General features: G+C 44.9%; 11 protein-coding genes and 2 non-coding genes across 16 annotated transcripts; 4 read left to right on the forward strand and 9 right to left on the reverse strand.

Annotated features, from left to right (window-relative positions):
- Positions 1 to 778: 778 nt before the first annotated feature.
- On the reverse strand, positions 779 to 3,476 carry LOC114588395 (olfactory receptor 2G3-like). 2 transcript variants are annotated; one of them, XM_028713661.2, is made up of 2 exons: positions 3,455 to 3,476; positions 779 to 1,768 (listed from the first exon to the last, which is right to left on the reverse strand). In XM_028713661.2, exons 1-2 carry the CDS (start codon positions 3,474 to 3,476, stop codon positions 852 to 854), a joined length of 939 nt encoding a protein of 312 aa, XP_028569494.1. In that variant the 3' UTR covers positions 779 to 851. The 2 variants fall into 2 exon arrangements, with proteins under 2 accessions (XP_028569494.1, XP_028569493.1); XM_028713660.2 differs by lacking the exon at positions 3,455 to 3,476 and having other exon boundaries at positions 779 to 1,866.
- Positions 3,477 to 6,431: 2,955 nt separating this feature from the next.
- LOC114588418 (olfactory receptor 2G3-like) lies at positions 6,432 to 7,376 on the reverse strand. The gene has a single exon (XM_028713707.2). The coding sequence runs from the start codon at positions 7,374 to 7,376 to the stop codon at positions 6,432 to 6,434; it is 945 nt and encodes a 314-aa protein (XP_028569540.2).
- An 8,362-nt stretch (positions 7,377 to 15,738) lies between these two features.
- On the reverse strand, positions 15,739 to 16,674 carry LOC114588616 (olfactory receptor 2C1-like). Its single transcript, XM_028714024.2, has one exon. It carries the CDS (start codon positions 16,663 to 16,665, stop codon positions 15,739 to 15,741), a length of 927 nt encoding a protein of 308 aa, XP_028569857.2. The 5' UTR covers positions 16,666 to 16,674.
- Positions 16,675 to 24,449: 7,775 nt separating this feature from the next.
- On the reverse strand, positions 24,450 to 25,394 carry LOC114588617 (olfactory receptor 2G3-like). Its single transcript, XM_028714025.2, has one exon. It carries the CDS (start codon positions 25,392 to 25,394, stop codon positions 24,450 to 24,452), a length of 945 nt encoding a protein of 314 aa, XP_028569858.2.
- Positions 25,395 to 32,903: 7,509 nt separating this feature from the next.
- LOC114588619 (olfactory receptor 2G6-like) lies at positions 32,904 to 37,878 on the reverse strand. Its single transcript, XM_077923527.1, has 3 exons — positions 37,775 to 37,878; positions 33,765 to 34,419; positions 32,904 to 32,978 (listed from the first exon to the last, which is right to left on the reverse strand). Exons 1-3 carry the CDS (start codon positions 37,876 to 37,878, stop codon positions 32,904 to 32,906), a joined length of 834 nt encoding a protein of 277 aa, XP_077779653.1.
- A 4,397-nt stretch (positions 37,879 to 42,275) lies between these two features.
- Positions 42,276 to 43,220, forward strand: LOC114588405 (olfactory receptor 2B8-like). Its single transcript, XM_028713675.2, has one exon. The coding sequence runs from the start codon at positions 42,276 to 42,278 to the stop codon at positions 43,218 to 43,220; it is 945 nt and encodes a 314-aa protein (XP_028569508.2).
- Positions 43,221 to 47,319: 4,099 nt separating this feature from the next.
- Positions 47,320 to 48,309, reverse strand: LOC114588620 (olfactory receptor 2B8-like). The gene has a single exon (XM_028714026.2). The coding sequence runs from the start codon at positions 48,307 to 48,309 to the stop codon at positions 47,320 to 47,322; it is 990 nt and encodes a 329-aa protein (XP_028569859.2).
- An 11,202-nt stretch (positions 48,310 to 59,511) lies between these two features.
- Positions 59,512 to 60,498, reverse strand: LOC144326747 (olfactory receptor 2B8-like). Its single transcript, XM_077923528.1, has one exon. It carries the CDS (start codon positions 60,496 to 60,498, stop codon positions 59,512 to 59,514), a length of 987 nt encoding a protein of 328 aa, XP_077779654.1.
- Positions 60,499 to 71,365: 10,867 nt separating this feature from the next.
- Positions 71,366 to 75,517, forward strand: POLR1H (RNA polymerase I subunit H). Of its 3 annotated transcripts, none has more exons than XM_028713939.2 (5): positions 71,366 to 71,458; positions 72,222 to 72,374; positions 73,240 to 73,340; positions 73,893 to 74,002; positions 75,290 to 75,517. In XM_028713939.2, the coding sequence occupies exons 2-5, from the start codon at positions 72,245 to 72,247 to the stop codon at positions 75,312 to 75,314; spliced, it is 366 nt and encodes a 121-aa protein (XP_028569772.2). In that variant the 5' UTR covers positions 71,366 to 71,458; positions 72,222 to 72,244; the 3' UTR covers positions 75,315 to 75,517. The 3 variants fall into 3 exon arrangements, with proteins under 3 accessions (XP_028569772.2, XP_028569771.2, XP_028569773.2); XM_028713938.2 differs by having other exon boundaries at positions 71,412 to 71,583; XM_028713940.2 differs by having other exon boundaries at positions 71,413 to 71,544.
- A 1,186-nt stretch (positions 75,518 to 76,703) lies between these two features.
- PPP1R11 (protein phosphatase 1 regulatory inhibitor subunit 11) lies at positions 76,704 to 89,080 on the forward strand. Its single transcript, XM_028713746.2, has 3 exons — positions 76,704 to 77,000; positions 80,097 to 80,205; positions 84,038 to 89,080. Exons 1-3 carry the CDS (start codon positions 76,935 to 76,937, stop codon positions 84,256 to 84,258), a joined length of 396 nt encoding a protein of 131 aa, XP_028569579.1. The 5' UTR covers positions 76,704 to 76,934; the 3' UTR covers positions 84,259 to 89,080.
- Positions 89,081 to 94,782: 5,702 nt separating this feature from the next.
- Positions 94,783 to 115,722, reverse strand: RNF39 (ring finger protein 39). The gene is made up of 3 exons (XM_028713915.2): positions 114,991 to 115,722; positions 97,987 to 98,012; positions 94,783 to 95,968 (listed from the first exon to the last, which is right to left on the reverse strand). The coding sequence occupies exons 1-3, from the start codon at positions 115,705 to 115,707 to the stop codon at positions 95,965 to 95,967; spliced, it is 747 nt and encodes a 248-aa protein (XP_028569748.2). The 5' UTR covers positions 115,708 to 115,722; the 3' UTR covers positions 94,783 to 95,964.
- On the reverse strand, positions 96,576 to 96,663 carry TRNAY-GUA (transfer RNA tyrosine (anticodon GUA)). The gene is given in 2 exon segments: positions 96,576 to 96,611; positions 96,627 to 96,663. It is a non-coding gene; the product is annotated as a tRNA-Tyr (tRNA).
- A 10,194-nt stretch (positions 115,723 to 125,916) lies between the features above and the next one.
- Positions 125,917 to 126,004, forward strand: TRNAY-GUA (transfer RNA tyrosine (anticodon GUA)). Its single transcript is given in 2 exon segments — positions 125,917 to 125,953; positions 125,969 to 126,004. It is a non-coding gene; the product is annotated as a tRNA-Tyr (tRNA).
- The last annotated feature ends 5,904 nt before the right edge of the window (positions 126,005 to 131,908 follow it).

A 131,908-nucleotide genomic window follows, 5' to 3' on the forward strand; every position in this document is an offset into this window, starting at 1 on the left:
GTTCTCCCAGGTACAAGCCGTATTGAAAGTGGGATTGCACCACGGGCATAGACAGGCTTTATGGGTTTTTTGAAGGGGGAGGGGGGAACTGAGTTATCTGCGACCTGATTGGTCAGTTAGATAAGTATTTTTATTTATTGACTTCATTTCGGGGCACAGCTGCCCCCAGCCCCCCCCCCTGCAATGCCCATGGATTGCACATAACGCCTGCTCATAGCATCCTGAGCACAAACAGTTATGGATGTGTAATAAAAAGAGGCATCTGGAAGGGCCCACAGCTCCAACCCTTTGTTCCAGGATATATCGGACTTGCTTTATGGCAACTGCATTGGGACATATTCAGAAGACCATTGTATCACAAGAAGTTACATGCAATGTTCTGAAGATTTCCCCCTTGAATGCCTTCAGAAGTGCCCAGGCATAGGCTGGGCCTAGCATTTGCAGCCTTGTAGAGCACAGCTCTCTAAGAATAATTTGCATTAATTGTTACCTTTAAGAGATACGTTAATCTTTAATAGATAGGTTTTAATTCTATTAATGTTTATTAATCTCTGTCTCCTCTTCCTTCATTCTTTATTTTCCTCATCCTGTTAATAAAACCCATGAAAGAGCAATTTTGATGGTCTTTGTTGTCCAACTGAATCCTAAAGGTCCACTGTCTTAGGCAGAACACCAGCCTTTTTTCAGTTAATGCATCTGACTGGAGCAAGTCAGCAGTAAATCACACTGAGCAAGTTGGAGTTAACTCTTTACTAGCAAAAATAACCATTATAATACATTCTAGAATTCAATGAGGACTTTTTATTAAAATATACTGCAGAGCCTCTGAGTGAAGCTGGGAGACATTGGACTTAAGTTCTCTTCATCAATCTTCTTAGAGCTTTGTGCACCTCTTTGTTCCTCAGGGTATAAATGAGTGGATTGAGCATAGTGGTAACAAATGTATAGAAAAGGGAGGCCATCTTGGCTTTGTCATGGGCATTGTTGGACGGGGGCTGGAGGTAAGTGAAAAGGGCTGTTCCAAAAAAGAGAGACACCACAGTCAAGTGGGAAGCGCAGGTGTTGAAGGCCTTCCGCCTGCCCTCAGCTGAGCGGATCCTTAACACAGCAGCCACAATGAAGCTATAAGAGACGACAATGAGGCCTAGAGGTGTTACAAGGAACAGCACACTGGAAGTAAAGAGCACAGCCTCAGTGAGTGAAGTGTCAGCGCAGGCCAGTTTGATTAAGGCTGGCACTTCACAGAAAAAATTGTCTATTCGGTTCTCTCCACACCGTGGGAGCCGAAGAGTCATCACTGTCTCCATCACTGGGTTGCAAATGCCACTAACCCAGGCAGCGGCAGCCATTTTGTAGCATACAGAGTGGCTCATAATGGTAGTGTAGCGCAGCGGGTGGCATACGGCAGCATAGCGGTCGTAGGCCATGACAACCAAAAGGACACATTCTGTGGAGCCCAGAGCAAGGAAGATGTAGAGCTGGGCCACACAGGCACCATAACTGATGGTCTTGCTTTTCCTCCAGAAGTTCACCAGCATCTGCGGGCCCACACTGGTGGTGAAGCAAAGATCAAGGACAGAGAGATTGGTGAGGAAGAAGTACATGGGGGTGTGGAGATGGGGGTCCAGCCGCGACACCACAATGATGGTTGTATTACCCAGCAAGGTAATTGTGTAGCACACCAGGACAAGACCAAAGAGCAACATCTCCAAGCGTGGGCGGTCAGCCACTCCCAGTAAGATGAATTCTCCTTCATAGCTCTGATTACCTTCTTCCCACAATCCTTCCCTGTACATTATCTAGAAAAGGAAGAAACAAAAATAGCAAAGCACCTACTCAAAATGGAGTTGGGATAAACAGTTAGTACAAAAGCAATAGTGGCATGGTCCAGCACCGAGGGCCTTCTGGCAGTTCCCTCGCCGCGAGAAGCCAAGTTACAGGGAACCAGGCAGAGGGCCTTCTCGGTAGTGGCACCCGCCCTGTGGAACGCCCTCCCACCAGATGTCAAAGAGAAAAACAACTACCAGATTTTTAGAAGACATTTTTAGGGAAGCTTTTAATGTTTGATGTATTACAGTATTTTAATATTTTTTTTTTGGAAGCCGCCCAGAGTGGCTGGGGAAGCCCAGCCAGATGGGCGGGGTATAAATAATAAATTATTATTATTATTATTATTATTGCAAGGCTGTGATCACCCAATGATTCTCATTCTTGGACATGAGACTAGTCCCCGTTCTCCAAATCCAAGCTCCAGTTAAGTGTAATATCTACCCAAACTGCTTCTGAATCTTTACAGTATGAATATGAACCAGGAACCACGTGAACAAGAAAACCGTCTCATGTTTACATGACTTAACATTCAGCCCTCCAGATGTTGCTGAAGCACAATTCTTTTCAGCCCCAGCAAGCATGGCCAAATACTGGGATGATGCGAGTTGTAGTTCACCAACATCTGGAGGGCCAAAGGTAATCTACTATTTTTTAAAACAACAAGAACAACATTTAAACCAGATGATTGTCAGAAGAATAGGGTGCAGACTTATATGCAGTTTTATACACATTACTTGGCTGGAGAGCTGTGCTGTGTGAATTTCAAAGAATGGCCATGTTTAGGTTAGCATATTTATTTCAGAAGGAGCAAATTACGTAAATTCTTTTCAAATTACAAGCTCAGTCTAATGTCTCCTCCATCCCCGGTCAATACACATTTAATCAACATGAAGACATGGTGTAGCTTTGCTTTCAACAGTATTGGTGCATGCCCCCTGAATATTCAAAGGGTCCCATATGCTTACCCAGGGTTCAGTTTCCTTGGATTGAGGGACAGCGGAGACGGTGGTGTCTTTAAGAGAGATGGTTTCTTTGCACATATATACCACCTGGGCCTATGATGGAGGGGTTGGCAGCATTACACTCCAAGAGGGTCTTCCTTCTCCCATAGCCACAGCCTTGGATTCCAGTAGAAATCAGGTATGACTCTCCCTCTGTCTTTCTAGCCTGTAGCTTTTTCTCCAGCTTCTAGCTCTCCTAACTCAATTCTGCACTCTGGCCTTGGTCTCCCTGGCTAGCAGGTAGTTTAGGGAGGGAGGCTCACCCAATTGCCCAGAGCCACTCCTTTAAATCCTACGTAGCAGGCCATTACCAGGCTGGTCTAGCTAGTCCAAGAACTGAATCCATGCTGGATCCAGGAATTAGAAGGGGCCCAGGCATACAGCCTGTCCCCCCTCAAACTCATAACAGTATTTTCATAGAATCATAGAACTGTAGTGTTGGAAGGGACCCCTGTGGGATGTGAAGGTACAGTAAAGTTCAACATTCCGACAGAGGACTAACGACCTCCATGTTCTAACCGGTTGCTGTGACAATCAGTTTGGCGGTTGGTGCTAGTTTTGAGAGATAACTGCTCAGTTGCATGACTTGATTATTGCTACAGCAAATTAAAGAGGCTATGCACATCTTAGCAAAGAAGTGGACATCAAGGAACTGGGAGATGTTCAGTACTACCTCGGGATTCAAGTTGAAAGAGAAGAAGACGGCTCGTTTCTTCTCAACCAAAGGCAAAAGATCCATGAACTAATTGAAAGCATGCAGATGCAAGCTGAAAACGCAGTTGCTACAGCCATGGCCACTGGCTTCTTAAAGAATCAGCGGAGTTCAAACCCGTTGCCAGACAACAATATCGGTCAATGATTGGTAAACCTTTGTATTCAGTTACCACATGTAGACCTGACATAGCCAATGCCATGGGGATACTTAGTAGAAAAGTAAATGCCCCCACTGAAAATGATTGGGCAGGAGTTTAAAGGGTGGTGCAGCATCTAAAGGGTACTATATATTCTAAATGAAGGTTAGCACTGTCAGTAATCCTGGTTTGATTGGGTATACTGGGGCAGATTGGGCTGGCGACTATGCTGATTATAAATCCACAAGTGGATAGGTGTTTATGTTCAGGGATGGACCTGTTTCATGGGGTAGTTATAAACAGAACTGTGTAGCATTATCTTCCACAGAAGCAGAGTATGTTGCAGCTACAGAAGCATGCAGAGAGGGGGAGAGTGGCAAGGGAGACAGCTCCAAGCAGGAGACAGGGATGCGGAATCTCATATGTTTGGAGACATCTGCATAATGATCAATGCAAAAGGTGGAAGAAAAAGGGAAATGCTCCCCCCAAAAAAAACTCTTACTTGGGTTGGCTTGCCTAATTCAGTCCAGCGCCTGGGCCCTTCTGTCTCAGCACTGTGTCCCATAGTATCTGTTAGTATCTGCACATCTACATGACTGTAGTAGCACGGTCTCTCTCAAAAGGGGCCTTCTGGAGTCAGGAGAACTGATTTTGTGATGTTATCCAGCAGGGAGGTGGTGGAGTGAGCTGCTATCCACCTCCATCTTCAGCAGCTCCCTGAAGAACCATCATGGAGCCCCAGAAGGAACAGAACTCAGACTCAATAATTAGGGGAAAATTTTACGAAGGCTCAAAGGACTCTCCTCCTCCTTGCTTGCATAATGTCCTCTGGAGGCTGTGACTTGCATGAGGGAAAGCATGGAAAGAAAAATACTACTTAACTCCTTAGGGAGCAAAAGTCTTTGAATTAACTAGCTATATGGGAATAGGCAAGGTGCTGGTCAATACTTCCATAGAGTGTATAAGGTCCAAGCCCACCAAAGGGAATCTCATTGCAGACCTTCCTGTAGACCCGTTTGACTCGTTGCCGGCCCAAGAAGGGGGAGTCTCCAGCAATAGATGTGGCCATAAGATATTGTCTGTCTCCTCTTCCTTCGTTCTTTATTTTCCTCATCCTGTTAATAAAACCCATTAAAGAGCAATTTTGATGGTCTTTGTTGTCCAACTGAATCCTAAAGGTCCACTGTCTTAGGCAGAACACCAGCCTTTTTTGAGTTAATGCATCTGACTGGAGTGAGTCAGCAGTAAATCACACTGAGCAAGTTGGAGTTAACTCTTTACTACCAAAAACAAGCTCTGTGGAGGAGTGTCAGGCCTAACGAGAACAGCAACTCATCTCCAGTGGGTCTTGCTCCCATGAAGCAATTGCAAAGTCTCCTCATAGCTGCCTAAGTCCCCTCTTCACCCGGATTACCCCCCCAAGCAATCTGAGACTGCGCCTGGGTGAAGCTAACTTCTTCTCTGCCCTTGTCATACCTCTCCTGGTTATGTGAAACCAGCAGGAAGGGGAGCTCATCACAGCAGGTGGGGGAGACACCCATGCCTCTTCACCAGCCAGAGACTCATCCCTACCTTGTGGTGTCCCTCTTTTCTTGCTTCAGCTCCTTATTCTGGACTTCTCTCTGCTACAGGCTCCTCTGAGTCACTAAGCCCTGCTACCTCTTCAGCTACCAACACCTCCTCCCAGTCTTCTCCCTCTTCTCCCTTTGACCACTCAGTGTTGTCCCACCACCAATCCCCAAGCTCTGAGCTGTGTCCTCCCACCATTCCTCAACTTCAAGCCAGTCTATGACAGCGTTTTACTATGGCTGATCATGTCATGGGAACCAAGAGTGTTGTATTACTGCTGGTGGGAGCAGCTTCAGTACCGCAGAACCAATTTGGCACTGTTTCCCCTCTCCCCAACCTGCATCTTTGGCCTTACAGTGGATCTTTGGGAAGGAAGATTGATCCTCCATTTTTATTCCCATCTACCTAATGGTCAAATTAATGACAGTCAAACTGAAAGAAAAAATAACGTTTTAGGCAAGTGAAGAGTACCACAAAAGTGATCAATGATGGTTTTTATTATTATTAAAAGATACTATAAACATGCACAGCCATTGTGTTGAGGCTTTAAATATCAGTTGACAAGATCCAAAAGTGAGGAGTGTGCTTAGGTCTTGCTTCTGGCTAGACATCTTATTGGTCATTGTGAAAAAAGGATGCTAGACTTAGGGTTGCCATATTTCAAGAGGTAAAAATCCGGACACAAAAATTTGTTGAGCTTTTTTAGGGCAATCGCCCGATAGCACCTCTGCTGCCGCTGAGCCCTAGACACCTATGCCAGAGCCTGAGTCACCAGCGCCAGAGCCTGAGTTTGAACCAGTGTCACCAGTGCACATTTTTTCTCAACCCCCCCCCCCCCCAAACCAGGACATATGCTTTAAGATGTAAAATTCCCCCCGGATGGGCATGTAGGACCCCCAAAAGAGGGCATGTCCGGGAATTCCCAGACATATGGCAATGCTAGACTAGATAGGATTTTGGCTTCATCCAGTTGGCTCATCTTAAGCAACTTGTAGTCGGCCTTTGGGAATAACCGTTATAATAATTGCTGAAAGAAACCTAATTCATTGGATTAGTCTGTGGGTGACTAAAATGAAAGGGGAGCTTTGAAAATTTGAACAGTGCCATATAAGTGACCAATGAGGACTTTTTATTAAAATATAACCACAGAGCCTCTGAATGAAGCTGGGAGACATTGGGCTTAAGTTCTCTTCATCAATCTTCTTAGAGCTTTATGCACCTCTTTGTTCCTCAGGGTATAAATGAGTGGATTAAGCATAGTGGTAACAAATGTATAGAAAAGGGAGGCCATCTTGGCTTGGTCACGAACATTGTTGGACGGGCGTTGGAGGTAAGTGAAAAGGGCTGTTCCAAAAAAGAGAGACACCACAGTCAAGTGGGAAGCACAGGTGTTGAAGGCCTTCCGCCTGCCCTCAGCTGAGCGGATCCTTAACACAGCAGCCACAATGAAGCTATAAGAGATGACAATGAGGCCTAGAGGTGTTACAAGGAACAGCACACTGGAAATAAAGAGCACATTTTCAGTGAACGTGGTGTCAACACAGGCCAGTTTGATTAAGGCAGGCACCTCACAGAAAAAATTGTCTATTCGGTTCTCTCCACACCGTGGGAGCCGAAGAGTCATCACTGTTATTATCACTGGGTTGCAAAGGCCACTAACCCAGGCAACAGCAGCCATTTTGTAGCATACAGAGTGGTTCATAATGGTAGTGTAGCGCAGTGGGTGGCAGACAGCAGCATAGCGGTCATAAGCCATGGAAACCAAAATAATACATTCTGTGGAGCCCAAAGCAAGGTAGATGTAGAGCTGGGCCACACAGGCACCGTAACTGATGGTCTTCCTTTCCCGCCAGAAGTTCACCAACATATGAGGGCCCACACTGGTGGTGAAGCAAAGATCAATGATAGAGAGATTGGTGAGGAAAAAATACATGGGGGTGTGGAGATGGGGGTCCAGCCATGACACCACAATGATGGTTGTATTACCCAGCCAGGTAATCGTGTAGCAGGTCAGGACAAGACCAAAGAGCAACATCTCCAAGTGTGGGCGGTCAGCCACTCCCAGTAAAATGAATTCTCCTTCATAGCTCTGATTACCTTCTTCCCACAATCCTTCCCTGTACATTATCTAGAAAAAGAAGAAACAAAAATAGCAAAATACCTACTCAAAATGGAGCTGGAATAAACAGTTGGCACAAAAGCAATAGTGGCATGGTTGCAAGACTGTGTGTGATCACCCAATGATTCTCATTCTTGGACATGAGACTTGTCCCCGTTCTCCAAATCCAAGCTCCAGTTAAGTGTACTCTCTACCCAAACTGCTTCTGAATCTATGCAGTATGAATATGAACCAGGACCATGTGTACAACGAGAAAACCGTCTCATTTTTACATAGCTTAATGTAGGGATGGGGAACATTCAGCCCTTCAGATGTTGCTGAAGTGCAGTTCTTTTCCGCCCCAGCAAGCATGGCCAAATACTGGGATGATGGGAGTTGTAGTTCACCAACATCTGGAGGGCCAAAGGTAATCTACTATTTTCTGAAAAACAACACAACAACATTTAAACCAGATGATTGTCAGAAGAATAGGGTGCAGACTTATAGGCAGTTTTATACACATTGCTTGACTGGAGAGCTGCGCTGTGTGAATTTCATAGAATGGCCATGTTTAGGTTAGCATATTTATTTCAGAAGGAGCAAATTACATAATTTCATTTCAAATTACAAGCTCAATCAAATGTCTCCTCCATCCCCGGTCAATACACATTTAATCAACATGAAGACATGGTGAAGCTTTGCTTTCAACAGTATTGGTGCATGCCCCCTGAATATTCAAAGGGTCCCATATGCTTACCCAGGGTTCAGTTTCCTTGGATTGAGGGACAGCGGAGACGGTGGTGTCTTTAAGAGAGATGGTTTCTTTGCACATATATACCACCTGGGCCTATGATGGAGGGGTTGGCAGCATTACACTCCAAGAGGGTCTTCCTTCTCCCATAGCCACAGCCTTGGATTCCAGTAGAAATCAGGTATGACTCTCCCTCTGTCTTTCTAGCCTGTAGCTTTTTCTCCAGCTTCTAGCTCTCCTAACTCAATTCTGCACTCTGGCCTTGGTCTCCCTGGCTAGCAGGTAGTTTAGGGAGGGAGGCTCACCCAATTGCCCAGAGCCACTCCTTTAAATCCTACGTAGCAGGCCATTACCAGGCTGGTCTAGCTAGTCCAAGAACTGAATCCATGCTGGATCCAGGAATTAGAAGGGGTGGCGCTGTGGGTTAAACCACAGAGCCTAGGGCTTGCTGATCAGAAGGTCGGCGGTTCGAATCCCCGTGACGGGGTGAGCTGCCATTGCTTGGTCCCTGCTCCTGCCAACCTAGCAGTTCGAAAGCACGAAGTGCAAGTAGATAAGGTAGGTAGGTAAGGTAAACGGTGTTTCCGTGCGCTGCTCTTGTTCACCAGAAGCGGCTTAGTCATGCTGGCCATATGACTCTGAAGCTGTATGCCGGCTCCCTCGGCCAATAAAGTGAGATGAGCGCCACAACCCCAGAGTCATCCGCGACTGGACCTAATGGTCAGGGGTCCCTTTAACTTTACCTTAACAGGCTGGTCTAGCTAGTCCAAGAACTGAATCCATGCTGGATCCAGGAATTAGAAGGGGCCTAGGCATACAGTCTGTCCGCCCTCAAACTCATAACAGTATTTTCATAGAACCATAAAACTGTAGTGTTGGAAGGGACCCTGAGGGTCATCTAGTTCAACCTCTGTAATGTAGGAGTCTCAACTAAAGCATCCGTTTGGTTTGGTTTGGTTTGGTTTGGTTTGGTTTGGTTTCTTAAACAAAATCTCTTACAAAAGGCTCTTTCAAAAGCTGAACATAAGTGATTTCTTTGTAAGTGGACTGGAATCAGAGATAATTGTATGGTTATCTGTTTTGGTATTTGTAGGTGTGAAGTAGTGAAGTCAAATGGGCCTTAGAAAGCACTGCTAATAACAAGGCCAGTGGAAGTGATGATATTCCAGCTGAACTATTTAAAATTTTAAAAGATGATGCTGTTAAGGTGCTACACTCAATATGCCAGCAAATTTGGAAAACTCAGCAGTGGCCAGAGGATTGGAGAAGATCAGTCTACATCCCAATCCCAAAGAAGGGCAGTGCCAAAGAATGCTCCAACTACCGCACAATTGCACTCATTTCACACGCTAGCAAGGTTATGCTTAAAATTCTACAAGGCAGGCTTAAGCAGTATGTGGACCAAGAACTCCCAGAAGTGCAAGCTGGATTTCGAAGGGGCAGAGGAACCAGAGACCAAATTGCAAACATGCGCTGGATTATGGAGAAAGCTAGAGAGTTCCAGAAAGACATCTACTTCTGCTTCATTGACTATGCAAAAGCCTTTGACTGTGTCGACCACAGCAAATTATGGCAAGTTCTTAAAGAAATGGGAGTGCCTGATCACCTCATCTGTCTCCTGAGAAATCTCTATGTGGGACAAGAAGCTACAGTTAGAACTGGATATGAAAAAAATGATTGGTTCAAAATTGGGAAAGGAGTACGGCAAGGCTGTATATTGTCTCCCTGCTTATTTAACTTATATGCAGAATTCATCATGCGAAAGGCTGGGCTGGATGAATCCCAAGCCAGAATTAAGATTGCTGGAAGAAATATCAACAACCTCAGATATGCAGATGACACAACCTTGATGGCAGAAAGTGAGGAGGAATTAAAGAACCTTTTAATGAGGGTGAAAGAGGAGAGCGCAAAATATGGTCTGAAGCTCAACATAAAAAACCCCGAAGATCATGGCCACTGGTCCCATCACCTCCTGGCAAATAGAAGGGGAAGAAATGGAGGCAGTGAGAGATTTTACTTTCTTGGGCTCCATGATCACTGCAGATGGTGACAGCAGCCACGAAATTAAAAGACGCCTGCTCCTTGGGAGAAAGGCGATGGCAAACCTAGACAACATCTTAAAAAGCAGAGACATCACCTTGCCAACAAAAGTCTGTATAGTTAAAGCCATGGTTTTCCCAGTAGTGATGTATGGAAGTGAGAGCTGGACCACAAAGAAGGCTGATCGCCGAAGAATTGATGCTTTTGAATTATGGTGCTAGAGGAGACTCTTGAGAGTCTCATGGACTGCAAGAAGATCAAACCTCTCCATTCTGAAGGAAATCAGCCCTGAGTGCTCACTGGAAGGACAGATCCTGAAGCTGAGGCTCCAATACTTTGGCCACCTCATGAGAAGAGAAGACTCCCTGGAAAAGACCCTGATGTTGGGAAAGATGGAGGGCACAAGGAGAAGGGGACGACAGAGGACGAGATGGTTGGATAGTGTTCTCGAAGCTACCAGCATGAGTTTGACCAAACTGCAGCAGGCAGTGGAAGACAGAAGTGCCTGGCGTGCTCTGGTCCATGGGGTCACGAAGAGGCGGACACGACTAAACAACAACAAGCTATGAAGTACGGTATTCAGAATTGCAAAACTGTAAGCAGAGATCTCCAGAGGGAATCTCTCCAGGCTTCACTGGGGAGATTCATGTCTAGGATGAGTTTGACTAGTGCAGCAGCTGCAGAATACATGGCTACAATATGAGGAGGATATATCCACCCCTTCTTTCCACCTATACTTATGGGCGATGTGAGCTTTAGTTCGGCAACATCTGCAGGGCCAGTGATTCCCCTGCTTTAATACATCACATCTTGCTAGAGTAATGTGTGGGAAGAAACCCCACACATGACCCCGAGGTGATTCTTTAGCTCTTCTGACTGGTTTTCCTACCCAGACCATAGCTATGGGATGAACTATATCCTCAAGGGTTACAGAAGTCAAGTCCATGCTATAGTGCCTAGGTAGGCAACCTAAGGCCCGGGGGCCAGATCCGGCCCAATCGCCTTCTAAATTGGGCCAGCGGACGGTCTGAGAATCAGCGTGTTTTTACATGAGTAGAATGTGTCCTTTTATTTAAAATGCCTCTCTGGGTTATTTGTGGGGCATAGGAAATCATTCTCCCCCCCCCCCCCAAAAAAAAATATATAGCCCGGCCCCCCACAAGGTCCGAGGGACAGTGGACCAGCCCCCTGCTGAAAAAGTTTGCTGACCCCTGGATTATGCCCTAGCCCCCTCCGCACAGCTCTGAGGTGGGCCAGTGACGTCTGCGTTGCCTGCTCAGGTCAGCACCAGCGCCATCCAAACCAGCCAAATACAGGCTCAATCAAACTGGAAGGATGAGAAGCGTGCATGGGTGCCTGTGTTGAAGGAGGTGGCTAAATGGACACGGGAGGGGGGGAGTTTAAGTTGCGGGGGGAAGGAAAATGGAGGCAAAAGTTCTCTCTCTGAGAAGCCAGCAGGAGCGCGCTCCTCTCCGTCTGCGTACCCCTCCTCCTCCCGCCTCCTGCCTCAAGCCGGCTCACTTCTCGTTCTCCTTCTGCCTTTGTTAGGCGCGTGCGTCATTCTAGAGGAGTGTGCTGCGCTCTCTCAGGCTGCCTCACAGAGAAGTTGGGCTGCGATCGACAGATATCAGTCAGATGATCTACGAGTTGATCGCGGTCGACCTGTTGGGCAGTGCTTACACTGTGAAAGAAAGGCCTAAGGGAGGATGCCAGGGAGATGAAATTATAAGGCTGACTCGGAGAGGGGAGAGCGAGCAGTTCACCTAAGTTTAGATTTGCAAAGAAAATGAATGAATGAAACATTTAGCCTTGACACCCTCCTTGTCCAAACCCGATGCCCTCCAGATATTTAAGACTAAAACTCCCTTCCCTCTTAACTCTTAGCCTTGTCAACTGGCATTGATGGGAGTTGTTGCTGAAAACATCTGGCAGGCACCACACCAGGGGAGGCTGCTTTGCTTCTGTTCTGTACAGAAATAGTTGAATCAGATGAAGAATGAAATAAGATTGAATGAATAGAAAGAGCATTCAGGGGGAGAGTGTCAAGGGAGACAGCTCAAAGCAGGAGACAGGGATGCGGAATCTCATATATTCATAGCTTTCAACCTTCCCCTTTTTTGCGGGAAATTCCCTTATTCCAGCGCTGTTTCCCGCTGCTTCCCGCTGCTATCCCGGATTGTTAGATATCCCGTAGACTGTCCCCGGGACAGGTGAGGCTGCTGATCCCTTATTTTCGAGGCTGCTGATCCCTTATTTTCAAATCTGAAAGTTGACAGCTATGCATATATTTGGAGACATCTGCATAATGATCAATGCAAAAGGTGGAAGAAAAAGGGAAATGCTCCCCCCAGAAAACTCTTACTTTGGTTGGCTTGCCCAATTCAGCCCAGCGCCTGGGCCCTTCTGTCTCAGCACTGTGTCCCATAGTATCTGTTAGTACCTGCACATCTAAATGACCATAGTAGCACAATCTCTCTCAAAAGGGGCCTTCTGGAGTCAGGAGAACTGACTTTATGATGTTATCCAGCAGGGAGGTGGTGGAGTGAGCTGCTATCCACCCCAATCTTCAGCAGCTCCCTGAAGAACCATCATGGAGCCGCAGATGGAACAGAACTCAAGACTCAATAATTAGGGGAAAATTTTATGCTGCAGCCATGAGCAAAGAAGCCTCAAAGGACTCTCCTCCTCCTCGCTTGCACAATGTCATTTGGAGTCTGTGACTTGCATGAGGGAAGACCTGGAAAGAAAAATACTACTTAACTCCTTAGGGAGCAAAAGTCTTTGAATCAACTAGCTATATGGAAACTGTTGGTCGGATAAATTTATTTCATTGCATATTGATATTTCTGAGTACTCCAATTTGCTCTTTGGGCACTTCGTGTTGGTGTCACATTTAGAGAACTAGTTATAGTCCAAGGGGGGGGGGATCTGGGTTCACATCATCATACAGCCACAAAATTCGTTAGGAATTGATCCACATTTGGTCTTTCTACCCCTTGGCTTTTTGTCTTCTTGCTATGCATACGACACAGTTCACCCCCCCCCCTTGTGGTGATGTACTGCTAGTCAAGGCCCTGTCAGTGATATTCTGCAACATGTTTTTGACACCATCATTGTGTATTAGTGGCAGTGCTTTTTCCCTCCTAAAAAACTGTTTAGGGGTACTCTCATTTTCCTACTCATATTGAAATACTCCCCCTCAATGAGGCCAAACTTAGATTCACAAAATGTTTAGGGGTATGCTTAATAATAATAATAATAATAATAATAATAATTTATTATTTATACCCCACCCATCTGGCTGAGTTTACCCAGCCACTCTGGGCAGGTCCCAATCAAGTGTTAAAAACAGTACAGCGTTACATATTAAAAACTTCCCTGAACAGGGCTGCCTTCAGATGTCTTTTAAAGGGAAGATAGCTGCTTATTTCCTTCACATCTGAAGGGAGGGTGTTCCACAGGGCGGGCGCCACGACCGAGAAGGCCCTCTGTCTGGTTCCCTGTAGCCTCACTTCTTACAATGAGGGAACTGCCAGAAGGCCCTCGGCGCTGGACCTCAGTGTCCGGGCTGAACGATGGGGGTGGAGCCCCCCCCAAAAGCACTGATTAGTTGTAGCATAAAGAATTTGCTTCGGGTTGTTCTGTGATGCTTCCTCAGTGTTACCACATAACTGCTGGGGCTACAGCATAACAAATGTGGGAGAAACCCCCTACACCAAACATTTGTGGTATAGAATATTTCAACAGGAAGTTTGAAATGAATGGAAATGCAGCACTGCCCCCCAAATTCTGCAGGTGCAATCAGCATGGTTTGGGCAGCCCAGCCAGATGTGCAGGATACATATAAAATTGTTGTTGTTGTTGTTGTTGTTGGATTGTATGTGACCACCCCAAAAGCATCCTGAGCACAAAGAGCTATGAATGTGTGTTTAAAAGGACAGCTGCAGGGGCCCTTAATTTGACTTTGCAATCCAAGATCTTTCGGCTTAGCTGTCTGCCAATTCTACACACACACACACACACACACACACACCACACCAACACACTACTTTTCTGTTTAAAGAATTTTACGGCTGCTGATTGTCATTGTGTCATGTGAACCAGCCATGTGGCATTATTGCTACTTTGGTGGGGGTGACTTCCATCCTGCAGAACCAGTTTGACACTGTTTTTCCCACCTTCCTTCCCCTCCCATCTTTGGCCTTACAGTAGATCTGTAAAGGTAAAGGGATCCCTGACCATTAGGTCCAGTTGTGACCGACTCTGGGGTTGCGGCACCCATCTCGCTTTATTGGCTGAGGGAGCCGGCGTACAGCTTCTGGGTCATGTCGTCAGCATGACTAAGCCGCTTCTGAAGAACCAGAGCAGCGCACAGAAATGCCGTTTACCTTCCCGCCGGAGCGGTACCTATTTATCTACTTGCACTTTGACGTGCTTTCAAACTGCTAGGTTGGCAGGAGCAGGGACCGAGCAATGGGAGCTCACCCTGTCGCGGGGATTCGAACTGCCGACCTTCTGATCGGCAAGTCCTAGGCGCTGTGGTTTAACCCACAGCGCCACCCGCGTCCCATACAGTAGATGTGTAGGAAGGACATTTTATCCTCCATTTTATTCCCATCAACCCAACGGTCGTATTAATGGCAGTCTTTTTTATCTTTATTTTTTTTAAAAGGATATTAGTTCTCAATGCACACCTCCAAATGTAACTTCTCAATAAATAATGCTGCTAGGGATGAAGGAGAACTTGGATTTTGTTCCCATGTTAATAAGAAAGTACCTAATAGGCACCAGCAGTTACCATTCAACCTTAAAATGAATGCACCTGAACTCTGAAGGTGAATGTAGACATTACACTGAACATGGTATTCAGGGTCTAAATATCAGTTGCCAGGAACCGCAACTGGAGAGGGTGGTTGTTGTGCTCTCTTTGAGCTTATCCACTTTTAGCTTTCCTCCACGCTTTCCAGACACAAAGTTTTAAAACAAGGACATGTGCCTGGAAAGAACGGGGCAAGCCCATTGTACCTCAGGATATAAATTAGTGCATTAAGCGTGGTGACAACAAATGTATAGAAAAAGGAAACCATCTTGAGTGGTCACAAGAATAGTTGGACCGGGGCTGAAGGTAACTGAAAATGGCCACCCCATAAAACAGCGACACCACAATCAAGTGGGAGGCACAGGTGTTGAAGGCCTTTTGACTCCCCTCAGCTGAGTGAACCTAACACAGCATCATAGTGTAGTTATGAAAGTCCATAATGAGACCTAGGGGTTCTACAGGGAATACTACACTGGAAGCAAAGAGCACCACCACATTCAGTGAGGTGTCAGAACAGGCCTATTTGACTGAGGCTGGCACCCAGGGCCAGACCTATCATCGGGCAAACTAGATAACTGCCTAGGCCACAGACCTCAGAGGGGTGCAGTACAGACTGCAGTGTCCAGCCTGATTCATTGGCATATCCGGCAGTCAATTCAAAATTAAAAAGAAGCTCTGGTTAAGACAAAAAGTGCCACATAAGTGATCAGTGAGGTTTTATTTATTTTTTATTAAAATATAACCACACAGCCTCTGAACGGAGTTGGGAGACATTGGTCTTAAGTTTTCTTCGTCAGTCTTCTTAGAGCTTTGTGCACCTCTTTGTTCCTCAGGGTATAGATTAAGGGATTGAGCATGGTGACAACAAATGTATAGAAAAGGGAAACCATCTTGCCCTGATCACGGGAGTAGTTGGACGGGGGCTGGACATAGCTGAAGGTGGCTGTCCCATAAAAGAGCGACACCACGATCAAGTGGGAAGCACAGGTGTTGAAGGCCTTCTGCCTGCTCTCTGCTGAGCGGATCCTCAACACAGCAACCACAATGTAGCAATAAGAGACCATAATGAGGCCTAGTGGTACTATAAGGAAGACGGCACTAGAAGCAACAAGCAAAGCCTCATTGAAGGAGGTGTCAACACAGGCCAATTTGATTAAGGCTGGCACCTCACAGAAAAAATTGTCTATTTGGTTCTCTCCACACCGTGGGAGCCGAAGAGTCATCACTGACTCCACCACTGAGGTGCTTAGCCCACTAATCCAGGCGACGGCAGCCATTTTGAAGCATACAGAGTGGCTCATAATGGTAGTGTAACGCAGTGGGTGGCAGACGGCAGCATAGCGGTCGCAGGCCATGACAGCCAAAAGAATACATTCTGTGGAGCCCAGAGCAAGGAAGATGTAGAGCTGAGCCACACAGGCACCGTAACTGATGGTCTTGCTTTTCCTCCAGAAGTTCACCAGCATCTGCGGGGCCACACTGGTGGTGAAGCAAAGATCAAGGAAGGAGAGGTTGCTGAGGAAGAAATACATAGGGGTGTGGAGATGGGGGTCCAGCCGTGACACCACCATGATGGTTGTGTTGCCCAACAAGGTCATCGTGTAGCAGATCAGGACAAGACCAAAGAGCAACATCTCCAAGTGTGGGCGGTCAGCCACTCCCAGTAAGATGAATTCTCCTTCATGGCTCTGATTATCTCCCCACATTGCTTCCCTATACAACATCTGGAAAAGAAAAAAAGATAAATAGCAAAATACCTACGCAAAATGGAGCTGGAATAAACCGCTGGCACAAGAGAAATAGTGGCATCTTGGTATGGCTGAGATCACCCATGTACCATGTGTACAATGAGAAAACCTTCTATTTTTTACATGGCCTGATGCAGGGATAGGGTACCTGCACGTAAGGGTTGGGATGCTTACTGAAAATGATAATATTTTGTAGTGATATAAAGAAGGCAAATTAGAGTTGAAAATAATTACCGTAGATTGAAATAAAGTACCAGCTACCACATGCTCATATGTAAACCAGTGGTCAGCCACACTTTGAATACTGTGTACTATTCTGGTGGTCAAATCTCAGAAAAATGTAGACTTGCGGTTAAAAATACGTAAAGACAAAGTGTATACAATAAAATGATCCAGGGTTGGAGACCTCCCTTATAAGGAAAATCTGTTTAGAGAAACTTAACAAAGGTTGAACTACCTAATTGTATCAGCTGCAAATGCAAGTAACAGAAACACAAAAGCTGCTTCGCCTCCCCCCCCCCCCCGGGATTTAAAAGAAGAATCAACTTAAGGAGGGAGGAGGAATCTGTGATAAAGATGCTTAATCTGTCCCCCAACTTCAGCTTAAAATATCCGTCCCAGGCACTTTCCCCATATACATTTCCAAGTACATGTCTCAAAACTTTGACGGAAAGAACCTTTAGGAGGAAAAATTGCTTACCAGCATATCGTGAAAAGTGTCATGTCCTATGAACTGAAGAAGAAGAAGAAGAAGAAGAAGAAGAAGAAGAAGAAGAAGAAGAAGAAGAAGAAGAAGAAACAAACAAACAAACTTTTATTTGTATCCCGCCCTCCACGGCCAAAACTGGGCTCAGGGCGGCTACTATCATATAACATTAGTATAAAATCAAACAATAATTAAATTACCCACTAAAAACAAGTGTATTCAGTATTATATCTCCATTCTTCTCTTCATTTCACATCCATCCTATAATTTATGGTCCCTTTCTCAAGCTGACACTCCTCACCCTACCTCACTAGGGCATGTCATTTTAGGGGGTGAAACTTAATTTTAGCAAATTTATTCAGTGAGGGATATTTCTGAGTGTGAGGAATTCAAATCTGCTATTATTTTTTGTGACTGGACAACATTTAGTTTGATGTTAACGTTTGATGAAGAAGCACATAAACTACTTTTGGGAAACCAAATAATACTTAATTTTATCATATATATAACTGCAAGTACTTGGCAATCAATTTTCATAATATACATGCAATCTTACACCCATTTTACTTACCAAGCAAAACGAAATTGTATTAATTTAACCTTTGAATTCCCAAGACATATTAAAACTTTTTTGTACCCCACATTTTTGGAATTTAAAAGTTGAAGAATTCAATATACCCTACTATCTCACCTCTGTCACAGTGAGAAGTGAATTCATTATGTCTAGGTCAGTTTTACACACCGGATATTCTTTTATTTATTTAATATGTGTATAGCCCACACTGCATTCTGGCTGGGGAAAATAAAATAAGATTTGCAAAGAAGAATATTAACAACAACAAAAATCTATCCCATGGAGTGGTTCTGCTATGGTCTTGGTCTGCTATGACAGTCTGTATTGAGAGAGCAAGTGGCTCCACCTTTTCTTCTCTTCATTTCTCTTCCATCCATCCTATAATTTGTGGTCCCTTTCTCAAGATGACACTCCTCACACTACCTCGGAAGGGCGTGTCATTTGAGGGTTGAAACTTAACTATTGCAAGGTATTCTTGAGTGTGAGGAATTCAAATCTGCTATTATTTTTGTGACTGAACAACATTTAGTTTGGTAAGTTGACGTTTGATGAAAAAGCACATAAACTACTTTTGGAAAACCAAAAAAGTTTGATATTATCATATAAAATATATAACTGCAAGCATTTGGCAATCAGTTTTACACCCTTTACTTATCAAGCAAACCAAAATTGTATTAATTTAACCAAAATATATTTTGAATTCCTGTCATGATAGAACTTTTAGCACCCTTCATTTTTGGAATTAGCTCACCCCTGACTCTTGGTCTGCTGTGACAGTCTGTGTTGAGGGAGCAAGTGACTCCACCTTGGGCCAAGGAAACTCTCACAGAGCTCAGTCTGGATGCAACTCCGTAGTCCAGATCATCAAGAGGGTACTCTGTGGAAAATACTAGGGGTAGCCTGGAGCAGTCATGAAATTGCCTTATAGCCAATAAGAGCATTAGTCCAGCTATCTCTGTATTACACAGTATTCTCCATACTTGAGTTGCTGGGTTTTGTTGGACTACTACTCCCATCACCCCTCAGACACCTTAGCCAATGGTGACGGATGACGGGAGTTGCAGTCCAACAGCTCTGGGGATTGAAGCTTGAAGGATACTGGTCTAGTCTGACAGGCAGCAGCTGTCAAGATTGCAGTCCCAGCTCTCTGCAAGCCCGTTCAAGAGATGTCAGAGTTTGAAGCTGGAACCTTCTGCATGCAAAGCAGATGCTCCACCACTGAGCTATGGCCCTTTCTATGTGACTAGAGGGGGGGCAGAAGGGAAGATGGCGACTGGGGGAGACACCCAGAGAGGATGAGCCAAGCAAAAAGAAGCACACACTGAGCCACACTGATAAGAAATCTTTTTTAAAAAGCAGAGAGTAAGAACATCCAGTATGTGTACGAGTTTGTGAAGGGGAGAGGGTCAAGGGGGAAAAGACAGGAGGAGACTGAAAGAGAAAGAGATGCAGATTCTGTTACACTCCATAATGATCAATGTAAATCGTGGTAAAGGTAAAGTAAAGGTACCCCTGCCCGTACGGGCCAGTCTTGACAGACTCTAGGGTTGTGTGCCCATCTCACTCAAGAGGCCGGGGGCCAGCGCTGTCTGCAGACACTTCCGGGTCATGTGGCCAGCGTGACAAAGCTGCATCTGGCGAGCCAGCGCAGCACATGGAAACACCGTTTACCTTCCCGCCAGTAAGTGGTCCCTATTTATCTACTTGCACCCGGGGGTGCTTTTGAACTGCTAGGTTGGCAGGCGCTGGGACCGAGCAATGGGAGTGCACCCCACCGCGGGGATTCGAACTGCCGACCTTTCGATCGGCAAGCCCTAGGCGCTGAGGCTTTTACCCACAGCGCCACCCGCGTCCCATAAATCGTGGTAGCTAAAGAGAAATGCTCTCCGCAACTCTTACCCTGGGTGGCTTGCCTAATTCAGTCCAGCGCCTTGGCTCTTCTGCCTCAGCATTGTGTCCCATACTATGTGTTGATACCAGCACATCTACATGACTTTAGCAGTCTGATCTCTCTATCTCAAAAGGGGCCTTCAGGGGTCAGGATAAATGATTTTATGATGTTATCCAGGAGGATGGGAGAGGTGGAGGAAATTGCTCTCTCTCCCCTTCTTCAGCAGCTCTCTGAGGAACCATCATGAAGCCCCATAAGGGCCAGAACTCAGACTCAATCATTAAGGGGAAACTACATATTACCCTTCAGTCATGAGCAAAGAAGCCCCAAATGACCTGCCTCCTCTTCCCTTGCACAGCGTCCTCTGGAGGCTGTGACTTGCACCAGGGAAGGGATGGAAAAGAAAACACTACTTAACTCCTTAGGGAGCAGAAATCTTTGAATTAACTAGCTATGCAGAAATTTTCAAAGTTGGTAGGAGAAATTTATTTCATTGCATATGGATATTTCTGGGTATTCCAATTAGCTGTTAGGAGACCTCATGTGGTGTCACATTTAGAGAACTGGATTTAGTTCAAGGGGAGATCAAACTATGGGCATGGGGTCCATAGGCTGGTGATTACTGTGAGATAAAAAAACACTGGTTCTGGAGACCCTTTAAAACGAATTCTGAACAAAATTGGTGAAGTAGCCAAAAGGGTTATTGAAAGAAAAACATCATTTCAAGATAGGTGACCAATGCAGGCACACATTGTTCAGGGAGTCACAAGCATTTTATCCTTTCCCTGAGCGCAAAAATTCCTCCTCTACACGCCCACCAGGAAGGGGCGTGCAAAGTTTACAGCCTAACGCGTCCGCCTTATTAACATATAATCATCCTACTTCCCCTTGCTAATCATTGCACAGATATGGTCAGAAGCCCCATTACAAAAATCTATTGACGTGAGCAGTATCTATTTTCTTTACACAAGCTGTCCTATTTACACGTGTTAACCATTTTATTTCTTCTTAATGCGAGCACAAGCTAGTTTCATATCTGATGAAGCTAAAATGGCAAATCACAATTTGCTTACCAAAGGTTCCAGTCCTAGGTGTAAGAGGGTCTTTGCTTCTGGGTCCTAACCACAAGCTATATTGAAGAAATGGGTTTCTGTGCAGTCAGTCTGAAACAGGACCCAAAATCCCCATTTTTCCTCCTCCAAGGGAGCATTTCTAAAATGCATTAACTTGAGCTCTTGAGTCAATGTATAAACAGAAAGCCAGATGTATAAACAAGTGCTCAAAGCCCTCTCCTTTATCAGTCCGTGACAGCAATGGATGGCCTTGCCAGTTCCAAGTGGGGCAGGGATGGCACGTCTGGGTCTTATCTTACATCCTGACCACAAAGACGCACAGACCTTGTCAGGTCTGACAAGAGACCTGGGAACGGTGCCAGGAGTGCTCTTAGAGTTGGTGACCTCCTGCCCCAAGATAAGAATATAGGAACAGGAACAACCTTTTATGGTCAAGAGTACCGGAACAGGAACATCTGTTTATGGTCATGGATGTCAACTTAGGTGTATAAGCTGACGTGGTTGGATTCCTGGGGAAGGGGGGAGAGGGTGCCTGGAGGATATATATACTGCATGAAATTTCTCATTTCTTTGGACTTGCTGTGGACTGACCACGCAAGTGCCTTCTGCTATCCGGAGAGCAGAATAAACCTTTTCTCTGAACCAAACCTCGGTGTCATTTGACTTCCTTTCTCCCTCCCGGGAGCAACGCAGACTCCACCAGTTGGTAAAGTCTAAGAAGGCTACAATATGACTTTCCGAGCATTCTAACCACCAGTTTTGCTAAATGTGTATATAGCTATCTGTAGCCATTTGTGGTTAACACGAGCTCGGCTAATTTTGCAAACCTTGTCAAAGTCCATGCATCCATTTGTTCTACTAGGCAGCTACTAATTTGCAACTCTTATCAGATTGTATGTGTCCTAGTTCTATCAGGCAGTCATCATCATCATCATCATCATTTATTTGTATGCCGCCTTTCCATAGCTAAAACAATGCTCCAGGCGGCTTACAGCATGACAAGATTTACATAATTCCCAACATAACAAAAGTCATAAACAATAAATAAAACACATCAAAAAGTACACAACCAAATGGAAAACTATTTCCACATGAATAATAAAATCTAAAACTAAGAATACAGCATTACAGTGGTACCTCGGGTTAAGAACTTAATTCGTTCTGGAGGTCCGTTCTTAACCGGAAACTTTTCTTAACCTGAAGCACCACTTTAGCTTATGGGGCCTCCCGCTGCTGCCGCACTGCCATGGCTCGATTTCTGTTCTCATCCTGAAGCAAAGTTCTTATTTCTGGGTTAGTGGAGTCTGTAACCTGAAGCATCTGTAACCCGAGGTACCACTGTAATGAGAATCACAATTTAAAATGACATAGATAAAAAATCTCTTCTCTTCTTCTCTTTGGCGATCACTCGTAGCCGAGTAAGATTGTCTTCCATAAACACAGTTTTAACAATGAGTCCGTAATGGAGGCCAATTCTGGATCCACACTTCCTTCCACAGTGGGGACATTGGTTCCTGGGCAGGAGTTGATCACGGTGAGGGTTTGCCAAGCGTGCCTTCCTCTTAGCACATTTCTCCCTTGCGTTCTGAGTTCGAGTGTCTTCAAAGTCCATGACACCTTTGGTAAAGGCTGTTCTTCAATTGGAGTGCTCGCAGGCCAGTGTTTCCCAGTTGTCAGTGTTTATACTACATTTTTAAAGATTTGCCTTGAGACAGTCTTTAAACCTCTTTTGTTGACCACCAGCATTATGCTTTCCATTTTTAAGTTTGGAATAGAGTAGTTGCTTTGGAAGACGATCATCAGGCATCCACGCAACATGACCAGTCCAACAAAGTTGATGTTGAAGAATCATTGCTTCAAAGACGGTGATCTTTGCTTCTTCCAGTACTAGTTCGCCTGTCTTCCCAAGTGTTGTGTAAAATTTTTCAGAGACACCATTACTGGAATGTTTCGAGGAGTTTGAGGTGGCGTTTATTAGTGGTCCATGTTTCACAAGCATACAGTAAGGTTGGTAGTACAATAGCTTTGTAAACAAGCATTTTGGTTTCCCTGCGAATGTCCCGGTCCTCAAACACTCTGCACTTCAATCGGGAGAAAGCCGCACTCGCAGAGCTCAGGCGATGCTGGATTTCGGCATCAATGTTGACCCTTGTGGAAAGATAACTGCCTAGGTAGGAGAAGTGATTGACATTTGCCAACGTTACACCATTGAGTTGGATTTGTGGCACTGCAGAGGGGTTATTTTATACTTGTTGGTGCAGCACTTTGGTTTTTTGGATGTTAAGCAACAGGCCAAGCTTTTCGTAAGCTTCTGCAAAGATATTTAGGGTGGTTTGGAAGTCATCTTCTGAGCGTGCGCACACTACGTTGTCATCAGCATACTGAAGCTCTATGACGGAAGTTAAGGTAACCTTACTCTTTGCTTTCAGCCTGCTCATATAAGCAATTAAAAAAACAAAAATGGAGATCTCTCTGCCCAGCAGCAGCAGCAGCAGCAGCAGCAGCAGCAGCAGCAACAACACTCCTTTATGGAGCCTGTCAGGTCCCTTCCCAAGCAAGGTGGAGAGAAGCAGGGCAGGGCCCTTCAGGCTCCCAGCGGGTCAGAAAAATCTGGATAATGATGAAATAAAACTATTACAAGAAAAGATAGGCCTAGATTTTGTGAAAAAAGTCAAGTATTTGGGTGTGAATCTGTCTGGGAAAAACTTGAACTATGGAATAAAATTAAGAGAGACCTAGAGATATGGTCAAATTTAAAACTGTCATTAATGGGCCAGATTTCAGTGGTTAAGATGAATGTATTGCCAAAGATGTTATTTTTGTTTCAAGCCCTCCCAGTCATAGACAATGTGAAATGCTTTAAAGAATGGCAGAAAGCTTTATCTAGACTTATCTGGCGGCGGCGGCGGGGGGGGGGGGGCGGACCCAGAATTAAATATAAATTACTTACGGATTCTAAAGAAAGAGGGGGATTCTCCCTGCCAGATTTGAAAATCTATTTTGAGGCAGCTGCTTTTTGCTGGATTAAAGAATGGATACAACTAGAAGGCACTGATGTTTTAGATTTAGAGGGATTTGATAATTTGTTTGGATGGCATGCATATCTATGGTATGATAAAGTAAAGGCCCATAATGCTTTCAAAAATCATGTAATTAGGAAATCTCTGTACAACGTATGGATAAAATATAAAGATCTCTTAGAAAGGAAGACACCCAGATGGCTTTCACCAATGGAGGCGAAGGCCCAGAAAAAGTTAAATATGGATATCAAGTGGTTGAGGTATTCAGATTTATAGTTGGAAGTAGCTGGAGTAGCTGGATGGAGGTTGGAGGTCACTGAAAATGGCCATCCCATAAAAAAGTGACACCACAATCAAGCGCAGGCAATCCAACATAAAAAAGAAGCTCTGGTTGCCATATAAGTGATCAGTGATGTTTTATTTATTTTTATTAAAATATAACCACAGAGCCTCTGCATGGAGTTGGGAGACAATGGTCTTAGGTTCTCTTTGTCAGTCTTCTTAGAGCTTTGTGCACCTCTTTGTTCCTCAGGGTATAGATTAGGGGATTGAGCATGGTGACAACGAATGTATAGAAAAGGGAAACCATCTTGCCCTGATCGCGGGAGTAGTTGGATGCGGGCTGGACGTAGCTGAAGATGGCCGTCCCATAAAAGAGTGACACCACGATCAAGTGGGAAGCACAGGTGTTGAAGGCCTTCTGCCTGCTCTCTGCTGAGCGGATCCTCAACACAGCAACAACAATATAGCTATAAGAGACCATAATGAGGCCTAGTGGTACTATAAGGAACACTGCGCTAAAAGCAACAAGCAAAGCCTCGTTGAAGGAGGTGTCAACACAGGCCAATTTGATTAAGGCTGGCACCTCACAGAAAAAATGGTCTATTCGGTTCTCTCCACACCGTGGAAGCTGAACAGTCATCACTGTGTGCACTAGTGAATTACTGAAGCCAAAAAGCCAGGCGATGGCAGCCATCTTGAAACATAAAGAGTGGCTCATAATGGTAGTGTAGCGCAGTGGATGGCAGACTGCAGCATATCGGTCATAGGCCATGACAGCCAAAAGGACGCATTCTGTAGAGCCCAGAGCAAGGGAGATGTGCAATTCAGCCACACAGCCACCATAGGAAATAGACTTCTTCTTCTTCCAGAAGCTCACCAGCATCTGTGGTCCAAGGCTGGTGGTGAAGCAAATATCAAGGAAGGAGAGGTTGCTGAGGAAGAAATACATGGGGGTGTGGAGATGGGGGTCCAGCTGCGACACCACAATGATGGTTGTGTTTCCCAACAGGGTCATTTTATAGCAGGTCAGGATAAAGGCAAAGAGGAACATCTCCAAGCGTGGGCGGTCAGCGACTCCCAGTAAGATGAATTCTCCTTCATAGCTCTGATTACCTTCTTCCCACAATGCTTCCCTGTACATTATCTAGAAAAGGAAGAAACAAAAATAGCAAAATACCTACTCAAATGGTGCTGAAATAAACAGTTGGCACAAAAACAATAGTGGCATGGTTGCAAGACTGTGATCACCCAATGATTCTCATTCTTGGACATGAGACCTGTCCCCAGTCTCCAAATCCAAGCTCCAGTTAAGTGTACTCTCTACCCAATCTGCTTCTGAATCTATGCAGTATGAATATGAACCAGGAACCATGTGTGCAATGAGAAAACCATCTCATTATTGCATGGCTTAATGTAGGGATGGTGAACATTCAGCCCTCCAGATGTTGCTGAAGTGCAATTCTGTTCAGCTCCAGCAAGCATGGCCAATTCCTGGGAAGATGGGAGTTGTAGTTCACCAACATCTGGAGGGCGAAAGGTAATCTACTATTTCTTTAAAAAACAACACTTAAACCAAAGTACTGTCAGATTTTACAATGTTATCCAGCAGGGTGGTGGTAGAGGAAGTTTCTATCCACCCGCATCTTCAGCAGCTCCCTGAAGAACCATCAAGGAGCCACAGAAGGAACAGAACTCAGACCCAATAATTAGGGGAATACTTTACGCTGCAGCCATGAGCAAAGAAGCCTCAAAGGACTCTCCTCCTCCTCGCTTGCACAATGTCCTCTGGAGGCTGTGACTTGCACGAGGGAAGGCGTGGAAAGAAAAATACTACTTAACTCCTTAGGGAGCAAAAGTCTTTGAATCAACTAGCTATATGGGAACTTTCCAAGTTGGTCGGATAAATTTATTTCACGGCACATTGATAGTTTGAGTACTCCAATTTGCTTTTTTGACACTTCGTGTTGGTGTCACATTTTTATCTACTTGCACTTTGACATGCTTTCGAACTGCTAGATTGGCAGGAGCAGGGACCAAGCAACGGGAGCTCACCCCGTCGTGGGGATTCAAACCACCGACCTTCTGATTGGCAAGTCCTAGGCTTGTGGTTTAACCCACAGCGCCACCCACGTCCGTTCACATCATCATACAGCCACAAAATTCACTAGGAACTGATCCACATTTGGTTTTTCTCCCCCTTGGCTTTTTGTCTCCTTGCTATGCACATGACGCAGTTCACCCCCACTTGTGGTGATGTACTGCTATTCAAGGCAATGTCAGCCCACTAATCCAGGCAAAAGCAGCCATTTTGAAGCACAGGGAGTGGTTCATAATGGTAGTGTAGCGCAGCGGGGGGCAGACGGCAGCATAGTGGTCACAAGCCATGACAACCAAAAGAATACATTCTGTGGAGCCCAACACAAGAAAGACATAGAGCTGGGCCACACAGGCACCATAGCACCATAACTGATAGTCTTGCTTTTTTGCCAGAAGTTCACCAACATCTGCAGACCCACACTGGTGGTGAAGCAAATATCAAGGAAGGAGAGGTTGCTGAGGAAGAAATACATGGGGGTGTGGAGATGGGGGTCCAGCCGCAACACTACAATGATGGTTGTGTGCCCAGCAAGGTCATCGTGTAGCAGGGCAGGAGAATGGCAAAGAGCAACGTCTTCAAGTGTGGGTGGTCAGCCACTCCCAGTAAGATGAATTATCCTCCATAGCTCTCATTGCCTACTTCCCACAATGCTTCCCTGTACATTAGCTAGAAACGGAAGAAACAAAAATAGGAAAATACCTACTCAAAATGGAGCTGGAATAAACAGTTGGCACAAAAGCAATGGTGGCATCTTGGTATGGCTGAAATCACCCAGGTACCATGTGTACAATGAGCAAACCTTCTAATTTTTACATGGCTTAATGCAGGGATGGGGAACCCTCCTGATGTTCCAGAACTACAACCCTCTTCGGCCCTGGCAAGCATTGCCAAAAGCATGGGATGCTGGGAGTTGTAGTTCAGCTATGTCTGGAGGGCCAAGGGTAATCTGATATTCAAGATTAAAAGGAGTTAAACCAGGTTACAATCAGAAGACTAGGGTGCTGTGATTTAGCACTAAAGTGTGGACTTTCCGGGGCAAGTAGCAGGGCAAAGGCAAAACCTCTGCCTAGAAAGCATGGGAGAAGTGGAAAATCACTTGGACCCATGCTTTCTACACACAAAACAAGCAGAAGGGTGGATGGGCATACATTCTTGCTCCAGGTTATTCTAGCACAGGGAAAACCAACACTGGACTTCAGCTCCCAGAAAGCATGGGAAATGATCAGGAATGATGGGAGGCAAAGTGCTAACGGAAGAAAATACGTAGCTGATCTTGTATTTTAAGATTGCTCTGCGGTTTTTATTGTATGGTTTTTATTCAGAGCTGTGGGAAACCACTCTGGTATTTTTATGAGTACAGTGGTACCTCAGGTTACAGATGCTTCAGGTTACAGATGCTTCAAGTTACAGACTCCGCTAACCCAGAAATAGTACCTTGGGTTAAGAGCTTTGCTTCAGGATGAGAACAGAAATTGCACGGTGGCAGTGGGAGGCCCCATTAGCTAAAGTGGTGCTTCAGGTTAAGAACAGTTTCAGGTTAAGAACAGACCTCCAGAACGAATTAAGTTCTTAACCCGAGGTACCACTGTAGTGGAATATCAGTATTTTCAAATAAATATTTAAATATGCTCTAGATGGTGCTACCTTTAGAACATACCAGAAGAGTTTAGTTCATACAAAATACAGTGGCTTCTGACAGGAACCTACAAACTGGGAGTTAGCCTATTCCTGTTTTAAAAGGAGAAAATGTTGTTTGGCTCTGAACAGGACATGTAAGGGTTGAGATGCTTACTGAAAACGATAATATTTTGTAGTGATATAAAGAAGGCAAATTAGAGTTGAAAATAATTACCGTAGATTGAAATAAAGTACCAGCTACCACATGCTCATATGTAAACCAGTGGTCAGCCACACTTTGAATACTGTGTACTATTCTGGTGGTCAAATCTCAGAAAAATGTAGACTTGCGGTTAAAAATACGTAAAGACAAAGAGTATAAAATAAAATGATCCAGGGTTGGAGACCTCCCTTATAAGGAAAATCTGTTTAGAGAAACTTAACAAAGGTTGAACTACCTAATTGTATCAGCTGCAAATGCAAGTAACAGAAACACAAAAGCTGCTTCGCCTCCCCCCCCCCCCCCCCCCCGGGATTTAAAAGAAGAATCAACTTAAGGAGGGAGGAGGAATCTGTGATAAAGATGCTTAATCTGTTTCCCAACTTCACGTAAAATATCCTTCCCATACACTTTCCCCATATACATTTCCAAGCACAGGTCTCAAAGCTGTGAAGGAGAGAAACTTTAGGACAAGACAAGAAAATTACTCACCAGCATATTGTTGAAAGTGCCATGTTCCATGAACTGAAAAAGGTGTATTTAATATTTTATCTCTATTCTATTCATTTCACATCCATCCATCCTATAATTTATGGTCCCTTTCTTTCTCAGATGACACTCCTCACACTACCTCACTAGGGAGTGTCATTTTAGGGTTGAAACTTACCGTATTTTTCGCTCTATAAGACGCACCAGACCACAAGACGCACCTAGTTTTTGGAGGAGGAAAACAAGAAAAAAAATATTCTGAATCTCAGAAGCCAGAAAAGCAAGAGGGATCGCTGCGCAGTGAAAGCAGCAATCCCTCTTGCTGTTCTGGATTCTGGGATAGCTGTGCAGACTGCATTCGCTCCATAAGACACACACACATTTCCCCTTACTTTTTAGGAGGGAAAAAGTGAGTCTTATAGAGCAAAAAATATGGTAGTTTTTGCGGTTTTATTCAGTGAGGGGTATTTTTGAGTGTGAGGAATTCAAATCTGCTATTATTTTTGTGACTGGACAACGTTTAGTTTGGTAAATTCACATTTGATGAAGAAGCACATAAACTACTTTTGGAAAACCAAATAATTCTAATTTTATCATATAAAATATATAACTGCAACTACTTGGCAATCAATTTAAATGACATCTATGCAATCTTACACCCATTTTACTTACCAAGCAAAACGAAATTATATTAATTTAACCAAAATATCTTTTGAATTTCCAAGTCATATTAAAACATTTTAGCAACCCTTATTTTTGGATTTAGCTCACCTCTGTCTCAGTGAGAAGTAAATTCATTCTGAAAAATGTGTATCCAATATTTTATCTCTTTTCCTCTCTCTTCATTTCTCTTCCAACCATCCTATAATTTGTGGTTCCTTTCTCAAGATGACACTCCTCACACTACCTCAGTAGGGCATGTCATTTGAGGGTTGAAACTTAATTATTGCAAGGTATTCTTGAGTGTGAGGAATTCAAATCTGCTATTATTTTTGTGACTGAACAACATTTAGTTTGGTAAGTCGACATTTGATGGAAAAGCACATAAACTACTTTTGAAAAACCAAAAAAGTTTAATATTATCATATAAAATATATAACTGCAAGCACTTGGCAATCAATTTTAATGATATCTATGCAATTTTACACCCATTTTACTTATCAAGCAAAATGAAATTGTATTAATTTAACCAAAATATCTTTTGAATTCCTGTCATAGAATCATAGAATAGAATCATAGAGTTGGAATAGACCACAAGGGCCATCGAGTCCAACCCCCTGCCAAGCAGGAAACACCATCAGAGCACTCCTGACATATGGTTGTCAAGCCTCTGCTTAAAGACCTCCAAAGACGGAGACCCCACCACACTCCTTGGCAGCAAATTCCACTGTCGAACAGCTCTTACTGTCAGGAAGTTCTTCCTAATGTTTAGGTGGAATCTTCTTTCTTGTAGTTGATTAGAACTGTCATGTTAGAACTTTTAGCACCCTTCATTTTTGGAATTAGCTCACCCCTGACTCTTGGTTTGCTGTGACAGTCTGTGTTGAGGGAGCAAGTGGCTCCACCTTGGGCCAAGAAAACTCTCACAGAGCTCACTCTGGATACAGCTCTGTAGTCCAGGTCATCAAGAGGGTACTGTGTGGAAAATACCAGGGGTAGCCTGGGCAGACATGAAATTGCCTTATAGCCGATAAGAGGATTAGTCCACCTATCTCAGTATTACACAGTATTCTCCATGCTTGAGTTGCCGGGTTTTGTTGGACTACTACTCCCATCACCCCTCAGACACCTTAGGCAATGGTGATGGACGATGGGAATTGTAGTCCAACAGGCAGGGGTGGTGTGGTAGGAAAGGGAAGGCTGTTTCAGAATAAACCTCACACACCCCTGACTATTAATCATGTCAATTGATGGCAGTTGTCATTCAAACCACCTGTCAGGCACGACGCCAGAGAAGGTTGCTTTACACCTTCCTGTTCTATAGTCGAAGGAGCTAGAGAATGAAATCAAATAAGAAGAAATCTTTTTGAAAAAGCAGAGAGAAAGAACAGTGTGTATGTGTATCTGAAGGGGAGAGGGTCAAGGGGAAAAGGGCAGGAGGAGACTGAAAAAGAAAGAAATGCAGATTCTCTTACACCTGGAGGCATCTCCATAAGGATCAGTGTAAATGATGGTGGGAAAAGAGAAATCCTCCCTGCAACTCTTACTCTGGTCGGCTTGCCTAATTCAGTCCAGCTCCTTACCTCTTCTGCCTCAGCATTGTTTCCCATACTATCTGTTGGTACCGTCACATCTACATGGCCATAGTAAGATGATCTCTCTGTTTCTAAAGGGGCCTTCAGGGGTCAGGATAAATGATTTTATGATGTTATCCAGGAGGATGGGAGAGGTGGAGGAAAGTGCTCTCTCTCCCCTTCTTCAGCAGCTCTCTGAGGAACCATCATGAAGCCCCATAAGGGCCAGAAATCAGACTCGATAATTAAGGGGAAACTACATGTTACCCTTCAGTCATGAGCAAAGTCCCAAAGGACCTGGCTCCTCTTCCCTTGCACAGCGTCCTCTGGAGGCTGTGACTTGCACCAGGGAAGGGATGGAAAAGAAAACACTACTTAACTCCTTAGGGAACAAAAGTCTTTGAATTAACTAGCTATGCAGAAATTTTCAAAGTTGGTAGGAGAAATTTATTTCATTGCATATGGATATTTCTGGGTATTCCAATTAGCTGTTAGGAGACCTCATGTGGTGTTACATTTAGGGAACTGGATTTAGTTTGAAGGGAGATCAGACTATGGGCATGGAGCCCATAGGCTGGTGACTACTCTGCCTATTTGGTAATCCAGCACTGAGGACTGTGGACCCTCTGCTTTTCAAATGGACCCTTACTTTTAATATTTTAATATCTCTATGGCAGCCTTTGTTATGTGAATGGTGCCATGGATCCCCTGGGGTCCAAGGTCCACCAATCAGGAGCACTGATTTACAGCATTTTCACCTCACCTTTCTATAAAAATAATGCCATTATTACATTACAATGTTACAACACTGAAATATTCCAAACACCAATAAAACATCTGTAAAATAATCATTAAAAACAAATGAACAGAAGCAACACTGCAAGCCACCATAGAACGAAGGACAATTCATTATTATTAGAGTTGGTAGCCATTCTGTTCCAAATTTGAATCTTTCATTATTAGGCAGAATGTTGACCATAAAGATGAACGTGTTGCCAAGAATGTTATTTCTGTTTCAATCAATTCCAATGATCGGCAGGATGGATTGTTTTTTGGGCATGACAAAAGGATATTTGTAAACATATCTGGCAAGGGAAAAAACCAAGGATAAAATATAAAATATTAATAGATGCAAAAGAAAGAGGAGGTTTTTCCCTGCTGGATCTGAGATTATATTATGAAGCATCCTGTCTTTGTTGGTTGAAGGAATGGATGACGTTAGAGAATTCACATATTTTAAGACTTAGAAAGTCATGATAATATTTTTGGCTGGCACACTTATATATGGTACAAAAAGGTGAATGTTCATAAAGGATTTACAAACCATATAATTAGGATAAAATTGTATAGAGTGCGGGATAGTTACAAGAATTTACTAGAAGTAAGAACGCAATTATGGCTTTTACTGCTGGAAGCTATAGCAGTAAAGAAAAAGAACATGACAGAAGGGTGGACAACTTATAGAAATTCATTAAAACAAGAGGGAGGAGAGTATAAATTAAAAGAATTTAAGGAATTATCTCAGAAATTAACAATATGGTTACAATATCATCATTTGAATGAATGGTTAAAAAAGTTAGAATATGAGGGTTTGGGGAACAAATATCACAATTGGAGAGAGACCTCTTGGACTAATGTAAAAGTGTTGTCTAAAATGTATAAAATATTATTGGAATGGGAAACAAAAGATGAGCAAATAAAATCCTCAATGATACACTGGACAATAGATATCAGTCATAATATAGATATGGAAGCATGGGAATGATTGTGGAATTTGGATATAAAATCTACAGCATGTTTAAGAGAAAATTATATAAAGAGAAAATTAAGAGAAAATTATATAAAAGAAAATTATATAAAAATGATATATCGTTGGTATCTAACACCAAGAAAATTGGCAAAATCTAAATCTAAATCAAACAAATGCTGGAAACGTAAAGAGAAAGAAGGTTCTTTTTATCATATGTAGTGGTCTTGTAATAAGATTAAAGTTTACTGGGAAATGATATATAATGAATTGAAAATGATGTTCAAAAAAACTTTTATAATTTTTTTAAATAAAAATTTCTTTTAGGAATTATAGGGACACAACTACCAAAATTGTATATAAATTTATTTATGTATGCTACTACAGCAGCAAGAATGTTACTTGCCCGAAAATGGAAAGAAGTAGAAGTCCCAGTAAAAGAAGAATGGATACAAAAACATGGAATATGTAGAAATGGCTAAACTTACTTGAAAAATAAGAAATCAAGATAACAAACTTTATAAAAGAATGGAAATGGTTTATTGAATAATTACAGACAAATTGTAAACAGATAAAAACATAATCTGCAGTTTTGTAAGACTATATATTCACAGTCGATAATTAAATGAGGAAATTAAATGAATTTGCAAATGCAGAAATGAAAAAATTTAAGGAACCACAGAAAGAGGGGGAATGAAGTCAAATTTTGAAATGTTAAATGGATTGTAAAATTAATGAAATGTATCAATTTGGAAAGTATAAATAAAAAACTTTTTTTTAAAAAAAGTTGGCAGCCACTCGACTCAAGTTGTTTATTTCCTCATTATTCTTCCAAGAGCTTTGTGCATGTCTTTTGTTAAGTTGTGGGTGAACATATCAGACGACACAGCGATTCTTCAAACAGCTCTTGTTTAGTCACAGGCCAGAACAGAACTGAACTGAAGGGTTCAGCCAACCTGCTCAACTACAAAGCAACAGCAACAACTTTCTGTAACTATCCAATCACTGAACGTCACTTTCAATTCCTTATTTGCATATGCGGACCTGAGTGAAAACTATCTACCGTATCCTCCTGCAGGCCCAGGGCGAGAACTTCAGTACATAACATCTTTGTTCCTCAGAGTGTAGATCAGTGGGTTGAACGTTGTAGTACCAAATGTATAAAAGAGCAACATCATCTTGCCATGCTCCCTGGAGTAGCTGGATGGAGGCTGGACGTAACTGCAAATGGCTGACCCGTAAAAGAGTGACACCACAATCAAGTGGGAAGCACAGGTGCTGAAGGCCTTCTGCCTGCCTTTGGCTGAGCGGATCCTTAACATAGCAGCTGTTATGTAGCTGTAAGAGGTTATAATGACACTCAGTAGTAACAGAAGATAAACTGCACTGGAAGAAAGGAGCTCAGTGTCATTGAATGTGGTGTCAACACAAGCCAATTTGATTAAGGCTGGCGCCTCACAGAAAAAAGTGTCTATTTGGTTATGTCCACACCGTGGAAGCTGAACAGTCAACACTGTCTGCACTAGTGAATTACTGAAGCCACAAAGCCAGGCAAAGGCAGCCATTTTGAAACATACAGAGCGGCTCATAATGGTGGTGTAGCGCAGCGGATGGCAGATGGCCGCATATCGGTCATAGGCCATGACAGGCAAAAGAACACATTCTGTGGAGCCCAGAGCAAGGGAGATGTACAACTCAGCCACATAGCCACCATAGGAGATGGACTTGTTTTTCTTCCAGAAGCTCACCAACAGTAGCTGTCTTATCACAAAAGAATTTCAGAAATAGACTGGAAAGAGAAGTTGCTGAATTGCAACTTATTACCAAACTTAAAACCACGGAGAGACCTGGTCCGAATAGAGACATTGGATTCTTATCTCATTATACATGACAAAGCTATTTTTAGCCATCTCACCCCTTGCTTTTTCCTGTAAGACCATTGCAGTCGTGAACAGTTGTCAACAGGTTTACCACACCTATCAGCCAATCACCCATTCCCACCACCCTTCTGAGTAATACCCCTCCCCACCCTCTCACTATATATGAGGGTCTGGTGTCTTTTGTTTCAGTGTATCTGAAGAAGTGTGCGTGCACACGAAAGCTCGTACCAATAACTAACTTAGTTGGTCTCTAAGGTGCTACTGGAAGGAATTTTTTCATTTTGTTTCAATGAAGGAAAGGTTAATTAAGCCTTGGGAGGAGGGAGGAAGCAACAGCCCTTGTTATACACCCGCCGCCTACACACTCCTCTTCTGTTATGTACTGAGCTGAATCCTAGAACAATAGGATCCAGAATGCAGCAGTCTGATTGGTCCACAGGAGCCACCCAATCCAGCTCCAGGTGGAAGTGAATCAGCAACCTGATTGGCCTACAGGAGCAGCCCGGAATTAGCCAATCACGTGGGGCCCATTGTGTAAATAATGTATATATAGCTAGATGTTTGGGGGAAAGTTTCATTCATTGCTACTACAAGCTGAATAAAGAGCATGAAATTCACACTCGACTCTGAGTATATTTCATCTTCCTTATAGATTTAAATCTTCTGCTGCTGTTGCGATACAGCTAGCACAAGGGAAAGTAAAGAGTAAAGGCTGGGAGCTGGAAGGTAGGGGAAGCAAAAGGCTGGGTAACCAAACGCCAAACAAAAGTAAAAATAAAATAAAATAAGGGGGGGAGTAAAGCGTAGAAATTTAACTCAGGAGGAAGGAAAACGCAGCGGTAAATGGGGGTGGGGGAGGATCCAGGGAGGGAGGAAAGCAAAGCGCTCTATGAGGTAAAGCACCCGGCTCTCACACGCCCTTCTCTCAGCAAAGTTTAAGGGGGGGGGTCGGAATTAAGCAAAGCCTGCAGGCACAGCCAATCAGGCTTCTGGAGGAGGTGAATCCGCAACCTGATTGGCCTACAGAAGCAGCCCGGAATTAGCCAATCACACAAGGCCCATTGTGTAAATAATGTATATATAGCTAGACATTTTGGGGAAAGTTTCATTCATTGCTACTACTATGAGCTAAATAAAGAGCATGAAATTCCCACACGACTCCGAGTATATTTCACACACTATACATTTAACCCACTATAATACCACAGTGGATGGCACTGTGGTCTATAAAACAGAGCCTACGGCTTGCAGATCAGAAGGTTGGTGGTTCGAATCCCCGCGACGGGGGTGAGCTCCCATTGCTCAGTCCCTGCTCCTGCCAACCTAGCAGTTCGAAAGCCCGTCAAAGTGCAAGTAGATAAATAGGTACTGCTCCAGCGGGAAGGTAAACGGCGTTTCCGTGCCCTGCTCTGGTTTGCCAGAAGCAGCTTAGTCATGCTGGCCACATGACCTGGAAGCTGTACGCCAGCTTCCTTGGCCAATGAGCGTCACAACCCCAGAGTCGTCCGTGACTGGACCTAACAGTCAGGGGTCGCTTTACCTTTAATACCACTTTAAACAGCCCTGGCTTCCCCAAATAATGCTGGGCGCTGTAGCTTAAGTAGGGTTGCCATATTTCAACACCGCCCCTTTTCTTGCCAAATCTTTAAAAAAATGGAAATCGCCAAAATCTTCAATACCAACATGGGCTGCCGCACATCTGGATTTTCCCAGACATTTCAGTGATTTTCCGCACAGACACTGTTTACAAGGGCTGAATACTGACTGCGTCCAGGAAATTTAGGACGTATGGCAACCCTAAGTTTATGGTGCTGAAAGTTATTAGAAAACCCCTGTTCTCTTCACAAAGCTACAGTTTTCTACAGAATCAGACAGCATTAAAAAAAATTAGTAATCTACTGTAAAGACCACAGCAAATCAGATCCACTTTCCCCTCCCCAAAAGCAGCAGCTCAAAGCAGCTTATGAACTATGAAAACAAGCATTAAAAATAACAGAAAACATTTTTTATTTATTTTATTTTATTTTATTTTATTTTATTTTATTTTATTATTTTATTTATTTTATTTTATTTTATTTTATTTTATTTTATTTTATTTTATTTCTACCCCGCCCATCTGGCTGGATTGCCACCAATAGTCGCCAAACCAAAAAGCAGCATTAAGGAAGAAGAACATAAAGGGTCCAAATGAAGAATCAATAAACTAACAGTTAATAACTTTGCTGAACTTGCAACACAAATTCCACAACTTTGGCACAATTATAGCAGCTTGAAGTTCTTCTGCAAATGACGAAAGAACTCTGACGAAAGTCGCCTTCCCTGAGGATGTCATGTGAGTGGCAGCTGGCCTTTGGGACTGCATGTCTTAACAGGGAGCCTGCCTCTAATTGTTCAGCTTGAAGTTTGATTCCCTGAGGCTCCGTGATGTGCAGGAAACTTCCTTGCATTGTCCATTAGATTCTGGAGACGCAGCAACAACAGCCCCTTCTTCAGTAAGATCCCCATAAAGCCAGCTCCCTTCCCCTCCAATGCCCTGCAAGAAGTAGGCTTAAGCTGTGGGAGGTCTCTAGGTACATGTAGTTGGGGTGCAATTCTCAGCCAGAATAGCAACGGTGCTGGGGTGAAGTAGACAAGTTGTGGGGAGAGAGAAGATCCAGCTTCTCCCTTTTATTTAATCTTTGAGGCTCTACAGCTATCTTTCCAACCTTTCTAATACAGTGGTACCTCGGGTTACATACGCTTCAGGTTACAGACTCCGCTAACCCAGAAATAGTGCTTCAGGTTAAGAACTTTGCTTCAGGATGAGAACAGAAATTGTGCTCCGGCGGCGCGGCAGCAGCAGGAAGCCTCATTAGCTAAAGTGGTGCTTCAGTTTAAAAACAGTTTCAGGTTAAGTACGGACCTCTGGAACAAATTAAGTACTTAACCCGAGGTACCACTGTAGTCTATATTCGTATCTGTTTCCATTCTCCAGATCTTACTCTCTCGCTTCCCCACCACAAACACACACACAAAGAATGGACGCTTCCTCCCATCTAACTTCTAACTGCATTCAACTCCTTTCTCTCACCTCTTTTTTCTGTCACAAGTAAACACATGAACATTTAATTCATTATAGTCAATAATCCTTGGACTCTTTCCTGCGAACATAGCATTTCCTTTCTTCATATTCCACATCTACCATCCATCTTTCTGTCTGTCTGCCTGCCTGCCTGCCTCTTTGTACCTCTCCACACCTGTCTGCTTCTCTTTGCTCGACTTTCTCCTTCCATGCTGCCAGCCTCTCCCTCAAGCCAACTTCTGCATGGCCTATGATCTCTGGCCATAGCTTCCTGACCATAAAAGCCTATCCAGAGTGCATCTGTTGATGGGAGCGAAGCCCCGAGACAAGCTGACTGCTCTGGTCTCCAACAAGTAGCAGAACAAAAACCAGAGCAACGGATTCATCCCTGGAATAGAAGCAAAAGTTGTCTCCTTAGTCCTCACACGAGAAAAGAAGTGGAAGAAGGGAAGGCGATTGTTACGAAGACAGAAGTGAGGTTAGGAAGCGGCCGACCCAGCAAAAAAACAAAAACTTTATACTAGAGTACCGATATACGTGAGATGAAAAGGAGAGCTGAGATTAAGTGGCGTTTAGTTTATGTCTTTCGATGTATGGGAAGCAGCCTTTTCCTTCATGCAGAGGTGAGTACTGTAATTTGCTTTATTTACTCCTGCTGGAAGTTTCCAGTCCTTGTGGTTTTGCAAATTTTTGTGCCAACAGGCCTTTGCATCTGCCTCCCCAGAAAAACTCTTTAATGCATATTTGTTCTGATTTGCCCTCATGGTGCTCTCTGAGCGGTCATACCCAACCCCACTTTTAATACTGTTTGTGCCTGCAGAAGCTTTCGGATAGTCATACTATTTCATTTCCAAGCAGTGCACAACCTGAAATATGCTGCTGAAATCCTGTAACTTCTTATACCACAGCTTTTGCAGTTTACTTTTGTCCTGCTGCATGTAGACAGCAATAACACGTCACACACACACACTCACTCACACACACACACACATTCTATTTTACATTTTAGAATATTCATTTAAACAACTTTAAAATGTCAATGACTTCCCTTCTTCTCTTTCCGTGGTTTATTTTACAGAACATAAATTTCTGCATATTTTACATAAACTAAACCATTCATTATTCCATTACTACATCCATCAAAACTTATTTACACTGTTGACTTTATCTTAATACTGCCAACATTTTCAAATGTACACAATTTTCACCCATATATTCAAAAAACATTTCCCAATTTTCTTTAAAGGTATGTTCCTCTTGTTCTCTTATTCTGTATGTTAAGTCCGCAGTTTCATTGCAGAACTTGAGGGGGAAAACAAAACCCCACAGCTTTCTTGCCCCCACAAACTGTCAAATTGGTTTGCAGGCAACTAAGTTCTACTCAGAGTAGAGCCACTGAAATTCATCAATGGGTCTGGCTTTGCATAGGAATAGCAATACAGACAGTTGTCTCCCCTTGATCTCTTGGGTTTTTTTAACCAGTAACATAATCTATAAAAACAGAGGATCTCAAACTGTGGTGTGCGGATCACCAGTGATCCGCAAGCTTCATTCAGGTGCTCTGTGGGGTTGTTTGTATTAAATACGAATATTGCATAAATATAAATGAATATGAATATGGTATATGGATATACAAATAGATACTGTATATGGATAATTGTATTTTTATTCTATGGAATGCAATTTGTAACACAACAAAATAGAACGCCAGAAATTAAAACAGTGAAAATGCAATTAAAAACCACACAGCCTCTACCACAGCACTTTACAATTGTTACAACAGGCAGAAACATAATTAAGGGTCCACCCATACCTTGGCTTAATGTGGAATGTGAACTGCTTGTGCCTCCTTCAATTCCCCTACATCCAAGCATTGTTCCCCAACTGTTGCTGTCCCACACTATATCCTCCCTAAATCAATGCAGCTCTCGTACTTGGATTTTCAAAGCATAGGCAATATCCAGTTTTGAGGGCGGGAAAGTGTTGGATAGCAGCAGTTGGAGGAGAATGCTCTCAGTAGAGCATGAGACTCAGTCTCAGGGTTGTTGGTACATTTATTAAAGATCACAACATAAAGATCACTGCGTGTGGTCCCTTTCATGTACCCTCCAGCATTTCTCCAATGAAAATAGGGGCGTCCTATTCAACAACAACAACAGTTTTACTATTTATATCCTGCTCATCTGACTGGGTTGATCAAGCCACTTCCAACATATATAAAAACATAATAAAACATTAAACATTTAAAAAACTTCCCTATATAGGACTGCCTTCAGATGTCTTCTAAAGGTTGACACAATCGCCTCTCCCACTTTGTGGTTCTCGCTTGGATCCCTAGCATACTCTAGAGCAGAGTGGTCCAACACGTGGCCCTCAAGGCCTTTTTTGGCGGCCCTCAGCACCATATGCTGCCCACCACTGCAGCCCTCGCCTTCCCAAAGCCAGATAAGTGAGTTGCTGGGCTTTGCAAAGGCGGAGAGAGGGCTCTGACAGGGTCTTGGGGTCCCCCTGCCTCCTTCCCAAAGCCCAATTAGTGCTTTTCCAGCTTTAGGAAGAAGGGGGAAGGTTCTAGGATGCTGTCGGAGCATCGTGCCTCCTTCCCAAAGCCCAGCCCTCGCTTCTCTGGCTTTGGCAAAGCAGCAGGAGGGACCCCCTCAAATCTTGGCCTCGCTCCCCTGCCCTGCATGGCAAGGCAGTGTGCAGCTTGTGGGTTCTGTGTCGAAATTCTCTTGTGGCCCTCTTGGTATGAAAGGTTGGACTGCCCTGCTCTAGAATTAAGGGTGAGGAAACAAGCTGGGAGATGATTCGAACATGCGTGGAGGGAATGAAATTCGAACATGCTCTGTTGAATGAAATTGAACACTAGTGAGGGCTCATAGAACCATCAAATTGTAGAGTAGGACCCACAGGACCATCTATTAAAAACCAATACTTTTAAAAGTTGTGTGTCCTTGTTCCTCAATTTGATCCTTTCATATGGTTTTCTGGTCTTTCATGCATTGTGAGTTGCCATTATTTTTATTGATTATAGTTTAGTAAATCTTTATTATACAGTGGTACCTCGGGTTACAAACACCTTGGATTACAAACACTTCGGGTTACAGACTCCACTAAGCCAGTAGTACCACCTCAGGTAAAGAACTTTACCTCAGGATGAAAACAGAAATCGTGCACCGGCGGAGCGGCAGCCCCCATTAGCTAAAGTGGTACCTCAGGTTAAGAATGGTTTCAGGTTAAGAACGGACTTCTGGAACGAATTAAGTTTGTAACCAGAGGTAACATTGTAATTGTTAAGTGTAAACTGTTTAATTATTTTTTGCTGATATTTAAGTGTGCCGTTTACTTATTGAATATTGCTTTATTTGATGTAAGTTGTTTATTTTAAAGTTACGTTTTTATTATGGCTTCTTTGCATTGGATCAGATCATTATTAGGTGTGCGATCTTTGCTGTCTATTTTGTGGTTTCTTCGGCTTGTAAACCGCCTTGTCCATAGCAATATAGAAAGGGGGCATGCAAATTAAAAGTGAAATGGAATGAAATCTAGTCCAAGCCCCTGCAATGCAGGAATATGCAGCTGCCCCATATGGGGATCAAACCCACAACCTTGACATGGTCAGCACCACACTCTAACCTTCTTTGGCAATCCCTCGTAGCCAAGTAAGATTGTCTTCCACAGAAACAGTCTTAACAGTGAGTCTATAAGTGACTGTGGAAGCCAATTCCTAGATCCACACGTCCTTCAACGGTGGAGACATAGGTTTCCGGGTGGGAGTTGATCGTGGTGAAGGTTTGCCATACATGCCTTCCTCTTAGCCCTGAGTTCATGCTTCTTCAAAGTCCACAGCACTTTTGGTAAGGGCTGTTCTCCAACTGGAGTGCTCACAGGACGAGTGTTTCCCAGTTGTCAGTGTTTATACTACATTTTTTTAGATTTGCCTTGAGACAGTCTTTAAACCTCTTTTGTTGACCACCAGCATTATGCTTTCCATTTTTAAGTTCAGAATAGAGTAGTTGCCTTGGAAGACAATAATCAGGCATCTGCACAACATGACCAGTCCAACGAAGCTGATGTTGAAGAATCATTGCTTCAACACTGGTGATCTTTGCTTCATCCAGTACACTGATATTAGTTTGCCTGTCTTCCTAAGTGATGTGTAAGATTTTTCAGAGAATCTTTTGAGACGTTGGAGATGGCGTTTGTAAGTGGTCCATGTTTCACAAGCATACAGTAAGGTTGGTAGTACAATAGCTTTGTAAACAAACTGAGTCATCAAGCCTACCTAGAGGCACTGATAGCTGCCTCCATTGCATCCCCATTGTGCCCTCCAGCACAGCTTTTCCAGGTATGGAGAAGACAGCAGCCCACTAAGTATAACTTGGACCAAAACTTTAGAGGCCGGAGCTCAAGTGCCAGTCCAAGTATGGAAGTCCTATGAGAGGTGATGGACCCTCCTTCCTTGGTGGTTCTTAAGCAGAGGTTGGATGTCCATCTGTTATGGGTGCTTTAGTTGAGATTCCTGCACTGCAGGGCGTAGGACTAAATGATCCTCAGGGTCCCATCCAACTCTACAGCTCTATGATTCTTGGAGAAAGGACAATCTCCCAGCCAAATAACTATTGCTTCCATTTGCTGGTTGTCTGTGATTCATTAAGGTCTCCTTGATGTTACAGATGATGTACAGGGAAGCATCACAGGAAGAAGGTAATCAGACCTATGAAGGAGAATTCATCTTACTGGGAGTCGCTGACCGCCCACGCTTGGAAATGCTGCTCTTTGCCATTATCCTGATCTGCTACGTGATGACCCTGTTGGGAAACACAACCATCATTGTGGTGTCGCGGCTGGACCCCCATCTCCACACCCCCATGTATTTCTTCCTCTGCAACCTCTCCATCCTTGACCTCTGTTACACTACCAGCCTCGGACCGCGGATGCTGGTGAGCTTCTGGAGGAAAAACAAGTCCATCTCCTATGGCGGCTGTGTGGCAGAGTTGTACATCTCCCTTGCTTTGGGCTCCACAGAATGTGTCCTTTTGGCTTTTATGGCGTATGACCGGTATGCTGCAGTCTGCCATCCGCTGCGCTACACTACCATTATGAACCATTCTGCGTGTTTCACAATGGCTGCCATCTCCTGGGTTAGTGGCTTCAGCAATTCACTAGTGCAGACCGTGTTGACATTTAGGATTCCACGATGCGGAGAGAACCGAATAGACCATTTTTTCTGTGAGGTGCCTGCCTTTATCAAATTGGCCTGTGGGGACACCTCACTCAATGAGGCTGTCCTCTTTTTTGCCAGTGTGGCCATCCTTCTGTTACCAGTGGGCCTAATCACCGTCTCTTATGCCTACATTGTGGCAGCTGTGTTAAGGATCCGCTCAGCTGAAGGCAGGCAGAAGGCCTTCAACACCTGTGCTTCCCACTTCATCGTGGTGTCACTCTTTTATGGGTCAGCCATTTTCAGTTACCTCCAGCCCCGATCCGGCTACTCCCGTGACCAGGAAAAGATGGTTTCCCTTTTCTATACATTTGTCACCACCATGCTAAATCCACTAATCTACACCCTGAGGAACAAAGAGGTACACAAAGCTCTTGGAAGGGTAATGAAGAGGAATTAATCCCAATAGCTCCTAACTTTATTCAGCAGCTCAGTCTTATCTTTTAATAATAAAAAAATCTCTCACTAATCATCTCTATGATTCCCCTTCCCGTGGGAATTTGTAGCTTTTCTAGGCCCTATATTAATGAATGTTTGTTTTGTGAATATTTTATTGCTCTTATGATTACTGTAGTCTTATTAATGCTGTAATATTGTTTTAATGAAATTGTTATAGAAAGGTGGGGTGGAGATGTTGAAAATAAATAAATCTTTCTTTCTTTCTGTTCTGGCCCTTGCTTCTTGACAGAGTACTCCAATTCAGGTTTCTGTTTCTACCAAAATATTTTATTCACAGATTACTATGATACATAGGCACCACAGCAGACAGGAGATGGTAGTGCTGCAGCAGGACATTCATCTCATATCTGGTGGACCTCAAATGAAGCTGACTGTCGAAAGATAAAAGAAATTATTTCTCCTCAAAGTGCATATATAAATTTGGGTGCTTGCTCCCACAGGAGGCAGTGATGGCCACCAACCTATAAAGCCTTGTCCTCCATGCTTTTCTCCAACCCTCTTTTAAAGCTATCATTGGCTACTAGTCACGATGACTATTTTCTACATCCTCTGTCAATACCAGTTTCTAGAAGTTGCAGGAGGAAAAAGTGCTCTTGTACTTGCTAGTTTTCCGCAGGCATCTGTGAGACAACTAGATGGGCCTCTGACCTGATCCAGTAGGCAATAATAATAATAATAATAATAATAATAATAATAATAATAATAATAATAATAATAATTTATTATTTATACCCCGCCCATCTGGCTGGGTTTCCCCAGCCACTCTGGGCGGCTTCCCACTGAATATTAAAAACAATACAGCATTAGACATTAAAAACCTCCCTAAAGTACACCAAGGGGTGGGTTTTCTCTAATTGCAGAGGGTAGGCCACCTTCTTCCACTTTTGACACTCTATAATTTGTAAACCAATATTTTAGAATGCAGCATAGTTAAAAACGTTTTCCATTAGGAAATGCTAAACCCCTTTTGGTAGAGTGTTTTTGCTGCTATTCTGGGCTTCTTACCTGCTCCTAAGAAGTTGAATAGTTCTTCCCATTTTTTGAAGTAAAGTTTCGCTCACCTTCAGTGGTATATTTGACATCAGTAAATAGGATTTTTGTATGTCCATCTTTATTACTGAATTCCTAGCCATCCCCCACCACCTCTGCACTCCTTCACACGAACCGCATTTCCTTCCCCTGCCCGATCCCCTCCCAGTCACGCTCTCTCCTCCCCTCTCTCCCCAAGCAAGGACGGCGATTCTCCTGTAAGCGATTCTCCTGAACTTTTCCAGAAACAGGACAAAATAGAACTGGTAGGGCTACCACCACTCCCTCAACCCAGGGTTACCAGAAGCCACAGCTCAAGGGAGTCAGCTGTGCTCCTTTGTTACCGGCTAACCCCAAACTACAAGTTGCTTCCACAAAATTGCAGGAGAACCCCAGAATTAGCCAATCACATGCGGCCCATTGTGTAAATAATGTATATAAAGCAGATATTTTGGGGGAACTACTATGAGCTGAATAAAGAGCATGAAATCCACACTCGACTCCGAGTATATTTCAGCAACTCATTTGTTCCTAAGGCACAGAGCAACTTCTTTGGATATGATAAATCATAGTACTTAGCAAGCCAAAGCCATCAGCTTGACAAAGGAATGGGTTTGGCAGGTTACTCCTTACCCATTGTACCTCACGGATACATGATCAAAGGTTTTGGAAGGGACCCAGGTTATCATCCAGACTGATGCTTCCCCCAAAACTCATAACAGTATGTTCATCATTAAAGCACAACTGCCAAACAAAACTCAACTTCCAAGAGCAAGTCCAAGAGAGCGAAAACAAACAAACATATCTGCTGAACTTGAAACACATTGGGCACAATAATAGTTAGAATAATTAGGAATGCTTCTGCAAATGAATAAACAATGCCAGTGATAGTCACCTCTCCTGAGGATGCTCACAATTGCCTTCCTGTTGCCACCTCACCTGTGTGGTACATAGAAGAACAACGTCCTGAGTTGTGTACAGGGTGGTCTTAAGGATATCTGGCGCCATGGTGCAAAGTGTCGGAAATCAAGCCTTTAGTGGGAGAAACTGGCAACTCTCCCAGGCACCCGGCTTGGTCTCCTGTTGACCTCCCTGGCTGCAGCTGCTGGGTGACCTTGGGCCAGTCACACTTCTCTGAAGTCTCTCAGCCTCGCTCACCTCACAGAGTGTTTGTTGTGGGGGAGGAAGGGAAAGGAGAATGTTAGCCGCTTTGAGACTCCTTAGGGTAGTGATATAGCGGGATATCAAATCCAAACGCTTCTCTTCTACCCCTCTGGATGCCAATACTGCAGTATCATTGGGAAAACATTCCAAGACATCAAATGTGTGCGGATGCCCAGGTATAAATCCACCACTAATTTGGAATATGTAGTAATGTTTAATCATAACAAATAAATTAAAGAAAGAAAGAAAGAAAGAAAGAAAGAAAGAAAGAAAGAAAGAAAGAAGTAAACATCTAGCAATTGGGGAAATGTGAAACTTTTTGGATGGCTGGGAATTCAGTAATAAAGATGAACATACACAAATCCTATTTACTGATGTCAAATATACCACTGAAGGCAAGCAAAACTTTACTTCAAAAAATGGGAAGAACTATTCAACTTTTTATGAGCAGGGACCATAAAGAAGGCTGATCACCGAAGAACTGATGCTTTTGAATTATGGTGCTGGAGGAGACTCTTGAGAGTCCCATGGACTGCAAGAACATCAAACCTATCCATTCTGAAGGAAATCAGCCCTGAGTGCTCACTGGAAGGACAGATCCTGAAGCTGAGGCTCCAATACTTTGGCCACCTAATGAGAAGAGAAGACTCCCTGGAAAAGACCCTGATGTTGGGAAAGATGGAGGGCACAAGGAGAAGGGGACGACAGAGGACGAGATGGTTGGACAGTGTTCTCAAAGCTACCAGCATGAGTTTGACCAAACTGCGGGAGGAGGTGGAAGACTGGAGTGCTCTGGTCCATGGGGTCACGAAGAGTCGGACACAACTAAACGATAACAACAAGAAGAAGCCTAGAGTAGCAGCAAAAACACTCGACCAAAAGGGGTTTAGCATTTCCTAATGGAAAATGTTTTTAACCATGCTGCAATCTAAACTATTGGTTTACAAATTCTAGAATGTCAAAATTGGAAGAAGATGGCCTACTCTCTGCAATTAGAGAAAACCCACCCCTTGGTGTACTGTGGCGGTGAAAACCTCTTGACAATAATCATAAATGTAATATCTGAAAATATCTATTCAATGTAGAGAAAATTTAGGAGCACATCAGGAACATGAGAGCCTACTGGATCAGGTCAGAGGTCCATCTAGTCGTCTCACAGATGCCTGCGGAAAACTAGCAAGTACAAGAGCACTTTTTCCTCCTGCAACTTCTAGAAACTGGTATTGACAGAGGATGTAGAAAATAGTCATTGTGACTAGTAGCCAATGATAGCTTTAAAAGAGGGTTGGAGAAAAGCATGGAGGACAAGGCTTTATAGGTTGGTGGCCATCACTGCCTCCTGTGGGAGCAAGCGCCAAAATTTATATATGCGCTTTGAGGAGAAATAATTTCTTTTATCTTTCGACAGCCAGCTTCATTTGAGGTCCACCAGTTTTGGCATTATGGGAGAGAGAGAAAAGGGGGCATGAGCTAGATATGAGATGAATGTCCTGCTGCAGCACTACCATCTCCTGTCTGCTGTGGTGCCTATATATCATAGTAATCTGTGAATAAAATATTTTGGTAGAAACAGAAACCTGAATTGGAGTACTCTGTCAAGAAGCAAGGGCCAGAACAGAAAGAAAGATAAATTTATTTATTTTCAACATCTCCACCCCACCTTTCTGTAAATTTCTGTAAAAGTTCTGTAAATTTCAATAAAACAATATTACAGCATCATAATATTGCAGTAATCATAACAGCAATAAAACATTCACAAAAGAAACATTCATTAATATAGGATCTAGAAAAGCGACAAATTCCCACAGGAAGGGGAGTCATACAGATGATTTATGAGAGTTATTTTATTATTTAAAGATAAGACTGAGCTGCTGAATAAAGTTAGGAGCTATTGGGATTCTCTTCATTACCCTTGCAAGAGCTTTGTGTACCTCTTTGTTCCTCAGGGTGTAGATTAGTGGATTTAGCATGGTGGTGACAAATGTATAGAAAAGGGAAACCAACTTGCCCCGGTCACGGGAGTAGTTGGACGGGGGCTGGAGGTAACTGAAAATGGCTGTCCCATAAAAGAGTGACACCACAATCAAGTGGGAAGCACAGGTGTTGAAGGCCTTCTGCCTGCCTTCAGCTGAGCGGATCCTTAACACAGCTGCTACAATGTAGGCATAAGAGATGGTGATCAAGCCCACTGGTAACAGAAGGATGACCACACTGGCAAAAAAGAGGACAGCCTCATTGAGTGAGGTATCCCCACAGGCCAATTTGATAAAGGCAGGCACCTCACAGAAAAAATGGTCTATTCGGTTCTCTCCGCATCGTGGAATCCTAAATGTCAACACGGTCTGCACTAGTGAATTGCTGAAGCCACTAACCCAGGAGATGGCAGCCATTGTGAAGCATAAAGAATGGTTCATAATGGTAGTGTAGCGCAGCGGATGGCAGACTGCAGCATATCGGTCATAGGCCATGACAGCCAAAAGGACACATTCTGTGGAGCCCAAAGCAAGGGAGATGTACATCTCAGCCACACAGCCGCCATAGGAGATGGACTTGTTTTTCCTCCAGAAGCTCACCAGCATCTGTGGTCCGAGGCTGGTGGTGAAGCAAAGATCAAGGAAGGAGAGGTTGCTGAGGAAGAAATACATGGGGGTGTGGAGATGGGGGTCCAGTCGTGACACCACAATGATGGTTGTGTTTCCCAACAGGGTCATCACGTAGCAGATCAGGATAATGGCAAAGAGCAGCATTTCTAAGCGTGGGCGGTCAGCCACTCCCAGTAAGATGAATTCTCCTTGGTAGCTTTGGTTGCCTTCTTCCCATGATGCTTCCCTGTACATCATCTGTAACATCAAGGAGACCTTAATGAATCACAGACAACCAGCAAATGGAAGCAATAGTTATTTGGCTGGGAGATTGTGCTTTCTCCAAGAATCATAGAGCTATAGAGTTGGATGGGACCCTGAGGATCATTTAGTCCTACTCCCTGCTGTGCAGGAATCTCAACTAAAGCACCCATAACAGATGGACATCCAACCTCTGCTTAAGAACCACCAAGGAAGGAGGGTCCATCACCTCTCATAGGACTTCCATACTTGGACTGGCACTTGAGCTCCAGCCTCTAAAGTTTTGCTCCAAGTTATACTTAGTGGGCTGCTGTCATCTCCATACCTGGAAAAGCTGTGCTGGACGGCACAATGGGGATGCAATGGAGGCAGCCTTCAGTGCCTCTAGGTAGGCTTGATGACTCAGTAGGTTACAGTGCTCCAGTTGGAGAACAGCCCTTACCAAAAGTGCTGTGGACTTTGAAGAAGCATGAACTCAGGGCTAAGAGGAAGGCATGTATGGCAAACCTTCACCATGATCAACTCCCACCCGGAAACCTATGTCTCCACCGTTGAAGGACGTGTGGATCTAGGAATTGGCTTCCACAGTCACTTATAGACTCACTGTTAAGACTGTTTTTGTGGAAGACAATCTTACTTGGCTACGAGTGATTGCCAAAGAAGGTTAGAGTGTGGTGCTGACAATGCCAAAGTTGTGGGTTTGATCCCCATATGGGACAGCTGCATATTCCTGCATTCCAGGGGCTTGGACTAGATTTCATTTCATTTCCATTTCAATTTTAATTTGCCTGCCCCCTTTCTATATTGATATGCACAAGGCGGTTTACAAGCTGAAGAAACCACAAAATAGACAGCAAAGATCGCACACCTAATAACAATCTGACCCAATGCAAAGAAGCCATAATAAAAACATAACTTTAAAATAAACAACTTACATCAAATATAGCAATATTCAATAAGTAAACGGCAAACTTAAATATCAGCAAATAATAATTAAACAGTTTACACTTAACAATTACAGTGGTACCTCTGGTTACAAACTTAATTCGTTCCAGAAGTCCGTTCTTAACCTGAAACCATTCTTAACCTGAGGTATAACTTTAGCTAATGGGGCCTGCCGCTCCGCCGGTGCGCGATTTCTGTTTTCATCCTGAGGTAAAGTTCTTTACCTGAGGTGGTACTACTGGCTTAGTGGAGTCTGTAACCCGAAGTGTTTGTAATCCAAGGTGTTTGTAACCCGAGGTACCACTGTATAATAAAGATTTACTAAACTATAATCAATAAAAATAATGGCAACTCACAATGCATGAAAGATCAGAAAACCATATGAAAGGATCAAATTGAGAAACAAGGACACACAGCTTTTAAAATTATTGGCCTTTAATAGATGGTCCTGTGGGTCCAACTCTACAATTCGATGATTCTATGAGCCCTCACTAGTGTTCAATTTCATTCAACAGAGTTTTCCTCCACGCATGTTCGAATCATCTCCCAGCTTGTTTCCTTACCCTTGATTCTAGAGCAGGGCAGTCCAACCTTTCATACCAAGAGGGCCACAAGAGAATTTTGACACAGAACCCACAAGCTGCACACTGCCTTGCCATGCAGGGCAGGGGAGCGAGGCCAAGATTTGAGGGGGTCCCTCCTGCTGCTTTGCCAAAGCCAGAGAAGCGAGGGCTGGGCTTTGGGAAGGAGGCACGATGCTCCGACAGCATCCTAGAACCTTCCCCCTTCTTCCTAAAGCTGGAAAAGCACTAATTGGGCTTTGGGAAGGAGGCAGGGGGACCCCAAGACCCTGTCAGAGCCCTCTCTCCGCCTTTGCAAAGCCCAGCAACTCACTTATCCGGCTTTGGGAAGGCGAGGGCTGCAGTGGTGGGCAGCATACGGTGCTGAGGGCCGCCAAAAAAGGGCTTGAGGGCCACGTGTTGGACCACTCTGCTCTAGAGTATGCTAGGGATCCAAGCGAGAACCACAAAGTGGGAAAGGCGATTGTGTCAACCTTTAGAAGACATCTGAAGGCAGTCCTATATAGGGAAGTTTTTTAAATGTTTAATGTTTTATTATGTTTTTATATATGTTGGAAGTGGCTTGATCAACCCAGTCAGATGAGCAGGATATAAATAGCAAAACTGTTGTTGTTGTTGAATAGGACGCCCCTATTTTCACTGGAGAAATGCTGGAGGGTACATGAAAGGGACCACACGCAGTGATCTTTATGTTGTGATCTTTAATAAATGTACCCACAACCCTGAGACTGAGTCTCATGCTCTACTGAGAGCATTCTCCTCCAACTGCTGCTATCCAACACTTTCCCGTCCTCAAAACTGGATATTGCCTATGCTTTGAAAATCCAAGTACGAGAGCTGCATTGATTTAGGGAGGATAAAGTGTGGGACAGCAACAGTTGGGGAACAATGCTTGGATGTAGGGGAATTGAAGGAGGCACAAGCAGTTCACATTCCACATTAAGCCAAGGTATGGGTGGACCCTTAATTACGTTTCTGCCTGTTGTCATAATTGTAAAGTGCTGTGGTAGAGGCTGTGTGGTTTTTAATTGCATTTTCACTGTTTTAATTTCTGGCGTTCTATTTTGTTGTGTTACAAATTGCATTCCATAGAACAAAAGTACAATTATTCATATACAATATCTATATGTATATCAATATACCATATTCATATTCATTTATATTTATGCAATATTCATATTTAATACGAACAACCCCACAGAGCACCTGAATGAAGCTTGCAGATCTCACTGGTGGAGATTCACTGTTCTTATGGATTATGTTACTGGTTAAAAAAACCCAAGAGATCAAGGGGAGACAACTGTCTGTATTGCTAGTCCTACTCAAAGTAGACCCACTGATGAATTTCATTGGCTCTACTCTGAGTAGAACTTAGTTGTCTGCAATCCAATTTGACAGTTTATGGGGGCAAGAAAGCTGTGGGGTTTTGTTTTTCCCCTCACATACGTTTAAAGAAGATTGGAAAATGTTTACTGAATATATGGGTGAAAATTGTGTACATTTGAAAATGTTGGCAGTATTAAGGGAAGTCATTGATATTTTAAAGTTGTTTAAATGAATATTCTAAAATATGAAATTGTGTGTGTGTGAGAGAGAGACAGAGACAGAGAGAGAGAAAGAGAGAGAGAGAGAGAGAGAGAGAGAGAGAGAGAGAGACTACTTTTACTTAAATGATTCATAAGCAAGTCAAGGGTGCAACTTAAACTAATCAGGTTTTCTAATAATGACAGTAAACTATTCATCATAGTCTCAGATTCTGAAGAGCTCCGAAACCAACATTTGTCTAAACAGGCAACAGCAGAGCAAGTGAAATTCAGGCTAAGGCTAAAGTGATGCATACCAGGGAAAAGGGGTCTGAATTTCACAAACATGCTAACGCTGTCTGAATGGGGCTGTGGGCTCCCAAGGTTTTCCCAATACATCCTGGGGCCATATCAGAAAGCTCACTTATTATATCAGTGTGCTGTAATGAATAAAAAGAGAGAGACAAAACAATTCAGTGCCAGTAATTATTAGGAAAGGGACTGAAAATAAAGGAGCATGGTGATAATGATGATTTAATCAGTGAATCACTTCCTATAAAGCATCTCAAAGTGATTTAATATGACATGGATTAATATGCCAAGCTTTCAACCCGTGGACTTCCTATGGGCTTATTTGGGTTTTGTTATGGCTTTTTAAATGTGTTTTTTTGTGGGTGTTATTGGTTTGTCTTTGGTTTATTATGTACTGGTATTTTGTATTCTCATTTTGTGTTCTTATGTTGTGAACTGCCCTGGGATCTTTGGATGAAGGGCAGTATGCAAATTCAACTATAATAATAAATACTGAAAACTGTGTTTTGTTCTGCTTTCCGACTCTTCCACAGTTCTGTAGAACTGAATGAGGTGCAGAAAAAGATTACTGGAAACAATACAGTCAAGGAATAGAGCAACTTCAAACAAGGAATGTATAAGAAAGTTGTGGGGTGGGGGAGCTCAGAAAGAAAAACCAACTGAGGACACTTCTAGAGGGGTGTGTTATTGCATGTGTCTTCTGCAACGTGTTATTGACCCAGTAACAGTGAATTAAAGGGACCCCTGACCATTAGGTCCAGTCGTGACCGACTCTGGGGTTGCAGCGCACATCTCGCTTTATTGGCCGAGGGAGCCGGTGTACAGCTTCCAGGTCATGTGGCCAGCATGACTAAGCCGCTTCTGGCGAACCAGAGCAGCACACGGAAACGCCGTTTACCTTCCCGCTGGAGCGGTACCTATTTATCTACTTGCGCTTTAAACTGCTTTCAAACTGCTAGGTTGGCAGGAGCAGGGACCGAGCAACGGGAGCTCACCCTGTCATGGGGATTCGAACCGCCGACCTTCTGATTGGCAAGTCCTAGGCTCTGTGGTTTAACCCACAGCGCCACCCGCGTCCCCCCAACAGTGAATTAGTAATGGATTTATCCTGCTTTAGGGCTTGTCCACTGCTTTCTCCTGGGGAAAACTGCTCTTTCTAGGCAACGGACAAGCGGAAGTGTCGATGAGCCCCCAGTTCTGCGATGCTTCCCCAACGCTAGCGTGTTATTGCTGTCCACATGCAGCAGGACAAAAGTAAACTGGAAAAGCTGTGGTATAAAAAGTTACAGGGTTTCAGCAGCATGTTACAGGTTGTGCACTGCTTGGGAATTATATGACCATCTGAAAACTTCTGCAGGCAGAAACAGTATTAAAAGTGGGGTTGGGTATGACCGCTCAGAGAGCACCATGAGGGCAAATCAGAACAAATATGCATTAAAGAGTTTTTCTGGGGAGGCAGCTGCAAAAGCCTATTGGCACAACATTTTGCAAAACCACAAGGACTGGAAACTTCCGGCAGGAGTAAATAAAGCAAATTACAGTACTCACCTCTGCATGAAGGAAAAGGCTGCTTCCCATAGATCGAAAGACATAAACTAAACGCCACTTAATCTCAGCTCTCCTTTTCATCTCACGTATATTGGTACTCTAGTACAAAGTTATTGTTCTTTCGCTGGGTCGGGCCCTTCCTAACCTCACTTCTGTCTTCGTAACAATCACCTTCCCTTCTTCCACTTCTTTTCTCGTGTGAGGACTAAGGAGACAACTTTTGCTTCTATTCCAGGGATGAATCCGTTGCTCTGGTTTTTCTCCTGCTACTTGTACGAAACCAGAGCAGTCAGCTTGTCTCGGGGCTTCGCTCCCATCAACAGATGCACTCTGGATAGGCTTTTATGGTCCGGAAGCTATGGCCAGAGATCACAGGCTGTGGCAGAAGTTGGATTGAGGGAGAGGCTGGCAGCATGGAAGGAGAAAGTCAAGCAAAGAGAAGCAGACAGGTGTGGAGAGGTACAAAGAGGCAGGCAGGCAGGCAGGCAGAAAGATGGATGGTAGATGTGGAATATGAAGAAAGGAAATGCTATGTTCGCAGGAAAGAGTCCAAGGATTATAGACTATAATGAATTAAATGTTGATGTGTTTACTTGTGACAGAAAAAAGAGGTGAGAGAAAGGAGTTGAATGCAGTTAGAAGTTAGATGGGAGGAAGCGTCCATTCTTTGTGTGTGTGTTTGTGGTGGGAAAGCGAGAGAGTAAGATCTGGAGACTGGAAATAGATATGAATATAGACTATCAGAAAGCTTGGAAAGATAGCTGTAGAGCCTCAGAGATTAAATAAAAGGGAGAAGCTGGATCTTCCCTCTCCCAACTTGTCTACTTGACCCCAGCATCGTTGCTATTCTGGCTGAGAATTGCACCCCAACTACATGTACCTAGAGACCTCCCACAGCTTAAGCCTACTTCTTGCAGGGCATTGGAGGGGAAGGAAGCTGGCTTTATGGGGATCTTACTGAAGAAGGGGCTGTTGTTGCTGCGTCTCCAGAATCTAATGGACAATGCAAGGAAGTTTCCTGCACATCACGGAGCCTCAGGGAATCAAACTTCAAGCTGAACAATTAGAGGCAGGCTCCCTATTAAGACATGCAGTCCCAAAGGCCAGCTGCCACTCGCATGACATCCTCAGGGAAGGCGACTTTCGTCAGAGTTCTTTCATCATTTGCAGAAGTACTTCAAACTGCTATAATTGTGCCCAAGTTGTGAATCTTGTGTTACAAGTTCAGCAAAGTTATGAACTGTTAGTTTATTGATTCTTCGTTTTGGACCCTTTATGTTCTTCTTCCTTGATGTCGCTTTTTGGTTTGGCGACTATTGGTGGTAATCCAGCCAGAAGTGCGGGGTAGAAATAAAAGAACAACAACAACAACAATGTTTTCTGATATTTTTAATGCTTGTTTTCATAGTTCATAAGGTGCTTTGAGCTGCTGCTTTTGGGAAGGGGAAAGTGGATCTGATTTGCTCCTGTGGTCTATACAGTAGATTACTAATTTTTAAAAATGCTGTCTGATTCTGTAGGAAACTGTAGCTCTGTGAGGAGAACAGGGGTCTTCTAATAACTTTCAGCACCATAAACTTAGGGTTGCCATACGTCCGAAATTTCCTGGACACAGTCAGTATTCAGTCCTTGTAAACAGCGTCTGGGTAGAAAATCACTGAAATGTCTGGGAAAGTCCGGATATGCGGCAGCCCATGTTGGTAGTGTAGATTTTGGCGATTTTCATTTTTTTAAAGATTTTGCAAAAAAGGCGGGGTGTTGAAATATGGCAACCCTACTTAAACTACAGCACCCAGCATTCTTTGAGTAAGCCATGGCTGTTTAAAGTGGTATTCAAGGTAAAGGGACTCCTGACTGTTAGGTCCAGTTGCGGACGACTCTGGGGCTGCGGCGCTCATCTTGCTATCCCTGAAGCCAGGAGAGCAAGAGGGGTCGGTGCGCACCGACCCCTCTTGTTCTCCTGCCTTCAGTGAAAGCAACACGAAGCCTCCGGAGCACAGCGGGAGCGCTCCTGCTGCGCTCCGGAGGCTTCGCGTTGCTTTCGCTGAAGCCATGGAGCCTGCATCTGCTCCATAAGATGCACACACATCTCCCCTTACTTTTTAGCAGGGGAAAAGTGCGTCTTATAGAGTGAAAAATGCGGTACTAAAGAACAGTTTACATGCACTTGAATTTGGACTTGGACTTTTAATTTGGAAGTACATCTTGGATTTATATAAAGTTGGACTAACTCTTACTTCCCACCACCTTTGGGAAAAGGAAAGGACAGGACTGAAGAGAAGTATATGCTTTTATATTAATTTTATATGTCAGCTGGATTGGGAATGGTCTTGTTTGATTGATCTGATTTGATCTGGAATTGTTTTGCTTTTTCTGTTTTTTAAGGGCCTGGGTGTGAGAACTGTTATTTTTGTATTTTATAGATTTGGTGTGATATCATTTTATGCTTTTTCCTTTGTCTGTTTTTGGATTATTTTATGCTTTTCTTTTGTCTGTTTTTGGTTTACTGTCTTGAGGGATTGCTAGGAGATGGAAGGTTGTTTAAAGGGAAATAAAAATTTCATGGTTCAGTGTGGGAGTGGGAAAATATCTACACTTCTGGGCTGAGCCAGGAAATGCAGAGTTCAAAACAAGAGTGCCGAACTGTGGGAAAGACTGCTGGCCTAGATATGGTGGGTAAGCAAGATGCAGGAGCGGTTACTAGGAAATCTGCTATGGAGAAAAGATGTGCAAGTGTGCAAGAGGAGACATTAGAAAAAGTAGGGAAAGCAGAACATACTGATTTCCTAACACAACAGTTTATGGAATTTAGGAAAGAGATGGTTCAGACAATGAAAGGTTTTACTCAACAAGTGCATATGGATATGGAGAAATCTAACAAATTATTGACAGAACAAGTGCCTAGGAAGTCATAGGGATGTGGAAAATTCCAACAAGTTGTTGACAGAACAATTTGGAAAATTAGGCAAAAAGGTCGATTATTTAGAAACTAAAGTTGACAAACTGGGGGGGGGGACTACTGAGGAGTTAGGGCACTTGAGGGAGGAACAAAAAGCAGTTATGGGGACGGTGGGAGGACTACAAGAGAAGCAAAATGAGTTGGAAGATCAAATCCTCCTTTTATAGTTAAGAGAGAGAGACAGGACAGTGAGAATAAGAGGCTTACCAGAATCAGAGACAGAACAGAATTTAGAAACATATGTTACACAGACAATTGCAGAATGGATGGGGGAGAGGCAAGACTGGATGGCAGAAAAGTTGGAGAGCTGTTTTGGAGTAAGGACGAGAGAAAGTAGACTGAAAAGGCAGCCAGGAGATGTCCTATTAACATTAGCTTCAAATCAAATGAAGGATGCAATCCTTCAAAAACGTTTTGAGGACAGTATCGTGGTTGCTGGACAGAAAGTTGACATTTTAGGGAGATTCCATTGAAATCGAGACTTAGGAGGCACAAGTACCGGTTTTTAGCAACAGCATTGAAGAGGGTAGACATCAGGTACAAATGGGAATACCCAGAAGTGATCTCATTTACATTCATGAAAAAGAGATACAGGTTGACAACAGAATACTAAGCCAAAGAATTCTTTGAAAAACATAGGAGAGACTTAGACCCTGGACATGACACAAGAAGAGACCCAGTAGCAGAACAAAGAGCTGCTTTGGAGCGGCTGCCATTGGAATGAGCAACAGGTGGAAAAAGAGATATTGTAACTGACTCTGAAAATGGCTAATCTTAAAATATTGAGTTGGCATGTTAATGGCTTGAACAGCAAAGCCAAATGTAACAGGATTCAACATGTAATTTTAAAACAAAAGTTGGATATAATTTGTCTTCAAGAAACACACAGTGCAAAAAAAGCATAAAAGAGTTTTAATTAATAAAAAATTAGGTTTGGACTTCATCTCGGCAGATAAGGCAAAAAAGAGAGGAGTAATTTTCTACATTAATCCTGCGCTAGAACCCAAATTGATTCAGAAGGATGAGAAAGGTAGAATTTTAATAATACAAATAAAAGTTCAGGGAGAGAAGGTGATTTTGGTAGGAATTTATGCCCCCAATGAGAAAAAAGCAGTGGGTTTTGTTTTGTTTTTAATGGAAACAGAACTACTTGAATTTGCAGATCAGAAGATGATGTTAATGGGAGATTTAAATGGAGTTTCATCATTAGAAAAAGACAGATCAGCCAGGAAAAAAGAGACTAAAGAAGGCAGTTTAAAAAAGACTTTTTTTGATTTGGCGCAAACTTTGAACTTGATAGATATATGTAGAACAAGTCATTGGTTTGACAAAGAGTTCACTCATTATAGCCATGTTCATGATAGCAGTTCAAGAACAGATTCTTTATGGATTTCCAAAGAGTTGGAACCTTGAGTTTAAAAAATTGAAATTAACCTCAGGAATTTTTCAAATCATAATTCCTTGAAAATGGAAATACAAAAAGAAAGTCATATTTCATTTAGATGGAGATTGAATGAAGACATCGATGATCAAAATTTTATGGAAAAAGTTAAAAAGGCCTTGAGTGATTATTTTGAAATAAACATTCAAGGACAGACAAAATTGCAGATGGTCTGGGATGCAAGTAAGGCGGTAATGAGGGGATTGTTTATACAACAAAATTCATTTTAAAAGAAACTGAAAGAAAAAGGGGAAAAGAGATTTTAGTTGAAATTGCAGATAAGGAGAAACAACTGTCAAAGAAAGCAAATAAAGAGTCAATTCAAGGGGATCAGAATATTACAAGCTCAATATTCTATGATAGTTAATGAATAAATTAGTTGGAAAATAGAAAGAATGAAACATAAATACTTTGAGCATGCCAACAAATCAGGAAAACTGCTAGCGTGGCAGTTGAAGAAAAGTGAACAAAGAAAGTCCATAAACAAAATTAACATAAATGGAAAGATCACAGATAAGATGAAGGAAATAAGAGCAGCATTTGTAAAATATTTTTCAGCATTGTATAGGAAGGGGAAGGATTTTTTCCCCAAAATAGAGGGATATATTAAAATCAGTAACTTGCAGAAAATAAGAGGAGCAAATGGTGATCTTAAACACCCAAATAACAGCTCAAGAAGTGTTGGAGGCAATAAAGTGGACAAAAAACGGCAAGTCTCCAAATCCAGATGGATTAACTGCAAAGTATTATAAAAAATTAAGTGAACAGTTGGTAAACCCATTGAAAGATGTTATGAATGAGATTTTAAATACAGGTGAAATCCCAGAAACATGGAAATTACAGTAATCCCAAAACAAGATTCAGATTTGCTGCAAATTAAAAATTATAGGCCTATCTCATTGTTAAACAATGATTATAAATTATTTGCAAACATTTTAGCTAGCAAAAAATATTAAATGAGTATGTACATCAAGATCAGACAGGATTTCTTCCAGGTAGATAAATGAAAGAGAATATAAGAAATATCCTGAATGAAATAGAATATCTGGAGGTCAAAAATGAAAACAAAGCAGCAATGATGTTTATAGATGCCGAAAAAGCTTTTGACAATGTTTCTTGGAATTTTATGTCAAGAACATGATAGCCTACTGGATCAGGTCAGAGGCCCATCTAGTCGTCTCACAGATGCCTGTGGAAAACTAGCAAGTACAAGAGCAATGTATCCTCCTGCAACTTCTAGAAACTGGTATTGACAGAAGATGTAGAAGATAAGTCATCGTGACTAGTAGCCAATGATAGCTTTAAACGAAGGCTGGAGAAAAGCATGGAGGACAAGGCTTTATAGGTTGGTGGCCATCACTGCCTCCTGTGGGAGCAAGCGCCAAAATTTATATATGTACTTTGAGGAGAAATAATTTCTTTTATCTTTCAACAGTCAGCTTCGTTTGAGGTCCACAAGTTTTGGCGTTATGGGAGAGAGAGAAAAGGGGGCTTGCGCTAGATATCAGATAAATGTCCTGCTGCAGCACTACCATCTCCTGTCTGCTGTGGTGCCTATGTATCATAGTAATCCGTGAATAAAATATTTTGGTAGAAACAGAAACCTGAATTGGAGTACTCTGTCAAGAAGCAAGGGCCAGAACAGAAAGAAAGATAGATTTATTTATTTTCAACATCTCCACCCCACCTTTCTGTAAATTTCTGTAAATTTCTGTAAAGGTTCTGTAAATTTCAATAAAACAATATTACAGCATCATAAGATTGCAGTAATCATAACAGCAATAAAACATTCACAAAAGAAACATTCATTAATATAGGATCTAGAAAAGCGACAAATTCCCACAGGAAGGGGAATCATACAGATGATTATTGTGAGATTTTTTATTATTAAAACATAAGACTGAGCTGCTGAATAAAGTTAGGAGCTATTGGGATTCTCTTCATTACCCTTGCAAGAGCTTTGTGTACCTCTTTGTTCCTCAGGGTGTAGATTAGTGGATTTAGCATGGTGGTGACAAATGTATAGAAAAGGGAAACCAATTTGCCCCGGTCGCGGGAGTAGTTGGACGGGGGCTGGAGGTAACTGAAAATGGCCGTCCCATAAAATAGTGACACCACGATCAAGTGGGAAGCACAGGTGTTGAAGGCCTTCTGCCTGCCTTCAGCTGAGTGGATCCTTAACACAGCTGCCACAATGTAGGAATAAGAGATGGTGATCAGGCCCACTGGTAACAGAAGGATGACCACACTGGCAAAAAAGAGGACAGCTTCATTGAGTGAGGTGTCCCCACAGGCCAATTTGATAAAGGCAGGCACCTCACAGAAAAAATGGTCTATTCGGTTCTCTCCGCATCGTGGAATCCTAAATGTCAACACGGTCTGCACTAGTGAATTGCTGAAGCCACTAACCCAGGAGATGGCAGCCATTGTGAAACATAAAGAATGGTTCATAATGGTAGTGTAGCGCAGCGGATGGCAGACTGCAGCATATCGGTCATAGGCCATGACAGCCAAAAGGACACATTCTGTGGAGCCCAAAGCAAGGGAGATGTACATCTCAGCCACACAGCCGCCATAGGAGATGGACTTGTTTTTCCTCCAGAAGCTCACCAGCATCTGTGGTCCGAGGCTGGTGGTGAAGCAAAGATCAAGGAAGGAGAGGTTGCTGAGGAAGAAATACATGGGGGTGTGGAGATGGGGGTCCAGTCGTGACACCACAATGATGGTTGTGTTTCCCAACAGGGTCATCACGTAGCAGATCAGGATAATGGCAAAGAGCAGCATTTCTAAGCGTGGGCGGTCAGCCACTCCCAGTAAGATGAATTCTCCTTGGTAGCTTCGGTTGCCTTCTTCCCATGATGCTTCCCTGTACATCATCTGTAACATCAAGGAGACCTTAATGAATCACAGACAACCAGCAAATGGAAGTAATAGTTATTTGGCTGGGAGACTGTGCATTCTCCCAGAATCATAGAGCTGTAGAGTTGGATGGGACCCTGAGGATCATTTAGTCCTACTCCCTGCAGTGCAGGAATCTCAACTAAAGCACCCATAACAGATGGACATCCAACCTCTGCTTAAGAACCACCAAGGAAGGAGGGTCCATCACCCCTCATAGGACTTCCATACTTGGACTGGCACTTGAGCTCTGGCCTCTGAAGTTTTGGTCCAAGTTATACTTAGTGTGCTGCTGTCATCTCCATACCCGGAAAAGCTTTGCTGAATGGCACAATGGGGATGCAATGGAGGCAGCCTTTAGTTCCTCTAGGTAGGCTTGATGACTCAGTAGGTTACAGTGCTCCAGTTGGAGAACAGCCCTTACCAAAAGTGCTGTGGACTTCGAAGAAGCATGAACTCAGGGCTAAGAGGAAGGCATGTTTGGCAGACCTTCCCCATGATCAACTCCCGCCAGGAAACCTATGTCTCCACTGTTGAAAGACGTGTGGATCTAGGAATTGGCTTCCACAGTCACTTACAGACTCACTGTTAAAACTGTTTTTGTGGAAGACAATCTTACTTGGCTACGAGGGATTGCCAAAGAAGGTTAGTGCTGACCATGTCAAGGTTGTGGGTTTGATCCCCATATGGGACAGCTGCATATTCCTGCATTGCAGGGGCTTGGACTAGATTTCATTCCATTTCACTTTTAATTTGCATGCCCCCTTTCTTTATTGATATGCACAAGGCGGTTTACAAGCTGAAGAAACCACCAAATAGACAGCAAATTTCACACCTAATAACGCTCTGACCCAATGCAAAGAAGCCATAATAAAAACGTAACTCTAAAATAAACAACTTACATCAAATAAAGCAATATTCAATAAGTAAACGGCAAATATCAGCAAATAATAATTAATCAGTTTACATTTAATAATTACAGTGGTACCTCTGGTTACAAACTTAATTTGTTCCAAAGGGCCGTTCTTAACCTGAAACCATTTTTAACCTGAGGTACCACTTTAGCTAATGGGGCTTCCCGCTGCTGACGCGCCGCCGGTGCACGATTTCTGTTTTCATCCTGAGGTAAAGTTCTTAACCCGAGGTACTATTTCTGGGTTAGTGGAGTCTGTAACCCGAAGTGTTTGTAACCCAACGTGTTTGTAACCCGAGGTACCACTGTATAATAAAGATTTACTAAACTATAATCAATAAAAATAATGGCAACTCACAATGCATGAAAGACCAGAAAACCATATGAAAGGATCAAATTGAGAAACAAGGACACACAACTTTTAAAATTATTGGTTTTTAATAGATGGTCCTGTGGGTCCAACTCTACAATTCGATGATTCTATGAGCCCTCACTAGTGTTCAATTTCATTCAACAGAGTTTTCCTCCATGCATGTTCGAATCATCTCCCAGCTTGTTTCCTCACCCTTGATTCTAGAGCAGGGCAGTCCAACTATTCATACCAAGTGGGCCGCAAGAGAATTTCGACACAGAACCCACAAGCTGCACACTGCCTTGCCATGCAGGGCAGGGGAGCGAGGCCAAGATTTTAGGGGGTCCCTCATGCTGCTTTCCCAAAGCCAGAGAAGCGAGGGCTGGGCTTTGGGAAGGAGGCACGATGCTCCGACGGCATCCTAGAACCTTCCCACCTTCTTCCTAAAGCTGGAAAAGCACTAATCAGGCTTTGGGAAGGAGGCAAACCCTAAGACCCTGTCAGAGCCCTTGCTCCTCCTTTGCAAAGCCCAGCAACTCACTTATCCAGCTTTGGGAATGCGAGGGCTGCAGGTGGTGGGCAGCATACGGTGCTCAGGGCCGCCAAAAAAGGCCTTGAGGGCCATGTGTTGGACCACTCTGCTCTAGAGTATGCTAGGGATCCAAGCGAGAACCACAAAGTGGGAGAGGCGATTGTGTCAACCTTTAGAAGACATCTGAAGGCAGTCCTATATAGGGAAGTTTTTTAAATGTTTAATGTTTTAATATGTTTTTATATATGTTGGGAAACATTTTTATATATGTTTTTATATATGTTTTTATATATGTTTATATATGTTGGAACAGGGACGCGGGTGGCGCTGTGGGTAAAACCTCAGCGCATAGGACTTGCCGATCGCATGGTCGGTGGTTCGAATCCCCGCGGCGGGATGAGCTCCCGTCGTTCGGTCCCAGCTCCTGCCCACCTAGCAGTTCGAAAGCACTCTTAAGTGCAAGTAGATAAATAGGTACCGCTTTATAGCGGGAAGGTAAACGGCGTTTCCGTGTGCTGCGCTGGTGCTGGCTCGCCAGAGCAGCTTCGTCACGCTGGCCACGTGACCCGGAAGTGTCTGTGGACAGCGCTGGCTCCCGGCCTCTAGAGTGAGATGAGCGCACAACCCTAGAGTCTGTCAAGACTGGCCCGTACGGGCAGGGGTACCTTTACCTTTTATATATGTTGGAAGTGGCTTGGTCAACCCAGTCAGATGAGCAGGATATAAATAGTAAAACTATTATTATTATTATTATTATTATTATTATTATTATTATTATTATTATTATTTATTAAATAGGATGTCCCTATTTTCATCAGAGAAATGTTCGAGGATACGTGAAAGGGACCACATGCAGTGATCTTTATTCATAGTAAAATCTCAGATTCTGAAGAGCTCCAAAACCAAAATTGTCTAAACAGGCAACAGCAGAGCAAGTGAAATTCAGCATAAGGCTAAAGTGATGCATACCAGGGCAAGGGGGTCTGAATTTCTCAAAAATGCTAACGCTGTCTGAATGGGGCTGTGGGCTCCCAAGGTTTCCCCAATACATCCTGGGGCCATATCAGAAAGCTCACTTATTATATCAGTGTGCTGAAATGAATAAAAAGAGAGAGACATGACAATTCAGTGCTAGTAATTATTAGGACTGAAAATAAAGGAGCATGGTGATAATGATGATTTAATTAGTGAATCACTTCCCATAAAACATCTCAAAGTGATTTAATATGACATGGATTAATATGCCAAGCTTTCAACCCATGGACTTCCTATGGGCTTATTGGGGTTTTGTTATGGCTTTTTAAATGTGTTTTTGTGTGGGTGTTATTGGTTTGTCTTTGGTTTATTATGTTTTTTTTATTCTCATTTTGTGTTGTAATAATTGTAAAGTGCTGTGGTAGATGCTGTGTGATTTTTAATTGCATTTTAATTGTTTTAATTTCTGGCGTTCTATTTTGTTGTGTTACAAATTGCATTCTATAGAATAAAAATACAATTATTCATATACAATATCTATATGTATATCCATATAAAATATTCACATTCATTTATATCTATGCAATATTCATATTTAATATGAACAACCCCACAGAGCACCTGAATGAAACTTGTGGATCACTGGTGATCCGCACACCACAGTTTGAGATTCACTCTTCTTATGGATTATGTTACTGGTTAAAAAAACCCAAGAGATCAAGGGGAGACAACGGTCTGTATTGCTATTCCTACTCAAAGTAGACCCATTGATGAATTTCATTGGCTCTACTCTGAGTAGAACTTAGTTGCCTGCAACCCAATTTGACAGTCTGTGGGGGCAAGAAAGCTGTGGGGTTTTGTTTTCCCCCTCACATGCGTTTAAAGAAGATTGGAAAATGTTTATTGAATATATGGGTGAAAATTGTGTACGTTTGAAAATGTTGGCAGTATTAAGATAAATTCAAGAGTGTAAATAAGTTTTGATGGATGTAATAATGGAATACTGAATGGTTTGGTTTATGTAAAATATGCAGGAATTTGTGTTATGTAAAATGAACTATGGAAAGAGAAGAAGGGAAGGCACTGATATTTTAAAGTTGTTTAAATGAATATTCTAAAATATAAAATTGTGTGTGTGTGTGTGTGTGTGAGAGAGAGAGAGAGAGAGAGAGAGAGAGAGAGAGAGAGAGAGACTGCTTTTACTTAAATGATTCATAAGCAAGTCAAGGGTGCAACTTGAACTAGTCAGGTTTTCTAATAATGGCAGTAAACTATTCATCATAGTAAAATCTCAGATTCCGAAGAGCTCCGAAACCAACATTGTCTAAACAGGCAACAGCAGAGCAAGTGAAATTCAGCATAAGGCTAAAGTGATGCATACCAGGGAAAAGGGGTCTGAATTTCACAAACATGCTAACGCTGTCTGAATGGGGCTGTGGGCTCCCAAGGTTTTCCCAATACATCCTGGGGCCATATCAGAAAGCTCACTTATTATAGCAGTGTGCTGCAATGAATAAAAAGAGAGAGACAAAACAATTCAGTGCCAGTAATTATTAGGAAAGGGACTGAAAATAAAGGAGCATGGTGTTAGTGATGATTTAATTAGTGAATCACTTCCTATAAAGCATCTCAAAGTGATTAAATATGACATGGATTAATATGCAAAGCTTTCAACCCCTGGACTTCCTATGGGCTTATTTGGGTTTTATTATGGCTTTGTAAATGTGTTTTTTTTTGTATGTGTTATTGGTTTGTGTTTGGTTTATTATGTATTTTGTATTCTCATTCTGTGTTCTTATGTTGTGAACTGCCCCGGGATCTTTGGATGAAGGGCAGTATATAAATTCAACAATAATAATAAATACTGAAAACTGTGTTTTGCTCTGGTTTCTGACTCTCCCACAGTTCTGTAGAACTGAAAGAGGTGCAGATAAAGACAAAGGGCAACAATACAGTCAAGGAATAGAGCAACTTCAAACAATGAATGTATAAGGAAGTTGTGGGGTGGGGGAGCTCAGAAAGAAAAATCAACCAAGGACACTTCTAGATGGGTGTGTTATTGCATGTGTCTTCTGCAACATGTTATTGACACAGTAACAGTGAATTAAAGGGACCCCTGACCACTAGGTCCAGTCGTGACCGACTCTGGGGTTGCGGCACTCATGTCGCTTTATTGGCCGAGGGAGCTGATGTACAGCTTCCGGGTCATGTGGCCAGCATGACTAAGGCGCTTCTGGCAAACCAGAGCAGCGCACGGAAACACCGTTTACCTTCCCGCCGGAGCAGCACCTATTTATCTACTTGCACTTTGATGTGCTTTCGAACTGCTAGGTTGTCAAGAGCTGGGACCGAGCAACCGGAGCTCACGCCCTCGAAGGGATTCGAACCGCCGACCTTCTGATCGGCAAGTCCTAGACTCTGTGGTTTAACCCACAGCGCCACCCGCGTCCCCCCAACAATGAATTAGTAATGGATTTGTCCTGCTTTAGGGCTTGTCCACACTTCCTCTTGCTCCACTGCTTTCTCCTTCTCTGTCTAGGCAACGGATAAGCGGAGGTGTCGACGAGCCCCCAGTTCTGCGATGCTTCCTCAACGCTAGCGTTTTATTGCTGTCCACATGCAGCAGGACAAAAATAAACTGGAAAAGCTGTGGTATAAAAAGTTACAGGATTTCAGCGGCATGTTTCAGGTTGTGCACTACTTGGAAATGAAATAGTATGGCCATCTGAAAGCTTCTGCAGGCACAAACTGTATTAAAAGTGGGGTTGGGTATGACCGCCCAGAGAGCACCATGAGGGCAAATCAGAACAAATATGCACTGAAGAGTGTTTCTGGGGAGGCAGATGCAAAGGCCAGTTGGCACAAAATTTTGCAAAACCACAAGGACTAGAAACTTCCGGCAGGAGTAAATAAAGCAAATTACAATACTCACCTCTGCATGAAGGAAAAGGCTGCTTCCCATAGATCGAAAGACATAAACTAAACACCACTTAATCTGAGCTCTCCTTTTCATCTCACGTATATCGGTACTCTAGTATAAAGTTTTTGTTTTTTTGCTGGGTCGGCCGCTTCCTAACCTCACTTCTGTCTTCGTAACAATCGCCTTCCCTTCTTCCAGTTCTTCTCTTGTGTGATGACTAAGGAAACAACTTTTGCTTCTATTCTAGGGATTAATCCATTGCTCTGGTTTTTGTTCTGCTACTTGTTGGAGACCAGAGCAGTCAGCTTGTCTCGGGGCTTCGCTCCCATCAACAGATGCACTCTGGATAGGCTTTTATGGTCAGGAAGCTATGGCCAGAGATCACAGGCCGTGCAGAAGTTGGCTTGAGGGAGAGGCTGGCAGCATGGAAGGAGAAAGTCAAGCAAAGAGAAACAGACAGGTGTGGAGAGGTACAAAGAGGCAGGCAGACAGGCAGGCAGGCAGACAGACAGACAGACAGACAGAAAGATGGATGATAGATGTGGAATATGAAGAAAGGAAATGCTATGTTCGCAGGAAAGAGTCCAAGGATTATAGACTATAATGAATTAAATGTTGATGTGTTTACTTGTGACAGAAAAAAGAGGTGAGAGAAAGGAGTTGAATGCAGTTAGAAGTTAGATGGGAGGAAGCGTCCATTCTTTGTGTGTGTGTTTGTGGTGGGAAAGGGAGAGAGTAAGATCTGGAGAATGGAAACAGATAGGAAGGTTGGAGAGATAGCTGTAGAGCCTCAAAGATTAAATAAAAGGGAGAAGCTGGATCTTCCCTCTCCCCACAACTTGTCTACTTCACCCCAGCATCGTTGCTATTCTGGCTGAGAATTGCACCCCAACTACATGTACCTAGAGACCTCCCACAGCTTAAGCCTACTTCTTGCAGGGCATTGGAGGGGAAGGAAGCTGGCTTTATGGGGATCTTACTGAAGAAGGGGCTGTTGTTGCTGCGTCTCCAGAATCTAATGGACAATGCAAGGAAGTTTCCTGCACATCACGGAGCCTCAGGGAATCAAACCTCAAGCTGAACAATTAGAGGCAGGCTCCCTATTAAGACATGCAGTCCCAAAGGCCAGCTGCCACTCGCATGACATCCTCAGGGAAGGCGACTTTCGTCAGAGTTCTTTCGTCATTCGCAGAAGAACTTCAAACTGCTATAATTGTGCCCAAGTTGTGAATCTTGTGTTACAAGTTCAGCAAAGTTATTAACTGTTAGTTTATTGATTCTTCGTTTTGGACCCTTTATGTTCTTCTTCCTTGATGCTGCTTTTTGGTTTGGCGACTATTGGTGGCAATCCAGCCAGAAGTGCGGGGTAGAAATAAAATAACAACAACAACAATGTTTTCTGTGGTTTTTTTTTATAATGATATTTATTAAAGTTTAACAATTACAGAAAAGAAAAGAAAAAGCAAACAATAAAGAAATTACAATACTTCAAAAATAAAAAAGGAGAAAAATACAAATGATTTTTTTGAACTTTCTTCCAATCTTCATCCACCATCTCTTCTTCCTGGTCTCGGGTTCTGTCAGTCCTTTCTGTCAATTCCCTCTAGTTCATCAACCTGGTGATCTTCTATCCGAGGCTCTTAATATTTTTAATGCTTGTTTTCATAGTTCATAAGGTGCTTTGAGCTGCTGCTTTTGGGAAGGGGAAAGTGGATCTGATTTGCTGCTGTGGTCTATACAGTAGATTACTGGGGCTGCAGCGCTCATCGACCCCTCTTGCTCTCCTGGCTTCAGCGAAAGCAACTCAAAGCCTCTGGAGCACAGTGGGATCACCGGGTCCAGATGGTTTAACTGCAAAGTATTATAAAAATTAAGTGAACAATTGGTAAACCCATTGAAAGATGTTATGAATAAGATTTTAAATACAGGTGAAATCCCAGAAACATGGAAAGAGGCTTATATTACAGTAATCCCAAAACAAGATTCATATTTTGCTGCAAATTAAAAATTATAGGCCTATCTCATTGTTAAACAATGATTATAAATTATTTGCAAACATTTTAGCTAGCAAAAAAATATTAAATGAGTATGTACATCAAGATCAGACAGGATTTCTTCCAGGTAGACAAACGAAAGAGAACATAAGAAATATCCTGAATGAAATAGAATATCTGGAGATCAAAAATGAAAAGAAAGCAGCAGTGATGTTTATAGATGCCGAAAAAGCCTTTGACAATGTTTCTTGGAATTTTATGACAAAATTACTTGAAGAAATTAATTGTGGATCCATATTTTTAAAAGGAATACAAGCAATATATTCAGAACAAAAAGCTAAATTAATTGTAAATCAGGTGATAATGGATGACTGTAAGATACAAAAAGGAACTATACAAGGATATCCACTATCACTGCTGTTATTCATTCTGGTTCTGGAGGTACCTACTAGAAACATAAGAGCAGATAAAGAGATCACTGGGATAATAACTGGGAAAAGTGAGTTTAAATTGAAAGCATATGCTGATGATTTAGTGATTACAGTGGAAGAGCCAAAAGACTCTCCCCAGAGTTATAGAAAAAAATAAAAAATTTGGGGAAGTGGCAGGATTTAAATTAAGTAGAAATAAAAGTTATTAGTAAAAAATCTGAAGGAAGGAGAGAAAAAAGAGTTGGAGCAAAGTATTGAGAAAGAAGTCTATAAAAAAGTAAAATATCTAGGGATATGGCTAACTGCAAAAAATATAAACATTTATAAAGATAATTATGAAAAAGTGTGGCTTGAGATAAAAAGAAATTTAGAAATATGGAGTAGAATGAACCTCTCCCTACTAGGAAAAATTGAAGTGGTAAAAATGAATGTTTTGCCAAAAATGCTCTTTCTTTTTCAGATAGTCCCAGTAATGGTGAAAGATGATTGGCTCAAAAGATGGTAGAAGGAAATTTCCAAGTTTATTGGGGGAGGCGCAAAAGGCCAAGGATTAAACAAAAAATACTTACAGACACAAAAGAAAGAGGCAGTTTTGCCCTCCCAGACCTTAAATTGTATTATGAGGCTGCATGTTTGGTATGGATCAGGGACAGGATAAAACTGGAAAAGTAAGAAGCATTGGACTTAGAAGGCCATGATAACAGATTTGGATGGCACACATACTTATGGTATGGGAAAGGAAAAGTACATAAAGGATTCTACAATCATATAATTAGGAAATCATTAATGAGGGTCTGGGAGATATATAAAGACTTAATAGAACAAAAGTCACCTTGGTGGCTCTCACCAATTGAAGCTTTGCTGCTGAAGCCACTTGGCAAAAAAGGAAAGTGGCTTACATACAGTGATTTATTAAAAGATCAAGAAGGAAAATGGAAACTAAAAGAGTATGAGGAAATAAGCATCATTTTCAGAGTTGGTTACATTACAGGCAATTACATGAGATGTACAAAGAAGACAACAAGAAAGGATTTAGTTACACCACTTCTAGATTTCAAAAGGAAGTCATAGAAAGGAAAGTGAAGTTGCTGAAGAGTGCATATAGTATTCTGTTAGAATGGGAAACAAAAGATGAGGAGGTGAAATCGGTCATGATCAAATGGGCACAAGATATAGGATATAATATACAATTTGACGATTGGGAAAAACTGTGGAAAATAGATTAAAATTTACAGACTGTTCTCTTTTGAAAGAAAACTATATGAAAATGATGTATAAATGGTACATAACACCAGTACAGATAGCAAAAATGTACAAAACCGGGTCAAACATATGTTGGAAATGTAAAGAAAAGGAAGGGACCTTTTATCATATGTGGTGAGAATGTAGAGAAATTTTAAAAAATTGGGAAATGATATACAATGAATTGAAGAAAATGTTTAAAATGACATTTGTTAAAAAAAACAGAAGCATTTTTGTTAGGGATTGTAGGACAAGACCTGCCAAGGAAAATAAAGAATTTATTCATGTATGCTACAACAGTGGCAAGAGTCTTTATAGCACAAGGATGGAAGAATGAGGAAATCCCAACAAAGGAACAGTGGCAAGAGAAATTGATGAACTATGCAGAATTAGCTAAACTGACATACAAACTGCAAGATATGGACAACTGTGGCTTTAAAGAAGAAAGGGAACTTTTTACCAAGTATTTAAAAAGACAACAAAATGAATTCGACTCCTTGGCAGGTTTTGAATAAACATACACAAATTTATTGATTGATAACATGGTCGATAGATAATATAAGGATTGATATAATTTTATAATATGCAGAGAATAGCATGTGTTGAGAAATCAGAGAGAAGAGCTGAGGGAAGTCTTGGGGGGCACTGAGGATTTGATGGGGAGTGGGGGGAAAGGGGGGAAATAATGACTATGATATGTTTTGATATATTGTTATGTTGAAATTGTTAATAAAAAACTTTATAAAAATAGAAATTTAATTTAAAAAATAAAATGTTCAAAACGAAAATGGTCATATATTGAAGCAGAGTTTCACTCCTTGCCACCAATCCAGTGAGGAGCTTTTACATTCACCACAATCACTTTTCACACCATCTTTGCAATGCCAGTGAATATGGTAGCTTTGGAAAACTGTATTTTCCTGTTGACTATTTATTCTCAGTATACGTAAGATAACTAGCTAGCTGAGAGTAAGCCAGTCCGCCACTAAAATCTGGGACACGGTCATTGCATATTTCCTTTTCCAACCCCATCCCTTTTCCTTCTGTGTCATGTTTTTGAAGACTCAGTTTGGCAGGGACGATCTTGTTTTTTAATTTTTCTTATTGATCTGGGAGGCATTTTTGGCGGGTGTGTTGAAAGCTATGCGAAACAAAGCGACAAACAAATAAACAAGCGTTTTTATTGTTTTTGTCATGGATATTTGTGTTTTTTTATTGTACACCGCCCCGTGATCCTCGGATGAAGGGCGGCATTGAAATCTAATAAACACACAGGCAAACAAACAAACAAACCCCAGTTCGGAAAATCCCATCTAGTCTGATCCTATGCGCATTTACTGGGAACCAAAGTGCGCTTGTCGAAGAGCCTTTAATCCTAATGCGCGCGATTCCAGCGGTGAAATTCGAAGACCTCCATGGATGGAGACGCTCTAGCGGTTTCCCTCTGCATCTTTCTTTTTCACCTCTCTAGACGCACGGGCGCTCTAGGCTCCAGAGCTTGTCTCTCCAGGAAATGAAGTGAGTGTTCCATGCCAGCACGTGCGGAATCAGCGGAACCAGCCGCTGCATCAAACCCAGTAAGAGGACGCGGGAGGGAGCCTGGGGAGAATCGGGCTGCCTGGCGCCTGCCTGATTTGATTTGCAGAGCTCCGGTTCTGTTCCTGTAGGTCTGCTGCTGTAGCCTTAGCGGCTTTAGCGGGGAGTAAGTTCTGACCCAATATATTTATTTATATATATGGTGATATAAAAGAAGTCAGAAAGGAAACTGCTCATTTTGGGGGTTTGAGGACTTTCTCCTCTTATTTCTTTATTTAACCGCAAGAATACCCGGGATGGGTTTATCCTAGCTGTAACTCCTTATAAGTTTGCTACAATGGCTTCTTGGAGGAATCCGTTTTCAGTTTGCACGATGTACACTGATACCTCAGGTTACATACGCTTCAGGTTACAGACTCCGCTAACTCAGAAATAGTGCTTCAGGTTAAGAACTTTGCTTCAGGATGAGAACAGAAATCGTGCTCCAGCAGCGCGGCGGCAGCAGGAGGCCCCATTAGCTAAAGTGGTGCTTCAGGTTAAGAACAGTTTCAGGTTAAGAATGGACCTCTGGAACGAATTAAGTACTTAACCTGAGGTACCACTGTATATGATACAGTGAACGATTGTCCAGATAAATGGAGGAGTTAATGGATGGACGGGACTATATTTAGCTTGGCAGTCACGCAAGGGATACGAGTTACCACAAGCAGCTCCCAAAGCCTTCTTTTCCTAAAGCATTGACATGTGTTTTCACTTGGACTAGCTGATGTTTTCATGACCATGTGTGTGTTTTTCTCCCCGCAGAGTTTCCACTTACTTTGGTCATTATGATACAAGGCAGCTCCTGCTTTGAATCAGAACTCGATTTCTGCCCCGAGTGCGGTACTGTCCTGCCTTTGCCGGGGATTCAGGACAAGGTGACATGCCCCTGTTGCTCTTACTCCATTGATGTGCGAGGTAAGGGCTTTGGTCTCTTCCTGACACATTCTGGGGAGGCCCCAGGCAGACATGTTAGAAATTCCTGAAGGCTGGTGTGGTCATCCAAGAGGTGGGCATAAGTATAATTGTGGGCTGCATCTCTACACTCACCCAACTTCAGATGTGGAGCTGCTATGTAAATACTTATAACACTTCTGGGAATCTTGTCATTAAAAGAGGAGTAGCAATTACGCACCCCTCTTGAAAAGTTTTGGGGGAGGGGTCACCAGTTTTTCTTCCACAAAATTTTGAGTATTTTGAGGTGCCTGCAACAGATTTTGGAGCCAAAAAGAATGGGGACGCTTTCTGTGCTCTCAGATTGGTGAAAGTGTAGAATGGCCTTGTAAATAAACCCACAACAGTTGCTATCCTGCTATTTTAGGGTTGTTCTTTTTACTTCTCTGCTAAGAGGCTGATAGGCTGCATTTCTGTGCTGACTGTGGATGAAGGATTGCCTTCTCTCCACCACTAGCAGTCTAGCATGGAAATCAAATGAACTGTTGGAAGAGGGGCCAGGTGTGTATGAATTGCTGCACCCCTCCTTCATCAGCTTGCTGTCTTGATGCCAGATATTGAGAAGATAAACCCACTCCTTAAGCAGCCAGCATAAGCATGCAGCAGGCTAACACAGGAGGGATGGAGCCACCTGTCCCTCAGCTTCTACCTTTCTCAGTTGCCTGTATGGAAGTCCCTACACATGCCTGTTTGGATTTCCTTGACACCTGTGGCTGCCAGGTGAGATATTAAATAGAAGGCTGTTGTAAAGAGTATTAGGAGGGACTTTTAAGCTTGCATTTTTGAGTTCTGTTCTCTGTTGTTCCTCATACGTTTGTTCTCTACACAGTTTTTGAGATGCGAATTGTGCATACATCCGTCACGTTCAACAGTGCAGAGTCCACCTCTTTGAAGACGGAGGATGAAGGAAGCGCGGTCAAGGGACCATTGGTAAGTGGATGGGGAAATGAAAGTAGGTGTTATACTGGAATGATTCATTTGTCTGTAGCAAAGGCCTCCCAATATCTTTGTTCCTTTAACTCAAATGAGGTAGCTCAGAACTGGTGGGGTGGTATGCAAGGTGTTGTCAGGACAGTGTTGCTCTTCCATGCCTGCAGGTACACTTGTTTACAGTGGACTATATAAAAGAGTACAGAATTTATAATTTGACCCTGCCAACATTAAACTTTTAGATGCACACTTTTAAAATATGAATTGAGGAGTGTGTGCACAATTTTCTCTTTGAGTTTTGGATTTTCAGTGTGGAACTTAAACAACAGCAACATACTTTGAATCCTGCCCATGAAATCTGGCTGACATGGTTCCCACATCAGGAAGAAAATGTTGGGGGCAGAATTGTAATTCCCAGATTTGCAATTTAGGTGCTGAGCATGGAATTTTAGAGGTCTTTATATTCTTTTTCTGAAGCGGGTTCTCTGAATGAAATTCCAAATGGGGAAACCCACCTCCCGGTCTGAATCTATCCTATGTTTCTCCTCTCAGATTGACAGGAAGTGTCCCCAGTGCGGGAACGAGGGCATGGCATACCATACGCGGCAGATGAGGTCTGCGGATGAAGGGCAGACGGTCTTCTACACCTGCGTTCGATGCAAGTAAGGATAGGCTACTAACAGCTTGTTCATGCCTCTCTTGGACACCCTGTTCGCTTTGTCCATGCTTTGCAAAATATGTTTGTTTGTCCCCTATTGGATTATTAGCACCATGAGCAACCCCATCCACCCCAACTGATTTGCCAAGAAACATGTGCTACAAACTTTTATTAAGATTGCATCATCCAGCCTGGTTTTGAGACAAAGAACTTGGGTTGCCTTGGTGAATAGTCTCCATTGGTTCTGCTGGGCTTTGCAGTAGGTTTCAACTCTTCTGAGCTGCCTACAAAGGCGAGGAAGTTGCCTTTTCCTGTGTCAGAACATTGGTTCATTTAGTTCAGTGTTGGCTACACCAGGTGTAAGGAACCCCCCCCCCCATCCATGGCCATTGACCACGCTTGCTAGGGCTGATGGGAATTGTAGTTCAGCAACGTATGGAGCACCCAAGGTTACCCACGCATGGTCTACATTGACTGGTGGCAGCGATCCAGTGTTTCAGACAGGATATTTGCAGCCCTACCTGGAGAAGTCAGGGATTGAACCTGGACCTTCTCTCTGAGCTATGGCCCTTCTGATTCAGCAGGTATCACTTTCCATTCAGCACCAGCTGGTCTGCAGTGACTGGCATCAGCTCCCCAGAGTCTTTCCCTACCCTACATAGATGTGCAGTGGGTTGAACCTAAGACCTTATGCATGCAGAACAGTCATTCTTATCGCCATGCCACTGTCCTTCCCTAGGATGAATGCTGGAGATACCGCTTTATGATGGTTCTCATGTTTCTAGGAGAGTAGGTCTCATAAGATGGTATTGAGGGAAGATCTGCATACCTCCATGGCTGTTGCCTTTTGAGGGCCTGTGAGAATCCATCTCACCCCTGACTTTCCTCAGTACTGTAGCTACATGGACACTACTGGGAGAGGTTGCTTAAGAGTTTTGGAGTGCAAAACTCCAAAACTCAAAGCTACATTCTCTTTGTCATCCAGTCACCGTTCTCTGTGAGTTGCTTCCGTTGGCAAGTTCCATTGGGGAATGGCCTTACAAATACAGTGGTACCACGGGTTAAGAACTTAATTCGTTCTGGAGGTCCGTTCTTAACCTGAAGCACCACTTTAGCTAATAGGGCCTCCTGCTGCCGCCACTGCGCAATTTCTGTTCTCATCCTGAAGCAAAGTTCTTAACCCGAGGTACTATTTCTGGGTTAGCGGAGTCTGTAACCTGAAGCATCTGTAACCTGAAGTGTATGTAACCTGAGGTACCACTGTACATATGTATTTGTTTTTCACTTCCAGGTTCCAGGAAAAGGAAGATTCTTGATCGGCTTTACCCAAATGTGTGGGGGACACTGTGTCTGAGGAACGTCACTTACGAGGGTCATTTTTGTCTAGTTACTATGGCCATGGAGTCCTTTTTGGGTTCCATGGAAACATTCTGTTACTTGAGATGGGGGATTTCGTGCATAGTGCCTGTAGCTCCCCTTGTAACTCTACGCAGAATAAAGCACTTTATGGTTTTCTTTGCATATGCATCCTATTGTTGGTTTGGTGGTCAATGAGGGAGAGGGGGCTGGGTCCTCATGTGGATTATTTTCTGCCTTCTGTACTTTAACTAACTTTTCAGAATACTCTTGGTATTTTATTGGAAACGACCCAGATAGGTGGGGTATAAGAATTAATATTATTATTATTACTACTACTACTACTAATCAAAATCAAAGTGGTGAAGAGCGGCTTTCCCTCATTGAAAGTTTTCTTCCTGGTTATCATGATTCACATCAGCAGATTGTTACTGAAAGCGCAGAAGCAATGGGCTGCATCTATCGTCTTTTCAGCAGATTCCCAGCCTTTGTCACACTTCATTGCAACCGAGGAAACAGAAGTCAAGGCAGGGTTCTGAAGATGGAAGTTATCAGGCTACTCTCTGCGCTCCTCCCAGTGGTCATTTCTCCTCTGATCACTTCTACGGGTACACAACCTGCCTGTCTCCAGGTGCTGTGGTCCTTCACAAGCGGTTCCCACAGGCCAGGTTTGATGTTGCCAGCCTTCAAGCCACAACTGCAGACATATCTGTAGCGCAGAGTTGGTTTGCCGATGGGCCTGGTGCCCAAAGCCAGCTCCTCGTGGAGCACATCCTTAGGGATCGTGCCATCTTCCATTCTGTGGACATGGCCGAGCCAGCATAGATGTTGGTTGCCGAGACAGGAGATCATGCTGGGAGTTTGGGAGAGCACATCTTTGCCAGAGACTATGCGATGCCCAAAATCTTCCTGATGCAGCGCATGTGGAAGGTGGCGATTCCTAATGCAGCTATTACAGAGATGTCTTCAAAGCGTGCCTGTAATAATAATAATAATAATAATAATAATAATAATAATAATAATAATAAATTCATTTATACCCCACCCATTTGGCTGGGTTTCCCCAGCCACTCTGGGCGGCTCCCAACAAAGTATTAAAAATAATGCCTGGCAAAAGCGGGAAGCCAATGCCGAACGACTTTTGCGACCACACAAGCGCAAGCAGACTTTACTGAGCAAAGGGCAAGCCTCTCTCAAACAACGCGAGCCTTCTTTTACTACGCGCGCCGGTGCCTCCTGTTGGTTTTTTTGTTTTGTTCCTCCTCCTGCCGCGTACGGCGGAAATGACTCTGGGGCCCAGCCGGGGGACCGCTTAACGCGACGGACTCCTGAGCGGAAGTAGGAAGTGGCGGGGCCGGAAGTCGGCAGAGGGAGAGGCTGCTGCACCTGCAGGAGGAGGAGGAGGAGGAGGAAGGGAAAGAGCGAAAGAGGGAGAGGAGCTGCGGCGCGTCCGGACAGCTGCCGGCAGGTTCCCCCCGAGGCTGCGAAAGCTCCGGGCGAGGTTTGGCTCCGGACCCCTCCGAATCCCCGTCCCCCCTGCAACTGGCGCCACGGCGGACAGGGCCGCAGGCAGCCACGCCATGGCGGAGTCCACGGCCGCCGTGGGAGCCTCTTCGACGGTCACCGAGACGGAGGTGACGGAGCCGGTGAGGACGGGGAGCCGAGGGAGCGGCCGGGCGAAGGGGGGTGGGGAGCGGGAGGGGGGCTGCGTTCGGCACCATGGCAACCGCGGTGATGGAGGGGGGTAGAGGAGGAGGAGCAGCGCCCCCGGTATCTGGGTCTGGGTCCCCCTCGGTTGCTGTAGCAACCGCGAATGCCTGTGAAACGGGGGTGAGGCAGATTCACGGAGGGAGTCAGGTGCATCTGTGGGCGTTCGTCATGACTAGAGGTGGGATGCTCCTTTGAGCGTGCGAGGGTGGGGCATCCAAAGGCTTTGCGCTTTCCCTTTCATCCTCATGGCCAGCCCTGTCAAGTCAAGTACGGCTGGGAGGCCCAAGGTCACGCCGTGAGCTTTGGTGGAAGTGGGGGTTTGAGCCGGCATGCTCCTAGTTTTATCGCTCCTAAGCTACTGCACCATGTCGACTCTCCTGTGCAAGAAGGATGGCTGCCGCTGCTGCAGGTTTGTGTGAGTCAGCCAGCCTGCTTTTTGCAGAAGTGAAGCCTTTGGCAGCCGGCGTGATGGCCGTGTCTACCGCTATAATGCATTAGAATACCAGTTGCTGGGTGTCACAGTCAAGGTTTTGTGAGCTGGAGAGGGAGCCTCCACAACTTGACCCAGTATTGCACGGTTGTTTTTCATGATGGGCCACATAGAAAAGAATAGATTGCTAAACCACTCAGGTCTCCGGGTCCGCCACCATTATCAGTTGTTTTCTCATTCCCATCAGCCTTGCTTGACCCATCTCCTGTGCATTTGCAATGGCAGCAGTATCCAAATATATTCAGTGCAGTTAATAAGCAAAGTGATTTAGGCTGCGAAGGCAACAGCAAATGGATAAGCGGAAGGTGCTTAAGTGGATAAGTGGGGACAGGCTGTAGCTCAGTGGTAGAGCATCAGCTTTGCATACAAAAGGTCCCAGATTCAATCCCTGGCATGACCAGATAGGACTGGAGTAATAACCCTGTCTGAAGCCCCAGAGAGCTGCTGCCAGTCAGTGCAGATGGTATTGAGCTAGATGGACCAATGGTCTGACTTGTGATAAGGCAGCTCCCTCTGTTCCAGCTACAGTAAGAAAGAATCAAAAGTGCTTTTATAGCTACTTGGTTGTAAGCACTGTGACAGCTTGGTTCAGAGGAAGGCAGCATGGATAGTTAGCAGTACTGAAAGACTGGGAGTTGGGAAAGCGTGGTAGCATTCTTCCAAGTACCTGAAGGGCTGTCACACAGAAGATGTCAAAGGCTTGTTCTCTGATTCCCTAGACGGCAGAGCTAGATCTAATGGTTTTGTTACAGATTTTCATTAAACGTTAGGAGAAACAATAGGAGAGCAGTTCAGCTGTGGAGCCAATTGTCTATGTCGTGATGGGTACTCTCTATCTCAGAAAGTAAACAGCTCTGTATATTCTGTATTAAGCAAGGGGTTGGGCTGGACTGCCTGCAAGGTTTGCTCCAGCTTTAATTCTATGGAACAGTTTAGAAAAGCTAAGTAGGCCACAATGCAAAGCCCACTGAATCTGCTGGGTATCAGAGTCAGTTTTCACAGATTTTGGAAAACAAACCAGCAGTAGAAGGGAGACTGGCAACCTAAGGAGTGGAATGAAAGCAAGGAAGATTCAGAGGGATTAAATAAAACAAATTTTAAATTTCAGCACAAAGCAAGCAGGTTGATAAACAATTGCTTGCCCCACTATGTGTAGATCCTGTGTGGCATTGTGGTCTTCCTTCCCATTGTTTCTAAAATATTCCCAGCTGTTGATGGAATATTTATTGCATGCCCATAATTGCTTAGCTGGTGACCTCCTTCGTCCAGTCTTCTGCCATCTGCCTAGTTCAAGAAGTAGTAGCTCTCGCTCTCTCTCTCTTTCCTGACAAGCTCCATCCACTCTGTACTATGGTGCCATCATACCCCACAACAATGTGAGTGCAGCCACTACAATGTCTGCTTCAGCCTACTCCACCTACCTCTATCAGGAAATTTCACAGACTTGTAAAAATGGAACAAAAATGCAGAGCCAGTTTATGGGTTTGGTACAAGTTCTTTTTCCTTCTCACCAGAGCAGAAGTGAGAGCTGTCCATAGGAATCAATGAAGAAATTCAGGATTTTAGCTTACCTGTGATTGGACGTTTGTGTGTTTCTTTACCTCTTGCTGCCCCTCCGAAAGATGGCAGCAAAGACACAGTACAGTGGATTTGCCAATACTGTAAAAGTAATGGATTCATCCTTTAACACTCCTTAATAAAAGCACTGAACTTGATATATGCTGACAATGCAGCGTGAGACACAAATTAAGATAGGGAGCATTCCTAACATTTTCAAAATTCAGAATCATGGCTGATTTTGAAAGTAGTTGGGGATTATAAATGGGTTCTGCAGATCTGACTGGCATTTCCTTTACAGCAAAGTGTCAGTAGTTGCCCTTGGCTTTCACCTGTTTCATGGCAAATCTTACTACTGGTCTTCAGGGTGCTGCAAGACTATTGCTTTTGCTACAACGAACTGGCATGGCTGTTCTTTTGAAAATGGTTACATATAAATATACTGAAATGTCATGTGCTGCTTTACAGTACTGTACTGCTGCATGTTAAATTGCTGGCTGGCTGGTGCTTTTTACGGTGGTGCAAAGAAAATGCAAATCTGATCCCTAGAACCTGAGATCATATTACTTATAGCTGCAGTTAAATCTTGGGTTTCTCAATTGATTTCTTTGGGCAGCCTCCCATTTCTGCCCCAGGGGATATTTAAAAATGGCTGGAAGCAGTCTGCACAGGCAGTCAGGCACGCCTCTGCAGGCCTTTTTCTTATTTCTGTGGGAAGGCCTGTGACATGAGGATATTGTCATATTGGCTTGATGAGAGGAGGAGGAGGAACCGCTAAGGCTTCAGAATCCTCTGCAATTGTACATGGATTTACTATTGGCAGAGGCCAAGAGTTCCTAGGCAGACATGCCGATGCGGAAAGCGTTCCTGGAGGACTCGAGTTTTTGACAATCAGGTACTCGTGTATTGAATGGGGGAATCGGCATACCATTTTCTGTTACGCATGAGACGATCTTCTCCCTGTTTCTCACCATTACGTTCACAGGAGAATCGCAGCCTCACCATCAAACTGAGGAAACGGAAACCGGCCAAGAAAGTGGAATGGTCAAGTGACACGGTGGACAATGAGCACTTGGGACGCAGATCTTCCAAATGTGAGCCACGCTTCCACCTATCTCGGCTACTTTGAGAGACCGACTCCTCACTATACAGTGGTACCTCGAGTTACAAACGCCTCAGGTTACAAACGCTTCAGGTTACAAACTCCGCTAACCTGGAAGAGTTACCTCGAGTTGAGAACTTTGCCTCAGGATGAGAACGGATATTGTGGCAGCGGCAGCAAGAGGCCCCATTAGCGAAAGCACGCCTCTAGTTAAGAACAGTTTCAGGTTAAGAATGGACCTCCGGAACAAATTAAGTTCGTAACTAGAGGTACCACTGTATTCTCATTGTATCCCCAGAGGGTCGTCCCCCCCCCCCATGAACCCATCTCCCTGGTTCTGTGGTGAGATTACGGAGTCTGCTAGCCAAGTTTCTGTCATGCTGCCTTTTGTTCCCGGCATTCACCAGCACTTGTCCCCCAGCTGCCATCATTTCTTATGTCCTTTGGTGTGCACAGCAGCACAGTGTGGCATGTAAACTTAGTAACCTGGAACAGCCGGGAAGCTGGGTGCCCAATGCTCCCAATCCAATAGGCTCAGCAAGCCAGATGTCGTTTGTGGACCACCTGTTGAGGGATGTATTTGGCTAGTTTAGCCACCATCTTATGATTGTTGTTCCATTTTTATTCTGTACTTTCCCAAAGCATCTAGGATAGTGTATATGGTTCCTCTCTTTCCCCCATCCTTCTAAAACCTGGCCACACCCATTTAATTCTTTTATCCTTACAAACAGCTTTGTGAGGTAGGTTAGTCTGAGAGTCGGTAATAGGCCTGAGACAAAGATTCATGGCCAAGTTCTGATCTGAGCCCAGATTTCCTCGGTCCCAGTCCATCACTCTCAGCTTCGCTATTAGCTCTCAACTTTATAGCAATTGTGGTAGTAGAAATGCTTTGGGGGGGTGTTATTTGTCTGCTGGTGTTTGGGAGCAGTTTTGCACAGGGATGACCAGCTGATGGTTCTAGGCAAGATCTGAGGCTGGGGCAACTTTATTCCCTCCCTCACTTTATTCTAGCTCTCTTTCCACCCCATATCCACTGGCAGCTCTCCCTAATTTTAATCAAGGTGTCTAAAGGTTTTCCCACTGGAAAAGGGAAGCAAAAGCTTTAAGAAGCAAAATATGCCATATCTCAATGCACTGACATGTATATATGCATAGATGTTTGTATTTGCTGCCAAGTCTGCGAAGCCCTTTCTGCTAGATGCGCCAGCTCTACTATAGCACCTGTCTACTCACGAGGGGTTGCTTTTGATTGGCAAGACACCCTTCTGGCCCTGACACTACTGTCTGGAGGGCTGCATGGACCATGAGAAGACCACAGTTCGTCATCCCTGGTCTACTGTATTGGAATGGCAGTATCAGTTGTGATTTATGTGTGAGGAGGCCTGTAGACTAGTGCAGATGAGATTTAAAATCCCTGGTATGTTTAGGTAAAGGGTAAAGGGGCCCCTGACCATTAGATCCACTCGTGGCTGACTCTGGGGTTGCAGCGCTCATCTCGCTTTATTGGCCGAGGGAGCCGGCGTACAGCTTCCGGGTCATGTGGCCAGCATGACTAAGCTGCTTCTGGCGAACCAGAGCAGCGCACGGAAACGCCGTTTACCTTCCCGCCAGAGCGGTACCTATTTATCTACTTGCACTTTGACGTGCTTTCGAACTGCTAGGTTGGCAGGAGCAGGGACCGAGCAACGGGAGCTCACCCCGTCGCGGGGATTCAAACCGCCGACCTTCTGGTCAGTAAGTCCTAGGCTCTGTGGTTTAGACCACAGCGCCACCTGCGTCCCTGGTATGTTTACTTGTGGGTAAACTCCTGTGTGATTTTGTATCCCGGCCCAGCCACAAAAATCTCATCCCACATTAGCCAGCATCCCCTGAAAATGGCTGATTGCCGTCTTCTAATAATATGCTTATTGAATATGACTCAGCAATAGGCTCGTGGGTGGCCACTTTGAGAACAGGATGCCAGGCTAGAGGGGCCTTTGTTCCGTAGGAGCAGAGCTCCTCTTACCTTCCCATGACAGAGCTTGGATTGGAAGTGATACGCATTGGAGAACAAAGGCTGCTTACACCATGCTGGACAGAGATGTTCCTGCTGTGGTTGGCAGCCAGTTGCCAGCAGGAATCCCAGAGGCTCAGCGCTTCTACAGTGGTACCTCTGGTTACGTACTTAATTCGTTCTGGAGGTCCGTTCTTAACCTGAAGCACCACTTTAGCTAATGGGGCCTCCTGCTGCTGCTGCGCCGCCGGAGCACGATTTCTATTCTCATCCTGAAGCAGAGTTCTTAACCCGAGGTACTATTTCTGGGTTAGCGGAGTCTGTAACCTGAAGCGTATGTAACCCGAGGTACCACTGTATCTAGATGCTTGAAGGGAGCACGTCAAGTGATAGCTGCAAAGGGATAAGGGGAAGAATTGCTACCTTAGCAGTGCCTGGATTGATTGGAACAGAGCGCGGTGGCAGGAGGAGGCCACGGAGAATAAAACTGCATCGCAGTACCTGCCAGATTTTCCAGGGCACAAGCTGTGTGCAGTCATTAGGGGCAAACATTATACACTCAAGAGTGCATGAAACAACAATGTAATGAAGTGTTAGAGGGAAGGAACCAGCCTATAGACTGAGAAGTGAGGGGTAATACAGACAGGTGGAGAAAAGGTGTGTTTGTGTGTGTATGGTGCTGGGCATTTGTTCTTGATCTTGCCATTCTTATGCTTGAATGTCAGTTGTGGGCCGAATCCAGTGCTCTCCTGTGCACGGATGTAAGGGATGCGCCACTTTGATCCAGTTTCAGTCAACAGAATGGGGTTGGAGACCATTTTTGCTGGTTCCTCCTCTTTCCTCATCCCCTCTCTAGTGCCCCCCAGAACAGAATCTGCTCCAGATGGTTTGGGGATCCTTCAGCACCGCATGGGAGGTTGCTGAAGGCAGCAGAAGGGGGGGATCACTAACAATGGCCTCCCTTCCCATTCACCTGACGGGAGCCTCCGCTGGGTCAGAGAGACTTCCGTCACTGCAAGGAATGTTGCTGGACACTGCTTAACAGATTTTATAAGGAAGAGGTGAAGGTGGAGGTAGAAAGCTTTCAGGCTGCTTGACTCAGCTATAGCCTTCCTTCCTGGGGGGATACCTCCGGCTGCAGTAGGCCTTATGCTAGGAGAGAATCCTTCCTTCCTTCCTCTGTCTTCACATGCGAGGAGTGGAGAAGCATGACAGGAGGTTTTCTCATCCTTTTGGCCTCTGCTTTCCACTGGCTCCCTGGCCACACCTGAGAGAGAGAGTTGAATTGCTCGCTCTGACAACGCAGGTTCAATACCTGCAGCCGACATTGCACAGCAGATAAATCTTCTGAGTCTGTCTGAAAGATGTCCACGTGGGTGAATTACTGGTAGATGAGAGGGTTTGCTCCTTTGCTCCCAAAGGATATTGGTCATTGGCAGGCTGTTGTCTGATTCACTCTCCCTTCTCCCTCTGCCCCTCTTTTCCTTCCCTCCTTATGCCTTTCCCTTTACGCTCTTCTCCCTAATGCTCTGCTACCCTGTAATTGCTGTTTCCTCTCTTCCATCATGTTGCACCTCTTCTTTTTCCTCTCCTCCTACATATTCTTTTCCCTCCTGCTTAATGATTCTCCTCCATCCCATTTTACCACCCTGTCTCTTCTTAAACCCCACCCTTCTTTCCACATCATGATCCTCCACACACTGGATGATGACCCATATTCTTAAACCTTCCCTCCCTCCCTCCCTCCCTCCCTCCCTCCCTCTCTCTCCCATCTTCCTTACCTTGACGTCTCTCACCATCTCGCTTCTGAACGCTCTCTGTCCCGACGCAGGCTGCTGCATCTACGAGAAGCCGCGGGCGTTTGGCGAGAGCTCCACAGAGAGCGAAGATGAGGACGACGAAGGTTGCGGCAACGCCCACTGCATCCGGGGCCACAAGAAAGGCCAGCACGGGAAGGGGCGGGGCAAAGCGGGAGACCCCAGCCCGTCGGAGAGCAGCCCCCAGAAGTCGGAGCCACCTGACCAGAACCACGCCGGGGCGATGCAGCACTGAACCCCTCCCTGCCACGGGGCGGGGGAGGGGAGCCCCAGCTTCCGCCCCAAACAGGGACTGACGCTGCCCCAACTCAGGGGCAAGGGGGAGGGAGGGGAGGGCCCGCACAATCAGCTACCAGCCGGCGCTGGTGCTGCCTCGGTCCCAGGGCGAGGGGAGGGGGAGGAGAGGGGAGGGCACATGCATCCAGCTCCCCACCTGCCTTGTGCCAGAGCTGCTACTGTTGTCTATCTGTCCATCCGTGGCTGGTGAGTCCGTCTGGTGACACCCATCCTCACTCCACCCAACGTGGAATGTAGAGAGAGAAAGAGAGCGCCCGCTGGGTTTCTTGGCTGAATTTCTGCCCCCATGCTTCTTCATTAAATATTTGCATCAGTGATAAACAAGGTGGGAAACGGGTGCTGCTTCAGAAACGGGCAGTGATGGAGCTGTGCCCGAGCTCCTGTCGGACATGCATGCCCTCTCGCTCCCTGTTCCCGGCTTTGAGTACCCCTCCGTTTTCTGCCTGTACACCTCCTCCCCTTGTCCTTCCCCAGCAGTTTCCTTCCCTAATCAGCCCAGTTCTAACCCTCAATGATGTTCATTCTCTCTCACTCTCACCCTGCCCTCTCTGATTGTCCCACCCCCACTTCTCCTTTCCCACCCCCCGTACCCCACTCTTGGCCTCCCCACCCCTGCAGGGCCACTGCTTCTGACACACAGCTGCCTCGAGGGTGCAGCTGAGGGGTTACCCCACCGTCCTAAACTTTTCCAGGAGCCCTCGGTTCCTCCTCCGCACTGCTACAACAACTGTGATTGGTTGTCTTCAGTTGTGTCTTTCTAAGAGGGCACCTTTCCCTTCCACGGTTCCTTTTTTAAAAAAAACAAAACCCAACAATGCTTCTTTTTCATTATGTTATGGAAGGCTGTGATATACAGTGGTGCCCTGCAAGACGAATGCCTCGCAAGACGAAAAACCCGCTAGACGAAAGGGTTTTCCGTTTTTGAGTTGCTTCGCAAGATGAATTTCCCTATGGGCTTGCTTTGCAAGACGAAAACGTCTTGCGAGTCTTGCAATTTTTTTTGCTCCCCCCCCTTTTTCTAAGCCGCTAATAGCCTTTTAGCCGCTAAGCCGCTAAGCCTTTAATAGCCGCAATAGCGCTAAGCCGCTAATAGGCTTGCTTCGCAAGACGAAAAAACCGCTAGACAAAGAGACTCGCGGAACGGATTATTTTTGTCTTGCGAGGCACCACTGTATTTTCTTTAAGTGGGGCTGGGGAGAAAAGGAAGGAAATCAGGGTGGGTGCACCTAACTCATGAGGTGATGGGTGGGGGTTTAGAAACTGGTGCTGGAGTTGGGGAAGATTTGTTGTGGACGTGGAAGGCGACTGAGAATTATGTGCTGTGGTAGACTCTGGCATCTGCCCAGGGTGCAGGGTTGGTCCTCGTTTGGAGAAGGTCCACGATCGAATAAAACAGATCCTGATCAGCTTTCACGGTGAAGTGGAACGTCAGCAGAAGGTGGACTTCATGACCTTGCGTGAAGAGTACCAGCCTTCTGTTGACTTTCCATCCTTTGGCTGCAGGATCATACTAAATGAGCTGCTCCCCCCCCCCCGCCCCCCGAAATCTCACATGACCGCAAAGGGATCGTGGCATTGCGATGTGGGACAGGGGCACCTTCCCTTGCATGACTCACAGATCACTCTGTCACTCTCCCTGCCCGCAGTTTCAGGAAAAAAGTCCTGGGCTGAATTTTTCAGTTCTCTGTTTTGTACAGCCTGGAACCCTCTCTGGCCCCTGTGCGCCAATGTCGGCTTGCTTCTAATTAAACATCGCACTACCCCAGAGAACCACATGGCAAATCGTTACCCACAAGGTTTCGAGCAAGTTAGGGGACCTCTGCCTGGTTTGGAGAAATCAGCAGCACTTCTCCAGCTTCCGATGGCTGAGGCATAGGCCTGTCTGAATTAAAACAGGCACACGTCGCACTCTGATCTGAAAAGATTCTCTATCAGGGAGTGAACGCAAGTGGTGCACGGTTGCTCTCAAAGCTTACCCCCTCCATTTCTGCATCAGTCACTCTTTTGAGCAAGAACACATTGCAGAGCGGGAGATCGGAGATGCGATGGGCTGCTGCCGCCACCTCCTCTCTCAGCAAGTGCTTTGGGTTCAGGGAAGCCTCTTGATGAATTTATTTTGTGCAGCACGCTTTCATTCCCGTAGCACGGTGTTCAGATTGCCTGATGGGTAAAGTGGGCCTAACCACCCTCTTTTGTGATAGCCATCCTTAGCAGGCACAATTTGCCCCAAATCAAGGGAAGTTGGGGGAGTGGGGCTTGAGGATTTCATCACTTGGGGTCTTACATTTCCCCCAATAAGTTGAACACAGTTTTGGAGCATCTACGCTAGGGTAAGCCACAGATTTCTGTACACAGGCAGGGTGAGGAACTTCATAGGCGAGTCATGACTGGTGTTATTATTGGCCTGTCTTGTTCAGACGAAGGAAGTGTGGTGACATGTTCAGCCGGTCCATCTTAGAATCATAGAATCATAGAGTTGGAATAGACCACAAGGGCCATCGAGTCCAACCCCCTGCCAAGCAGGAAACACCATCAGAGCACTCCTGACATATGGTTGTCAAGCCTCTGCTTAAAGACCTCCAAAGAAGGAGACTCCACCACACTCCTTGGCAGCAAATTCCACTGTCAAACAGCTCTTACTGTCAGGAAGTTCTTCCTAATGTTTAGGTGGAATCTTCTTTCTTGTAGTTTGGATCCATTGCTCCGTGTCCGCTTCTCTGGAGCAGCAGAAAACAACCTTTCTCCCTCCTCTATGTGACATCCTTTTATATATTTGAACATGGCTATCATATCACCCCTTAACCTCCTCTTCTCCAGGCTAAACATGCCCAGCTCCCTTAGCCGTTCCTCATAAGGCATCGTTTCCAGGCCTTTGACCATTTTGGTTGCCCTCCTCTGGACACGTTCCAGTTTGTCAGTGTCCTTCTTGAACTGTGGTGCCCAGAACTGGACACAGTACTCCAGGTGAGGTCTGACCAGAGCAGAATAGAGTGGCACTATTACTTCCTTTGATCTAGATGCTATACTCCTATTGATGCAGCCCAGAATTGCATTGGCTTTTTTAGTTGCCGCATCACACTGTTGGCTCATGTCAAGTTTGTGGTCAACCAAGACTCCTAGATCCTTTTCACATGTACTGCTCTCAAGCCAGGTGTCCCCCATCTTGTATTTGTGCCTCTCATTTTTTTTGCCCAAGTGCAATACTTTACATTTCTCCCTGTTAAAGTTCATCTTGTTTGTTTTGGCCCAGTTCTCTAATCTGTCAAGGTCCTTTTGAAGTGTGATCCTGTCCTCTGGGGTGTTAGCCACCCCTCCCAGTTTGGTGTCATCTGCAAATTTGATCAGGATGCCCTTGAGTCCATCATCCAAGTCATTGATAAAGATGTTGAATAAGACCGGGCCCAAGACAGAACCCTGTGGCACCCCATTAGTCACTCTTCTCCAGGATGAAGAGGAACCATTGATGAGCACCCTTTGGGTTCGGTCAGTCAGCCAGTTACAAATCCACTGAGTGGTAGCATAGTCAAGTCCGCATTTTACCAGCTTCTTTACAAGAATATCATGGGGCACCTTGTCAAATGCCTTGCTGAAATCAAGGTAGGCTACATCCACTGCGTTCCCTTCATCTACCAGGCTTGTAATTCTGTCAAAAAACGAGATCAGGTTAGTCTGACATGACTTATTTTTCAGAAATCCATGCTGACTATTGGTGATCACAGCATTCCTTTCTAGGTGCTCACAGACTGTTTGCTTAATGATCTGCTCCAGAATCTTCCCTGGTATTGATGTCAGACTGACTGGGCGATAATTATTTGGGTCCTCTCTTTCCCCCTTTTTGAAAATAGGGACAACATTTGCCCTCCTCCAGTCTGCCGGGACTTCGCCTGTTCTCCAGGAATTCTCAAAGATGACTGCCAGTGGTTCTGAGATCACATCTGCCAGTTCTTTTAATACTCTTGGATGCAGTTCGTCTGGCCTTGGAGACTTGGGCACTTCCTCTGTTGGCTTTGGAAGTGCCTATTGGCCACAAGACGGGAGGCTGAGCAAGTGGGACCGCTGAGCTTGTAGCCACACGTAGTTGCTCTACAAATAATAAGCATCCCCATTTACCGGCAAAAAGAAAAGAAAAGAGGGGGCCAAAATGCTCCTTAGCGAAGCTGCTTTCTCTCCTGCCTTGCCCTAGGAAGAAAATTAGATGCAACACCTTAAGAAGGTGCCTCCGGAGTGTAAAATAGAAATGCCTGCAGGTTTGTACAGAAATCTTTGCTTCCTTGGTCACTCCAGTAGCCCTAAGTCCTGTGCTGCTCAACCGGCTTATACGATACGCGCCCATCTCAAATGTATTGCAACCCCAAATGCCAAATTTTGTCAAGCTCATTACAAATGGCATACATTACGCAAGTGTTGTGATTATTTGATACACCAATTAAATTCTGGTTTGTTTAAACACAGTTGCCGTTTAGCAGATGCGCTGAGGGATGAGTCGAGACCTTGCTGCCTCCAGCATGCTGGGGGGGGGGGGGCGCGTTCCTAGTGCGGTAACAAGAAATGGACCATATGGACAACTGGCAGACAGAGAGGATGACAAGAGAGGAAACTGAATAATATCCTTCAGCCTAGCCACTTGTAATTCCTCTTACCCACCCTTTCCAGCCTCAGCAGCCAATGTGTTCACTTTTAAAGCTTATTTCTGCAACACAGAGGACTAGGAACATGCTTTTATTTTAATTTTTTTAAAAAATAAAACTAGATCTCACGTATCTGATGGGTGCCTTTTCATTTTGCAAGCTGCATTATATAAATTCACAGTGAAACAGAGGCAGCCTGTGTTATGGTTTGAAGGCATATGCTGTAACAGTTCTGGTGGTGGTGGTGTTTTCTGCACGGAAAACCAAATATATTTAATCTGAACCACTTGTATGGTTCACAGTGCTGGGAACTATATGTGTGCTCTTTTGAGTTCCACAGAGGAAATGAGCTCAAGGAATAAAACTTCAAATCACGAATGAGGCAATGCTGTTAAATGAACTGACCACTAGAGGGCAGGTAAAGGTGTTTAAAGTACCAGTACCTGCTTCTGTTTTATTAGGCCATGCTAACCCTTTAGCTTCCTTCAGTGGTGGTTTGTTAAAACAAGAACCAGAGAAGAACCATGCTGGATCAGGCCCAATGGTCCGTCAAGTCCAGCTTCCTTTACCCAAAGTGGCATGGGGAAGCCCACAAGCAAGATCTGAGCAAAAGGGAATTCTGCAGTTTCCAGCTATATGCTTCCAACCATGTCTGGGTAGCAGCCAACTTGTCACATGGGTCTAAAACACACTTTTCCTAAGGCGATACAAGAGTTCCTCATGGGATATATATGAGACCTTCCTAGTCTTTCTTGCTGCATTTGATTTAGAAGGGACAACAGTGCGCCCGCCCACAAACATAAAAGCTGTAGCTCCGTAAAAGAGCTCAGATCTTGCACGAGGAAAGACCTAGGCTTGAGATTAAAAGATCTGAAGGGGCAGGGCTGGTAAAGATGTGATATGGACTTGCTCTTGCTCACCGTAATAAAGCAATTGCAAAAGGCTTTTGGGGAAAAGGTCTTGAAGGACATCCTTTTATTCCCTGGTCTGGGAGTGAGTGGTTTATGAACAGATCTGTGCATATCCTGAACTCAGGCTGGGGGACCCTAGAAATTCTACACCAAGGTCAAATGTGGCCGGTTCCCATTTTTTGCATCATTTATTCTGCAGTTACCATTTTGCATAAGCACTTGGCTAGTCATATTTCAAACAGCGCCTCTGGCTTCTGATAGGCACACCCAATTCCAAGTATATCATAAGGGCTAGAAGGTAAAGGTACCCCTGCCTGTACGGGCCAGTCTTGACAGACTCTAGGGTTGTGTGCTCATCTCACTCTAGAGGCTGGGGGCCAGCGCTGTCCGGAGACACTTCCAGCGTGGCCAGCGTGACGAAGCTGCTCTGGCAAACCGGCACCAGAGTAGTACACGGAACGCCGTTTACCTTCCCGCTATAAAGCGGTACCTATTTATCTACATGCACTTAAGGGTGCTTTCGAACTGCTAGGTGGACAGGAGCTGGGACCGAACGACGAGAGCTCACCCCGCCTCGGGGATTCGAACCGCCGACCATGCAATCAGCAAGTCCTAGGCGCTGAGGTTTTACCCACAGCGCCACCCGCTAGAAACATGGTTTAAAATTAGGGTTGTTTCTAAGGAATGCCCTGCTTCCACACCATATATTCCCCAGCAGCTGTACAAACCAGGAAAGGGAAGTTTCATTCAGAAGAAAGTGTGGTTATATCGTGCCTGAAAAGTAGGCTGCTGGTAAAGATAATAGGAGCAAGAACATTAAAAAGTGGGAGAAGCAGTAAAAAGGAGAGAAGCAAGCCTTCTGTCCCAGCCATTTCTTTTCCTGATAGGATTGTGTGCTGCAAAAAGCTTGGGTAACAGTATTTTCCCCCTGCCTGTCCGTTTTCCATTCATGCTGTCTGCCACATCTCCCATTGTAGATTAGTTGCATTTTCTCATTCTCTTCCCCTATCCCCAATTTGTTACAGGCCCAATTAACGACATCATGGATAGGCAGAAAGTAGATTGGGATCCATCAGTGATCTCTGGTGATTTTCTACAGATCTGCAAGAGTTTCTGGTTTCCAATTGTTTAGCAACAGTGAGAACAAAACTGCTTCCCCCCCACACACCTGAATTGGGCTGCTCAAATGAAGGTCAGCTGGGAGTGGACTTTATGGGGAAAGACTGTGAGCACAGTTCAATTCTGGCACTGATAATAAATTCCTAGGCTCAGGATGAGATGCTCACAGGCATCCTCTAATTCTAACAGTAAGCTCCTTCCATCTTGACTGCTTTAAATCTTAGGGTCCTGAATTTGGGCTGGGCGACACCTGGTTTTCAGCATTGTGATATATCACCAGCTAAACATTGTGATATACTGATGTATCATGATGTCTGAAATAAGGATGTAACTATGTAAAGGCATTGGCTGGTTTCAGGGATTTTCCTGCATGGTGATTTTTGCATAGTGCAAGCACACACACACAAGGGCTGGGCAAGGTATCAATACATGATCATAAATGCAGTGGTACCTTGGGGGACGCGGGTGGCGCTGTGGGTTAAACCTCAGCGCCTAGGACTTGCCGATCGCATGGCCGGCAGTTCGAATCCCCGCGGCGGGGTGCGCTCCCGTTGCTCGGTCCCAGCGCCTGCCAACCTAGCAGTTCGAAAGCACCCCCGGGTGCAAGTAGATAAATAGGGACTGCTTACTAGCGGGAAGGTAAACGGCATTTCCGTGTGCGGATCTGGCTCGCCAGAGTAGCTTCGTCACGCTGGCCACGTGACCCGGAAGTGTCTGCGGACAGCGCTGGCCCCCGGCCTATAGAGTGAGATGGGCGCACAACCCTAGAGTCTGTCAAGACTGGCCCGTACGGGCAGGGGTACCTTTACCTTTACCTCACCTTGGGTTACATACGCTTCAGGTTACAGACGCTTCAGGTTACAGACTCCACTAACCCAGAAATAGTACCTCGGGTTAAGAACTTTGCTTCAGGTTGAGAACAGAAACCATGCTCCGGCAGCGCAGCAGCAGGAGGCGCCATTAGTTAAAGTGGTGCTTCAGGTTAAGAACAGACCTCCAGAACGAATTAATTACTTAACCCGAGGTACCACTGTAGGTTTGAAGTCCACATTGTGGTAACAGTTTCATAATATTCAACATGGCTCTATATATGTGGAACACCCTCACTTCAAATGTCAAGGAGTTAAAGAATCACACAACTTTTAGAAGAAATCTGAAGGCAGCCCTGTATTGGGAGGTTTTTAATGCTTGATACTTTTATCATGTTTTTAGGCATGCTGTAAGCCACCCAGAGTGAATGAGGAAACACAGCCAGATGGGTGGGGTATAAATAAAATTATTATTATTATTATTATTATTATTATTATTATTATTATTGAATCACAATGTGTGGGGGTGCTATGTAAAAAATGGTGAAGTGGGAAAAACCGTGAAGCCAGTCGTCACTTCTCTCACGATTCCTTCTGCCTCTGCCCTCTATGTAGTTACATCCTTATTGCAGACATTGTGATATATTGTTATATCGTGATATTTAGCTGGTGATATATCACAGTGTTGAAAGCCAGACATCTCTCAGCCCTAACACACATCATGATTCATAACATATTGCCAGGTCAAAAATTATGAAACCGATACCACAATTTACACTTCAAACCAGTTTTGGATGATATATCGATATATCCCCCAGCCCTAGTCCTGATTTTAAAAAAACAAAGTAGATTCAACAAGCCTGAAATCGACTCATTCCTGAAATGTGTGGCCAAAAGGCGGAGGAATCTTTAAACTGCCCTGCTAATGCAGGGTTTGTGTTGCAGTTTTACCTGTCAAAATTATGCATGCAGCGCCATCGTTAAAAGGCACAGGAGGCTTTGGGGCAGGATGGGGGAGAGGGAACCCTAGTTTTTAGAAATCATTCCTCAATACAGTGGTACCTCGGGTTACATACACTTCAGGTTACATATGCTTCAGGTTACAGACTCCACTAACCCAGAAATATTACCTTGGGTTAAGAACTTTGCTTCAGGATGAGAACAGAAATCATGCTCTGGCGGCAGCAGGAGGCCCCATTAGCTAAAGTGGTGCTTCAGGTTAAGAACAGTTTCATGTTAAGAACAGACCTCCAGAACGAATTAAGTACTTAACCTGAGGTACCACTGTATGCACAAATGATTCTTATGCACTCTGCAAACAAACATCTGTTAAAAGATATAACCTTGCTTGGCTCCAAACCTGGCTGTATCCCCAACAACACCTGTAAAGGTGGTTGTTTTCCCTCCCCCTGCTGTGGACATGCCAAGGCAGGAGGCTGCGCTAATGTAGGAAGAATCCAGGTGGGGTTTGTGAACGGGGCCCCCAGCCTCTGGGACAAATTCAAGGCTGGGTTTTCAAGAGTTCTGACAAGAGAAGGCTGTTTAATTAGCTTGGCAAGAGCTGGCCTGAAGGGGCTTGGAGCGAGGCATCATATTTGGACGGGAAATGTACCGGTATTTTTAGTACGGGAGCTGAGAGATGTCACGTGGTTTCCCACATCCAACAGGGATGAGGAGGGAGGCTCTGCCTTCGCTAATCTCCGGGCAAGTTTATACATTCCACAAAAACGCTTAAGCTTTTCCTAGAATGTTACCACTTTAGGATGCAAAGGGTGTGTGTTTGGGGGAGGGAAGAGGCAACTGGTTCGTAGAAAAATAAGTGTCTTAGGTTGGTGGGACCTTGTTTTTGACATGTCGCTTCTCTAGCTAGAGAGGTCCCCCTTCCACCTGCAGCTAAAATAATAATAATAAATTTAATAACAAATTTTATTTATACCCCACCCTTCCCAGCCAGAGCCGGGCTCAGGGAGGCTAACACCAATAAAATCACAGTAAAAACATAATTGGGGGGGGGGGGCAATTTAAAATACAGGTTAAAATATAATTTAAAACGCAGCCTCATTTTAAAAGTAGCCCATAGATCAAGACCATAAGGGGAGGGCAACATAAGGGTCAGACTGAGTCCAAACCAAAGGCCAGGCGGAACAGCTCTGTCTTGCAGGCCCTGCGAAAAGATTTCAAGTCCTGCAGGGCCCAGGTCTCTTGTGACAGAGCGTTCCGCCAAGTCGGGGCCAGTACTGAAAAGGCCCTGGCCCTATTTGAGACCAATCTAACCACCTTGCGACCTGGGACCTCCAAAATGTTGTCATTTGTGGACCTTAAGGTCCTCTGCGGGGCATACCAGGAGGCATGAAGTGGCCTACTGATCAGGAATGGGAACCGATGGTGCTCGGACTCCAACTCTCATCTGCCCCAGCCAGCATTGTCAGTGGTCAGGAATGATGGGAGTTGTGGTCCAGCAAGCCCGCAGCATCCTCATCCCTGCTTCAGAAGATGGCCTCTGTTGCCGGTGGACAGGGATGATGGGAGATATTGGCCATCGGCATTTGGAGGGATGATGGGAGTTGTAGTTCAACAACATCTGGAGGGCCAAAGGTCTCTCACTCCCACACCAGAACCATCCCTTACACTTAGAATCATAACCCCCTCAGCTAAAACATCAGTGACAGACGGCCACCCAACCTCTGCTTAAAAACCTTCAAGGAAGGAGAGTCCACAACTTCCCGAGGGAGATTGTTCCCCTTATGACTGTCGTGCCACTCTTAAAGACATGGAAATCCTGCTGTAGGGCAACAAATCAAGACTCTGGGTTTCAAATCTACTAAATTAACCTTGAATTGTGCCGCGTGATCAGTTCTCCACATTACTGGGGGAAAGGAGAAGAAATTTGCTTATGCGATGTTATGCTAGGCCTTTGGGGAAATTTCCATTGGCTGTTCACTCAAACCTTCCAAGCCAACTCCTCATCAAAGAAAACAACAACAACAACCACAGATTTCCTTTGGGATAATGCCTTTTTTTTTTTAATTACTTGCCCATGGATTTATAGTTAAAAGTCCATTCCACGGAAGGACTCAAATAACTCGAGACACACAAAAATAATTATATATAGTACACGAAACAAACACAACGTTATTTGTGGTATAATACATTTTCTTCCTTATCAGCAGTACAATATATTGTGGAAAGGGGAGTGGACTTTGGGGAAATAAGGTATGTACATTGAACTTCAAATTTCTCCCCTCAGATGGTACCTGGGTCAAGTTTAGAAGCTGGTTAGAATCACTGACAGATCGTTTTTTAAGCTAGCCAGAAAGATAAATGACCACACAGCACCACCCACTGGTAATTTATGAAATAATTGCGTTAGGAACTTCAGATCACTTTAATGCCTCTCAGTGAATACCAGTTCATGTCAAATAGTTATTCCTTCTGCCATTTAACACGGTGTCAGCAGTGTGTACTAGACCCTGTAAAGAACAGAGAAACTGGGGAGTTTTGCCTAGGAGGTTTATACTTCCCAGACAAGGCAGACAAGAAATTAGTAGAGGAAGATGGCAGAGATGGATAAACTAAAAGAAAACCAATCATTCTTCTCCAAGATCTCGTCTTCTCCCACGTCAAGTGACACTTGGAGGTACCAGAACTTCTGAAGACTTAGTCAAATGTGGAACCAGTCACTCCTCGCAGATTTAGCCTGTTCTGCTCAGTTATGGGGCAGGGATTAATCTGAAACAGGGGATGACGGAAGCCTGAAATCTGATTCCAAACTCTAAACCCTAACAAAGTAAAGGGGCTCCTGCCATGTATGGAACACTTTTCCCGCCCGCCCCCCTCACCAAGCCAATGCATCTTGTAGCTTCTGAGACAGCTTGATATCTCTCTCTAGAAAATAACTTAAGCCCTGCAGCACGAGAGTCTCCCTAACTCTTGCAGGTCCATTTGTAAATCCAGAGCCTCATGCTTGGCTGAAATCTCAGTTTCTCCACCACCAGCAGCCCTCCCCAAATTTAGCTGCCCCCATGCCGTAGCCTGAGCCATTTGGAGATGGCTTGTTTGGCCATCTTGTTGAGGGTCTTCAAATCTTGGGAAGCAGGGATTGCCACTTTGAGGGGCTCCAGGTAGGTTGTTCTGCAGGTTCAGGTGAATATGGGTGTCTGGGAGCATCCAAACCACATTAGCTGTGGAGAGAAAAATGAAGATACACAAACAATAAATATCAAGACCAGGATGGAGGGCAGCGCTTGCATTTCAGGGTCCCAGTTGCTCAGTGGAGGAACCTCAAGGGTGTTTCTGTATAGGAGGTGTCAGACATCTTATTTTTATTTTATTCTATGAAATTTGTAAACCACTTGATTGCGAATAGAATCTCCAAGCGGTTTATAAAAAAGAAAGCAAACATTAAAATTATCAATAAAAAGGAGTTAAAAACAGCAATTTTAAAAAATGTAGTAAATAATTAAAAAATAAAATAAGCTAAAAACATATTAAAAAGACTTGCTGGCTTCTACATCTGGATAGGCTTGTCTGAACAAAAATGTTTTTAGCAGGCGCTTCCAGGCACAATTAAGATTGTGATGACATTTAATGCTCCTCAACAGTTCAGAGCCAATATATTAAAGGACCGTCTACATCATGGAAGGGGAAAACAGTGGCATTCTGGTCATTGATGGACTACAACTCCCATGACTCAGTGGGTTTCTCCAGACTGTAGTCATGATGAGGGAAGCCACAGTGTATGATTGGTTGAGAGATCAGGAGCTACTTCTGGCAAGCAAAAACACTTTGTCCTTCGAGCCGGAATCGAACCAGCGACCTAAGGATGGCTTGGACGACAATCTACAGTCCTCCGCTCTACCGGCTGAGCTACCGAAGGAACAAACCTGAAGCTTTGCCTTGTTCTTTTCAACTTTGGATGTGGCTTCCTTTTTAAAAATAGATAGCAATTAGCCTACAGGGCATGGAAGTGGAATTTCAGTGAAAGCTTCCCTATATTCCTTGAGAAATCTTGGCACAAAGTCATGACGCTGCTGAGGCAGCAGTGGCAGCTCTGGTACCTGTGTGGATCACAGCATCACCAAAAGATAATGAACTGAGATGCGGGGAATCCCTTATAGCCGAAATGGGAAGCTGTACACCGGCTCCCTCGGCCAATAAAGCGAGATGAGCACTGCAACCCCAGAGTTGCCCGCGACTAGACCTAATGGTCATGGATCCCTTTACCCTTTACCTTTATAGTACTGTTTGAGCCCTTGTCTGCAAGGTTGGATTTAGGGTTTGATGAGGCCCTAAGCTACTGAAGGGAATGGGGCCCTTTATATGCCCAGCTGTCCTTTGTCAACAACAAATTGTCGCTGTTTTTTGTGTTCAATATATACTATATGGTAATTTATGGACCTAATAGGTATCTAAAGCCATTTGCACATAACAAAATATATATTTTACCAAAGTAATTGTTGAACTGAAATACAATTAAGAAGTCATGGGACGTGGGTGGTGCTGTGGGTAAAAGCCTCAGCGCCTAGGGCTTGCCGATCGAAAGGTTGGCGGTTCGAATCCCCGCGGCAGAGTGCGCTCCCGTCGTTCGGTCCCAGCGCCTGCCAACCTAGCAGTTCGAAAGCACTCTTGGGTGCAAGTAGATAAATAGGGACCGCTTACTAGTGGGAAGGTAAATGGCGTTTCCGTGTGCGGCTCTGGCTCGCCAGAGCAGCGATGTCACGCTGGCCACATGACCCGGAAGTGTCTCCGGACAGCGCTGGCCCCCGGCCTCTAGAGTGAGATGGGCGCATAACCCTAGAGTCTGTCAAGACTGGCCCGTACGGGCAGGGGTACCTTTACCTTTACCTTTTTACAATTAAGAAGAAGTATATTAACAGTGAAAGTGATATTTTAGGGCGCAGGCTAGCATGCGGGGCCCATTACTTACATCATTGGAGCCTACACAACACAAAACACTGTTGCTGTATGTAGGTTTTATTTTATTTGTTTTTTATCTTATATTTTGGAAATGTACATCCAGGGTTTTTTTCCTTTTAAATTTTTTGGAGGCCCCCAAGAGAGTGGGGCCCTAAGCTATAGCTTGTTTAGCTTATACATAAACCCGGCACTGTGTGTTTGGCTTGCATAAAGCTGCCAGATTCAATGCCTAGCAAGGTTAGTTTTCAAGTATCTGGAAATCGAGAAGGTGCAGTAGACTCACCATCTGCAGACTTCTCTGATGACTTCCTGGAAAAAAGAGAGAGAAGGTGATATTAGATGGATAGGTCAAGGTGGTAATCTTGTCTATATTGATGGATCAGGAGCAAAAGGAAAATGTGTTGAGTCAGATTCATATTGATTGGCAGTAGGTTCAGCAAAGCCAGAATTTATTCTATATTGTTTATTTTTGATGGTGTTTATATACGGCACTCTCATAAAATATCAGGGCAGTGTACAGCAATATACAAACTTTTTTTTATATAAAAAAAAGACCATTAAAAGCCTTACAGATCAATCATGAAAATGACCAGCTACTCAATAAAATTTTAAACAGCTGCATAAATTTTAAACAGTCGACATAGAAAACAAAGTAGAATGTTTCTTTGCACAAGCGTAATTTAATTGGAATTCAATGCCAAAAGATATACGGTGATGACCACAGACTTTGATGGCTTGTAAATGGAAGCAGTCACATCCACAGAGGATTACCGTATTTTGCGCCCCATAGGACGCACCGGCCCATAAGGCGCACCTAGTTTTTTTGGGGGGGAAATAAAGAAAAATATTTTTATTTCCCCCCCAGGTGCAGGGCTGGGGCGGGGGAAGCCCGAGCTTCCCCCGACCCCAGCCTTCAGAACAGGCTGCTCTGCGCAAGCCGTGGGAACCCTCCCGCGGCTTGCTCAGAGCTACCCGAAGCCCCGGCGCGACTGCTGAGCGCGCCGGGGTTTCGGGATAAGAGGCAGCTCCGCGCAAGCCGCGGGAGCCCTCCCCCAGCTTGCGCGGAGCTTCCTGAAGCCTGGAGAGGGAGAGGGGTCGGTGCGCACCAACCCCTCTCGCTCTCCAGGCTTCAGCGAAAGCCTGCCTTCGCCCCATAGGACGCACACACATTTCCCCTTCATTTTTGGAGGGGGGAAAGTGTGTCCTATAGGGCGAAAAATACGGTATTTCTTTATTTGCAATGTTGATAAGGGCCCTGATAAGGCCAGCGGCTCATCTAGTCGAGCATCTTTTATCACAGCGGCCAACCAGATGCTTATGAAAAGCCCCCAAGAAGGAGACGAGTGCCTCAAAAATCAATTGCTCCTATCTGCGCATTATGCGTATTTATTCCACATTATCCCAGTCAAGGCAGAGCTCTTATGAATGCAAACTAGACAATGCAAGTGTCCAAATGAAGGTCAGCAGAGGGCTTGAAGGCAAGCGTCCCCAAGCCCAGATGAAGACATATCTTCCAGCGTCTCACAAGTTAAGTCAAGCCAGACCATGCTTGTGTTACCCCAGTTCTCATGCCAAAGATTGCTGTCTGAATGTTGCCCCCTCCTGAACCAGGTACGCATTTTGTGCTGTATTTGTTCCTTCTGCTATAGCCTGCTCTCCAGTCTCTGCAGGCAAGAGGTTATTTGGGTTAAAGGCAAATGAAACTGTCCTGCAGCAATAGGGATGGAGGGATCTGTGGTTCTCAGAAGTTATTGTGAGCTCCCATGAGCCTCAGTCTTTTTTATATACAGTGGTACCTCGGGTTACATACGCTTCAGGTTACAGACTAAGCTAACCCAGAAATAGTACCTCGGGTTAAGAACTTTACCTCAGGATGAGAACAGAAATCGTGTGCTGGCAGCAGGAGGCCCCATGAGCTAAAGTGGTGCTTCAGGTTAAGAACAGCTTCAGGTTAAGTACGGACCTCCGGAACGAATTAAGTACTTAACCTGAGGTACCACTGTATATAAATTTTACTAGTTTTTTTTTAACATACCATTTTCAACAGTAATTAAACATATTTTTACATCTTATTCCATTTTTTTGACTTCCATCAGTCCTGTCTGAAAATTTTCCAATCTAATCTCTTAGTATACATTTCTTATTTTCCCTGTTACATTTCAAACTCATAACCAATATCTCTATTCTTTATCTACTTTGTAGCACTTCATATATTCCTCCTTACAAAACTTCTTGTAGTCCTACTAGCATAATTTGTTGGTTACAATTGCTTTTCAAATAGTTCATATACTTCTTCCAGTCTTCTGTAAATCTCTGTTCCCATAGGTTTCGAATCCTTCCTGTCATTTTGTCCAGTTCTGCATAGTCCATTATTTTCGTCTGCCATTCTTCTTTCATCGGAATTTCTTCTTGTTTCCATTTCTCGGCTAACAATACTCTTGCCGCAGTTGTTGCATATAAAAACAATTTAACGTCTTGCCTATTAATGTCCTGACCTATAATACCAAGTAAAAATGCTTCTGGTTTTTTTAAAAAAATGTATATTTCAACATCTTTTTCATCTCATTATATATCATTTTCCAGAAGTTCTTTACTTTTTTACATTCCCACCACATATGATAAAATGTTCCTTCTTTTTCTTTACATTTCCAATATTTATTATTTGTCTTATACATTTTAGCTAATTTCACTGGTGTAGTATACCATCAAAACTATCCATTCTGAAGGAAATCAGCCCTGAGTCCTCACTGGAAGGACAGATCCTGAAGCTGAGACTCCAATACTTTGGCCACCTCATGAGAAGAGAAGACTCCCTGGAAAAGACCCTGATGTTGGGAAAGATGGAGGGCACAAGGAGAAGGGGAGGACAGAGGACGAGATGGTTGGACAGTGTTCTCGAAGCTACCAGCATGAGTTTGACCAAACTGCGGGAGGCAGTGGAAGACAGAAGTGCCTGGTGTGCTCTGGTCCATGGGGTCACGAAGAGTTGGACTCGACTAAATGACTAAACAACAACAACAACAAAATATACCATCTATACCCATGAGCCTCAGTCAGCACAGCCAGGGGCCAAGGATAATGGGAGTTTAGTCCAACTGCATATAGAAGTTCACAAGTTCCTCCCTGCAACTCTGGCCTGATGGTAGGGCAGCTCCTGGTTGCTCCTCCAGAATAGTGAAGGGGAGCTGGAAGAGATGGGTGGAGAACTAGCAGAAGGAAAAGAACTCTGGCTCCTCCAAAGGGTTATTGGTCTCTTGCTATTATTATAATTCCAGGCTTTGCAAGGAAATAAACTATGTTGTTGTGTTTGCTATGTCAGGGTAGCTAGCAGGATGTTGCTGGACTCCCATCATCCCCTGCCAGCATAGCCAGTGGTGAGGGATGATGGCAGCTTGGGGTTCCAACCACATTTGGTGGGTGGGACATTGACTCCTTCCATGTGCTTATTATTTAAAGGGACAGGCCCACTATTTTGGACAAGCAGCCCCAGACCAAGGTACGAAATGAATTGCTAAATTGAAGGGTGCGTGTGCATGTGTGCATGTCTGAAAAACAAGGCAATGAGCTGCAAAAGGACAGGGCTCACAATGACACAGTTTCGACTCCTTAACTGAATTATGAATTTCGGTAAGTGCAATTTTGTCTGTCCTTATGGGGCAGGCATGTTTGCCTAATTTGCCTCCTCTACACAACTAACACTGGTCCTCCAGTGTTCCTTATGTGGTCACCCTAGTGAAAAATCTGCAATTTGCAGGGAGAACGCTGCTATGGGATTCACTAACCTCCCAAGAACTTGTGCGTTCCTAAAATCTCTCCTTTCCCCAATTACACTTAAATAGGCTATCCCCCCCACAGAGGATCTGTACCTTTAATAGTTGTACAGTTACCTGAAATTCAACAGATGCAATAATGGTCACCTTTGTGTTGGGAAAAGCTGTGCCTGTTTAATTTCTGCCATGCAGCTGTTAACAATGGTGAGATTGGCTTTGATGGGGAAAGAGTTGGAGCCCCTTCCATGTACACATTTGGACACACATGTATAAACACTGACACCTGGGAAACACTGGCCTGCGAGCGCTCCAATTAGAGAACAGCCTTTACCAAATTTGTCATGGGCTTTGAAGACACTCGAACTCAAGACGAAAGGCAGAAACGTGCTAGGAAGAAGGCACGCTTGGCAAACCCTCACTGTGATCAACTCCTGCCCAGAAACCTATGTCCCCACTGTGGAAGGATGTGTGGATCCAGAACTGGCCTCCACAGTCACTTACAGACTCACTTTTAAAACTGTGTTCATGGAAGAAGAAGAAGAAGAAGACTCTGTGTACCACCTGCTCACCTGGGGTTCCATGTGCTGTTCATGCCTGATAATCAGGAGTGGTTGGCTATGACCCAGGTTGAGGCATGGAGCAACATAAACACACCATTGTCTTGGGCTGCCTTACCTAATGGTTGGCCTACGAGTGATTGAGTCACGAGGGAGGGTGGTGTCCCTGAAATCCTTCCCATCAGTTACATGCCTTGAGCCTCAGCCGTGCCAATTAAAGTTTGCAACCTTCGCTCTGCTCCGCAGCATGCTCCAGCCACTCGATGCACATGAGGTCACCCACAACCACCTCAGCCTCCAGGAATTTATGAGCTGCCTGTGTCTGGGGCAGAGGTGTCAGGCAGGAGTTTTCCTCCAGCACCACGGGCTCATCCGTCCACAAGGATGCCATGATAGTCTCCCGTATCTAAAGCAGCGTACGAAGCTCCCTTATCTAGAGTTGAATCCTTGGTCCATCTAATTCAGTATTGTCTACACTGACTGGAAGAAGTTCTCCAGCCTTTCAGGGAGGCTTCTATCCCAGCCCTACCTGGAGAAGCCAGGGATGGAACCTGGGACCTTCTGGACGCAAAGCAGATGATCTACTACTGAGCCAAAATATAGGAACATAGGAAGCTGCCCTCTACTAAGAACCAGACCCTCCAGCTCAGTATTGTCTACACCAGGGTTTCCCAAAGTTGGTTCTCCAGCTGTTTTTTTGGACTACAAATCCCACAATCCCTAGCTAACAGGACCAGTGGAAAGTGATGATGGTTGTTGTAGTCCAAAAATAGCTGGAGGCCCAAGTTTGGGAAACCATGGTCTACACTGGATCCTGCAGCAAAACAGGGATCCAGATCAGGATCATCCCCAGGCTTACCTGGATTGAACCTGGAACCTCCTGCATGCAAAGCAGATGCTCTAACCACTGTGATATGGCTGAGAATTGTAGCTCCGCGAGGGGAATAGGGGTCACCTAACAACTCTCAGCACCTTTAACAAGCTGCAGATCCCAGGAGTCTTTGGGGGAAGCCATGACTGTTTAAGGCTGTATGATAGTGCTTTAAATGTGTAGTGCAGATGGAGCTAGAGTGATTGCAAGAGCAGAATACCTTTCACTCGTACAAGACAAGAGAACTTATCGTGCACATGCACACACCCCAAATCTGCTCTAGAGGTTCCCCCACCTCTCTGGAGAAGATCTGGGTTGGGAACAGAAGGAGGGGGAGCTCTGTCTAGTTGGATTCAACCCAAACTGATGGGAGCAGCTCAGTGCCCCAGGTGCCAACATGTCAGGCGCCTCGAGTGAAAGTAGAAGCATAAGAACCACCAGAAGATGCCACTATTTAGAAATCTCAACCTGTCCGAGTGATTGTGCGAGAGCAAAACATGGATATGGTGTCAGAAATCCACAACTCACCAGTGCACAGCAGGTGTGTCCTTTTGTGGCATGACTACGTATGCCTTATATTTACATAGTTAAATATAATGACTGTTTTCTCACTGTGTGGCCCGGTTCGCCCCTGTTTTCTGCGATGTGCGCTGCTTGACATTATTAGACGGGAGCATCTTTTCCCAAAAGTACTTATTTGACTAGGTACATTCTGCCATGCATTAGTGACTCATCCAGCTTTGCCAGCTTCTAATGAGCAAGTTTATGGATTCCAGGTGCGATGCTGCTGGCAAAAAGAGATGTCTTGCGTTGGTGCAGCTCGACATGACTGCTCCTTCGCAGATAGCTATCGGGTTTTGCAGCAGAGCCGCCCACCACAGACTACAGGAGCTGCCTTCCAGGTGAAGAGGGAGAAACGGTGGCCTGGAGTTCCTCCATGTCATCTTCCATTGAGGTTCTGAACTGTTCCCTGCAGCTGTGCCTGATCAGCATCAATGGGCTGGTGTTAACGGCGACTGGGTAGTGGAAGAGCTGTAGCTTAGTGGTAGAACCTCTACCTTGCAAGCACAAGGTCCCTGGTTTGATCCCTGGCAACTCCACGTAGGGCTGGGAGAAAATCTTGGACAGCTATTGAGGACAATGCTGAGCTGGACAGCCTAATGGTCTGAGTCAGTGCTAAGCATCTGCCTCAAGTTTATCACTGCGGAGTAAAATTTTCACCAGCTCGTTTCTGGAGGTCAAGCTGCTTTTAAAGAGCTGACTAGACTAGGTTGTGGGACGCGAGTGGCGCTGTGGGTTAAACCACAGAGCCTAGGACTTGCCGATCAGAAGGTCGGCGGTTCGAATCCCCGCGATGGGGTGAGCTCCTGTTGCTCAGTCCCTGCTCCTGCCAACCTAGCAGTTCGAAAGCACGAAGTGCAAGTAGATAAATAGGTACCGCTCCGGCGGGAAGGTAAACGGCATTTCCGTGCGTTGCTCTGGTTCACCAGAAGCGGCTTAGTCATGCCAGCAGGTGGGGCAAGCAAGGGGAATGACAAAGTCGTAGAGGGAGGAACGAGGAGAGAAGCATGGTGGAGCCATGGTTGTTACCTTTCCTCCTTCTCCAGCAAAGGATCAAAAGGGCAATGTCCTGTATCAAAGTTAAGAGGGAGCAAACCTAAACTCCAGGTGTGCCAAACAGCAGGGAAGCAGGAACAGGGGACTAAGCAACAGGCAAGTGACCTGAGGCTGCTGTGCTATCCATTGCATCAACACATTTAAAAGCACAGGTCTCCCGGTTGCTGCCAGGGTGGTGTAGTGGTTAGAGTGTTGGACTAGGATCCAGGAGACCAGGGTTCAAATCCCCTCTTGGCCACGAAGCTCACGAAGGGTGACCTTGGGCCAATCACTGCCTCTCGGCCTAACCCACCTCACAGGGTTGTTGCAGAGATTAAAGGAGGAGAACCATGTACACCAGCTTGAGCTCTCTGGAGAAAAAGGCAAGATATACGTGTGGTTTTTGTTGTTTGTTGTTTAGTCGTGTCCGACTCTTCGTGACCCCATGGATCAGAGCACACCAGGCACTTCTGTCTTCCACTGCCTCCCGCAGTTTGGTCAAACTCATGCTGGTAGCTTCGAGGACGCTGTCCAAACATCTCGTCCTCTGTCATCCCCTTCTCCTTGTGCCCTCCATCTTTCCCAGCATCAGTGTCTTCTCTTCTCATGAGGTGGCCAAAGTACTGGAGCCTCAGCTTCAGGATCTGTCCTTCCAGTGAGCACTCAGGGCTGATTTCCTTAAGAATGGAGAGGTTTGATCTTCTTGCAGTCCATGGGACTCTCAAGAGTCTCCTCCAGCACCGTAATTCAAAAGCATCAATTCTTCGGCGATCAGCCTTCTTTATGGTCCAGCTCTCATTCCCATACATCACTACTGGGAAAACCATAGCTTGAACTATACAGACCTTTGTTGGCAAGGTGATGTCTCTGCTTTTTAAGATGCTGTCTTTAAGATGCTGTTTTTAAGATACGTGTGATAGATAGATAAATAAATAAAAATAAAATGCCAAGCACTGAACCAATGGCCTCTTGAGCCCCACGCTATAATTATCTGTAATTTTCTACAAGCAATAGTTGAGCTTAATTGGTGGATGTCGTCCGGAGTCATCAGCACACGACAGGTGGCGTTCAGGATGCAGACACAAGTGACAATGTCCCTGCCCTGAGAGCATTGGGTTTGTTTGTGAGGTCAGGACTGAGACGATGCCAACTTTTATTTACCCTGGAACTGTCAGGTGGAGTTTCTGATTCCTTACCAGTGATGTTGCATACAGCCAAGGACAGGAAGTCTCCCTGCCATTTCCTCATGCCTGGAATACTAGAAGTCTCTGACATGGTGCACTCATTGCTGTACACATCGTTGCTGCTCTTTGTCCTGGTGCTTGGTCACTGTTCTGCTGGGTTGATTGCATCACTGTGGTGTTGGACTAGGATCTGGGAGACCAGAGTGCAAATGCCCATTCATTCGTGAAGCTCACTGGATGGCTGTAAGCCAGTCACCATTTCTCAGCCTAAAGTACCTCACAGAGTTGTTGGAAGCTGCGCAGAGTGGGCTGGGGCAACCCAGTCAGATGGGTGGCATATAAGTCATTTATTATTATTATTATTATTATTATTATTATTATTATTAGGGGGGAAGGAGCAGAATTTAAAACCTTAACATCCTGTTAACCCTGATGGGTCCGAAGTGAGCATAAGAACACCTCATAACCTAGCATAAGACACTTGTGAATGACACTACAGTGGTACCTCAGGTTACATATGCTTCAGGTTACAGACTCCGCTAACCCAGAAATAGTGCTTCAGGTTAAGAACTTTGCTTCAGGATGAGAACAGAAATCGGGCTCCGGCGGCGCGGCAGGAGGCCCCATTAGCTAAAGTGGTGCTTCAGGTTAAGAACAGTTTCAGGTTAAGTACGGACCTCCAGAACGAATTAAGTACTTAACCTGAGGTACCACTGTAATATGGTGTGTCTTGCACTAGAAGCAGGAGTTGCCAATCTATGGGCACATCTGGATTTTTAAGTGAGTGCCATGGGTGCCACACTCTCTGGCCTCTTACAGTAGAACTAAGCGGAGTGTCAGAAACTACATAGAGCTAAAGGAAGAAGTGGAAAAGAGGATCACTTGTTCAACACCCTCTGTCAGCTCCATGGACTTTACAAGGGAGAAAAAGAGAACCGCCCTCATCACCTCCTAAGTTTTGTGGTGACCAGCAGATGACCTCAAGGGCACCACTGTGCCCATGGGCACCGCATTGGCAACCTCAACTAGAGACAGGAAATATGCTGCTCAGGTGGAAGATGATTGTGCCATCTTTTGATCTTTAAGGTAAAGATAAAGGGACCCCTGACCATTAGGTCCAGTTGTGACCGACTCTGGGGTTGCGGCACTCATCTAGCTTTATTGGCTTCTGGGTCATGTGGCCAGCATGACTAAGCCTCTTCTGGCGAACCAGAGCAGCGCACGGAAACGCCGTTTACCTTCCCACCGGAGCGGTACCTATTTATCTACATGCACTCTGACGTGCTTTCGAACTGCTAGATTGGCAGGAGCAGGGACCGAGCAACAGGAACTCACCCCGTCGCGGGGATTCGAACCGCCGACCTTCTGATCGGCAAGTCCTAGGCTCTGTAGTTTAACCCACAGCGCCACCCGCGTCCCATGTTTATACGGAGCTACAGTTTATCTGCCACAGTTTCAGTTAGAGACTTATTTTAGTTTTAGGATCTGGCTGGAAGGTAGCTTTGTATCTGCATGTTTTGATCATCTGTGAACAGGCACAATCCTGAGCAGGTACTTTCCACTGAAAAATTCAAGCAGCTAACCCAGTCTTCCTTCCCAGGGATGTGGCCTCTCCTCATCCAAGAGATCGTAGAGGCTGAGATCTGAGGCACCCTGAGTGCTTTTCATGCATTGTGTCCATTGTAAAATGGTTCACCTTCCCACTTCGCCAATGGGCTTATTGCTCAGGTAGAAGTGCCATCTGTTGTCTCGTTCATTAAAGAAGTCCCAAATCCCATGTTGATGTGGAACAATTTTCCATCTGCCACAATTTCAGTTACATTTAGAAGAAGAAGGAAGAAGAAGAAGAAGAGTTTGGATTTGATACCCCGCTTTATCACTACCCTAAGGAGTCTCAAAGCAGCTAACAATCTCCTTTCCCTTCCTCCCCCACAACAAACACTCTGTGAGGTGAGTGGGGCTGAGAGACTTCAGAGAAGTGTGACTGGCCCAAGGTCACCCAGCAGCTGCATGTGGAGGAGCGGAGACGCGAACCCGGTTCCCCAGATTACAAGTCCACCGCTCTTAACTACTACACCACACTGGTTATTTTTTTACTTAAATAAATAAAAAATCTGCTCATATATCTGTCTCCTTTGTAATAATCCACGGCCATTCTACCTGTCCTTGTAAGATGACATCTCTTTCCAAAACCATCCTTTCCCAAGGGCCTGATAATCATTAGGGCTGCGGCATGTTCTCTGGACAGGCTCAACCAGATTGAGAAATTAGCCTTAATCAAATGGATCCTGATGCCATCAGAATCCTCACCCCCTCCTACGGATCTGTCATTTTGCCAGGTGCGTTTCCTGCCTCCTCTCTCCACTTTCTCTCTTTGCTGCTATGTTCGGTCGCCATTATTAGAATGCTCTTCTGTCCTGCTAGATGAGCCAAATCTCTTGAACAAATGAAGTAGGCTTCTGTTGCCTACTTTGCCAATGTCAAAGGACACTAGGGAGGGGTTTTGGCTGAGTGCTACAGCATCCCATGGAGACAACCTGGGACTCTCTGCTTGCAGAGCAGGTGCTTTATCATAGAGCTGCTGACAGGTGTGCGTGTTTTAGCAGTGATGATATTTTCTGGTTTGTGTGTCCAATGAGCAGGCTGGCCCCAGAGCTGTTGTCCCAGGAAGTGTCAGTCCTGGTGCTTCGCAGCTGTGTAACTACGGCCAGTTAAGACTCCTAATCCTTCAAAATGCGATGATCATAGGTTGCCACTTAAGGGATGAGCAAGCAGGAGCAGTCACGTGGACACCCTGCATTTCAGACCCTTTGTCCTTACACCTACCTCTTGGGCCAGCTTGTTGGCTTAATATTCTGGGGTGACAATTAAAACCGCCTAGGCATGTACGCACCAAAGCAAACACCTCTTTGCTTTTAGTGAGTGGTTAGTGATATTGCTGCAGGTGTTATAAGGTATGAGCAATACCAATTTAATGCAGATGTATAAAGCCCTGAGTGATTGGGCCCCTAATATAGTGGTACCTTGGAACTCAAACGCTTTGGTTCTCAAACTTCGAAAACCTGGAAGTAAGTGTTCCGGTTTTTGAACATTTTTCGGAAGCCGAACATCCGATGCGGCTGTTGGCTATTGTTTCCAGGGCACCTGCACCGATCAGAAGCTGTGCCTTGGTTTTTGAACATTTCGGAAGCCAAATGGACTTCCAGAACTGATTACCGTAAGTCTGGCGCTTTTGTTTTTTCTATTTATTTTGTGTTTTTGTTTTTGAGGCTTTTTTTGATTAATTTGTTTTTGTGACTGTGTGGAATCTAGTTCAGCTACTGATTGATTGATTGATTGATTATGTGTCTGCGGAAGTGGATAAAAGCCCCCCATCCAAACAATGACTATCATCAGTGCAGGTAAGAAAATAATAATAATTTTAATTTTTATCATCTACAATCCTGTCTTATTTATTTTATAGTACAGTACATTGATTATTGCTTTCATTTTATGGATCAGTGGTCTCTTTTGATAGTAAAATTCACGTTAAATTGCTGCTTTAGGGGCTGTTTTTAAAAGTCTGGAACGGATTAATTCGTTTTGCATTACTTTCTATGGGAAAGCGCACCTTGGTTTTGGAATGCTTTGGTTTTGGAATGGACTTCCGGAACGGATTACGTTTGAGAACCAAGGTACCACTGTACCTGAAGGAGCATCTCCACCCTGCCTGGCTGCTAAGATCAAAAGGTGAGTCTGTGCACGCATACTATGCCTTTAAAACACATTTCCCCTTCAAAGAAGGTCAGGTCCCTTCCAACTCTACAGCTCCACAGTCGCAATGGAAATTATTCAACCCCCCCCCCCCCCCTGCACATCAGGTTTATTATCAAAATTCCCAGACTTTCAGCTGTTTGCAATGGGCAAATCAAACAAAAGCAATAGCTCAACACAACGGAAGTTTCATAGTTCCCCCAAATTCAGCTGAAATTGCAACTTATACTGGTTTCTCCAGGCTCACTGATGTTCAACCCCCTGAATAGAATTGCTCACAACAGCACAAATACAACCGGTGTTTTCCCACGCACACCTGATGCAACTAATAAAGGGCTCCATTAGTTGTACCAGGTGTGCTTGAGCTGGAACACATGAATACCTGAACTGGCTAGGGGTTTGCTGAATTTGGCTGCATGTTAGAAATATGGCTAAGTCAGGTGACCCGAAAAAGCGGTTTCTTTCGATCTCACGCAGCCCTGAAAAATCACTTTTTTCCATTGTTTACGTATGTAACGACAGCAGCTAGGATTCTGTATGCACAGAAATGGAAAGATGAAGAAATTCCCACCAAAGAAGAACGCATCAGCAAAATGACGGACTATGCTCAATCAGCAAAGCTAAGAGCTAAAATAAGAGAATGGAAGCCCTTTCCGGACAACTTAAAGAAATATTTTAATATGATAAATTAGCAATCAGGATTTGAACTGTGCGCAACAGAAATAATTAGAGATTATCGTATTATGATTTTGATATTAAAGAGTGAAGACAGCAATGAGACAGAATTTAAAAAAAAACCATGGAAAATGGGATGGGAAGTTGATAAAGCAAAAGAAGAATTTATTATGTATTGGAATTTTATGTGAAATTTGTGGAAATTTAATAAAATATATTATTTTTAAAGGGTGCTTTTTTCAGGGCCAGATTGTGTCGCCAGAGTGCACGAGACAGCGGCACTCAAAATGGCCACCAAGATCTCTTGTGTCCCATTTTTCCCGGTACACTTGGTGGGGATGTTCCTATCCGTGGCTTATTTGAATCCAGGTGTCTTCAGTCCTAGTCAGGCACAGAGGAGCCCACTCCTAGGCCAGCAGATCTTATAAACAAGACAGAGCATTGATCCATGTAGCTCAGCCAGCGGCTACACTTGGGGTGGGCTGCCTTTTGTCTCCGTTGTTGTTGAACTACAACTCCCATCAGCCCCAGCCAGTGGGGTCAATGGTCAGGGATGATGGGAGCTGGAGTCCAACAATGGCCAAGAGTGAAAACTTTGTGACCTCGCTTTCTCGGAAAGACTTAAAAAATATATATGCCCAGTTTCAGCAATGGCATCACTCATTGGCATGTGCTGCCATCCTGCCGCCCCACCAGTATTGCTGCGTATCTCGCCTGTCGAGAACAGCAAGGCCACTCTATCTGATCTTCACCTTAGCTATGTAGGAGATGGTGAAGCAACAGAAGGCGAAGGATTTGTGGGATGTGCCCGAGAAATTGTGGCTGGTGCAATCCGGGAAGGCAGGTCAGGCCCATGAAATTTCCACTGCACGAGATTCTTCCACTAAATTCCAAATTCCGTCTTATGCTTTGCCTTGTTCTGTTTTGAGTAGGCATTACGTAAGGAAGGCTGGATCTTATCGGATTATCGTCTTGTTGCAGCAGCAAGAAGGCACAAGTTTTAAGACTTCCAGGAGAATGAAAATTCAGTGTAAAAAAAACACAAGAGGGATGTTGTAACTCAAATCTGGGCTTGCGATCAGACTAAATTCATTACCGATGGAAATGGATTGGATTACCCTCAGGATAGTGTATGATAAGAGCAGCAAGCTTTGCATACACACACAAACATAAAACCTTGCTAGGCTCTCATATATGCATATTTGCAAGAAGAGAAACCACTATTTTAAAAACACCCGTATGACTATCATCCTCATGCAATATGTAATTATTACATAATACATAGTTGTCCATTTTTGAGGCTTTTCTTTCCGTCTTCTGATTCTCCTCTTTGCTTTTTCCTGTAGTATCAAGTTTCTTCCTCTATCTCCTCCTTCCATGAAGATTCTAGTTAAGGTTGCCAACTTCTTTCCCAGCCCACGCACCTGCGCCTTTCATATAGCAGCTTGCTCTGCAGACCTTAGCAAGTGATTATGCATATTTCCATGTCTTAAGAAAGATTCACTGGCTGATATAGGCAGCTCAAGCTCTAGTCGAAAGAGACCATGCCTCTTTCCCAACCACCCCTGGTTAGTTGGCCACTGTAATTCGAGTCCAATATCTGAATCAAATATCTGAGATCCCTGCTCCATTAAGTGTTCACCCTACTCCTTTCTCTCACAATGCGTTTGGAAATCCCCCTTCCAGAATGGAGCTCACTAGGTTCACCAACTTTTTTCCTGCCTCTACGAAAGCTATCCCATTACTTTTTTGATTTTATTCATTATTTTTCACATTTGTATACCACCCCACCCTCATCAGCCCCAGCCAGAACAGCAAATAGTCAGGGATAATGGGAGTTGTAATCCAGCAAAATCTGCATAGCTTCCAGTATGAAAATAGGGGTGTCCTAAGGAAAAGCAGAAGGGTGGCGCTGTGGGTTAAGCCACAGAGCCTAGGACTTGCCAATCAGAAGGTCGGCGGTTCGAATCCCCGCGACGGGGTGAGCTCCCATTGCTCAGTCCCTGCTCCTGCCAACCTAGCAGTTCAAAAGCATGTCAAAGTGCAAGTAGATCAATAGGTACCGCTCTGGCGGGAAGGTAAACGGCGTTTCCGTGCGCTGCTTTGGTTCGCCAGAAGCGGCTTAGTCATGCTGGCCACATGACCCGGAAGCTCCCTCGGCCAATAAAGCGAGATGAGCGCCGCAACCCCTGAGTCAGCCACGACTGGACTTAATGGTCAAGGGTCCCTTTACCTTTAAGGAAAAGCAGGACATTCTGGGATCAAATCAGAAACCAGGACGGCTGCTATCATTCCAGGACTGTCCCTGGAAAATAACGACAATTGAAGGCTCTGTATCTGAAGGGCAGACAGTTCCCTGTCCCTCCAGATAATACAAAGCGGTTTTGCTCTCCTTCCTCTTTCTATCTGCCGCTCTGAGATCCAGGCTGCCTGTAATGCTAATGTCAACGGCATACCAGATAAGCCTGTTTTCCGTTTCGGTTGAGGCATTTTTTGCGTGTGTGTGTGCATGCGCATGTTATTTTAAATGTGGAAATCCTGGGGACTGGCTGTCTGACGGTGCAATCCTAGACATGTCTGTTCAGTTCCGCTGAGTTCTGCAGGGCTTCTTTCCGTGCAAGTGGGTATAAGTTTGGAGCCTCAGGCTGGACAAATGCAAGACAACGAGGAACATTTCACTGTGCAGGTCAAAGGCACGGAGCCTTGCTCGGATTTTGAGGAGGGCGAGGTTTCGGGATCTGCAGAGATCCTTCTCTCCCCCTGCTCCTTCTGTAAAACGCATCCTTCTTAAAGGTGATATACAAATAAGAGTTCTTCATGGGTATCATGCCCTGCTTTGTGTTTATAGAATCACAGACCTGCAGAGCTGGAAGTCCAGCCCCAGGCAGTGCAGTAACCACAGCTCAAGAACCCCTGACCATCTACCTCTGCTTAAAAACCTCCAGTGAAGGAGTAGTCCCTAGAGCGTTTCTCCAGGGGAGCCTCCAAACTAACAGGCCTGCCTTCTCACGTAACTCGAGTGTCCCTGCTGTCTTGCCATGGCTGCCTAAGTCTGCAGGAGGGAAGGGGAAAGCTTGGGTCTCCCAGATAACAAATCGGACCGTTCACCCATCTAGCCCTGACCGCAGTGGCTCACCAGAGTCTCCAACTCTCAGAGTCCTTCCCAGCCTTCCCTGGAGGTGCTGAGAATTACCAGCGTGCAGAGAGCATTCTCTGCTGCTAAGCACTGGCCTCTCCCGTAGCTCGGAGGAGACAAATTTGCTCTGCTTGAGAAAATGTACGAACACGGCTGGAGGGGAATTTCCCTAGGGCAGTGTTTCCCAACCTTGGGCCTCCAGCTGTTTTTGGACTACAACTCCCATCATCCCTAGCTAGCAAGACCAGTGGTCAGGGATGATGGGAATTGTAGTTCAAAAACAGCTGGAGGCCCAAGGTTGGGAAACACTGCCCTAGGGAAACAGCACATAGTGACAGGGTAAGGGGAAAAAAGGCCTGTCGTATTGATCCATGTGGCTCCCTCACCCTGTGGTTGCTATACACCCAAACTGAAAGAGGTCCAGTGTCAGATCTTCATCATCTTATCATACCCACGTTTCTCCCTAAGGAAAAACAGGATCAAATCAGAAACTGGGATGGCTTCTGTAAATTTGGGACTGTCCCTGGAAAATAGAGACCCTTACAGGGTCTTTCTTATGAAGTCTGCTCCTGATGTTCTAGGCCAGGTTCTTGGCTACTGAGGTTCTAGAGCAGGGATGGGGAGTCTGTTGTCCTCCATATGTTGTTGGATTTCAGCTCCCACCAGCCCAAGCCAGTGGTCAAGGATGGCAGAAGGACCATGTGTTTCCCCATCCCTCTTCTAGGCAGAGATGTTTTGGACTACAATTCCCATCAGCCCCAGCTGCAGTTGTAGTCCAAAACTTATTGAGGGCACCAAGTTGGCAAAGGCTGATATACGAGGAAGGGGAAAGGAGGGGTATCTCTTGCTGCTGGTTAAGTCTCTGGTTTTCAGTTATTGATGCTGTCCAACTGTAAGAAAACATCCCTGTGCTCTTCAGTATCTACTCTGTTTTCTTGGCTTTAATTGCTGGAGTAACAGTCAGAAATTCAACAGGAACTGTTTTCTGCATCCCAGTGCTGGGGAAAAGCTTCACTGACTGAATTTCTGCCTGTCCTCTTAAAAGCAGAAGTGGACTGCGACTTTCTTTCCACACTCAGTCTTGTGCTGCTCATTGTTTATATTCAGTTAAAGGGAAAGGTTTGAAACGGACCTTATTCAGTGGTACCTCAGGTTACATACGCTTCAGGTTACAGAGTGCCCTAACCCAGAAATAGTGCTTCAGGTTAAGAACTTTGCTTCAGGATGAGAACAGAAATTGTGCTCTGGCGGTGCGGCAGCAGTGGGAGGCCCCATTAGCTAAAGTGGTGCTTCAGGTTAAGAACAGTTTCAGGTTAAGAACAGACCTCCAGAACGAATTAAGTACTTAACCCGAGGTATCACTGTATAGCAATAGATCTTCCTGGTGAAGGAATTTGTTTAAAAATGTGAAAGAAAGAAAAAAACACAGGACCCTGGATTCCTGCAAATTTATCTCAGATTCTGTGACAAAAGCCTTTCCATGAAAGGTGGTAGCTTAATTGGAATTCATGCTTTCTTCATGGAAAGCCCTTCTCCCGAGACCTTTAGGGGCTAGTTGCGGTTTTTCCTTGGGGAAGAAGGGCCAGATGCAAAAGTAATAATACCAAACAAATCAATTCATTGATGAGAGGCACTCTGCACATACTCAGAGACCTTCTATCCTCTTTTTTTTTTTGCAATTTCTAGAACTGAGTCCTGGCATTGACCCTTGGTGAGCCCCGACTCCCCTTACTCTCGTGTCATACCTTTTCCTCCTGGATGCCGGTTGCAGGAATCCATCCCCCACGGCGCCTCCTGGGCTTGGGTGCGAGGGGCACGTGAGCCGTCTTGGCGTTGAGATGCTGGGTGATCTTGACCTCCACCGCCAGCTTGACGTTGGTCCGCAGGTTCTTCCTCTCGAAAACTGCCTTGCACTGGGGGCAAGAGAGAACCCTGGGGCCCTTCCCAGTCGCGGCCGCCTCTTCCCAGTAGCGGGTGATGCAGGCCCGGCAGTAGCTGTGATCGCAGTCCAAGATCACCGGGTCCTTGAAGTGCCCCCTGCAGGCGGGGCAGATAGCTGCCTTCTGCAGCTGAGCCACTAGCCCTTTGCCTTCCATGCTGCCTGTGTGCGTCTCTGTCTGTCTGTGTGTTCTGTGGTTTGATGCTGCCAGCCAAGTGCTTGGCTCTTTATAGAAGGGGGTGGGGCCTCCGGGGAGGTCTGGGGCGGAGCACCCTCCCAGCTCCAGCTGCAGGTAAACAACTCTTGCACAACCAGCCTCTTCGCTCCGCGGTGAGCTCAGCTTTCCCTGCCAAGATGTGGCAGGATCTGCCTCCAGGATGGAAGAAGAGCTCGTTTTTGGCTCTCGGGGAGATTCTGCCATCTGATAAGCCGTAGCTGTTAATGCTGGCGGGGGCAAGGGAGGCGGGAGGAGGTGCAGCTGGGGTTTTATCTGCAGTGCTAGGGCTGGGATCCTGATGCCCATCTGTCCTTGAGCTTGGCAGATCTGCCCCAAAGCAGGAATGGATCTCGGGCCAGCCCAAGACATTTTGCTGCCTGAGGCAGAGGACAAGGTGGTGCTCTTCTCCACTGCATCTGGGGGCAAGGGACAGAGGTCAGCGGTGGGGCATCTTCTTTGAATGCCGAAGAAGAAGAAGAGTTTGGATTTGATATCCCGCCTTTCACTCCCTTTAAGGAGTCTCAAAGCGGCTAACATTCTCCTTTCCCTTCCTCCCCCACAACAAACACTCTGTGAGGTGAGTGGGGCTGAGAGACTTCAAAGAAGTGTGACTAGCCCAAGGTCACCCAGCAGCTGCATGTGGAGGAGCGGAGACGCGAACCTGGTTCCCCAGATTATGAGACTACCGCTCTTAACACCACACTGGCTCCCAGGTTCAACCCTCCATAGCAACTCCAAGTAAGAATGGGGGGGTGAGCTGCTGCCAGTCTGTGCAGACAATACTGAGCTCGTTGGACCAGCACGAGGCAGCTTCCTCTGTCCTCTCCTATGCACAAAAAGTCATAATGGTTTAGCAGTTGAATCTTCATGGATTGACAGCTGGCTTGTGGTGCAATGATGTGGCAGGCAGATGCGATTGGCAGCAAGGACGGACAGACAGCTGAAAGCAAAATGGACCAACAATTGAACCTTACTTCAATGTGTGGCATCCCTTATGTAGTGCGCATGCGCGGCAGCCAGCCACAACCACACGGGCTGCTGCGTGCGCACTCCATACGGGATGCTGCTCATGCACGTTGTCCATACGGACATCAATATGGGCTGCCGCTTGCACGGCGACCATACGGGGCTGTCATGCAAGTGGCGTCCATACTGACTGCGCGTGCCCTCGGCTGCTCAACAGCTGGGAGGAGACAGGGGCCATCTTGTCACCCCCACCCCCAGAGTGGCACCTGGGGTGGACCGCCCCCTCCGCCCCCCGCTTCATACACCCCTGCTGGTAGTGATGGGGTGAGATCTTCTACCACACAGGCTACATTAAGGAGCGCAGGGCAGGCTGTGGGAAACAGACAGTTCTTCCTTCCAGCTCCTTACCTCCAGTCCTTTGCTGCCAGCATCTGCTGCCTGAGGTGTCCGCTTCACTCCGCCGAATGGCAGGGCCGGCTCTGAATGGTTCTAAAGAGCTCTGGTAAATTCATGCGCATGAACACCGAGAATCATGTACACCCTGATATTTCACGTGCTACAGCTGCCCTCATCTGTTTTAAAGTTTGATAGACCAGGCAATTTCATATTTTTTCTAGTGTAACTCTGGGCTTTTTAAGATCTTTGGAACCGGGACAGGACTATTGCAGAGTTAAGTCAATCCAGAATCATAGAAATGTAGAGTTGGAAGGGACCACGAGAAGCCAGCAAAGAGGCTTTCGCGATGTACCGTATTGGGTCGAATATAAGCCACACCCGCAAATAAGCCTCACATTTAAAAATCAAGGTGGGGGGGAGACAATACCCAAATACAAGCTGCTCCCTTAAAATTCCACAGGCTCTCACACCTGTAAATAGCAAATGTAGAAGAAAATCCTACAGCGTTATCGTAAAAGCCAAATTTTGTAAGGCCGTGAATATAAGCCGCACTTTAACTTTTCACGGTCGGAATTTGGGGGTGGGGAGGAGAGAGCTGGCTTATATTCAGGCCAATACGGTATTAATATATCGCAAAAAGTAGCAATCCACGCAACATGTCAGCACGCCATGGGGCCAACAGCAGCGGGGCAGACTGACATCATGCAAGCAACCTGCAGGATGTGCTTGCATGGCATGCTAACATTGTGTGGCCCCGGGGCCCCTCAATCGTGGGGGCAAGGTGGCCCACGGGGCCCACCGAGGGAACCTTGGTTTGCAAGAATAAGGGTCTATGTACCTATTTTCGTTTGTGAAATGCTGGAGGTTGTGGAGAACATGAATGTTAGTCGGCAGTTATTCCAGGTTAGGGAATCCAGAGTACAAGGTGTGTGGATCCCGATAAAGATGTTTCAGTCATGGGCAGAAAAAAAGAAATGTACCTGATTTGTCCAGAAAGGAAAGCAGCTGTGACCGAGGCCTACTGTGCCACCTGAAACCAAACACCACTTTAGAAATATTTGACAGCAACAGCAGGCAAACAAACCCCACCCAAGGTTGGGTCTCTTCTCTTGTCAAATTCTCGTGTTTCCTCTCAGCTATTTTGGCAGTGGTGTGTGCTGTTTGTTCTGCCAATAGTATGTTTTGAATGCAACAGAATGGATTTTTCTGTTGGGAAGGGGAATAGTTGGACGCTCTCCAGAGCTGCGCTCCACCCTTTCTTTCTTGCTGAAGTTCACGTCGCCCTTCTCTTTCCCAGGAGCCAAAAAAATGCAAAGCAGCCCAAGCTCTTGAGAGCCTGGGAAACGATCGCAGGGCTGTGAGTGGGAACAGATATCATTCTGATTTGTTTATGGTACAGGTATTGGTTGGCACCTGCCTGTCTCAGGAGACAATGGAAAAGTCAAACGATTGTAGAATTATAGTGCCTGTTGTAGCTGCTGAGACTGATACAGGAGAGACATGTGTTGTTGCATCTGGGGCAAATGAAGGCGTCCAGTTGTGCTGCTGCAGATGCACCATGGTTCATCTTCTCTTTGCGCTCCTCCTCCTCCTGGTGGTCATTCCTCCTCTGATCACTGCTGACTGTCTCCAATCAGATAAACCATCTGGCCCAATGGATGAGTTGGTCAAGCTGAGAGAGGCGGAGAAGTTAAGGACATAATGCAAGCCCCTGCAGGATCAGGCCAGTTGCCCATCTGGAACAGCATCTTGTTCTCACAGTGGCCGGCCAGTTGCCTATGGGAAGCTTGCAAGCTGGACATGAGAGTGACAGCACTCTGCCCACTTGTAATTGCCAGTCACTGGCATTCAGAGGCCTACTGCCTCTCTGACAGGGTAGAAGAAGAAGAAGAAGAAGAGTTTGGATTTGATATCCCGCCTTTCACTCCCTTTAAGGAGTCTCAAAGCGGCTAACATTCTCCTTTCCCTTCCTCCCTCACAGCAAACACTCTGTGAGGTGAGTGAGGCTGAGAGACTTCAAAGAAGTGTGACTGGCCCAAGGTCACCCAGCAGCTGCATGTGGAGGAGCAGGGAAGCGAACCCGGTTCACCAGATTACGAGACTACCGCTCTTAACCACTACACCACACTGGCTCTCAGAACATACTGGAGGCAGAACATAGCAGCTGGTTGGTAGCCACTGTTAGCCATGCTCGCCAGCTTCAACAGATGTTCACGAGTTTGGCAGACAAAGTCTTTTAGGGATGTTACAGCTGTGTCCCGCTCCCAGGATGATAGCCATCCTGCTGCCATGGAGAAGAAGGAGGGTCTCAGAGAAGGAGGGTGTGCCCCTGAGGACGAGGGACACAATCCATTAGAAGGGACCCATTCCTTGGGGGATAAGCAACTATTCTGTTTTGCTGAGGACATTTCTCTGGCCCGGGATCCTGGTAGAGAGCGATCTGATCCATCAGGAACATAGCTGTGTGTGAGAGATGGGTGAGACACAAATATTCTTGAACCTCAAGGGTTTTGAGCAGACAGGGAATAAACCTTGCCATTTCCCCCATCAGTCAGGAAATACATTTCTACACCTTAGATCCAACCTAAACAGTGTGTGTGTGTGTGTGTGTGTGTGTGGATTCTGACAGTAAGGGCTGTTTGACAGTGGAACAGTCTCTCGTGGGAGGTTGTGGGCTCTCCTTCCTTGGAGGTTTTTAAGCAGAGGTTGGGTGGCCATCTGTCATGGATGCTTTAGCTGTGATTCCTTCATTGCAGGGGTTGTACTAGATGACCCTTGGCTCCTTCCAATTCTATGATTCTGTTTGGGGGACTGTTGTTTTCCTTGTTTTCCCCCTTTCTCGCTCTCAGTGTTTTCTTGATAGGTTTTATTTATTGTGATGGTGGTTTAAATGTATGGCACCACAAACTTTTCACCCAAGGAGCTTAAGGCGGTGTACACAATTACATCCTGCCTTTGTTCGCCTCACAACAATCCTGTGAGGTAGGTTAGGCTGAGAGACGGTGACTGGCCCAGGGCCACCCACTGAGCTTCATGGCCGAGTGAGGATTCGAACCCTGGTCTCCCAGGCCCCAGTCTGACTCTCTAACCACTATGCTGCACTGACTCAATTAATGAGGCATCATTGATTGCTCCGCACAGCTCGCCCTATCCCCAAAGCCACTGCTTGTTTCAGTAGCGCTTGCTGAGCCTTGTTAAGTGTTTTTCACACACACACACACACAGGCTGGATGAACTGCCAGTTCCAACGAAACAACTCAAGTGGAGTTCAATGAGATCACTTTGGGTCAGGATTTCACCCACTGGGAGCTAGAACTTGAGCAATTCATGGAACAGCCCTATATGGTTATATAGTGGCTGAAGAAAGGATTTGCATGGGAGCTGAGCCAGGCTCTGAAAGCCTGGGAGCAGGTAGTGGCTCAGGAATCTTGGAAGATTCCTGCCCGCTGAGTATTCTCAGATTATGCTCTTGTAATGTGAGTGAGCTGGCATTTCTCTCCCTGGAATGACGCAGACATCCAGAGACATGTCCATCCTTCTTTCAGCAGGGGAGCGGTGCTCACACTTTGACTTCCTCCAGCTAGACGTGTTTTGAAAATTCGGGGCTGGCCCTGCAATTAGGTAGAGGGAGGCAGCTGCCTCAGGCGGCAGGTCCCAGGGGGCAGGGAGAGGCAGTGAGGTGTTGGAGGACAGAGCCACGTGTGTTTGCCGCATGGCCTGCCCTGTGGCCCCTAAACTAGCCTCCTTCCCTCTGATACAATGGAGGATCCTATCCCAGCTACAGTGCTGAATTAAGCGGCACTGTATATTTAAAGCATGCTGCTTCCCCTAAAGAATCTTGGGGACTGCAGTTTGTGATGAGCACTGGGGAATTTTAGGTCTGGCAGTTCCCAGGGTTCTTTGGGAGAAGATGGTGACAGCAGTCACGAAATTAAAAGACGCCTACTTCTTGGGAGAAAAGCAATGACAAACCTAGACAGCATCTTAAAAAGCAGAGACATCACCTTGACAACAAAGGCCCGTATAGTTAAAGCTATGATTTTCCCAGTAGTGATGTATGGAAGTGAGAGCTGGACCATAAAGAAGGCTGATCGCCAAAGAATTTATGCTTTTGAATTCTGGTGCTGGAGGAGACTCTTGAGAGTCCCATGGACTGCAAGAAGATCAAACCTCTCCATTCTTAAGGAAATCAGCCCTGAGTGCTCACTGGAAGGACAGATCCTGAAGCTGAGGCGCCAGTGCTTTGGCCACCTCATGAGAAGAGAAGACTCCCTGGAAAAGACCCTGATGTTGGGAAAGATGGAGGGCAAAAGGAGAAGGGTACGACAGAGGATGAGATGGCTGGACAGTGTTCTTGAAGCGACAAACATGAGTCTGACCAAACTGCGGGAGGCAGTGGAAGACAGGAGTGCCTGGCGTGCTCTGGTCCATGGGGTCACGAAGAGTCGGACACGACTAAACGACTAAACAACAACAAGCCTAAGATTCAGTTGCCAATAGGGTGAGCTTCTGTATTGGAATTGGGGGAGATGGGAAAACCCTATACTGCTGTCTGCCTCCGGCAGCAAAAGGCCTGGGTTCCAAAGAGGGCTGTAGGGAGAAAATGCATTTGATATTCTGGCTCATGTTACTGAAAAGGACGTCTGATGCCAATGGATTGAAAGGGGTCTGTTGTCCCCACCCCTTGTTTTGCATTGCATCTACCAGCAGATGTCAACACAGCGATGGAACACTGACCCATACCCTGTAGGGTTTGGAGGTGGGATATAGTTCAGTGGTAGAGCATCTTATTGAGTCCCAGGTTCAATCTCCAGCATCTCCAGGTAGGACTGGAAGAAACCCCCACCTGAAAGCAATATGGAGCTAGGTGGACCAATGATCTCGCTCAGATGCTTACAATGCAAAGTGTCCTCCTACCTTGGCACTGCACACCTGAATTAGTTATTAGAAGGAGTAGGTTGTATCGAGTGCTAGTCCTGCTCAGACAAGACCCGCTGAAGATAATAAGCATGACCAGTGCTATTTTTCTAGAAAAAGAGGTTCTGGAACTCACCATGAATGCCTCCCTTGCTCTCTTATCATGGCAAAGGCACCTACCTGGCAGGTGCCAGAACTCAGTTCCTGTGGTTTCTGGCTGAAGAAAAGCCCTGGGCATGACTAATTTAGCTTCACTGGACCAGATTCAACATCACTTGGGTGAACTAATGCCAATGTACTAGAAGAAGCAAAGATCACCAGTGTCGAAGCAATGATTCTTCAACATCAACTTCGTTGAACCGGTCATGTTGTTCGGACGCCTGATGATCGTCTTCCAAAGCAACTACTCTATTCCAAACTTAAGAATGGAAGCCGTAATGCTGGTGGTCAACAAAAGAAGTTTAAAGACTCAAGGCAAATCTAAAAGAAAAAATAGCATAAACACCGACAACTGGGAAACACTGGCCTGAGAGAGCTCCAGTTGGAGAACAGCCTTTACCCAAGGTGTTGTGGTCTCTTGGGGGCCAAAAGAAAAATTAAAGGGGGGGGGAACTAGATGTACATTTCCAAAATACTTTGATAAAACACATGTTTTGTTATGTGCAAATGGCTTTAGATACCTATTAGGTCCACAAATTACTATATAGCATACATTCAACACAAAAAACAGTGACAATTTGTTGTTGACAAAGAACAGCTGGGCATATAAAGGGCCCCATTACCTTCAAACCCTAAATCCAGCCCTGATTCCACCCACTCCTTTTAATGGGTTTACTCTGAGTAGAGCTCCTTTGGCAACAGCCCAGGGATGCTAAGGTTTGAAAGCTTCCTTATTTGGCCAAAGAATTAATACAATCACCCAATGGAGGAAAGTGCCGTTGGTTCCCTACTTACAGAGTTTCCTAATTACGTGTGCTGTTGTGCTCATTATGGGAAGCAAAAGGTTGTCTCAGCCCAAATATGTGTAATCCTAGAAAATTGCCCTTTCCAGCAGATTAGCAGGCTGGGAGTAATTAAGCGCTTTGCTAGGAGGTAAGCAAATTGCAACCATTAATTGCTGTGCGCAGCCCACCTTTTCCCCCAAGGCATCACTTGTCCTGATCTTTCTCACAGCTCTTAATTTTTTTAAAAAATACATTTTTTATAGATTTCCCAGTATCGTTCCAATAACAGCCTCATTATAGCAATGCCCACCTTAATTTGCTGGTGCGGAAAGATAGGTACTTGGTGCTGGGAGCTTAACACTGTTTTCCAGGTCAAAAATTGGTCGCGATTTCGTAGGGCTTAATTATGGCCAAGGCCGGTACAACCATGAGGCGAGGCGAGGCGACTGCTTCAGGTGGCAGGATTCACAGGGGCAACAGATCCAGCCTCCAAGGAGCACATCGCCCCCTGGTGGCAGCAACAGCTGCGGTGCACTCTTCGGAGACCAGATCTGCCCCCTCCCCAATGCCACCTCTACAGTGGTTTCTTGGTCAATAGGAAGCACTGTTGGTCTCCTCCCATCTTTGTTCCTGGTGTAGATCTTCACTCACCCCTTCTCCTTGGTGAAGGAGGTGGGCCCACACCATTTTGTGGTTCATCTCAGGTGCTAAAATGGAGCCCTGGTAATTGCAATGAGCCTGGTTCACATTTTACATACAGAATCATAGAATGGCAGAGTCGGAAGGCACCCTGCCCTCCTCAAGGTTCATCTCCTCAAGGTGAGAGCCAGTGTGGTGTAGTGGTTAAGAGAGGTAGTCTCGTAATCTGGGGAACCGGGTTCGCGTCTCTGCTCCTCCACATGCAGCTGCTGGGTAACCTTGGGCCAGTCACACTTCCCTGAAGTCTCTCAGCCCCACTCACCTCACAGAGTGTTTGTTGTGGGGGAGGAGAGGAAAGGAGATTATTAGCCCCTTTGAGACTCCTTAAAGGGAGTGAAAGGCGGGATATCAAATCCAAACTCCTCTTCTTCATCTAGTCCAACCCCCTGCAATGAGAAATCTCAGCTAGAGCATCCATAACTGAAACAATTTAGGGCTCAGGAACCCTCTGACCTTGGTCCAGAGAAAGTGATGACTCTTTTTTCCTCGGAAGCGGTTCAGTTCCTTGGAACTCACCTCTGCATCTGATTTGGTAATTTCTTGTTCTACAGCCGCTGAAGGAGACTCTGAATGTATTGCGTCAGAAACAGCAGTGTGGCTATTGCAGATCCACGAGAAGCAACGCAGAATCGGCCCGGCAGTCCACTGCCTTGGGCTTGTCCCAGCAGCCCTGTGTAATCAAGACCTGGAGGGCTGACCTTGATCCTGTAACATGATAATATAATCAAAGAGCATCATGCTGCAACGTGGGCTGGAGGAGGATGTGCAGTTCAAGACATCTGCATTTTTATCAGGAGGAGGACCTGCATAGATCTCCACGTTGGCCAACCCCAAGTTGACGGACAATTGCCGTAGACTAGAAGAGGGACTGGACCAGAGGACAAGGCTAGCCACAGAGACTAACAGAGGCTGGATGTGCCATCTGCCAGGGGTTCTTCAGCTGTGATTCCTGCATAGCAAGGGGTTGGACCCTTGAGGTCCCTTTCCAGCTGTGCAAGTCTATGATTCTATATGCAGCAGGAACAAGATGGGTTTTGCAGGATGGTCTGGGCCAGCAGGGGAGATTGTCCAGCAGAATCCGGAACTGGATCAGCGAAGCCAAGCAAGGAGCTTCCTCCCAGAGTTGTTGCACCAGCGCTAGTCCTGCACTTTGGAAGTTACATTTGGCCAACGGCAGGGGCCACGGAGGGCCCTGATGGTGGATTCTGCAGTTCTGCAACAAGAAGTCCAAGTCTTCGTTTGTCTGGTGAATTGCTGGCCTTAATGTCTTATCACTATTTGAAAAGGCGTCTTATCGAAGACAACCCCCTGGTAATCGGTATGTGGACATGCAGACCGCATATGCAGACCTACATGTGCAAAGATGCTAGAGGATAACTTTGGATTCAGAGACCATGAACCTTATTTGAGATGATGCGATTTTGGATCCCCTACCTCTCTCCCTTCCTTTATTGGATGAAGGTATGCTTTTATTACTATATAAACGAATAATAATAATAATAATAATAATAATAATAATATAGTGCAATTTTGCTAATAATACTGAGGAGTTTCATAGTGGAATTGACTGCCCCACCACATTAGCGGACAAAGGAGGGGTGCCAGTCTGAGGGCTAATAATAATAATAATAATAATTCATTTATATCCTGCCCATCTGGCTGGGTTTCCCCAGCCACTCTGGGCAGCTCCCAACAGAATATTAAAATCACGATAAAACATCAAACATGAAAAATTTCCCTAAACAGGGCTGCCTTCAGTTTTAGAAAAGTCAGATAGTTGTTTATTGCCTTGATATCTGACGGGAGGGCTTTCCACAGGGCGGGCGCTACTAGCAAGAAGGCCCTCTGCCTGGTTCCCTGTAACTTCGCTTCTCGCAGTGAGGGAACCACCAGAAGGCCCTCGGCACTGGACCTCAGCATCCGGGCAGAACGATGGGGGTGGAGACGCTCCTTCAGGTATACTGGACTGAGGCCGTTTAGGGCTTTAAAGGTCAGCACCAACACTCTGAATTGTGCTTGGAAACGTACAGGGACCCACTGACCTTTCCCCGGTTGCCCACTGGTCACTGACCCAGTTTTCTGTTGTGGGAGGAGTTGCCAGTGGAACAAACAAACAATAATGCAGAGGCAAGTGGAGACAGCACACTTTTCATTCCCATTGTGGTGCTGAGCTGAGCAGAGAGTTTTAAACCTCATTTCCCCAGCCCAGCACTATGACAGGGATGGGGGGGGGATCACATCTCTCCACTCACCATAGGGATAGTCTGAAGAACTGGGGGCCTCTACTCTTCTTCCTCAGCTGATGAGGTGAGGAAGGGGGCTGTGTTTGCATTTGTGTGTGTGTACATGCCTGGGATCATGTGTGACCTGTTATTAGCATGGCCAGAAACAAAACCTTACATGCAAGACAACAGCCAAACCTTGGGGCAATTCCATTTTTCTTTTTGTAGTGGAAGCTGCTGATTAACATGGAATTCTAAAGGAAATGAGTCAAGGCCAGATTATTAAACTGAAGAGCTACATGTGCTGTAAGTGTTAGGCAAACCACAAACTGGAAGGGAAAAGGAATGACTCAGAGAGTGTTCCCATCACCCCTTCGATAGCTCAGCTGGTAGAGCGGAGGACTGTAGAATACTACTGTAGTCATCCTTAGGTCGCTGGTTCGATTCCGGCTCGAAGGAGGAATTATTTTCCTTCTTCTTGGGACAAAGGCTGAGGATGCCTTTGAGGGGGCGGTGAAGCAAAACTGCAGGATGATATTGCAGAGGCAAAATCTGTTGAACATGCCGTGTGTCATTTAATTATATCTCTAAGGTGAGTTGGGCATCGGCAGTTTTTACCATCCAAAACAGAGGGTGTAAACTGCAAGGTGCATATTCTGCTAGGCTTGGAAATGTGTTGTGTGGTAGCCGGGCCAGAATTTGACATCCTGGAAATTTTTGAGGGACGATAAAACAACCACCACCTTTATAAGTAGCAATCACACCTTATTGCTGCGGCATGTGAGCTTTCAGATGACACAGAACTCTTCCTCGTTCTTTTTTAAAGGGAGAAAAATATGTTTACAATAGAGAACATGGTATGAAGCCAGGGAACAGAAATCTGTGTTTGAGATGCAGGACAATTACTAAATTAATAAGCCCTGGCTGCAGTTTGCTTCAGTCTTAAGAGGAGAATGAAGAAAGCTCATTGCAGATGAATTAAGGCAATTTCTTCTCATTTCTTGGCACAAAATGTGTGCAGATGTTATATGGTGATTATCATCATGATGATTATCTCCAGTGGGCGTGCAGTGAATTTTTTTGTAGGGGAACAGTTGGGGCCAGAGGTGTTTTTACATGAGTAGAATGTAAAAGATTGAGGTTGAACTCTGACAAGACAGAAGTACTGTTTTGGGAGGAGAAGGGGCGGGCGGGTGTGGGGGACTCCCTGGGTAATGAAGGTGTGCTTTATTGCATGAAGGACATCTCCCAGCATCTACCTGAATGGATGAGATCTGCACAAAAAATGATGACAGTCTGGAAGGAACCTAAGACAGGGCTTAGGATAGGGGTAGCCAATGCGGTGGTGTCCAGATGTTGTTGGACTCCAACTCCCATAAGCCCCAACCAGCATGGCCAGCAGACAAGGATGATAGAAATTTGAGTCCAGCAGTCATCTTCTATATGAACCTTTAATTTTAAAAAGCATTGTTATTGTTGTTGTTGTTGTTTAGTCGTGTCCGACTCTTCATGACCCCCTGGACCAGAGCACGCCAGGCACTCCTGTCTTCCACTGCCTCCCGCAGTTTGGTCAAACTCATGCTGGTAGCTTCGAGAACACTGTCCAACCATCTCGTCCTCTGTCGTCCCCTTCTCCTTGTGCCCTCCATCTTTCCCAGCATCAGGGTCTTTTCCAGGGAGTCTTCTCTTCTCATGAGGTGGCCAAAGTATTGGAGCCTCAGCTTCAGGATTTGTCCTTCCAGTGGGCACTCAGGGCTGATTTCCTTCAGAATGGATAGGTTTGATCTTCTTGCAGTCCATACATTTGATTAAAGCTTTTTTATGATCAGAAGTTCGGCAGTTCAAATCCCCACGACGGGGTGAGCTCCCGTTGCTTGGTTCCTGCTCCTGCCAACCTAGCAGTTCGAAAGCACGCCAAAGTGCAAGTAGATAAATAGGTACCACTCCAGTGGGAAGGTAAACAGAGTTTCTATGCGCTGCTCTGGTTCGCCAGAAGCGGCTTAGTCATGCTGGCCACATGACCCGGAAGCTGTACACCGGCTCCCTTGGCCAATAAAGCGAGATGAGCGCCGCAACCCCAGAGTCAGCCATGACTGGACCTAATGGTCAGGGGTCCCTTTACCTTTACCTATGATACAAGAAGATATTATCTAGAGATCTCTCCTATGATCCCCCTCTTCAAACACCTTCACTGGCTTCATTAGAATTCTTGTTCCTTATTGTTTATGTACGGAGCTCTCACTCACAAAGGCGAGGTGCATTTCATCAAGCAAAAATAGCTCATGGGCCCTGCCCTCAGGCTTGCAACCTGAAGGGCTAAACCAGGTGTGCCACACGAGATCCATGAATAGAATGTTCCCCTTTTAAAATAGCATCAATAGCTGCTGATGCTGTTAAATGGTGGTGTATAAACACAGGGAAAGAAAGAATTCAAAGCAGAGAAGAGAGTTTGGAGAGAAGAAACAGGAAGTGCAGAGAAAGGAGTGCTGCAATGTCAGAGGCTATTATTATTTTTATTGTTATTACAAGTTATTACCCTGCCCTCGGTCTCAGGGTGGGTTATAACACAACATGAACATTAAAACACAATGATACACAATATTAAAAACACTGTTTAAAACAACTTAACATTACAAAAACAAGGTGGAATCTAAGATATATGAAATATAATGAAAGGAGATGGCAAATTCTCTCTTCTTCATAAGAGAGAGAAGGGTGGTTTTTTATAATAATAAAAAAACTTATTTGATTTCACTTCCAATAAAATATCTCAAAGCGATTTCCCCGCAGAGACACCAACAATAAAAAAATTGAAAACAATCCCATAAATGCACAAACAATTCCGCCTTTTAAAGCAATCCCATATAAAAGATTAATTCAATGTGTATAAATGATTTAAACCATTCCATATATACAGTATAAACAAGTAAAAACCACTCCAGCTATGCAAACCATTAAAAACAATGTCATATGTCAGAACAGTTTCAAACCCAATACTGTACAGACAATACACAGTGAAAGTGACAAGATTTAGCAATTGAAGCTACAGTGGTACCTCAGGTTACATACGCTTCAGGTTACATATGCTTCAGGTTACAGCCTCTGCTAACCCAGAAATAGTGCTTCAGGTTAAGAACTTTGCTTCAGGATGAGAACAGAAATCGTGCTCCGGCGGCACGGCAGCAGCGGGAGGCCCCATTAGCTAAAGTGGTGCTTCAGGTTAAGAACAGTTTCAGGTTAAGTACGGACCTCCGGAACGAATTAAGTACTTAACCCGAGGTACCACTGTATTTCTATGAAAGGGAAGGGAAGAATAAATGATAATACAAGTATTATATCCCACCTCAAATTTGTCCATTAAGTCATCGGCTAGTCATCACCCACAACTGAAACTAGACCTAAGTGCATTAAGTGCACATTGTACCCATATATATTTTTTAAATCTTTGCCTCACCCCACCATCCCACCCTATTGGTGATATATAAATTGTATTGTCCTTGGGACAGAGACCTGCCTTTCCCCATCTGCAATTCAGTAACATGACCACTACCACGTATTATAATTACTTGAGTCTTAATATCACTCTTTGAGTTCTGCAGACTGCAATTTGGGATTCACATGCTCCATCTGGGTAGAGTATGTCGCTCTTAAGCTCAGGGTTCAAGAGTCACATTGCGCAAAAGATCCCTGCATTGCAGGGGTTGGACTAGATGATCCTCAGGTTCCCAGCAGGGCTCTTCAGATGTGCAATACGGAAAGGGGTTGTGTTTGTCTGGGTGCAGATCCCTGGAACGCCCTGGCTTTCACTAAACTTCACAACCATCAATAATAAGCATAAGAATGTTGTCGTTGTCATTTCTATGTCTCTGACGATGCACCTTGCATGGTTCATTGTTTTCAAAGGAACCCGATTTGCAGCTTTCGAACTTCCTCTTCAGTTGTTTAGTTCCTTCCAGGACGGAAATGCTTCCCTCGTGTATCACGTCTGTGGAATGCCATGAAAGGGATCGGTACCCTTGCCATCCCTTGAGCTCACTTCAGAGGCAGCAACCATAACAATAACTCACAGCTATTTCTGTCTCCATCCGTCTGCACATCAGCTAATTAACTTCCCTGACACGCTCGGGCGATAGTTTTATTACCCATTTTATAGCCGGAGACACTGAGGCTCTGAAATGACCAGCCCAGAATTTTAATTGTTGACAACTTTATTGAAAGATTGGGGTGGGGGGAGGAAATGGAAACCCTAATTTACAGAGGAGGATGTATTGTAGCTCAAATGGTGCTCGGAAGACTGCACTGCCCTGGAGCACTGGAGATTCTGAAGGAGACAGCGCAACACTGCAGTATCTTTAAAATAGCAACGCAAAATAAATTGGATGGGGTAAGGACTAAAACTAAGTGGGAAATGTTGTTGTTGTTGCTATATGCAGCAACCCAATTCTATCAAGGCATGCTTTACTCAGAAGTAAATCCCACTGCATCCAACAGAACAGGGAAGGGTAATAATAATAATAATAATAATAATAATAATAATAATAATAATTTATTATTTATACCCCGCTCATCTGGCTGGGTTTCCCCAGCCACTCTGGGCGGCTTCCAACACAATATTAAAATACAGTAATGCCTCAAACATTAAAAGCTTCCCTAAACAGGGCTGCCTTCAGATGTCATCTAAAAGTCAGGTAGTTGTTTTTCTCTTTGACATCTGATGGGAGGGGGGTTCCACAGGGCGGGCGCCACTACCGAGAAGGCCCTCTGCCTGGTTCCCTGTAACCTAACTTCTCGAAGTGAGGGAACCGCCAGAAGGCCCTCAGAGCTGGACCTCAGCATCCGGGCTGAGCGATGGGGGTGGAGACGCTCCTTCAAGTATATTGGACCGAGGCCGTTTAGGGCTTTAAAGGTCAACACCATCTCCTAACGTTCGAACTCACACCCATTCCATGAAGCTGAATGTTAGAAGCTTCTGTAGAAAGCACAGTTAAACTATGGAACTCACTTCTACAGGAGTCAGCGAAGCCATCAACCGAGATGGCTTTCTAAAAACTAAGGCAAATTCACGGAGGAGGGGGCTATCAATGGCTACTGGCCATTACAGCTATGCTCTGCCTCCAAAGCTAAAGACAGCAAAATAATAATAATAATAATAATAATAATAATAATAATAATAATTACTTATACCCCACCCAGTCACTCTGGGCAGCTTCCAACAGGATATTAAAATTCAATATAAGATCAAACATTAAAAACTTCCCTAAATGTAATGTTTCCAATTCCAGTTGCTGGAAACCACAGGATGGGGAAATGCTTTTGTGCTCGGATCCTGACAAAGGTGCCAGACACCTTTTTTTGCTGTGACCTGCTCCCTGCTTTTGTGGCCTGGGACTGGGAGGGTGTGGCCTTGACTGACTCCACCTACAAATATTGCTCCCATTCAGGGTACCATCATGGGGTTACTTACTTTAGGGGCTTTTTCCTGGGGTCAATATTAAGTTTTAGGGACGCATTTTTACTTTACTGGATTTATTTTTTTGCTGCTCTCTGAATTATGTATTTTTATCATTAGGCTTTCCAGCGGATGATCGGTGGACTGCCCGATTTTACTGCATATTTATTAACACAAGAGGTTTCCACTCGCCTGTTGTTTACGGCTGTTTCCCTTTTCGACTCGTCTTGCCACTGTTGTTGTTATGATTAATTTCTTACACTCCCTTTGCCCTAAGGTCCCAGGGCATGCGGCGACAATTTAGAAGACAACATGTAAATCGGTTTCAACAAATTGCGGCCACAAGTATAGGGTGGCTCCTAAAAGATGTACATCTCAAGTGTCAGAGGGCAGGGTAAAGAGGGGCTAGTGAATTAGCTAAAGTTTGTAGTTCTGGGAGCTGCCTTGAGATTGTTTTCCAACGGAAAGACAACATACAAATAACTGAGAATGATGACTGCAGCTTGCAGCCTCTGGCTGCCCACTGGGTTCACCAATAAATAATAATAATAATAATAATAATAATAATAATAATAATAATAATAATAATAATAGGACCCTCGTACCTACAGGACCACCTCTCCCAGTATGCCCCACGGAGGACCTTAAGGTCCATAAATAGCAACACCCTAGTGGTCCCGGGCCCTAAGGAAGTCAGATTAGCTTCAACCAGAGCCAGGGCCTTTTCAGCACTGGCTCCGGCCTGGTGGAACGCTCTGCCTCATGAGACCAGGGCCCTGCAGGATCTGATTTCTTTCCACAGGGCTTGTAAGACAGAGTTGTTCTGCCTGGCCTTTGGCTTAGAAGCAATTTGACTCCCTCCCCCTCTTTTTTTCTTTTTCCTTTCTCCTCCTGTGATGAGGCTGCACTTTAAT

The sequence above is a fragment of the Podarcis muralis genome, chromosome 2 (genome assembly GCF_964188315.1).
Source record: "Podarcis muralis chromosome 2, rPodMur119.hap1.1, whole genome shotgun sequence".
NCBI lineage: Eukaryota > Metazoa > Chordata > Lepidosauria > Squamata > Lacertidae > Podarcis > Podarcis muralis.

Coding starts and splice junctions, on each gene's coding strand:
- LOC114588617 (XM_028714025.2), bottom strand. CDS start 25,394: ATGTACAGGGAAGCATTGTGGGAAGAAGGTAATCAGAGCTATGAAGGA.
- POLR1H (XM_028713939.2), top strand. CDS start 72,245: ATGATACAAGGCAGCTCCTGCTTTGAATCAGAACTCGATTTCTGCCCC. Junction 73,341..73,892: donor GCGCGGTCAAGGGACCATTG/GTAAGTGGATGG, acceptor TTCTCCTCTCAG/ATTGACAGGAAGTGTCCCCA. Junction 74,003..75,289: donor TACACCTGCGTTCGATGCAA/GTAAGGATAGGC, acceptor TTTCACTTCCAG/GTTCCAGGAAAAGGAAGATT.
- PPP1R11 (XM_028713746.2), top strand. CDS start 76,935: ATGGCGGAGTCCACGGCCGCCGTGGGAGCCTCTTCGACGGTCACCGAG. Junction 77,001..80,096: donor AGACGGAGGTGACGGAGCCG/GTGAGGACGGGG, acceptor TTACGTTCACAG/GAGAATCGCAGCCTCACCAT. Junction 80,206..84,037: donor GGGACGCAGATCTTCCAAAT/GTGAGCCACGCT, acceptor GTCCCGACGCAG/GCTGCTGCATCTACGAGAAG.
- LOC114588418 (XM_028713707.2), bottom strand. CDS start 7,376: ATGTACAGGGAAGGATTGTGGGAAGAAGGTAATCAGAGCTATGAAGGA.
- LOC114588405 (XM_028713675.2), top strand. CDS start 42,276: ATGTACAGGGAAGCATCACAGGAAGAAGGTAATCAGACCTATGAAGGA.
- LOC114588620 (XM_028714026.2), bottom strand. CDS start 48,309: ATGTACAGGGAAGCATCATGGGAAGAAGGCAACCAAAGCTACCAAGGA.
- LOC144326747 (XM_077923528.1), bottom strand. CDS start 60,498: ATGTACAGGGAAGCATCATGGGAAGAAGGCAACCGAAGCTACCAAGGA.
- LOC114588395 (XM_028713660.2), bottom strand. CDS start 1,796: ATGTACAGGGAAGGATTGTGGGAAGAAGGTAATCAGAGCTATGAAGGA.
- RNF39 (XM_028713915.2), bottom strand. CDS start 115,707: ATGGGCATCAGGATCCCAGCCCTAGCACTGCAGATAAAACCCCAGCTG. Junction 98,013..114,990: donor CCGGCATCCAGGAGGAAAAG/GTATGACACGAG, acceptor TCTTTTTTCCAG/GAAGTCATCAGAGAAGTCTG.
- LOC114588619 (XM_077923527.1), bottom strand. CDS start 37,878: ATGGTCAGGAAGCTATGGCCAGAGATCATAGGCCATGCAGAAGTTGGC. Junction 34,420..37,774: donor GAGCAAAGAGAAGCAGACAG/GTGTGGAGAGGT, acceptor TTTTGTGATAAG/ACAGCTACTGTTGGTGAGCT. Junction 32,979..33,764: donor ACACTCTGAGGAACAAAGAT/GTTATGTACTGA, acceptor AATTCCTAAAAG/AAATTTTTATTTAAAAAAAT.
- LOC114588616 (XM_028714024.2), bottom strand. CDS start 16,665: ATGTGGGGAGATAATCAGAGCCATGAAGGAGAATTCATCTTACTGGGA.